A 144,179-nucleotide genomic window follows, 5' to 3' on the forward strand; every position below is an offset into this window, starting at 1 on the left:
CCCATCAAAAATAGTGCTACCTTGTAGCTTGTATAGAGTTCCAATCCGAACTCCCCACATCAATACCAGTGCTCCCCGAACCATCTTGCAGGTATCCTTCTCGAACACTGTTTTTACACTTGCATCATCCAGCTTGCTTACAGAAATCAAATTTCTAGCCAATGCAGGAATATGCAGAACATCCAGAAGTTTTCTAACCCTTTCACCTTGCAACTTCAACTTTACAGTTCCATGACCAACGATTCTAGCCTTCCTATCATCCCCTAAGAAGACATCACCACCATCGTATTTCTCATACTCGCAGAACCACTCTCTATGGGGAGCGAAGTGAAAGGATGCACCTGAGTCAATCAACCATGCCTCATGATCTACATGTGTACTTGAAGAAGCCAAGTACACATGCCCACCTTCATCTGAGGTGGTTTTCGCCTCTGCAAAAGGAGCATCCTTAGATCCCTTTCCTTTATCAGGAGCTTTAGATTTACAGTCCCTTTTGTAGTGCCCTTCCTTTCCACATTTCCAGCACACCACCTTTACAGGTTTTCCTGGAGATTTAGATCTCCCTCTAGATTTAGATCTCCCACTCGATGACTTATTTTTGTTTTTGTTCTGGGACCATCCTCGTACAGACAAGGCATCACCATTCTGGCTCTCCATATTTTTCTGTCTCAACTCCTCTGTCAGCAAGGAAGAGACTATTTCATCAAAATGCAAGGCAGTTGCATTGCTACCTATTACTGATGCACTTATCTTCATCTGAAATATTAATATCAACAAATGCTAACTGACTTACCACAATATCAAATGGGTTCAAATGCTCTGTCACTAAGTCTCCATCTTTCATCCTCAGGTTATACAGCTTTTTCTGCAAGAACAGTTTATTCACCAGAGACTTAGATTGGTACAAAGTCCCTAACTTGTCCAACAAAGCCTTCGTCGTAGCTTCCCTTGATACATTCAACAATACTGAATCTGAGACACACAATCGTATTGTGCTTTTTGCCTTCCGATCCAACTTCTTCCATTCTTCATCCAACACTCCCATTGGTTTAGTACCTCGATCTACTGCGATCTATTTATCTTTATCCACCAACAGATCCTCCATCTTGAGTTTCCACAACTCAAAACTCTGACCATTAAATTTCTCGATCTTTATCTTTCCACTTCTTGCCATCTTCTTTCACCACCAGAATCGATCTCGTAGATCTCCCACTGAACAGGGTCTATCATAGGCCCGAGCGAAACCCTTCAGCAATAAAGGCATCCCCTTGAAGCCAAAATAGCTCTGATACCAAATGTTGGTTTTAACCCCATACAGAAATTACCTGCATATGAATTCTAAAACACAGAAAATAAACAATGTGAGAGCATAACACATAAAACACATATACATAGAGATTTTCCCTTGGATCCCAAAACCAGGACTACCAGCTTAATTTTTCATTATATTCCTTTCAATGTCACAATACATATATATAGATGCCGAAGCATCCAATACCATAGACCGAAAAACCATCACGTACAAAACCATGGACCGAAAACCATAGGTAGGTTCGCCCAATCTAATATAGTGTCCAAAAAAAAATTTCTCGGGGTGCTGCCCTGGACCCCATAGACAGGTGCTACCTACCCCCCTCAAACTCCCCAGACAGGGGGGGCTGTCGGCCCCCGGCTGCGAAATCGGCACAACGAAGGGGGGGCTCCGCCCCACTCTAACCCCCTGGTTCACTACATAGGTTAGTCATGGAAAGAATATAACACAACCCAACAAATCAATAACATGATCAACTTCCTTTATATACCTTTTAAGCAATGAAACATGGAAAACATCATGTACTTTCATTGTTGGAGGTAGTGCAAGTCGATAGGCCACTGGTCCAATCCTCTCAAGGATCTTAAAAGGCCCGCAATACCGTGGTGCCAACTTGGCACATGATCCAATCCTCAAAGAGCTCTTCTTGGGCTTGATGCACAAATACACATGCTCCCCAACTTTAAACTCCTTGAACACCTTGTGCTGGTCCGCATAACTCTTATGTATATCTTGTGCTGCCTTTAGATTCTTCTTTATAACCTGCATTTCTTGTTCCATGTCTTCTAACATATCTGGTCCAATAAGTACCCTGTTCACTAGATCACTCTAGCTGATGGGAGTATTACAACTCCGCCCATACAGTACCTCAAAAGGACTCATCCTCAATGACTCTTGATAACCAATTTTGTATGTAAACTTAACAAACTAAAGATACTCCTCCCATCTTCTTTGTTGTTGCATCACACACATCCTCATCTGATATGAAATGGAGAAGTTTATTAATGTTCTGCTAATTCCCCATTCAGAATAAAACCCAAGATGCTTATCATTTACTTATCAAGTGCTTAAGGCTTCTCCATTTTTTTTCTTAATTAACTGATTCCCATGAGAGTTTTTTATGTAAATGTTATAAACAATTAACAGAAAACATATGCTGAATAAGAGTAAAATAACAACAAAAACATTAAAATACAACACACAACACAGAGATTTGATAAGGATTTCACCCCTCCTAGGCTATATCTCCTTGGTCTAGCTTCCAATGCTTGGGCCTCTCTATTATGCTCAAAATTACAACAAAAGTGTGTTTACAATGCTCAAATTCCTCTGAAACCTGTCTCCATGAGTTCAGAATACTAAAAAATGGCTATCTAGCCTCCTTTCACATCCAATTTGGATAACAACTGAAGAAGTTATGACTTCTCCTAGTTCTCCCACTATTTGTTCCACAAATTGCTCCAAAACCGACATAATCATACAAATTCACTCCAAAATCTGCTAATTGAGCGAGAATTTGGCCATACTGTAGGCCATAACCAATTGGCCATATTGCAAATCGAAATCGACATAAAAACTCGGTGGATGGTTTTGTAAACAAAACGGCGATTGTGCGATGTGATATCTGCGGACCCGACGGGAATTTAAACTATGGCTCATATATGTATCTCATCTAGGAGCTTATCACACATTGCAATTGGCAGAGAACTGGGGTCTTAAATTATGTGGCCTTGTTTTTCCTGTGATATGCAATTGCGATATCGCATCTCAACCAAACCTGCCGGGGGTCAATTTCCGTAATACATTCTCCTCGCCGATTGCGATTGCGATTTCCGGTTGCCTTATCGCATCACAACCCTGGCTGTTCTGGGGTCAATTTTTTAATGCCTTTCTACCTGTGACTATGATTAGTGAAATATGGGGGCCAATAGTAGCCTGCCACTTGGCACCTCCTCATTCGCTGAAGACCTTGCCACATCATCCCAATCCTGCCATGTAGACAAATCAAATATGAACTTTTACTTGCTCTAAATTCTGCATACGAGCTCAGATTTGAGTGTGGTTCACACCATTGGATTCAGAATGACGAGCTCTTCGATATGAAGCTAAGTTTAACAAATTTTTGACACTTAGATTTTTGAGCATAAACTTACGCAGTTGATCACTCCTCCCCAGTGGAAGCCTTTTGGACCCCAAAAGATTATTTTCATTTATTAAACAGCTGAGGGTATTGTTCCCTCACCTTTCCCTCTTCAATCCATTTGGCCTTTGATGGATTTGTACCTTTGAGACCCACTCGAAGATAATCAAAAGTTCCGCTCTTTGATGACCTCATTCTTTTGTCAAGTATCGTGTCTTACTGAAGCTCATCAACAAATTCTGGAGAAAAATATTCAATTGATGGAATTTGTACACATTCTCCTTGACCTTCAATCAAAGGAGGCTCATACAATCTCAAATTTGCAACATTAACAACATAATAAATTTTCATATATGAAGGAAAATTAAGCTTGAAAGAATTATTACCAGCCTTTTCTAGAATTTTAAATAGACCAGAACAGATTGGTTTCATATTTTTACCTTCACCTTGAAGCCTTTCCTTGATAATGTATAGCCAAACTTCATCACCTACTTGAAACTGATGATCGACACGATGCTTATCATGCCTTGCCTTATACTTGCCTTGACTCTTTTCTAGTTGTTCTTGAACTGTTTGGTGAATCAATTGAATTTTCTCAATGAATTTATTTGCTCTGTCTATGTCGCTATGTCCATCTATAGCTACATCTTTCTCAAAGATGAAATCCAAAGGCGATTTATGAAAATAACCAAGACATGCCTCTAAAGGAGAAGTTAGAGTAGAGGAGTGTTTTGCTTGGTTGTAAGCATGTTGAATATAATGCAACTATTCACCCCACAACTTAGGATGTTTGCTACAATATCCTCTTAGAAAATGAATAAATGCCCTGTTAACCACTTGAGTACTGCACTTCTCCCAGGAAACTCCTTACTTCTGTGACTAATTTTGGTATTGGCCGATTCACAATGACCAAAACTTTAGAGGGGTCAATCTCTAGCTCACCTCCTCCAACTATGTGGCCCAAATGCACTAAGGAAGTTTTCACGAATTCACATTTAGACATCTTCAGAAATAACTATTATTTTTTCAATACATTGAACACTTTCCTCACATGCTTGACATGCTCTTCTCATGATTTTTTGAATATCAAAATATCATCTAAATAGACAATTAAAAAATCATCAAGAAAGGATCTTAAAACATCATTCATAACTCTCATGAATGTAGTTGGAGTGTTTCAAAGATGGAAAGGCATGACCAACCACTCAAACAATCCCTGTTTGGTTTTAAAAGCAGTCTTCCAAATATCCTCCTCAGCTACTCTAACTTGATCATATCCACTTCTCAAGTATAATTTAGTGAAATATTTTGCATTCTTCAACTGATCTAGCAAATAATCTATAGTGGGTATCGATTCTTTATGGTAATTTTATTCAAAGCTTGATAATCTACACACATGCACTAGGTTCCATCTTTCTTGGGTACCAAAACAATTGGTGAACCACATGGCGAAGTAGAGGGACGAATTACACTTTTATCTAGCAATTCCTAGACTTGTTTCTTAATTTATAAACTTTCTAGAATTGACATTCGATACATATCGATGTTTGGGAGTGGACAGACTTGCTATAGTTGAATTTCGTGTTGAATTCCCCTTTTTAGTGGCAATCCCTTTGGTTCTTGAAACATATCTCCATATTGATTGACCACATCAACCAATTCAACTTTCAACTTCACGTCATTGCCTGCAAAGGATTCATGCTCTATGTCATTCTTCTACTTGATCATAACGAGCATGAGATTCTTACTGGAATTGACTAGTCGATTCATTTGACCTGTTCTTAACAAAGGCAGATTAAGCTTACTACGATGTGCTCTCACAATATATTCCACTCTGTCTTTGAACAAATGATATTTGTTCTCAAATCTATGGAAAACGGCTTTCCTGTCATACAGATACGGGCTTCCCAACACAATTCCAGAAATATCCAGTAGCACCACATCTAATTCAACTTCATCAACAAAATCGACAGTAATTTAAAACCTAAAAACGCATTTCCGTGTGACATGAAGATTTTCATTCTTGGTTATCCAACCCAACGGATACGGTTTATGATGAAGCACGGTTTCCAGATTCAATTTCTTGACCAAATCTGTAGAAATTAGACTTTCCTAGGATCCATTGTCAAACAATGTATCAATCTTGGTGTGTTTGGAAATAACTTGGATGTGGAACAACTCAATTCTATTTTCCTCATTCGAAACATTGTTGGAGTTATTTGTTGTGTTGGTGCTTGCCACGACTTCCTCTTTTCTTTCTTTTGCAATTACTTTTCCTTTATTGTACAACAACATTTGTATTATGTTTCCCTTTATTGTTAAATTTCTTTGGTCTTAATTTAGGATGAAGCTTCTAGCAATGTGTTTCATCATGGCCCTCTTTGGAAAAATTCTTGCACACGGGTTTCTCCCTTCTTTCTTAACAGAAGCATTTTTCTTCTGCTTTCCTTTAGATTTCTTTCCTTTTTCACCACTCTGGAATGGCTTCTTCTTACCTTCTTCTTGTATATTTTTCCTTCTTATTTTGAGGTGTGTAGCTTGAAGACAAAACTCATCAATATTTGTGGGATTAAGCATAAGAATGGTGTGTCAAAGATAGCTACGCAAACCTCCTATATATTTCAGCAAAGTATCTTGTGACTGCAAGTCTACTCCTAGCATAAGAGCTCTTCTCCTAAACTCTTGAGTATACTCTTGCACATTTTGACCTTTTAACTGTCTAAAATTTTTCCAATTCATGATAGCTTTTTGCATATGGGCTAAAGGGTATAATTGTCTTTTTATAGCAACAATGAAATCAGACCAAGTAATAGAGATCTTACCATGTTTTTTAATCTCCTCTTCGGTCCTTGATTCCCACCATACAAGTGTTACACCCTCCATTCTCAAGGAAGCTAACTAAATCTTTATGTCATACTCTTGAAGGTTTTGAATCCTACAATATACCTCCAAATGATGAATCCAGTTATCCAACTTTTCTGCATTCACTTCACCATTATAAATGAGCAACTCGAATTTAACATCAAGTTTTAGAAAAGGTGATTTACTAGTTCCTTTTGAAGAATGATAATGAGTAAGAGTAAGGGTTGTATTAGTGGAAGAGTGTGAAGATGTTTGTGAAGTTGAAGATGAATAAGATGGTGGAGAGGGTGGAGGTTTGTCTCCATTCCCATTACCTCCTTTTCCATTACCTCCTCCTCTTGAAGAGCCTTCTCCTTTGGGAGGTTTGGAACTTTATCCTTGCAATCTACTATTCCTCTCTTCATAGAGGACCTTCACCATCTTTGTCATATCAAAGAAATCCTTTTTGAAGGTCTTCTCATCTTTTGTCATTTTTGTAGGTTCTCCTTCATGAGACATGGTCTCTAAAGACTCAACTACAACTTGAGGTTGAAATGGTGTAGAATACTTTGGCAACCTTGCTCTTCTTCCAATTGACCCAACCTCAGGGCTTCCAACCAGCTTTCCTTCACCTCTTTTGAGTTTTAACCTTGTCAGCATGACACAAAAATAGCAAACAATTAAATCCTTCTTTTGCACAAGAAAATCTAGTAAGAAAAAATCAGTGTTGTCATACCAAATTGATCTAAAATGAAGAAGATTAGTAATGCTGTGCTAATTCCCCATTTAGAATAAAACCCAAGAATATTATCATTTTCTTATCAAGTTCTTAAGAATTCTCCATTTTTTTGCTTAATTAACTAATTCCCATGAGAGTTTCTTATGCAAATGTTATAAATAATTAACATAAAACATATGTTGAATAGTAGAAAAATAACAAAAAAGAACATCAAAATACAACACACAACACAAAGATTTGATAAGGATTTCACCCCTCCTGGGCTACGTCTTCTTGGTCCAGCTTCCAATGCTTGGGCCTCTCTATTACGCTCAAAATTACAATAAAAGTGTATTTACAATGCTCAAATTCTTCTAAAACCTATCTTCATGAGTTCCAAATACTCAAAAATGGCTATCTAGCCTCTTTTTACATCTAGTTTGGATAAGAACTGAAGAATTTATGACTTCTCCCAGTTCTCCCACTATTTGTTCCACAAATTGCTCCAAAACTGAAATAATCCTACAAATTCGCCCCAAAATCCGCTAACTGAGTGAGAATTTGGCCACGTCATGGGCCATAACCCGTTGGTCGTATCCCAAATCACAATCTTCATAAAAAGCCGATAGATGGTCCTGTAAACAAAGTGGCGATTGTGTGATGCGATATCAGCGGATCCGACGAGAACTTAAATTGTGGCTCATAAATGTATCATGTCCAGGAACTTATCACTCATCGCAATTGGTAGAGAACCGGAGTCTTAAAGTCTGCGGCCTTGTTTTTCCTGTGATATGTGATTGCAATATCGCATCACAACCCAACTTGTCGAGGGCTGATTTCTATAATACCTTCCCCTCACTGATTGCGATGGCAATTTCTGATTGCCTTATCGCATCACAACCTTGGTTGTTCTGAGGCCAATTTTGTAATTCCTTTCCACCTATGACTATGATTAGTGAAATGCAAGGGCCAATGGAATCCTACTGCTTGGAACCTCCTCATTTGATGAAGACCTTGCCACGTCATCACAATCCTACCATATAGACAAGTCAAACTTGAAATTTGACTTTCTCTAACTTCTGCATACGAGCTTGGATTTGAGTTTCGTTTGCACTAATAGATTCAAATTGACGAGCTCTTTGATCTGAAGCTAATTCTAAAAAAATTCTGACACTTTGATTTTTTATCATAAACTTGAGCACCTGATCATTAGCATATCCTCCAAGATCCTGTAAATCCTCTCTATCTATCCATCTTTCTTTCGATGATAAGTTGTATTGAAGGCCAACTCTGTACCCAAACCTGCAAATAGCTCCTTCCAAAACTTGGAAGTTAACTTCGCATCCCTATCCGAGAAAATCTTCTTCGGAACACCATGTAATCTTATGATCTCCCTAATAAAATTATGTGCCACCTCACTAGATGAATATGTATTCTTCACTGGAATGAAGTGAGCTACCTAGCTCAACCTATTGACCATGACCATAATAGAATCATGCTGTCTCACTATCCTTGGAATAATTGTAATGAAATCCATGGAAATGACCTCCCATTTCCATTCCAGAATCATAATAGGTTGTAGTAGACCGCTTGGATGCTTACATTCTACCTTTATCTACTTAAATCCAAGCACCTAGCCACAAACTCTACTATGTCTCTCTTCAAATTCGACTAATAGTAAAAATTCTTCACCACTGTCAACATCTTTTGATATCCTAGGTGACCCGAGTATGGCTTGACATGAAACTCCCTCAATATAAGCTTCTTGAGCTCATTGCAATATGTCACATAGATCATGTCCTGGACTCTCACCAAACCATTTTCCATGAGACTATAGTTTGCATCCTGATCACCTGTACCTGTACATGTACCTATACATGTACATGTACATACTTGTACCTATACCCATACTTGTACCTATACTCTACTGAAACATGTGCATAATCTCCATATACTTGTCATCCCATTATCCTTCCTACAAGATCCTATCCTCTATCTCTGTTCCATAAGAGCTCATAGCTACTATATGATTCACCTATACCTTCCTGCTAAGAGCATATACAACCCATTTCTCCTTTCCCTTAATGTATCTAATCTTGAAGCCAAACTCACTATGGTTAGCCAACCATCTAGCTTGCCTGATATTTAGATTCAACCGGTCAAACAAGTATCTCAACCCACTGTGATCGCTCATCAATACAAATCTCCTACCAAGAAAATAATGCCTCCATATCCTCAAGGCGTGGATAATATATGCCAACTCAAGATCATGAGTCACATAGTTCTTCTCGTGCTCATTCAACTTTGTGGAATCATAGCACACCACCTGTCCCTCCTGCATAAGGAATCCACCAAGTCCTCTTTTACATACATTTGTACACACTTCAAACTCTTTATTTGGATCTGCAATATTAAGAATTGGAGCATTGGTCAAGAACTACTTCAAATTCTCAAAACTAGTCACACATTCTTCTATCCATTCGAACTTATTACTTTTCCTCTGCAAGGATGTCATATGATATGCAATGCATGAGAATTTCTTGATGAACCTCCTGTAGTAACCTACCAATCCCATGAATGATCTCACCTCATCCACATTCTTAGGAGTTGTCCACTCCATGATGACCCGTATCTTTTTTGGATCTACTGTTATGCCTTCCTTGGAAACAACATGTTCCAAGTAATGCACCTAGCATACAACTGATGATCTCTTAGCAATCTCAACATTGTTGCTAAATGCTCGACATGCTCTTCTTCATTATTCGAAGTACATCAAGATGTCATCAATGAATATAATGACAAACTTGTCCAGATAAGGACACAACAAATTATTCATCAAACACATAAATGTAATTAGGGTATTAGTCAAATAGAATGGAACTACAAAAAACTCATAATTCCCATACCTGGTCTTGAAGACAACCTTGTAGATATCCTCTTCCATGACGCGTACCTGATGGTATCCTGATCTCAAGTCGATCTTAGAGAAAACTAATGCTCTCTTCAACTGATCAAACAGATTGTCAATCCTTGGCAATGGGTACCTTTTCTTGATCGTTACCTTGTTCAACTACTTGTAATCAATGCACAATCTGAGAGTACCATTTTTCTTCTTTACGAGAAACACAGGTGCACCCCAAGGTGATAGACTTGGCCTAATGCATCCCTTGTAAGGCATCTCCTTTAACTACAATTTCAACTCTACTAGCTCTAGGGTACTCATCTTGTAAGGTTCCTTTGATGTTGGTGTTTCCCCTAGCACCAACTCAATAGAGAAATCTACTTCCCTGTGAGGAGGTAACTCTGGAATCTCTACTGGAAACACATCCTGATACTATTGCAATACAGGGTACCTCTTGAAGATTTCTGCATCCTCAACATCTTTACCCTTGTCACTAGATATATGCATTGCAAACATCACACAACCTTTTCTACAACTACGCTTAGCCTGCATAGCGGTAACCATCCTCACTAATGTAGGCTTCTTATTTCCCTACAAAATTCTCTTTTCCCCATTATCATCCAAGCACTCAATGGCCTTGTCAAAGCAATCCACTTTGGTCCTATGAAGGTACAACCAATCCATACCCAAAATCATGCTATATGATCCCAATGGCAGTACATTCAAATGTGTTGTTGTAGGAATACCATTTAACTCAAATGCACAAGCTCTTACCCAATGGTGAACTCTCTTCTTTGTACCTGTAGCCAACTATACCAACCAAGATTCTGCATGCACTTCTTTTCTCAAACCACACTTATCCACCAAGTCAAGATTAATATAACTATAATTAGATCCAGGATCAATCAAAATAGAAACAACTTGATCACAAAGCTTACTGTCCATCTCAATGATAGATGCCTGATGATCTGCCTTCCTATTGTCCACAACTGCATAAATCTAAGGAATTCTATGACCAACATCCCCAACTGTATGCACCTCTTGAGCACTATATATTTGGGGTCTACCACCCTGATATTGTGCACAACCCCTCTTACGATGATCCTTACCACATATCCAACATTGCAATGACGCTCTACCATAGCCTCTATTTTTCTACTCTCAATATCTCTTCTCAACTGTATTGAAATTATTGTAAGGGACTACATTTTATTTCACACCTCCATCTTGAGGTTTTCCTTGCTTTGGTGGCCATTTTCCTTTAAATTTCTCATTTCATTTCAAGTCACACTTATGCTTGCTTCGACTACTCATAACAATGTTTAAGCTTTCGGATGGCCTCCTCCAATGATATAGGCTCATCAAACTCAATCCAGTCTCAGTGTGCTACTAGAATTCCACTGATGAATATCTTAAACTTGGCCTTCTCCTCCTTGAGGTAATGCACATATCTCAACAACTCCAAGAACCTGCTAGTATACTCATCATCTGTCATGGAACCCATATGTAACTCATACAATCCTTAGCTCTGTCATCATAGTACCTTTCTAAAAATTACTTCTTCTTGAAGAGCCTCTCAAACTCATTCCAAATCAATTCATCCTCTTGAATACTTTTAACATTCTTCACATCCTCCTACCAGATATATGCTTTCCCTTTAAGACTGAAAGTGGTTACCTTTGCTTTCATTTTCTTTGAATAATCGTGCAATCTGAAGAACTTCCTCATACCAAGTAACCATGCCTCTACATCCTATGATTTCTTCATCTCTTCATCGAATTTTGGTGGCCTGTCTTTCTTAAACTCATCTGGAAAATATTCCTTGTCACTCCTCCTATAAGGATGATAATGACAATGATCATAATGCTTGTTAGAACCAAAACTAGAATAGTACATGTTTCTATCACCTCTCCTATCTAGAGTATTCAAGGACTTTCCATCTCTTATGATTTCATCTCCATCCAGCTTATACTCACTGTGAGACCTGCTACCATATGCCCCATTAGTTCTATCCTCCTACTGATGGCTGATCCAAAGCGGACCCTATCACTACAATTCTAGAAAAATTTGGAGTCTCATTGCATTTACCTCTGCTTGTTTCTCCTATTCCTATATGATTTTGTCATTGTATACCTTATAACTCCTTATTTATGCCTTTAAGCTTATCAGTGTGCTTTCCAAATCAGAAGAGTTCCCAACACCATGTTTCTCATCTGATCCATAGGGAGAGTCTTAGGAACTATAGTCTACCATCTTGCTAGTCATATTTGATATTCTTCCATAAAGATATATGATGTCGGCTAAACCAAATCATAATAAACCAACGTATCTTAGCATAATTTTGGAAGGATACCTCATCTGCAAGATCAACAAATCAGCATAATACATGTATAACATAATCGTTACAACATACAAAAATACAACACATAAGCATATAACCATATAACCATCATTCTAGCTAGATTCTAGTCATCAATGCGTGACCATATCAACTACACATACCATGACCTCATTCATGACAACAACTACCACATCACTGCACACTTGACCACTTGTAAGCACTGACACACATAGTAATGCATAACCAATCATACACTCATGATGACACACTTGGCAACAACAACATCCGCTTTCACATGACAACATCACCACAACTATGTATGACACCATGCATATGGAACAAGCATATAGACCACAGGGATGATTAACACACGTGAAACTAACATGAATGCATGACCAACACACAATCCATCCAGTCCGAGGGGTGAACCATGCTCTGATACCACTCTGTGGTATCAGATATGACCCAAAGAGAGCACAACCTCCTATGATACCACTCTGTAACAGCCTCCTCCCACATGAATACCTATGTCATTTTGTCAAACACTTGGAATCATTGCAATCTACAGGAAATTAATACAAGACAAAGAATAAATGATTGATAACTCATATGAGACTTGAAAAGAAGGATCACCGCCCTATTTCCTTAATTTTTTTGACATCAATTAGGTCTTGCATCCATTATCCTTTCAATTACAAGTAAATACATGAAATAACCATGACTATAACCAATCGCATAACCAAGCTTATAACCAACAATAAACCATGTATATAACAATGAAATAACAACCATTAGAGCCACATATTAAAAAATACAAAAACAAGAGAACTTAGCTTTTATTAAACATAGGAAAAGGCGACCAGGTTTGAGACTTCCATGTACCACTCGATCGTAGATATGGATGAACCAAATATTTCTTTCAACCAGTCACCCTTGTGCCATATTCCAAGCATGAATGTGGGATCTCAAGTATAAACCAGTCCAAAAACAACCAAGGGAATCCAAAGGTTAAACCACCTCCACCCTCACCAAACCGTTAACTCACCAAAACCAACACTGAGATCACAATACCAAACCGAGCTTGGAATACCTCCGGACTCCATCACTATCCTTGAGGAATTTTTTTGTCTCATCTCTCAGGCTTTACCGTAATCCACACCGGATCACTAGGCCCTAAACTGAGACACTAGTCTCTCAGTATTTACTGCAATCCACACTAGATCAATAGGCCCTAAACTGAGACTCCACCCTTAGGCTTTACCATGTATCCCACCAAAACTGATCAAGGGATTCCTAGGCCTTTGGGAGTTTTCTTGAGACCACCTTTACCCTGGATTATGAAACCATTCGCAAATTCCAAATCTCAAAACCAAGAAAACAATCCCATCACACCATTGCTATCTGGAAAAAGTCAAGGCAAGGCTAAAAACCATTGTCGTAACCTAGAGAAACCATACCACCGATAGTAAGAGAACCATATACCAACATTCGAAGTCATGCATGTCAAAACCAACTAGGAAAACACACATGCAATATGTTACCTGCAAGTATTCCTGCTGAAGTTGCTTGATCCTACTCTTCCTGGCTTGATCTTTGCTTTCCTTTCCTTTCCTTTCCTTGTCCTTCCTTTGCTTGGTTTTCCCTTCCTTTCTCCAAAGCTAGAATGCTCCAAGAAAACTCTAAGTGTCTAAGAGTGTGTGTGAGAGAGAAAGAATAATTAGAGAGCTCCAAAACTGAATTGACAAAAATCCATGAACTGATCCTCAGAATCCCTTTTAGCAATGTGGCCTCTATTTTCTTCATTTTCCATTATTTTCCTTCATTTTCCTCCTCACATGCAACCTATGACCTTTAACCTTCCTTTTCTCTAATTTTCCTTTACTTGCATAAATAAATGTGCCAAAATACCTTTTTACCTCTTTAATGCCTTAGCAATTGTATTTTGCCAATTTCCCTTAGCCATAAACACATCCAGTGATTCCCACTATGACATATTTGCCCAATATTAAGCTTGGAATAAGTGTCCCTTAACCGTGGTCTTATTTTCCTTTATTAACTTTTATTACATGAACTTTTAACCAGAGGTTGTTACATAGTCGGCATTTTTTTTTCCATTGTTGTTTGGTTGGTGATGGCAGTTTGTATGTTTTGGAGGTTTCGTTATGGAGCTGGTGCATTGGGCGGGCTAGCCACATGGTTGGCGCGGGTTCAATCCCCGTTGGCCCCCCACAATATTTGGCCATTATGGCCACATTATAACATATGTTATATAATACATAGCAACTGGGAGGGATTGGCGGGGGTGGTGGCCTGCCACCCCACTTAATTATTTTATTTGTTTTTATAATAATAACATTGAAAACCAATTGACAAATTTTTAGGGGTTATTAGAAAAATTAACCATTTGACAAATTAATCAGTTCCATCAACTGCAAAGTGCCAAATTGTCACCTATTTAGTGGCCACCAAATTTAATGGCTTCTGCCAATTTCAATCAAGCATCCAATTTTAACATACCTACAAATTTAGTTGGCACTCTAAGTAATTTAGCCAGTAAGGCCTAGTTGACCAAAACTTTTACTATGAATATCTTAAGCATACAAACTTGAATTTGAGTGTCATTTTCAATGTTGGAATCAAGATGACGAGCTTTGCGTTTTGGTTCTAGTTTTGATGAAATCCGAAGATTTTGAATTTTGAGCTTTTTTGGAGCCACCATTTCTTTTTTAGCCTTCCTGGAGCCACCTTCATCATTCCCCCTCACTGAGGAGATTTTGGTCCACCAAAATCATGAACACAATCTGCGTTTTGTTGTACTCCCTCATTTGCATCACAAGTGCCTTGACATGCCACACTTCCTTGTCCTTCACATGTATACTTCAAAACCATAAGTGGTGAACCGACACATGTATCATGTGCAAACATGTAGTACATCTTGTAGAATACATGTTCTTTTTAAAAGACCAAACATGACCCAAGGAATCCCCATACTCGTTAAGAGTTTATAACACACTCTTTGGTCAATTTTACATCATAATCATAATAGAAACCAATACCCAAGCTATCAAATCAAAAGGGCCATAAATATCATCATGTTATATTCATAAGTGATGGAAAACACTTCATCACTTTTAAAATCATTGTAAAACATATGACATACAAAATACAGCCATGGCAAGATACTATCTCTAATAAAACCATATTTCACTCAACAAAGTGAATGGATCATCATTCTAGAGTTGATTCTCTTGTCGAAAAACTTCATTTACCAATTCCTACATAGGTGCTTTGTCATTCTTGAGATATTTCTCTGGATGGAGCTCCAAACATGTGGCTCTTTCATGTCACCTCTTTTGCAATGAATGCAAATATTCTTCTTCCTCCAAACCTACTTAACCTTCTTCCTTCCCTGATGTGGAGAAGGCCTTTCATGTCTTTCCCTCTTTCTTGTCGCCATTCTTTTCCAACACTTGGCAACTACATGGTTTTCTATGTAATAAATTTTTCTCATCATTAGCAACATGTTTGTAATCAAAAGGAAGATTAGCATACTGAGACTTTTTATACTTGGATTGGTTGTCTCTGGTGTGATCCTAGTGTTGAGAGCTTTCCTGAGATCTTCCTCTGCAATGTGCACTGTCATGGGAAGATTGTGATGCGTTTCCATCATCCTCTTTCCTTGATGGTTTCGACAATGGCTTGGATTCTTTGTCCAAAGAACCCCTTTCTTCTGCTGCATTCGAACACTCTCCTTCACTATACCCCAATCCTGCAAATCAAGTTTTGTGTACAGCTTCTAATGGCTAAGTCATTCATTGGCAATTAACACCAAGTCCTCCTCCTTTATACCCCATCTTGGTAAGGAGTCTCATGCCAGTTCTTGAAATGGGTACCTCAATCCTTCCAACAAAAATAACATCATGTGAAAATTAAACTACAGAATTACTAACACTGTTTAACTCAGCTATTGATTCTAAAGAAGGTGATGATAGCTTTGGAAATCCTTCATTGTACTTCAACTTTTCCAAGGTCTCTTCTGTGGCCTATAATTGAACTTGCAATCTCTGCTTCTCCTCTTCTTCTTCTTGTAGAAATATCTTCAATTCAACATTCTCTGCTTGAAGGCTCTGGTTGATCTATTCATTTGAACGATGAGAAGAAGATGAAGAAGAAGAATATTCTCTTAAAGATGGAGATGGAGCATTGTCCTCAACGCTCTCTCTCTATCTCTCTTTCCTGTTTTGTCATTTTCTTCTCATAATTTGCATACATTATATCTACCATGTTTTCCATATTGTAGAAGGCCTTGTAGAGATCTTTGTGATTCTCCATTTTCCTTCTTATTGCACGCTCAATTCACAATCCCTGGCCAAAAGAATAGACCACTCTGATACCACTTGATCAGAGAAATTTTCGTGAATGATTTCAAATAAAAATCTCCATCATACATGACCTTTTACTGACACTTACATTTGCTTGTGAAATCATGAGCAATTCATATTCTAAATAACTTTAATAAACAATCAACATGAAACAAGAAGCAATAATCATGAACAACCAATAACTCAACAATATGATAACAGAGTTCACCCAATGTTGGTTACTTCTTCAGGCCCAGTGTCAAGAGTGGGGATGATGATTCATTAGTTGTTACAAGAAGATCATGAGTACATGACGTGTTCTTTATCAATATAAGAAAGAACTCCCCCAACTAGAGTGGCATGTCTCTCCATGAGATGTTCTTCTATAAGAACTCTCACTCATATAAACTCTCCTTCAACATGACAAAATATCAAACATAATCTTTCTTTTCAGTGAGAAAAAATCCTTCAGGTTGTTATATATATACCTCTTCTTCTAATTCTCCATTTAGAAAGGTTGATTTCATGTCCATTTGATATACTTTGATCTTCCTTGAACATGCATAAGCCAAGAACATCCTGATAGATTCCATTCTAGCAATGGGAGAAAATGTCTCTTTGAAATTGATTCCTTCAACCTGTGCATATCCTTTGCAAACCAACCTTGCTTTTTTCCTGGTAACCTGTCCATCCTCATTCAACTTGTTCCTAAAAACCCATTTTGTGCCAATGACATTTTTATCCTTAGGTCATGGAACCAATTCCCAAGTATCATTCTTCTCAATTTGATCCAATTCTTCATTCATAACAGCTACCCAATGTTCATCTTAACTGGATGATCAAAGTTGTTTGGCTCAAATGTGGCTAAGAGAGAAAGTTGGGTCTATTGTGGTGCACAAAGCTGTCGGTTTCTTCTGGTCCCTATACCTTCATTGAGATCCTTAATGATCTAATTTTAAGGATGATTATTTTGATACCATTCTTTAGGGGTCTTCGAGGGTGATTTTTGTTCAACTTGTTGTTCATCTCTTCTCTCTTCCTCATTGGTAGTTGTTTCTTTGTTTGATTGTGCTTGCTCCAGGACTTCCTCTTTGACTTTGTCTAATTCATACTCTCATGTCTCAGATGTGCTTAAAGAAGAGCTTTCTTGTTCAATCTTTGGACCACAATATTCATTAAATCATTCATTGATTCTTTCAACTATTTGATTGAGCCTCTAATTGTAACATCTATAAGCTTTCCTTTTGTGTGAATAGCCAACAATAAAGATTCCCTTATGTATTCGAGAATCAAATTTTCCTGGTTTCTAATCCTCTTGTTTGATGTAGCATTTTTTTCCAAATACCCCCAAATGTTTGACATTAGATGGTCTTCCTCTCCATAGTTCATATGGAGTCATATCACAACTACTTTGAATCAATCCTCTGTTCAAGATATACATTGTTGTATCAACTACCTGAACCCAAAATTTGTCATCCAATTTTGAATCATTTAGCATTTTTTTGGCCATTTCTTGTACATTTCTATTCTTCCTTTCAACAACTCCATTTTGTTGTGGTGTCCTAGGTGTTGAGAATTTCCTCTTTATTCCATGTTCTTCACGGAAATGATGAAATGCTTTGGGTGTGAATTCTCCGTCATTATTTTATCACAAACTTTTGATCTTCAAATTAATTTCATTTTCTACCATTTCCTTTAATATTTTGAAACATTTAAATGCCTTAGACCTTTTCTTCAAAGAGCTAATTATTGGCATCCTAGTATAATCATCAATCACTGGAATAAAATACAATTCACCATCCAATCCTTTAGTATTCATTGGTCCACATAGATCAGTATGTATCAATTCCAATGGTTTTGATGTGGAATGTTCTTTTATCTTAAATTCAACTTTTGTGTATTTTCCATGCCCGCAGTGTTTATATATAGTACTGGTTGGCTTTGAAATCAGTGGCATTTCTTTCACAACTTCCTTTTTGATGATTCTAACAAGGTTATCAAAGTTTATATGTCCCATTTGTCTATTCCAGAGCCAACTCTCATCTTCTTTCGCCAAGAAACAACCTTTGGTAATTTAATATAAATACTCATAGATGTATAATCAATGATGTCTACAATAACAACAGAATATGAAGTTAATGATTGGCTTTGCACATATATTCCTTGAGGATACTCACTAATAAATAATGAGATTATCATGAGAAATATTGTCATATATTGACAACAATAGGTGAACAAACTTCCTATAGTAGAATGTTAGTGCAAAAACTGGATTAGGCCTTTGAAGAGGAATGTAAAAAAAATACTAGCTGATCTAGGTGGATGTTGGTGGCCACCCACCTATCCCACTTGGACCCCCACAACTATCTCTTTCAGTTTTTAAGTTTCCTCATTTGTAGCACAATTTACTATTTTTAGCAGTTTTTCGGGTCTTGAACTTCTAAAGCCGTTTTTAAGCCCTAAATGATGTTTTCTTGGAAACCTGGGAGAAAAATGGGTCCATGAACCGATGTTTCTCTTCCCAAAGTTGTATTCCTCGAATAGATCTTTCTAATGAGGTATTGTGCACATCAAACGAAGATCATATGCCAAAGTTACGACCCCGGGAAGTTGATGTACCAATTTACCCAAAATGGGGCCCATAGTTTGGCGCTTCTTCTCCTAGGGTTAGGTTTTTGGATGTTTATGGTTTTCCATTGTTCATCAACAATAAATAGGCCTTTGAGCCTCATTATAAGACAGTTAAGAGGTATGTAGCTGCCACATCTCTTCTCATAGATAAGCTACCATTGCCCTAGCTAGTTTATTTAGATTTCTGTTTTTAAGCATATTTCAGTAGTTTAAAGTAATGAAATGAAGTATTATTTCTCCTGCATCTCTGTATGTATGGTTACATCTATAATTTTTTTCATTCCTGGTTAAATCTGGATCAATGGTATCATAGCGGTCTTCTCTTTCTTTGTTTTTCTTTGCATGTCCCCAACGAGGTCGGGATATAAGGAGTTATGGCTTGAACTGGTCGAACCTTTGCAATACCAGCCTCGCAAATCCCGATGGCCTCCCATGGCGGATGAAAAGAAAGACGAGGGCGCAGGAGATCCTATCAAAATCTTGCTCGAAGAAGCCCTCGAGCAACAAAGGAATGCGATGATGGAAAACTTTGGCGAGATCCTTTAGCGGCTACCCAAGGTTGACACATCAGCTTCCAACAGCTACTTTGGAAATGCCACACCCTTTAAGGGATAATTTAATTTTGAAATCCCCATATCTGAGGGTCAGATAGACGCAGATGCCATAGATAAATGGTTAAATCTGCTAGAAGGGTATTTTTCTATTCATGATTTTTCCAGCCAACAAAATATCACTTTCGCTCTTATCAAAGCCACCCCCCACGTCAAGGATTGGTGGGAAACCTTCTGCGAGCAGAAGGATGAAAGTACGAACACACTGTTTCAGCTGCTCCCACTTGGAATTCATTCCAAGACGCCATCAAGGAGCAGTATTACCCTATCAAAAGCTATGAGGACAAATACATAAAGTGGACCACGCTACAGCAAGGAAGGGACCAAGATGTGCCAAAGTTCACCAATATTTTTCATACCCTTCGCACAAAGTTGGGTATCAAGGATTCTGAGCTACATTTGGTACTCAAATACCGTGGCTGCTTACATAGGTACATCCAGGACGAGATGGAGTTCCTGAACATCTCCTCGCTCAGCACGACATACCGATATGCTGTCAAAATTGAGCAAAAGTTTAAACAGAAGAAACAAGACTTTGGATTTGCGAATCTGAAACAAGTGAAAGGCTTCCCCAAACCACAGAACCAAGGACAAAGCCAAGATGGGGCGACCCAAGACAACCCGTCGAAGCCAAAAGAAAAGAACAACACTACAAATTCATAGAAGGACACACGAAAGTGGTGTGAGTTCCATAAGAGCCCCACTCATAACATAAGTGAGTGTCAGACCAAGCAGTCGCTAGTGGCCGAGTTGAAGGCTTCTGAATCAAATGCATGTTCCGACCTTGAGTCAGAACCTAACAAGGGGAATGGAAAAGGGTAGCAGATCATTGATGTGGAGCCCAGCACCACTATTGCCACCACCAAGATCGAGATGAATGAGCCCAAAGATCAAGAGGAGGGGGAGTGAATTTTCCACTCACAAATGTGGGTGAAGGGTTCACCACTACAATTCATTGTTGACAGTGGGAGCCAAAAGAACCTCCTTTCAGCAGAGGCCGTGAAGCGGCTAGGACTACCGACCATACCACACCTGCAACCATATAGCAATGAGTGGCTTCAACAAGGATGAGATCTCCAAGTTCGCCAGCAGTGTCGCCCTCCCTACAACATAAACCCTTCACAGACAAGGTATTGTGTGATGTTGCACCTCTGGATGTTTGTGATGTATTATTAGGCCAACCATACTTGTGGAGGCGACATGTTGTGTATGAGTCAAGGCCTCGCGCTGTTATTGTTTCTTTGGGTAATTCATTATACAGGATACCGGAGGTAGCCCCACCTATCGCCACCTCTTTGATCACTGCTAAGAAATGCAGCAAGCTCATCTTCCAAACTAGGAAATTCATTTTCTATCTGGTTCGCCCAAAGTAAGGGGAATATCGTCGCCACATCCATGACCCTCGCGAAGGTTTCCTCCACGTAGCAATAGCAGCAGAGGGATACGGTCATGAAATAAGACAGGGACATCTTCTCCTCACCCACAGGGGTACCATTGCACTGTCAGGTCAAGCATTCGCCTGATCTGAATTCAGGAGCTCCTCTCCCCAATGGGCCGATCTATCGCCACTCCATTCTGGGAAATGCTAAGTACAAGCAATGACATGATCAGCATCAAGTACACAGAAGTTTCAAGTGGGTGATAAAGTCTAGTTCCATCTACAAAAAGAACACCTTACAAGAGCCCATCAGAAGCTCAGACCACTCTGACATGGTCCTGTTGAAGCCCCGAAAATCGGGTCTACAACAAGGGGGATACCCACCCAGTCCGAACCTTGGTTAGCAACTCCTTTTCCGTTTGGTATAGTGGGTCTGACTGGGAATATGGGACCAGTTTCCCAATTTATGTGTGTGTGTGTGTCAAGAATTGATATTTCCTTTCTAAAAGTTCCTAAGTGAGATGCTCTAATTCTAACTCTAATCTAATAACATGAAAATTGTATTCTAATAAGCAGAAATATCTAAGTCTACACTAACCCAGGGTGTAATCCTTCTGTTATGCGATCTAAAATGATTTCAGATAACAATTGGTAATAAAGATCATTCAACTGTTATGAGAAAAGAATTCAATAAAGATGAACCACTTCGTATAAAAAGTTAGATGAAACAGTTGTGAAAGGCATATCACATAATAAGCTACTCATACATTAAGCATAAATAAATAGCTATCACCGTACAAAAGTGCCAAATGATAACTCAGACATTCACGCATCAATATATAAACAGCTGAACATGAATATCACTTTTAACACAAAGGCAGAAATAGTTAAGAGATAGAAGTACCATTTATAACTAGTTCTACTCATGAGCTTCAAGCGATAATGATTTATCTCCTCTTAATCCAACATCCACTAAGAGTACAAAAGTGCAACATTAGTAGCAGATATTAAATACAGATATCAATAAATCCTGTTCCATTCATTCATCAAAACCTCCTCAGAGGGTACAAAAGTGCATGTTCTAGGGATAAGTTTTTGACAAATTTCAGGACCCTTCTCTAAATGCATGAGAAGGGTTTAAATACTACTAACTAAATCTAAAAATAACTTATTACAAAAATGTAGGATGCGGTTTAAATGACCGTCCTCATTTCAGGCAAAAAATAAAACAAAATTAAAACTAAAACTGAATCTAAAATTAAAACTACTAACTAATTATTTATGTATCTGCTCCTTGAAATTGCACGCGTTCAGCATCTGTTTGAGAAGAGTTGGCTGGCTGACTTCCGATTTTAGCTGTGCTGTGAAAACAAAATCGGCAAGAGCTGGTGCCATCTTCTCAGCAGAATTGATGATACACTTGAGAGTCATGCACTGGCTGTGTGGTTTTACCAAGTATGCCCAGTAATAATCCCAATTCAACTTGGTTAACCTTTGGATTGATTCTGCCTTTTCTTGAGCCTTCTGTCTCCAGTCTGTTTGTAGTTGCTGTACTTTCGGTAGATACCCTGGAGTGGTTTCTGATATCAGATTTGCCCTGTGCAAATTTTCATTTATGCAGTCAATAACACTGCTTGCTGCTGTGGCTGCTTCTTCTGCTGCTTGTTCTGCTTTTCTAATTTGCGCATCCCATTTGTTAAAGAGCATTTCTTTGTGATTGTCGTTGATTATTGGTGTGCCTGTTCTTTTTCCCTCCTCTGTTTCTTGCCAAGCCAAATATTCAGTAACTCGTTTATCAATTAAATCATAATCATGTCGTAAATCCACGACTTGATTAGTGATTTTATCACTTATTTCGCAATACGAGTTCCACTGTGATATTCTTTGGCTTAATGCTTCCTGTTGCTGTAGTAGTTGTTCGTTCAAGGAAATGGATTCTGTGATGAATTCTATAAGTTTAGGGTCATCCTTGTGCATCTCCTGCATATCTTGTGCAAAATCGAACAAGATAGCTCTGTAATGGATGCCTCGGAAGAACCATGTGAGCCCGCAGTAGCCTCAACCTCCATTACTCTGAGATTCTCTTCTTCAAGTAGATTATACATGCCTTCCCAAGTAGAAATACTAGCATCTCGGTTACAGGCGGTGTCTGTATACAAGGGCGCCATTTTTTTCTCTTCAGAGCTCGGGGCTTTGCCTTTCTTTTCCATAGTATCCTGCATACTGCTTTATATCATTCTCTGCTCTCCGTTCCTGCAATTTACAAGTGAAGTGAGAATAATGATAAGGAAAGGTGACGGGAAAGTCTTAAATGCCGAAGGCGTATAAAATATACCACCTTACGTGAAATGGCTCTTTTGATAAGCACGAAACCCTATTTCATTAATGATTGGCAACTAACTCATTAATTAGCATTAAAGTGCATAACCAAGTCTTGGTTTATGGAAAATACTTTTTTGAACAACGAGCCCGAAACATCTGTGATGAAGCGATTTGCGATTTGCTTCGCAATATCGCTCTATCGCTTTATTGCATTATCTCTTTGCCTCTTTATCGCAATATCGCATAATCGCAATATCGCAACATCGCATCATCGCAATATCGCAACATCACAAGATTGCTACATTGTAACATCGCAATATCGCAGGGGCGTGCCATATGACAATTTTCGTTAATCTGTTTTCTGCAAAATGCGATTTGTGATATGCACCATCGCATATCGGCAGTTTAAATTTTTTCATCGTAAGCGATCTTTGATGCATGCGATGCGATATTTCTTAAGGAATAATTTTACTTTATCATAAAACTTAGATTTTTTAGATTTTTCAAGGCGATTTTCCTAAGTTTATGATGGTAAGTTTTATTAAAAAGGAAATACAAGCACTAATTGATTTTTTTAATTTTTTACTAAGGGTCCCCACTTATTGAGTATTAGGAATAACACTAAATAAGAAGGGGGGTTGTTGCTGGCCACAACAATTGGCGATTCACTTGGAAGAACCAGTTATCTCTGCTTTTCTTTTGAATTTTCTAAACTTCCAAAACAGAAAATTTTCCAGAAAATTAAACTTTATTATAGAAAGACAAAGTACATTATGCTTTTACCTATCAATGATATTTTGTTTCTTCTATTTTTAAATTTGATTATTTACTTCCTCAAGCTAGTCCTTGTATCTACATCAGTCATTACTTGGTTTATAAAGATAAAAACAAAGCCTTCTCTGTAAATCAGTTTTGAATATGCTCATTTGTCGTAGGTAGAGCCTTTGCTATCAGCAAGCGTTTATAGCCTCAACAAGGTTACCTGTTACCCAACAATGATCATGTATCCTACTTAGAGAAATTTACAACTTTCAAAGAGAAATCCACGTCTACACTTATTGCTTTCATTTTCTTTTTTACCCTTAAAGAACAATGTCTTGGTTTGGTAGCCAATTTATAACACAATCATTAACTTGATTTATGGCTTTGCTGAACAAGCTGGCTTGTGATGAGACCCCTTGTCTTTTGATTGCAACAATCTTGAGTCATTGCCCTATTGTGGTATGCAATATTGGCAAATTCAGCAAGCTATAATATCTATGATCATGATAAGTCGGCTCGTGATGAGACCTCTTACTCTTTAAGTTAAAGTGTATCTTTGGATCATTCTCTGAACATTGTAGTTTCCTAGGTGGGGAGGAAGTCATTGTTTCCTTAAGACAGCTCTGGACGACAATGATAGAGTTTTTGGAAAGAGCTTTTCTACAGAGAATCTTCATTTTTGTTATTGATACCTTTCATTAGACTGATACAAAACAATTTCTTACTAAAAGTCGTTTTTGTCAAAGTTTATACAGTTGAAACTAGTATCATTTCTAGGCCTAGAGTCTTTAACTGTATCTTTCAATAATAATGATCAATTTTCTAAAAGAATTCTATTTATACAAGTGAAAAAAAAAATCTAAAAGAGAATTTGTGTCTTTTTCATGAATCTCAAATGTAACCATTTACAACCGGTTTTATTGTCTATGATCTCCTATGGAAAATATTTTTTGAGGATCTGTCCGTTAATAGGTAAAGAATCTCTTTTTCCTGTTAAATCCTGTAACATAAAAGTAGACGGACCTATGACTTCTATGATTTGAAAAGGGCCAAGCCACATTCGTTGAAATTTTGTATGTTTCCATTTTTCCTCATGAGCCTTGTCCCATTTTAAAACTAGATCTCCCATCTGAAAATCTTTTCTAGATATCATGTTGGAATCAAAAGAGGCTTTTACTAATGCTTGATGATGAGCGTGAGTTATTTTGGCCTATTCTCGTTGTTCTTCTAACTTAATTATTTCCAGTTGCCTTAGTTGTAAGGAAGAAGTTGGTGCTTCATCAATATATTGAACCAAGGCCAAAGAGGGGATTGCTAAATGAGTTGGAAGAACCACTTCTTTCCCATAAACTAAATTAAAGGGAGAAGTGCCAATGGAGGCTTTCTGCGTTATTTGATCTGCCCATAAAGCATATATTAAAGATTTGTGCCAATTTTTATGATTTTGGTCAATGGTTCGCTTAATAATTCTTATTAAGTTTTTATTTGTAGATTCAGCTAACCCATTCCCTTGTGGGTAATAATTGGTAGAGTATTTAAGCTTGAAACCCCTTTTGAGTGCAAATTCAGTCATCACATTACCAGAAAAATATGATGCATTATCAAACATTAAAGTAGAAGGCAACCCAAACCTGGTGATTATGAACTGATCTATGAACTCGATGATATTTTCAGCATTAGCCGTCTTGAGTGGAACTGCTTCTACCCATTTAGTAAAGTAATCTGTTGCTGTAAGGATATATCTATGCTATTTAGAAGAGTGAGGAATGATCTCACCTATTACGTCCAATCCCCACTAATCGAAAGGCTGCTCAATGTTAACTGGTTGCAGTGGCAAGGATGGTTTCTTTTGTCATCCAGCAGCGGTTTGACAGACTTGAAATTTCCTCACGTAGTTATGTGAGTCTTTGAATAATGTGGGCCAGTAATAGCCTGCGCGTAAGATTTTATGAGCAATAGCGTCTCCAGCATAATGTCCGCCTGCTGGCCCATCGTGGAGTTCCTGCAAGACTTTTTCAGCTTCAGATTTCTCAAGACATCTAAGGAGAACATAATCATAATTTATTCTAAAAAGAACATCATTCACGAACTGATATTGTTTGGATTTCAACCTTAGAGCTCTTTTCTTCGTATGATCGAGGTTTTAAGGAGCGTATCCATTCTTTAAATAATAAATGATATCAGCGTATAATGACTCAACATCGTTTAGGCTTACCTCGTACATTTGTATCTCTGCAGAAGGAATTTCGGAGATCAGCGATGCTCCGGCCAGCATTTTGCAAAAGCCTTGACCTTTTACAATATTTGTTGGTTTGAATTCCACGTCATATTCCTGTAAGGCAGTAACCCAATTGGCTCTTTTCTCACCTACATCTTTCTATACTAGAAGATTTCTTACCACTGAAAACGGTACTATGATTTTTGTATGTGTTTTGAGTAAAAAAGGTCTAAAATATTTAATTGCTTTGAAAATAGCATAAGCTTGTTTCTCCACATCTAAATAATTTAACTCAGCCCCTTAAAAATTGGAACTGAAAAAGGCGATTGGGGCTTCTGCCTTTTCTAGATTTGCTTGAGTGAGTATCGCATATGATCTAACAGAGGCAAATGTATATAAAACAAAAGGATCGAAAAAATTTGGAGTTGCTAAAGATGGAGCATTAACAATTGCTTGTTTGATCAGATTGAATGCCTCATGTTCATCTTGGCCCCATTTAAAATTTGAGTTCTTTTTAATCATTGCTTGTAAAGGAGACACGATTCTTGAAAAATCTGGAACAAATCTCTTTACAAAGTTAATCTGGCCAAGAAAAGATTGCATGGCTTTCTTGTTGTGAGGTAGGGGTATTGCGGAAATCTCCTTGATTCTGTCAGGATCAATGTGAATTCCAGATTTTGACACTATGAATCCGAGAAGTTTTCCTTCACTTAATGCGAAAAAGGATTTTTTCAGGTTAAGTGAAATTCCATACCTTTGACAATGTTGGAAGATTTGTTTTAAATCTCTAAGATGATTGTTTCGTTTCTTGGAATATACAGTTATATCATCCAAATAGATTACCATTGATTTATTAACTAAACCCTTGAATGCGATGTCCATGGCTCTCTGAAATGTGGCACCCGCATTAATCATACCAAATGGCATCTTTTGATATGCGTATGTGCTCCATTTAGTTCGGAATGTGGTTTTTAATTGATCATCGGGACGTACCAACACTTGATTATATCCTGAGAATCCATCCAAGAAAGACATTAATTCTGACCCCGCGACTGCCTGTAGTATTTGTTCCATGGGAGGCAAAGAAAAATTATCCTTTTGGCAGGCTTTGTTAAGATTTTGAAAGTCAATGTAGATTCTAATATCTCTGTTTTTCTTTCTAACAGGGACCATATTGGAAACCCATTTGGAATGTCGAACGGGAAAAATTATTTTGGCTTTCAATAACTTATTGAGTTCAAATTTGATCTGGTTTTCTAGATTGGGATGGATCTTTCTCAACTTTTTTTGGACAGGTTTTTCATCGTCAATCATTGGAATAGTATGTTGGATTATTGAGGTGTCGTACTGTTGTAGGGAAAAGTATCCGACTCGGATGACCCTATCCCACTCTAAGGGTGATAGTACCTCAGCAACAACTGTAAAGAAAACTACTTAAGGTTTACTTCTTTATGAAAGAAAGAGAGAATGAAGAAATGCACTAACCGTTTGCCTTGCGCTTAATGTCGAATCCAAACTCTTCTCTTTGTTGCTTGCTCCCAGCTCCTTGCTCTTTTGCTGGCCCAGCTACAATGAGATCCTGCAAAATAACAAAGGAGGAAACTACAAGAAGCATGCAATCATAACTGATTCAAGGATTAGCATAAATCAAATATACAATCATCACAATACATCATTGAAACAAGTGCATATAGAAGAACCTCAATAGCTTTTATTAATGGAAGAAGTAAAGTTCTGAGAAGGTTACAACCATTGAAGGCCCCAATCCAGCAACACCTCCCAGCAGAAAGAATTTCTCCTCTTCACCTCCTTCAAGCAATCACCCAATAGTTCTATAGTGAAACCAACAACATATCATTACTTTGCACAAAATTCCAGCCTCCTGAGCTCATAGGAGAGAGCTCAATATATAGATGAATTGAGAAAGGATGAGTCAGCTTGCAACTGATGTGTAGCTGCCTTGTGTCCTCTCTCTCTTCAGTTGATCTTCAGTTCTTGAGTCCACTTGGAGAACCTTGCTTCCACTTGGAGACACAGAGCCTCTGACTCATCACAAGGCGAAATCCCTGATCCAAGTGTCATTTTTGGAAGATTCCAGAGCAATGACTCAGTGTGCCACTTGTCCCATCTCGCTCAGCACGGGTGGCCTTTGTTCTACCTGCTTTGCAACGCAGGTACACCATGGAGGAGTTGAGTTTCAGCGCAGAAGCCTAGTGGAGCACCTGCTTTGATTTCAGGATTGCTCGTTTGTTGTAGGGAAAAGTATCCGACTCAGATGACCCTATCCCACTCTAAGGGTGATAGTACCTCAGCAACAACTGTAAAGAAAACTACTTAAGGTTTACTTCTTTATGAAAGCAAGAGAGAATGAAGAAATGCAGTAACCGTTTGCCTTGCGCTTAATGTCGAATCCAAACTCTTCTCTTTGCTGCTTGCTCCCAGCTCCTTGCTCTTTTGCTGGCCCAGCTACAATGAGATCCTGCAAAATAACAAAGGAGGAAACTACAAGAAGCATGCAATCATAACTGATTCAAGGATTAGCATAAATCAAATATACAATCATCACAATACATCATTGAAACAAGTGCATATAGAAGAACCTCAATAGCTTTTATTAATGGAAGAAGTAAAGTTCTGAGAAGGTTACAACCATTGAAGGCCCCAATCCAGCAACACCTCCCAACAGAAAGAATTTCTCCTCTTCACCTCCTTCAAGCAATCACCCAATAGTTCTATAGTGAAACCAACAGCATATCATTACTTTGCACAAAATTCCAGCCTCCTGAGCTCATAGGAGAGAGCTCAATATATAGATGAATTGAGAAAGGATGAGTCAGCTTGCAACTGATGTGTAGCTGCCTTGTGTCCTCTCTCTCTTCAGTTGATCTTCAGTTCTTGAGTCCACTTGGAGAACCTTGCTTCCACTTGGAGAAACAGAGCCTCTGACTCATCACAAGGCGAAATCCCTGATCCAAGTGTCATTTTTGGAAGATTCCAGAGCAATGACTCAGTGTGCCACTTGTCCCATCTCGCTCAGCGCAGGTGGCCTTTGTTCTACCTGCTTTGCAATGCAGGTACACCATGGAGGAGTTGAGTTTCAGCGCAGAAGCCTAGTGGAGCACCTGCTTTGATTTCAGGATTGCTTGTTTTTGAGTGTTTTCAGGTGGAGAACTAATCTGAGAGCTGTTGGTTTGCTGACCTTGTTCCTCTAGGGGCAGGAACATCATGTTTAGGGACTTTGGATCCCTTGGATTATTGACAATTCATGCCTGATGCTGCCAGGCACAAAATTGTCTATAACAGATGCCCCCTAAAGTATGAGGTCGTTTATCGGGTGAAATGCTTTATTAGGAGGATCCGAAGTTCATTCAATTTGCTGAGAAGTGTCCTGTAATAAGATACAATACAATACATTCTTTTTCATTCTTTTTCATGATCTAGCTGAGGCGGGCATTCCCATGCTCAGCTTTATAAATTCATTTTGGTACATAGCACAGACGATCGTCTGATGATAGACTGATAATTCTCTGCTGAAATTATCATCCTTTGAGAAGGATGATCATCTGCTGCAATGATGTACATATCAAATGTCTTTATATCCTGAATATATATCGCAGCCCGGATGGATGAAACTAGATCCGGGGTCTTCAATCTCTTCCGATCTTCACTCGATGTACAAGTCGATCCATGTGATAATTTCTTGAAGTCGAACATGGAAAGACATCGCTTGATTACCGGTCAATGATGTAAACCGTTAACAAGCGCGAGAGGAATCACCGATAAGGATGATGACCCTCAAGGTACGGCAGTACAATTCACATGGTGGGAATAAAGGACTTGGCGTCGACCACCATGCAAAATCTTCTGGTCGAAGGTCATTGATGTATACCTGTCGCCGGAAGTGAGAAACTTGTCATTGAGGCATGCAAGCTTCAAAGTATTGAAGGGGTTGTTCCTAGATCAACTCCTTGGATAATGAGCTGATGTCGACAAGGAGCGATCCGTCAAAGGAGGGCCTTAATGAATCCCACATCAGTGACACGGAACGGAGCTAGTGATTGTGATGAGGTGAAAAACAAACTGTGATGTATGATTCAGGGTGGCGGTCATGAAATGGATGAAGGACAATGTATGGCAGTGGATGGGACACGGTTGACTCTTTGCAGAACAACATCTCTTGAACATATAACGACACTGATGTGATGGATTGGTAGCATTACCCCAAATGTGGATGGTGTGGCGAGGACCATGGTGATGAGACCGGTGAATGAAACAACCCAACCCGATGTGATACGGAGGACAAAGTGTCTTGTTCAAGAGCGACTTGCTACCATTAAAGCTGTGAGGTTCTCCCAATTTTTCCCCAGTCATTGCTGACTAGTACCTCTTTATTTTTATCAAGCTTGAGGAGGATAACATATGCTTGTTCTATAACCTGCTCTTCGGGCAAGCCCATCGCTATGTTTTAACGAGCCTAGCGATAGGGAAACTCGTTCTCGTCTAAAGACAAGTTTGTCGCTATTTAATGAATTTAACGAGTCTAACGACAAGGATAACTCGGTCCTTTTCATTTTTAGAGAGTTTGAAAAGGTACATAAAGTCAACTCCAGAATTCCTTTTTCGTCATCTAATCCCTTAAGTCCGAAAAAGTATAAAACAATACAGAAGGGATGAATTTTTGATTGCTTTAACGAGCCGAACAAAACAAGCGCTCGATCTTTTTGTGCAATAATCCCTCAGGTCCAAAAAGATTAAAATCTAGAGGAGGGATAGCTCTTCCGGTCGTTTAACGAGCTGGAAGGCCAAAACTCGGCAAACTTTTCATATTTTACGAGTCAGGAGAAAAGAGCTCAAAGAAGACTCGTCTTTTGAGGAACGAGTGATAAACAGGGATAGCAGCAGATTCCAGGTACAGGTTGGAATTTTCCAATCACGGCAGTGTCACAAGGATGGCTAAGTGAAATCACTCTTCGCAGCTGTTCCTCAAAAAGGGGTAAACAAACATATGGAGATGAACGATTGGCCAAATGAACGGATGGAGGTGATGGCATATAAACACGACCAATGGCTTTTAATATGGCTGTCAAAGGTTACATTTACCAAGGTTATTTACCGGTTCATTTTTTCTGGGTGAGCTTGAACTCTAGGGGAAGATTGCTCACAACTTATGTTTATTTTTTAACGAGCATGAACTATGTGCGAAAACTGCTCGGATCTTGCGTTTATTTTTTAACGAGCATGAACTGTGTGCTAAAACTGCTCGAATATACCAGTCATAATATAAGAAACGCCTCAGGTGAGATAGCTATTTTTTAAGGAGCTTTATCTCACGAAGCTATGCTCCTATTTGGCAAGTTTTGACTTTTGCCCCACATCCTTTCTTTATGCAAGCTGGAAACGGCTAATCCTACGAGTTTAACGGGTTAGACCTACAGGTTTAAAGGGAGGACCTAAAAATTTAAAAAAATAAATAGTCGTCCCGTGCTTGCACTCCAAAAGGTTCGCATGCCCCCAGGTATAAAGTACAATTTCAAGGTTACCCCTACTTCTTTCCGCCAAAACTTTCGTTCTACCGAGAGAGGCCTACCTCTTTCTGGTTACCCGAAGAATGGTTTTATCCGTTGCCGCAAATGAAACTCTTTCTTCGGCGATATCTATCATTAGGTTACACAAGGATGGTTACAATTTGTTGCAGCAATAGAAACTCATTCTTTGGAGGCTGCCCCTACTTATCCTTTAAAACATTTGTTTTAATGGGTGAGGCTTGCCTTTTATCCAAAGACGGTTACTACTTACTGCCACAAACGGATCCCCTTCCTTGGCAGAGCCTACTTATTTAGATAAAGATGAATGACCTTTGTCAAACAAGTAACCTTGACAAAAGAATCTTATTCTAGAACAACCCCTCTTCCATGCCGGACGGGGTACGGACTAGTCATCTTCCTCCGCGGAAATTGACTTTATACCCAAGGTTTCCTCTGCCCAAGGCAGGCCAGGGTGCATGCCCCCTGGGTCCCAGTTATATCTTTCCGAATCACTCGCACTCATCGGGAAGTAGAACCAGGGGTGGAGGCATTTCTTGAGTGAATAAGCCATTCAGGGATGGTATTTGACTATTTGCGATGCGAGATCCCGGAAATGAAAGTTGGTCTACGAGCTTGACCATCTTTCCTTCCTGTGGAAAACACATTACTCTAAAGAGTGAGGAGACTATAGCTCCCATGCAATATATATAGTCCCGTCCAAGGAGTAGGTTATAATCCAAGGGTCCTTGGACGACCATGACGTTCATATGAACTGTCTTCTTCCTCAATGTAATGGGAACATTGGGGAGGATCCCTAAAGGGCGACTGGTTCCTTTATCAAAACCTGATAGATTTCTCATCTCAGGTAAAAGTGTCGGGGAACCCAGTGCTTTCCAAGCAATAGAGGAAAGGATACTCACAGATGCCCCTTCATCAATGATAGTTCCAGCCATTACCATTCTATAGATTTGGACAATGATTCTGAATGGTATATTGGCTGGTAACCGGGGTCTGCCTAGTTGGTTCCAATCAAAGGACACAACCAGGTTGCTTGGTGGTGGGACCGAATACACGGCCGGATACGACCCTGACGATGTTCCTTCCTGCGATAAAGGAATGGGCGCGTTGCCCTGATGCTCATCAGAGTCTGTGTTGATGAAAAGAATCTGGATGGTGTCATCCTTATTCTCTTCAGTGAGGGTGTCATTCGAAGATGAATCTTCAACGACGGTGTCATTTGAGGATGAAACCTCTGAAGGAAGAACCGGGTCAACTGCCGTTTCGACCTTTAGACTTTCGTCTAGTCTGGATTCAGTAGGTTCATTCTCAATGACCGACACTTCGGCTGACCACTTGATCGGGCCAGCTGGATTTTCAACTATCGAGGGACTTGGCATGAGTTTTTGGTATCCAGGAGGAAGTCGTAACGGTGAAACCGGACGATCTTCCAAAACTCTCTTCGCCTCATCTAAGAATGGACAACGGTGGATGGCGTGATCGCCTTCACACAGTCTGCAGGGTGATCTTGGTCTCCCTCTTTGTCCTTCACTCTCGCTAGTTGACGGAATGCAATCAACATGTCTATCAGAGGTTGATGCTACCGGATTGTGCAACCTGGGGGACCAGTCCCTTAGTATCCGGGGAATACAAGGACAATCACGGTGGAAGTGGGTCCCTTTGCAAATGACACATGGCGATTTAGGCCCGGTCGGTGCAGTGTGTGGATTTTTGTCAGATGTCTTTTGCTTGCCCCCAGTCGCCTTCGCCATAGGCCCCTTCTGCTTCTTTTCTCTCTTCTTCTTTTCCTTCTTCTCCATGGGAGGCTGACTTTTGCCGGCTCTACCTTGCGAAGATGAAGGATCAGAGGAAGAATTGTAAGAAGTGGAAGGCTGGTGGGTAGCTCTAGACTGGTCTGACTGTTGATTCGACTGCTCAGGATTTGTGGTGGTCTGAACTACATTAGTTGAAAAGAGCCATACAGGTAGGCCAATTGTCAATCCTGGAAGTGACAATGTGGCCATATGGGGCGCACCAACATCTCCCCAAGAGGAGAAGGGACTGGGACTTCCACCAAGGTGACTTCCTTGGTTGGTGGGCTCCATACTTTTCAACTGAAAGATCAACGCAGGAATAATAGGTGATTATGTTCCGTTTAAAATAAATTTTATTAACGACGCTTTAGACACAACTTTGCTTTTTCATGTTTTAAGAGTCGAGAAAAAGCTAAAGATGACTCTAGTCTCCTTCGATGTTTTAACGAGCCCGAAGTGACAAATGCTCGGATGGACTTTTTCAGTTATAGAGTTTGAAAAAGGCCAAAAGAAACTGCTCTGGAGTTCTAGGCAGAGGGTGTGCCAAACTTTTCGCGAAACCACAGAATACGTTTTACGGTACGGGTGGTCGATCTTCGTGAATGCTGTGTTCACTGCATCGCGATCAGTAGGGCGGCCGACACGGCTTCCTATGGATAAAGGCTTTGTTCCTATAGCGGTCTCCCAATATATACGCGACGGTACGTGGGAGCACAAGTCCGTATTAGTGCCACCGACTCTCAGGAGGAATCACCCACCTTCGTAGAGATCGACAGTCACTACGTTTAACGACGCCGGAACACGTCTCTACCTAGACCTCTATGTGTTTGCGTTATGTTTCAAAGCGTTGTTAAGTAAATTGGATTTATTTTAATGTTGATCTTGCTTAGCAGTTTGCCTTTAAGGATCACCACGAGATGTATGTAACAAATTCCTGAATGCAGTCTAAGATGAGAAGCAAACTTTTCAATCTTTCAACTTTGAAAATCTTAACTACTGAGGAGAAGAAAGGCAAATCTTTTCACACAGATCATAGAGCACACACTAATGCAAAATTTCCTAAATCAGCATGCAAACAGTCAAATGCAAAATGCACAATGCATGTATTTTCTTTTCCCTTTCTTAATGTTGATGTATTACAAAAAGAAAGTTGTTATATAACTTTGATTTCGATTTAAAGCGAAAACAAACAAGCTTGTCCAAAATCAAAAGACACCTTAAGATTTACTTGTTTAATCACTGGAAATACATGAAATCAAACCATAATGACGAAAGTAAAAAGACTAATCAGCTATGGACAGCAAACAAGCTAACTCTTTAGACCAGCGAAATGCCTAACACAGGTTCAGATCTAAGAGGCCAAAGCAAGACTAGTTCACTTTCGTTATGGGAAATTGTAAATGATGTAAGAAATACAAAAGAACAAGTACAATTTCGTTATATAACAGAGGCGGAATGATGGCAAGTAAGGTTGGTTTCAGAACAGGTACAAGACTGGTAACTGGCTGCAAAATCTATAATGAAAACAGGCAAGAAAAAGGGAGGAAACCCCAAATGCACAAGGCAAAATTGGGCCAACGCAGGTGCTGCACAGCCAGTCTGGCTCTCAGCGCAGGTAGCCCCTTCGGGACCTGCGTTGCAAAGCAGGTAGCCTGTGTACTACCTGCTTTGGAAAACGAAAGTTGCGTTTTCTCAGTTTCCGGGTCACAATTTTCTCAAAAATTCACAGTTTTTGCTCAAATCAGAAGCTATCAGTCAAGCACACACTAAGGGATGACAAGGAAGATGAAAAGCTATCGCTAAGAGCTTACAAGGATCCTTGTAGATCAGCTCTTCAAATCATGAACATGCTCAGGAATGAGCTAGAGTAGCTGCCCTCTACTTTGCTTTTGATATAGTCAAAAGCTTTTCGATTTGGTACTCTTTTGTTCAGGAAATGAATAGCAAAATACTACAAACAATCAAATAGATACGATCCCCAGCGGAGTCGCCAGTTTGTTGTAGGGAAAAGTATCCGACTCGGATGACCCTATCCCACTCTAAGGGTGATAGTACCTCAGCAACAACTGTAAAGAAAACTACTTAAGGTTTACTTCTTTATGAAAGCAAGAGAGAATGAAGAAATGCACTAACCGTTTGCCTTGCGCTTAATGTCGAATCCAAACTCTTCTCTTTGCTACTTGCTCCCAGCTCCTTGCTCTTTTGCTGGCCCAGCTACAATGAGATCCTGCAAAATAACAAAGGAGGAAACTACAAGAAGCATGCAATCATAACTGATTCAAGGATTAGCATAAATCAAATATACAATCATCACAATACATCATTGAAACAAGTGCATATAGAAGAACCTCAATAGCTTTTATTAATGGAAGAAGTAAAGTTCTGAGAAGGTTACAACCATTGAAGGCCCCAATCCAGCAACACCTCCCAGCAGAAAGAATTTCTCCTCTTCACCTCCTTCAAGCAATCACCCAATAGTTCTATAGTGAAACCAACAGCATATCATTACTTTGCACAAAATTCCAGCCTCCTGAGCTCATAGGAGAGAGCTCAATATATAGATGAATTGAGAAAGGATGAGTCAGCTTGCAACTGATGTGTAGCTGCCTTGTGTCCTCTCTCTCTTTAGTTGATCTTCAGTTCTTGAGTCCACTTGGAGAACCTTGCTTCCACTTGGAGAAACAGAGCCTCTGACTCATCACAAGGCGAAATCCCTGATCCAAGTGTCATTTTTGGAAGATTCCAGAGCAATGACTCAGTGTGCCACTTGTCCCATCTCGCTCAGCGCAGGTGGCCTTTGTTCTACCTGCTTTGCAACGCAGGTACACCATGGAGGAGTTGAGTTTCAGCGTAGAAGCCTAGTGGAGCACCTGCTTTGATTTCAGGATTGCTTGTTTTTGAGTGTTTTCAGGTGGAGAACTGATCTGAGAGCTGTTGGTTTGCTGACCTTGTTCCTCTAGGGGCAGGAACATCATGTTTAGGGACTTTGGATCCCTTGGATTATTGACAATTCATGCCTGATGCTGCCAGGCACAAAATTGTCTATAACACGTACGTTTTGAGTTCATCGTAATTCCAAGCAAAGACACTTTTGTATTGTCTCAAGAGACGAATATACGCTAATTTTTCTTTAGGAGCTAGACCAAGGCCTAGATTGATATTCTGTGGTTTGGTATCAGTTCCTAGATTTACTAATTCATAGTTCAAAGTTGAACTTTGGAGTTTTGAATTGGTAGATATTTTAAACCGATCTTTCAAATCATAAAGGTCTTCTAACTTGACTACTGACTTAGGTATGGCATTGTTAGTGCTATCTTGTTGCAATTGTCGGTCATGTTGGTCTTCGTCAATTATTTGATTGGTATAGGATCCTTCAGATGTGAGGAAACTCACGATATCAGGATCGTCGTTGAAAATCCTCCAATTGGTAATGTTATCAGGAATAGATGGTCTAAAAATTAATTCAATTGAAAATCAATCAGGGCTAAAATCTTTTGAATGAACTAGCTTGGAAGCTACATTTTCTAAGAGGTCTGCACTAGCATTCTGGAGTCTGGGAATTGATGAAATATTAAATGCTATAAAGTGTTCAGTCAGATCTTGAACTAAAGATTGGTAATGTTTTAAATGACCTGATAAACAATGTATAGTATTACGTACCTGTCTGATTACAATTTCAGAATCTCCGAAAACTTGAAGGTATTTGACGTCTAATCTGATTGCTTTGTATAATCCTTGGACTAAAGCCTCGTATTCTACGGTATTGTTGGTGCAATCAAATTCGAGTCTACAAGTTAGCATAGTTTTATCTCCCTCTGGACTTATTAACACGCATCCTGCTCCTGCTCCTTCGTTAGACTTAGAACCGTCAAAAAATAATTTCCAAAATAAAGATTTATTTATAGGACTATCTATAAAATTAATACATTTAGAACTATCTGTTTGAGAGAAATTTTCTACTTGAGATAAAACAGAATGTTCTAAGTAAGGCGAAGTATGAGCGTTAAAATTTCCTAGGAAAGAATCTACTGAGTAGTTGCCAATGATATTATTGTTGTGTGCTACTGGTTCATTTTCTCCCTCCAGTTCTGTTACTATGTATTTCGGATGTCTTTCTCTCTCAACTTTTCTCTGATTTGGTTTACCATTGTAAGGGAGCCACATGTGCGACTAGTCAGTTGCAAAGTATCCATGAAGTTTTTCTGACCAATCCCTGCTAAGAATTAAGCCATAAAATTCTGGAATATCAGCAACTAAAATGTCGATAACTTGACATACCTTTGGGTTGGATGACAGCCTTATGGTAACCTGATTTAATTCGCCAATCACTTCGACTTGTGATCGATCTAATTGAACTATGCATACAGTTGATTTTTGTGGTTGAATGTTCAATTTTGCACATATTGACTTTGGTAAAATATTCGATGAAGCTCCAGAATCCACTAAGCAATTATGCAAATTTTTATTGAAATTTCATAAGTAAGAATAAATGGGGGAGTATGGGATCTCGATCTTCCTCCAATTAAGGCGATATCGTTTGGATCAACTTTATTAATCGCATTAGTTGGAGGTCTTCCCATGTCATGGGAAGCTTGAGAGATTACAGCGGCGGGCAAAGGTGCAACTGGTACAGCATGTAATTCTTTCAAAAGTACCTTTTGTTGGTGTTTTAACTTGCTCAATTCGTAAAAAGTGATATTTGCCCTAGTCTTTTTCATGTCTTCTATGATATTATACTCCATTTCGTCCGAAACGATCGGCGTTTTGGATGGAGTTGATTGGTCTGTTTGGACTGGGCTGGTTTGAGTCGCTTTAGGTGTAGTTTTCTTGGCTGCAACTTTATCCTTAGTCATCGAGCTTGCACTCTTTGGCTTAGGTGTAGGTTGAGGAGGATCAAGTTGATTTCTACTGCGAGTACTAACTGGGGATGCCTCTTGATCCTCTTCATCTGGGAGGATGAAATCCCACATACCTTGTAACTCTACAACTTCTTCTTCATCGGTATGTTCTTCAGTAGCAATTTCCTCTTCTTCTTCTTCGGATTCAGCACTTGTAATAGCGTTAGGGGGTTTGGAATCGGTCGAAGGGTTTCTTTTAAAAGGTCTGTACGGATTTTTAGAAGAAGTTTCTACCACTTGTTTCTTAATGTCGACCATCTCGTTAGACATGGTCTTCAAAACTTTTTGCAATCCTTCTAAATCGAATGGATCTTTTGATTGTTTTTTCTTGGGATCTTCCTTGAAAGTAACCTTCTTGGATTTTCGTTCTTCTATCGCGTTTTTCTTTTCTAGGGCCATAATACGTTTCTCTACTGCTATTGCTTCTTTCATATTTTCAACTAAAGTTGTTTTGTTAGCCCTATCAACAAAGATTGCTATGTTTGATGGTAAAGCAGTGATGTACCATTCACTTCGCACTTCTTCGCTAGGCTTGGAAGCAGTAGGAATTTTGTTTAAGATTTTATTGAAACGTAAATTGAAATCTTTGATAGGTTCTTTTGACTCGGCCCTAAGGTTAGACAGGTCATTGATCAGTGTCACCGTAGACCTGTCATCACCGAACTTAGTCAGGAATTGTTCTTGGAAAATTTCCCAACTAGTAATAGATCCAGACGGTAATGAGAAATACCATGATCTGGTTGTTCCTTGCAGAGTATAAGGGAAAAGTCGAACAACAGCGTCTTCGTTGGTAACTCCATTGAGATTTATGGATAGCATAAAGTTATTTATATGTTCTTCCGCTAGCATGCCTGCCTCAGGGTTAAACTTAGGCAACCATTTTTCAGGATGGGCTGGTAGCTGACTCAAGGGCGTAGGCATTAAGACTGCTCCTGGGTTATTCCATGGAGATTGGGCCATTGCTGATCTATTAACAGAGGAAAGTGCAAAAGATGATCCCTGCAGTTGAGAAGATGAGGATATTACGACTCCAGATGATTGAGAAGGAGATGTCGGAGCACCGATGGACTGATGGACAATGATCTAAAATGGAGGAGTGGATGGTTGACTTTGCGGTGAAGAGCTTGAGATGGATGATGATGATGAAAGAGTCTCGCTATCGAACCCTTTAGGAGATTTCCTTGCTCTCTTCCTTGTGGGTAGAGGTAACTCAGTTGGCTGAACACCAAACTTTTCGCTCTTTAATCTGGTAAGAGGGTGAGCAGGGTTATATTGCGAAGTCACGCTGCCTTGAGATTTATCAGATTTTTGAGGAGATATAGAAAATCGCTGAAGTTTGTGAATCAAAGATTCAACTTCAGGAGGTTCAATAGTAGATTGTTCTGAAATGTCAGGGTTTGTAGCAGCGGCTGTTGCTCCTGCGACTTCTGGCTCTGGATTTAAAGATTCTAAATGCAATGGAGAAGTTGGGGGAGATGGTGAGGGAAATTTACTCTGAGAATGGTATTTAGATTTAGACTTGCTTTTCATTCACAGTTCGGGACCCTCCTTCTAGCGCCAAATATGTGGAAGCCCTGAAAATCAAGTCTACAACAAGGGGGATACCCACCCGGTCTGGACCTTGGTTAGCAGCTCCTTTTCCGTTTGGTATAATGGGTCCGACTGGCGATATGGGACTAGTTTCCCAATTTATGTGTGTGTGTGTGTGAAGAATTGATATTTCCTTTCTAAAAGTTCCTAAGTGAGATGCTCTAATTCTAACTCTAATCTAATAACATGCAAATTGTATTCTAATAAGTAGAAATATCTAAGTCTACACTAACCCAGGGTGTAATCCTTCTGTTATGCGATCTAAAATGATTTCAGATAACAATTGGTAATAAAGATCATTCAACTGTTATGAGAAAAGAATTCAATAAAGATGAACCACTTCGTATAAAAAGTTAGACGAAACAGTTGTGAAAGGCATATTGCATAATAAGCTACTCATACACTAAGCATAAATAAATAGCTATCACCGTACAAAAGTGACAAATGATAACTCAGACATTCACGCATCAATATATAAATAGCTGAACATGAATATCACTTTTACCACAAAGGCAGAAATAGTTAAGAGATAGAAGTACCATTTATAACTAGTTTTACTCATGAGCTTCAAGCGATAATGATTTATCTCTTCTTAATCCAACATCCACTAAGAGTACAAAAGTGCAACATCAGTAGCAGATATTAAATATAGATATCAATAAATCCTGTTCCATTCATTCATCAAAACCTCCTCAGAGGGTACAAAAGTGCATGTTCTGGGGATAAGTTTTTAACAAATTTCAAACCCTTCTCTAAATGCATGAGAAGGGTTTAAATACTACTAACTAAATCTAAAAATAACTTATTACAAAAATGTAGGATGCGGTTTAAATGACCGTCCTCATTTCAGCAAAAAAATAAAACTAAATTAAAACTAAAACTAAATCTAAAATTAAAACTACTAACTAATTATTTCTGTATCTGCTCCTTGAAATTGCATGAATTCAGCGTCTGTTTGAGAAGAGTCGGCTGGCCGACTTCCGATTTTAGCTGTGCTGTGAAAACAGAATCGGCAAGAGCTAGCACCATCTTCTCGGCATAATTGATGATACACTTGAGAGTCATGCACTGGCTGTGTGGTTTTACCAAGTATGCCCAGTAATAATCCCAATTCAACTTGGTTAACCTTTGGATTGATTCTGCCTATTCTTGAGCCTTCTGTCTCATGTCTGTTTGTAGTCGTTGTACTTTCGGTAGATACCCTGGAGTGGTTTCTGATATCAGATTTGCCCTATGCAAATTTTCATTTATGCAGTCAATAAGACTGTTTGCTGTTGTGGCTGCTTCTTCTGCTGCTTGTTCTGCTTTTCTAATTTGCGCATCCCATTTGTTAAAGAGTATTTCTTTGTGATTGTCATTGATTATTGGTGCCCCTGTTCTTTTTCCCTCTTTTGTTTCTTGCCAAGCCAAATATTCAGTAACTCGTTTATCAATTAAATCATAATCATGTCATAAATCTACGACTTGATTAGTGATTTTATCACTTAGTTCGCAATACGATTTTCACTGTGATATTCTTTGGCTTAATGCTTCCTGTTGTTGTAGTAGTTGTTCGTTCAAGGAAATGGATTCTGTGATGAATTCTGTAAGTTTAGGGTCATCCTTGTGCATCTCCTGCATATCCTGTGCAAAAATGAACAAGCTAGATCTGTAATGGATGCCTCGGAAGAACCATGTGAGCCTGCAGTAGCCTCAACCTCCATTACTCTAGGATTCTCTTCTTCAAGTAGATTATACATGCCTTCCCAAGTAGAAATACCAGCATCTCTCTTACAAGTGGTGTCTGTATACAAGGCCGCCATTTCTTTCTCTTCAAAGCTCGGGGCTTTGCCTCTCTTTCCCATAGTATCTTGCGTACTGCTTTGTATCGTTCTCTGCTCTCCATTCCTGCAATTTACAAGTGAAGTGAGAATAATGATAAGGAAAGGTGACGGGAAAGTCTTAAATGCCGAAGACGTATAAAATATACCACCTTACTTGAAATGGCTCTTTTGATAAGCACGAAACCCTATTTCATTAATGATTGGCAACTAACTCATTAATTAGCATTAAAGCGCATAACCAGGTCTCGGTTTACGGAAAATACTTTTTTGAACAACGAGCCCGAAAGATCTACGATGAAGCGATTTGTGATTTGATTCGCAATATCGCAGATCGCAACATCGCAATATCGCTCTATCGCTTTATCGCATTATCTCTTTGCCACTTTATCGCAAAATCGCAATATCGCATCATCGCAATATCACAACATCGCAAGATCGATACATCGATACATCGCAATATCGCAGGAGAGTTTCATATGACAATTTTCGTTAATCTATTTTTTGCGAAATGCGATTTGCGATATGCGCCATCGCATATCGGCAGTTTAAAGTTTTTCATCGTAAGCGGTCTTTGATGTATGCAATGCGATATTTCTTAAGGAATAATTTTACTTTATCATAAAACTTAGATTTTTTACATTTTTCAAGGAGATTTTCCTAAGTTTATGATGGTAAGTTTTATTAAAAAGGAAATACAAGCACTAATTAATTTTTTTAATTTTTTACTAAGGGTCCCCACTTATTGAGTATTAGGAATAACACTAAATAAGAAGGGGGGTTGTTGCTGACCACAACAGGTCCTTACACCAATACCAAGGTTGTGGGAAACAATACTTTGGAACACATCACTCCCCCATTCCTTCGCTTGCACCGAGTGTTCAATGTGGACTGCCCTATACTATGCTCCCCACCATTACTGGACACATTAGAGATTGCATAATAGCTCACCAGGGACCAAGTTTAGCAGAAGTTTCCCCATCTCATGGAGGAACTGAACGCAATGGGGACCATTACTTCCTAGGGGGGGGGAATGATCTAGGTGGATGTTGGTGGCCACCCACCTATCCCACTTGGACCCCCACAACTATCTCTTTTAGTTTTCCAGTTTCCTCATTTGTAGCACAATTTACTATTTTTAGCAGTTTTCCGGGTCCTAAACTTCCGGAGCCGTTTTGAGGCCCTGAATGACATTTTTTGGGAAACTTGGGAACAAAGTGGGTCCATGGATTGATGTTTCTCTTCCCAAAGTTGTAGTACTTAGATAGATCTTTCTAACGAGGTATTGTACGCGTTAAACAGAGATTGTATGCCAAAGTTACGACCCCGAGAAGTTGATGTACCAATTTACCCAAAACGGGGCCCATAGTTTGGCGCTTCATCTCCTAGGGTTAGATTTTTGGATCTTTAGGGTTTTCCATTGTTTCTCAACAATAAATAGGCATTCGAGCCTCATTGTAAGACAATTTAGAGGGTGTAGCCTCCACATCTCTTCTCAGAGATAAGCTACCATTGCCCTAGCTAGTTTGTTTTTATTTGTAAGCATATTTCAATATTTTACAGTAATGAAATGAAGTATTATTTCTACTGCAGCTCTGTATCTATGGTTATATCTGTAATTTTTTGCATTCTTGTTTAAATCTGGATCACTCGCATACACTCAACATGACTGAGCATCAAAACTAAAACAACCTGATCATAGGCGTAAAAAAATATAAAAGGGACCATTGTCCTATGATGTCTGTAATGTCTTAGCTTGAAGTACTAAACCTTGATCGTCCACCTGCAACTATAAATCCAAGATACAAAATAAAAGGTAAATTGTCTAAACCAAAAGTTATCTTGACTTGTGCTTCACGTCTAAACTAAAAGAATATGTACATAGACTCAAACCTCCACATATACGATTCCTAAAAGTTAGTTATGAAATCTTTCACTCTCTTTACAAGGTTCTGAAATAAGTACCTGTACCAAAATAATCAAAATATCACCTAATACATAGCCCTAGTCATGAGAGAACCAACCCTATAATAGCCTGAAACTAGATGGATAGCCTTGCCATTTTGTTTCTTCTTGAAAGCCTTGAACTTTCTCTCTATTTCCAGATGATAAACATCGAAAGATGAAATTATGAGGCAACTTTTCAACCTCAAAACCATAGGCTTGAAACTCAAAACTGTTGAAATTTGGTACCGAAGGACAGGTGGTTCCCTTAGGCTTTGATCTTTGGCCTAGGGAAAAGTGTCCAAAAGAATTTAATTTTTCTCCTAAAGTGACTTTATAATTTTATAAAGTTAAATCTAATTTAAAAGTGACTTTAAGTGATAAAGTTACTAAGTCTAATTTTAAAGTGACTTTTATAAAGTCAATGAAAAATTAGAAAGGAAAAGTGACTTTGGAAATAAATGACTAAGTGGGTCTTTATTAAAGTGGGGTGAATTAAAAAATAAAAAGTGAGATTTAAATGAGCATTTAATCTCAGCCTTAGATCTCAATCTATTTCAGCCATTGGATTTAGGGATCACCCAAAAGTCACTTGGATCACCCAAAAGTCACTTAGGGTTAGATTAAAGGAGGAAAAGGAGGAAAAGGTCATTCAATTCTTTCATGAGCAGATTGAGAGAAGGAGAGCAAGAGAGCAAGGGAGATTTCTGGACAGTGAGCTGCGGAGTTTCAGCAGCGGAGTTTCAACAGAGTGGAGTTTCAGCAGAGCGGAGTTTTAGCAGCGGAGTTTCAGCAGGGCGGAGTTTCAGCAAGTCTGTACAGCGGAGTTTCAGCAGGGCGGAGTTTCAGCAATGCTGAGTTTCAGCAAGCCTGTACAACGGAGTTTCAGCAGAGTGGAGTTTCAGCAAGGCGGAGTTTCAGCAAGGCTGAGTTTCAGCAAGGCTGAGATAAGTTGTAAAAGTTTGCTTGCTGATTTTTGCTGAATATTTCTCTTACTGTAAAAAGGCATTTTCCAGAAATAAAGAAGATCTCTCAAACTGGTTTTCCCCAAGAGTTGTAGGGGGTTTTTCCAGGGTCACATTGACCAAAAATCTCAGTGTTTAAATGTGTTTTAATGGCTGTTTATTACTGATGATTTTTATTTTTGCAATTTCCAGCATTCTGTAAAATTTCCAGAATTTGTGTTTTCAGCAAATTTATTTTTTCCAGCTTATTAAATGTATGGTTATGGGAAAGGGCATTTAACTATATGGGAGAAATAAGGAGAAACTGAAAACCGGGGTGGGAAATGAGAAATTTCTACATGTTATCAGAGTTTGAGTGCTGAAGGACAGTTTGGGACAGCAAAAGGAAAAATTACAGCTGCTGATTTTTCACTCAAAAAATTCCAGCAAGCTGATTTTTTTCATAAACAACAGTTTTATCTTTACTACAACAGTGCTATTTTTCAGTTTTAGGACAGTAGGATGTCATAGGGATTGATGGTGGAGGATAGGCTGGATGGGCATACAAATTACAACGTTTGGAAGGAGAGAATGCAAAGTATCTTTGAGGAGGCAGAAGTCTGGGATATCATGGTGCATACCACACAGAACCCTGTTGTTGTGCCTACTGATGCTACTCAGTTGACATCTTATAATTAAAAGAACAACAAGGGTAAGAGGCTGATTCTAGACGGAATCAAAGACCATTACATTCTTCATGTGAGAGGAAAGAGCAATGCCCATGAGATGTGGACAGCATTGTCCAATCTCTACCAGAGTACCAATGAGAACCGGAAGATGGTCCTGAAGGAGAAGCTGAAGAACATTAAGATGGGCAATGATAGTGTAGCTGAATATCTCACAAAGATTATTAATGTGAGAGATGATTTGGCAGCGATTGGAGAGGCCATTCCACCCACTGAGTTGGTGCGGATTGCAGTGAATGGCCTCCCCCGTTCATGGTTGAACTTTGCTGATAGGGTTTGTGCACGTGAGACCCTTCCCACATGGGAGAGGTTTTGGGATGATTGCATTCAGACAGAGATCAGGAAAGGTCAGCTTGGGGCAGCCAAGCCAGTTGAGCAGGATGAGGATGTAGCACTGGTGACAGGAGGCAAGAAAGGCAAAGGGAAGAAGCAGGCTTCCACAAGCAGTGGGGGGGGCAAAGGCAAAGGTAAAGGTAAACAGGGGAACACACAGAAGGACTATTCCAAGGTGAAGTGTTGGAATTGTCAAAAGATGGGACACTATGCAGTTGTTGGTCCGGAGAAGAAGAAGAAGAAGGGGAAGAACCAGGACGTGGCAGCTTTAGCAGAGATTGAGGACTTTGCAGGTCGTTTTGACTGGGAGTTTGCGTTCACTACGTGTGAGTCCTCTAGTGTAGGATCACCTGCCACACAAGTTCAGAGGGAGCATTCTTTTCCCTCGATTAGCGGAGCATCTTCAGGTATCTGGTATGTGGACAGTGGGGCTTCACGTCACATGACAAGAGTCCGTGAGTACTTCTCAGAGCTTTCAGAGAGTGGCACTGATATAGAGGTAGTACTCGATGATGACAGAGTTGTTAGAGCAGTCGGGGTGGGGACACTGACATTTCAGAGGGAGTCCAAACCTCCCTTGAAAGTGTCAGATGTTCTTTATGTGCCAGGGATGAGGAAGAACCTCATATCCGTCTCAGCTTTGGAGGACAGAGGATATGAGGTACTATTCAGGGGAGGATAGGTGTTGATATATCCCAAGGGCACTCTAGCTAATTCAGCTAGAGTGATAGGTGTGCGCCATGTAAAGGTGTACAAGTTTGCATTCCAGCCCCTTTTGGCATTGAGCAGTAGTACCGACAGCAGAGCTAGCAGTTCTGAGCTGTGTGAGATTTAGCACCGCAGGATGGGACATATGTATCATGGAGCCTTGAGGACATTGCGGGAGATCACTATAGGTGTGCCAGATTTTAGTACTGATCACTTTGATACTTGCAGAGGTTGTGCGATGGGCAAGTTTGTCAAATCCCCTTTTCCCAGCAGTGACAGCAGAGCGACTGGGATACTTGATTTAATTCATTCCGATGTGAGCGGTCGGATGTCTCATGTTTCCTTAAGTGGATATGAGTACTATGTTTTATTCATTGATGATCACTCCAGGAGGACCTAGATTTATTTTTTGAAGACCAAGAGTGAGGTCTTCAAGCGGTTTCAGGAGTTCAGAGCTCTTGTGAAGACACAGACAGGTCGAAAGACCAAGTCCCTGAGGTCGGACAATGGAGGAGAGTACACCCTTGGAGAGTTTGTTGACTATTGTGCGGAGGTAGGCATTAGGAGGGAGTTCACTGTTCCTTACAACCCCCAGCAGAACGGGGTTGCAGAGAGGAAGAACAGATCCATCATAGGGGCTGCCAAAGCCATGTTACATGATCAGGGGTTGCCATTGTTCTTGTGGGCAGAGGCCTGCAACACAGCTGTTTACTTGCAGAACAGGAGTCTGCATCGTGCCTTGGAGCACATGACTCCGGAAGAGGCTTTCTCTGGAAAGAAGCCTGATATTGGTCATCTTCATATCTTTGGATGCATTACATACTCCTATATACCCAAGGAGAAGAGGACCAAACTAGAGCCCACCGCAGAGAAGGGTATCTTTGTGGGCTACAGTGAGACCTCAAAGGCCTTTCAGATTTACATTCCTGCACAGAAGAGAGTTGTTGTCAGACGGGATGTGAAGTTCGAGGAGGACAGGGCCTTTAGGAGGTCACGGGAGTTAGAGTATCTGGATCAGCCAGACCCTCAGCAGCAGTTGAGTCAGTCGCAGGGATCCAGTGGGCAGGGATCAGGAGGATCAGGAGGATCAGGAGGTACATCTATGAGGATGTCAGGTCCATCAGTGAGTAGTGGCTCACCGAGCCAGAGGGGTGGTGCTCCGGGCAGCATGCAGAGCAGTTCACTAGGGAGTCCAGTGATGGACAGTTCACACAGTACCTCAGCTTCTACAGGTTCAGGTGCAGGCAGGAGGACAGCAGACAGACAGTCAGGAGTTCAGGCTCTTGATGATGATGAGGAGGAGGAGTTTCATTCTCTGGTGGGAGAAGTGTGCTCAGGGAAGAGGAAGCGCAAGTGGCTTCAGGACACCTTGAGAGATGCCTCATCTGTTGTTGAGCCGAAGAGGCCGGTCAGAGAGAGTAGACCACCTGAGAGGTTTTGTAGCTATATGGCGATGGTTACCAGCATCCTTAACTCTGAGCCTTCTAGCTATGAGGAGGCAGCTAGCCAGCAGGTCTGGAGAGAGGCCATGCAGGAGGAGTATTCTTCTATCATGAAGAATGATGTTTGGGAGGTGGTGCCGAGGCCTAAGGGAAAATCCATGGTTACTTCCAGATGGCTTTACAAGGTAAAGCATGTTGCAGATGGCAGCATTGAGAAATTCAAAGCAAGGTTTGTGGCTAGAGGGTTCTCCCAGGTAGAGAGAGTTAATTATGAGGAGACCTTCGCTCCCGTGGCTCGATATACTTCGATCCGCTCCATTATATCGATAGCAGTAGAGATGGGTTGGAAGATCCACCAGATGGATGTGAAGACTGCATTTCTTAATGACTTCATACAGGAGGAGGTGTACATTGAGCAGCCACAGGGCTTTGAGGTGCATGGGAAGGAGTCCCATGTGTGTAGACTGAAGAAGGCCCTTTATGGCCTGAAGCAAGCTCCCAGAGCTTGGTACTCCAGGATAGATACATATTTACAGGGGATGGGTTTCACAAAGAGTGAGGCAGATCCGAACCTTTACTTTATTGTGATTGGTGAAGAGCCTCTCATTCTGGTGTTGTATGTGGATGACTTGGTCATTACAGGTGCAGAGAGACTCATAGAGCACTGCAAGAGAGATCTTGCGACAGAGTTTGAGATGAAGGAACTCGGCTTGATGCATTACTTTTTGGGCTTGGAGGTGTGGCAGGAGGAGGGGCATTTCTTCCTGGGGCAGGGGAAGTATATTGTGGACATCCTTAGCAGATTCCACATGGAGGATTGTAGACCCATGTCGACACCGATGATCACCAACTGGAAGAAGCTTCATGCTTCGGATTCCGAGTTGGTGGATCCCACATTGTACAGGCAACTGATTGGTTCCTTGATGTATTTGGTCAACACTAGACCAGATATCTGTTTTGCAGTCAACACGATGAGTCAGTTTATGTGTGAGCCTAGGAAGGTTCACTGGGTGGCTGCAAAATACATTTTGCGGTACTTGCAGGGGACAGTGGATTATGGGCTGGACTACGGGTAGGGAGATGGAGTGAGATTGGCAGGATACACTGATTCTGATTGGGCAGGTTGTGCTTCTGATAGGAAGAGCACTTCAGGGTGTTGTTTTGGGTTGGGTTCAGCAGTAGTGTCATGGTTCAGCCAGAAGCAGCAGTCAGTAGCACTGAGTTCAGCGGAAGCAGAGTATATGGCAGCCAGTCTAGCTAGTTGTGAGGCTATCTGGCTTCGTAAGATGTTGTTTGGCTTATTTGGTCAGCCGTTGAGATCTTCAGTGATTTACTGTGATAATCAGAGTTGCATTAAACTCACGGAGAATCCAGTATTTCATGATAGGTCAAAGCATATCGAGATCAGATATCATTTCATCAGAGACTATGTTTAGAAGGGAGCTGTGAAGCTTGAGTATATTTCCACTGATGAGCAGGTTGCAGATATTCTTACCAAAGCCTTACCACGGGGCAAGCATGTCTACTTCAGAGACAAGATGGGTGTGGTGAGGAACACCTTCCTCGGTAAGAGGGAGTGTTGAAATTTGGTACCGGAGGACAGGTGGTTCCCTTAGGCTTTGATCTTTGGCCTAGGGAAAAGTGTCCAAAAGAATTTAATTTTTCTCCTAAAGTGACTTTATAATTTTATAAAGTTAAATCTAATTTAAAAGTGACTTTAAGTGATAAAGTTACTAAGTCTAAATATAAAGTGACTTTTATAAAGTCAATGAAAAATTAGAAAGGAAAAGTGACTTTGGAAATAAATGACTAAGTGGGTCTTTATTAAAGTGGGGTGAATTAAAAAATAAAAAGTGAGATTTAAATGAGCATTTAATCTCAGCCTTAGATCTCAATCTATTTCAGCCATTGGATTTAGAGATCACCCAAAAGTCACTTGGATCACCCAAAAGTCACTTGGGGTTAGATTAAAGGAGGAAAAGGTCATTCAATTCTTTCATGAGCAGATTGAGAGAAGGAGAGCAAGAGAGCAAGGGAGATTTTTGGACAGTGAGCTGTGGAGTTTCAGTAGAGCGGAGTTTCAGCAGAGCGGAGTTTCAACAGCGGGGTTTCAGCAGGGCGGAGTTTCAGCAAGTCTGTACAACGGAGTTTCAGCAGGGCGGAGTTTCAGCAGGGCGGAGTTTCAGCAAGGTTGAGTTTCAGCAAGCCTGTACAACAGAGTTTCTGGAGGGCGGAGTTTCAGCAAGGCTGAGATAAGTTGTAAAGGTTTGCTTGCTGATTTTTGCTGAATATTTTTCTTACTGTAAAAAGGCATTTTCCAGAAATAAAGAAGAGCTCTCAAACTGGTTTTCCCCAAGAGTTGTAGGGGGTTTTTCCAGGGTCCATTGACAAAAAATCTGAGTGTTTAAATGTGTTTTAATGACTGTTTATTACTGCTGATTTTTATTTCTGCAATTTCCAGCATTCTGTAAAATTTCCAGAATTTGTGTTTTCAGCAAATTTATTTTTTCCAGCTTGTTAAATGTATGGTTATGGGAAAGGGCATTTAAATATATGGGAGAAATAAGGAGAAACTGAAAACCGGGGTGGGAAATGAGAAATTTCTACAAAAACACTTTTGTAACTTCGCTCGAATAATCTTGCAATATATGTACCTCAAAATTGTCCTAAAGATTTCAAAGAAGGTCCTAAAAGGTGATTTGATCCTTTACAACCCTTGTAACAAGTTGCATGCAGAAAAACAATAACTAATAGCTATCCCAAACCCTTTTCTGATTTCAGGATTCAATGTTCTAGAGTGGCCTAAAATTTCAGACTAGATTATTCACAAGTTCATACACGCTTTTTTCTTAATTATGTGAGGGATAATATGTTTCCTTTTATAGACAAAGAAGGTCTCCAAATGGATGATCGTTGGAGATTAGTAGGGGCTCTAAGAGAGATTAAAAACATTAAAAGGTTAAGTAATACTTATCTTATATATTAAGTTAAGAGGGCCATTGGTTTTGAGGATGATGTATATGGGTTTCTTCCATTATTAAATGATGCGAGATACATCCTATAAGTAAAAGATAATTTAGTATCCTACCTTAAGATAAATAGTAATAAATAACTTTTATATTAAATATTTAATGACCATCAACCAATAAGTATGTGACATGTCACCACCCCATGGGGTTTTAGCCTACTCATGGGGGTCTCCGACATCCAACGTAAATATCTCTCAAACCATAAGGAACTACGTGGGATGCCATATAGCACAGGAAAGATATTTCTGAGGAGAAACCAAATAGAGTGATTTGGATGCAAGAAACTACGAATTTCCATGCCAAATGTGTTCATGAAGATCAGGGTAGCACTAGGTGCTACTTTGGTTGACATCAATGACAATCACCTTTCAACACATAACCTTGACTCTGAATTCCAGTGGGTGAAATTAACAAAACAGGCGACTCTAAAATGCATATATCCTGTAAGTGAAAGTATAAGGGACTGATCCTTGAACCTCTAGAAGTTGTTCCATGAGTAATAGTGAATATGGAGTCTCAAGGTATCCCTTGTTTAGGGTTTACTTAAAGGTGACGTCTCAAGGCCAAATTCACACTGGGGCTTCACTGGGGGAGAAACACCATACCACGTGTGTTCATATTAGGAGGATACACATTGAGGAAAAAAATGACATAATATATTGAGCATATAATAGGGGGTAAAGTGTTTTTATATTAGCAAGTATAAAGAATGGAGCTCAAAGTTATTGAAAAAATATAAATGGTTGTAAGACATGTTAATGAAAAAATGTATACCTACAATATCTAGTGAAAGTAGGAGTTTTTTAATTAGGAAGGTGTATTATATTCATATTGGTAGGGGGTTAAATAATGTGATTCTTAAAGTTATTTCCAATATGTAGTAAAATTAAGGGTATTGTTTAGTATGCCACAAATGCATGTGATATGGGATAGGTTCATTGAGTGAAGCCCCCATGGGTTTACAAGAGAGACATATGACGTACTTCTAGCTTTGTAGCCTTTTGACAAGTTAGTTAAACACCTTTAGAGGCTTATATTCATTCATTGCACAAACATAGAATTGCGTAGTAGCATAAAGGAAATCAAAGTTTGACCACACACATTATGAGTCCATTGAATCTGTTGATAACTTCATTTAATTCCATTACTGTCAAGCAATAAAAAGAGAGAATATAACGTATGGGTTAGCACATTATTCTTGATTGAGCAATTATCAACACCGCCTAGGTGGTCATTTGTAGATCATGGATAAGGCAGTACTCCAGAGTTCAAATATCCAAGGTTGATAACACTGCATGGAGAGTCATATATCTTCTAGCAAAGAAACTGTAAGTCCTTCAAGTACATGTGTCATTGTCGTCTTTAGACATGCCAATCAAAAAAGAAAGGGAAATAATATGCATGTTTAATATCTCAGCCATAAACATGCCATTAGACAAAATGGTCCAATCACCCATTAGAACCATAAACATACATGATAGCTGCAAATCATAAATATGGGAGAAATCTTCATAGTTCAAGCACACAATTTATATTCATAAATGCATAAGACAACCGGTCAGTTGTTAATGTTAATACATTAGTGAGGATCATGTATTCATTCATGAACCTACAAGATTATGTATTAATGTTAAGCACAACAAACAATATCATAGTCCAGAGTCTAATATGCATGAACAAATATACTTATCTGAGTATGTTTAATGAAGGTTGACCACTGAGATGGAGTCCACTTTGGAAGTGATCCATGGTGTGTTTTGTTGTGTCTAAGGGAACAAAATGTTTTTCCCCTCCTTTTGCTTGCGCTCTCCTCTCCTCATTTCTACCCTATTGTCACTGGTGACTAAGAAAACGCTCTTTGCTCTTCTGTCTGCTTGCTCTCCACTCATTCATTGTCTTCTCCTCTATGTGAGCCTCCTTTTATATGAGGCAGTCGTCCTCGGCCTTGATCAACGAGGGTGATAGGATGGGTGTGGTAATCTGCCGACACTGCCCACGACTCACAACGAGTTTTTCTCCAATCACATCTCATAAACAATATGTCATGATGTGGTTTTCCCGATTTGCAAGTGATTCTAGTTATTAAATTTAAGTTTGGTTCACAGCCTTGAAGGCACTCACACAAGCAAGCAAGCTTCTGAATAAGTTACATTTAATTTATTTTAAAAACTTGATTAACATATAGCCAACCATAACTCTCCATACTAATAATATATAATTATAATCAAATATTACCTAAACAAAAGAAAAGCTAAAAATGTTACATCCTCCCATCATTTAACTCCTGAATAGGCACACAAACTAATCACAAGAAGCAGCTACAACTTGTAAACCATTTTATTAATTTATTTATTTCAGTAACCTAATAGTTATAATATCTTTATAGTTTTTAATAAAATTTCAGAGCACCTGCCAGAAATATTATGAAGAATTCTGGCAGAAGTGAAAGTCTACCGTACATGAACCGTAAACGGTGCTCAATAAAAACCTTCTTCCGAACATCCACATGTTATGCCAGAAGAAAACATTAACCTAGCACCGAAAGAGAGTACAAATTACAAAATAAATTCATGGGTATTTTGGACACCAAAACAATAGAGTTGATGCACATGAGTATAAAATAAAATCTGAAAAGAGGCTTCTACACTATATACTCATCATCTTACACCGTTGAGGCGGCTGCAGTCAGCGAACACCCGCGCAATCCACGGCTTCACGGAGTTTTGAAAGTGGTATTACATCTCCAGAGGTTCCAACTTTTAACAATCCTAACAAAATTAATATATGTCATTTTCATCCGCTGTGAATTTAATGCAAATATCTGCAACTCGGGAAAAGGAATCCTTTTTCTCCAACTTGATCAATTGGATTTGCTATTGAGCGAGGTGGTGATGGTTCCATCCCGATGTGAAGAAGTGGTGTTATAATAAAGAACTTGAATGCCGCACTTCGATATGTCATTTTCATCCGCAGTGAATTTAATGTAAATCCCTGCAACCCGTGAGAAGTAAACTTTTTCTGATACATCTCTCGCATTAAAAGATTTAGAAAGTAATCGACAAATAATGTGTTAATATTACAGAACTGAAGACGATTGTGAATCCATGGATCCCTAGCAATACTTTGCTTCTTCACCCTTAATGCCCATCTTTTTGGATGAATGATGAGGGGCAGTGTTGTTATTTGCGTTACATGGGTGAGACTTACAGTTGCCTCTCCACCCGTCCAGAAGGCGGTGCACATCAGAAGTGAAAACGGTGGAAGAGGAGGAGGCTGCCCCTTGCTCATCCGAACAGGGCTTCCACACAATTCTGGCCATCCGACCTGAATTTGGATGCCGAGGAGCTATTCTCTCATAGCGATCGATGGACAAGAGGGAGAGGGAAAGATAGACCTCGTCCGTGCTCCACTTTTGCTTCGAAGAAGACGAAGTGCCGTTCCATATTGAACCAGATTTCGAATTCTTGTGATTGCTTTCGTTTCTGGAGAGAAGAGGGTGTAGGAATTTGACGTAGAGACGCTTGAATCCGCCGAGGCCCACGACCACGGATTTCAACTGCCCACTCTGAAGCGAGGCGGTGGATGGCCAATGGCGCATGCAGATGCCTTCCCACAGACCCTCGTCATCGGTGACCTCCTTCCATTTGCTGGTGACGCAAGAAGCCATTCCCAAAGACGGCGCATCCAGAAACTTGAATATCTCGTTCAGGATGTCAATATTGGTGGCGACCTCATCCTGGCATAGCGCCACTTTCTTGTATTTGCCCGCTGCGATTCGATCCCGTGACTCTTCGTTCTCCCAGGCCATGACTCAACCTGGACGACCCCTTCGGCTCTTCCAAAAAAACAAAAGAAAAAGAAATAGTGGAGATGCAAATGCAAAGGAAAGGAGAATGAGAAGACGATGGATGCGCGCGAGAAGAAGAAGAAGAAGCAAAGGGAAACATTGGTGCAGGTGGGGAGGCACACGGAAACGGGAAACATTGGTGCAGGTGGGGAGGCACACGGAAACGACAAAGAGGCGTCTATTCAACAGCGCACTACCCGCGCTTTCCACATGGGGACAACTAACAAAAAGGAGGACCCACCTCGCTATCCGACAAAATAGCAGTAGTGGAGAACCCAATCACAAAAACATTAATAAAACATGTTTTCGTAGTCACTTGGCCGGCGGCCACTTTTCCTTACAATTTTGGAAGGGTCTTTGAAGATATGGTTTTGGTTGTTATTATACATGCTGCAGTTATGGTGATGCGATATTAGTTTGTTTTTACTTAAAAAAAAAATATAGTATTTATTCTATAATTTAATATTAGGAGTTGTCTATAATACGATTTTTTGGAAGAAATTCAGGTTAAATCTTGATTTGTTGCAGTTAAAATGGTTTTTTTCACTGCATATTTGGATTCAGCACCCTGGAAAACCCCTGGGACGCTTTCATTGTGCAGAAACTAGCTATCAAACTTGCGATTCCAATAAATTCCTGCCGGATTTTGACCGGAAAAACCCGCGGGAAAGGCTTTCAAAGAGTCGCGTTATAGACAACTGCATTTATTATAGTATTTATTCTATAATTTAATATTAGGTATTTATTTTTTTGTTTTTTTATTATTATTTAAATTTATTTATTTTTAATGTGATTGGTAGAAGTTTTATTATGATGGGTTGTTTAGTAACTTCCATTTTTATTAGTTACTAATTTTTTGTTTTAAGTTTTATTTTCATTTTATTTAATTTTTTTATTTTTTTATTTTATTTTTTGATTATTTTTATTTTCATGATTAATAATTTTTTTCACAATATTTTCAATTTAAAATGACCTCCTTTTTTTTAAGTTTTATTTCCTTTTTATTTATTTATTTTTTCTCTTTTTTCTATTAATTCCATTTCCCTAATTATAGTCTTTTCTCCATATTTTATGACAAAATTTAAAGAATTTAAATATTTTAAAAACATTTTGAATATTATTATTTTTTTTTCCGTCTTTTTCTTTGCCTTTCATTTTTATTCTATTTTCAATACCAATTCCTTTAATCACGGTTCTTTTTTGTTAATTTTTAATTTGACTTTATTTTTTTCCCTTCACCTTTCTATAATTTTCGAAGCCACAACTATACAATAAAACTTCCATTTCAATAAACATAATTAAATTAGTAAAAAAAAAATTCTAAAAATAAGAACTTAATAAAATTTAAACCAAATTTGAGTGTAATTTTCTCCATTGTCTTATATATATACATCTCATTCTTCATTCTACTTCAAATCTTAAAGACCTATTGTCATTATTGGGGACATTCAAATATTATAGATTTGGAAAATGACAACTTGTGAAGTTGAAGTTGGCAATCTTTGTAATTTTTATTTATTTATTTCGATTATCCTTAAATTGTAGATTTCTATTAATCATTATTTTCTTATTATTTACAGATCCTGAATTCTAACAATGGGTAAAGATTTTCACACTGATGACATAGGGCACTTGTGCCCAACCACTATTGTGTTGCCCAAATCCCATTAATAGGTAGAATTTTTGTAAAGTATTGTAGAAATCTATTCATTATTACTCATAAAAGTTGTCATTTAAATAATGAATGGGGAGTAACTTTGTTTTAAAAACAATTTTGGATGGAATAGATGAAGTATCTAAGTAGAGATAATTTGGATGAGAACGTCTCTTCTTGCTTGTCATTGCTTTTAGTCAATAGTAATTATTCATTTATATGGTGATCAAAAGCATAGAAAGTGTGAAAGCTTAGTATTTGATTAGTGTTACCGTTTGCTAGGTTTTCTCAAAATAGTGAAATTTATGATTTCCTAGAAAGTGTTTTTAATTTTATTTTATATTAAAGTGTTCAGTTTTGTCTTTTAAATTTAAAATTTAAAGTTATTTTAATTTTTTTTTTTTACAAAATGCTAAAGAGCTAAGAGGAGAGTTTTGTATTTAAGTTTAACGATACAATTTCTAAACATGTTCTAAACATGTTGTTATTTTTGTTTATGAACATTGATTAGATTTTTACAATAGTAATATTGAAAGAGATACCAATTTCAATATCGATGTTACCTTGATTTTTTAATTTGCAGTGTAAGTTTAACAATATATAAAAAATTTACTTCGAGATTGGTATCATCTTAATTTTTTATTTCTTATTGTAAGTCTAGCCATATACAAAAAAAAATTAAACATTTTTTTTCAGATTTTTGGAGTTGCAAAATATCTAATTTTTTAGATATTAGCCTTTTACCATGTTAATACTGAAACAACACAAACTTCAAATTGATATTACCTTTTTTACATATTATATTTTACCATAGTAATACTGAAACAACTCAAACTTGAAATTGGTATTATCTTAATTTTGTATTGTATTGAGAGTCTTACATATTTGGAAATGCATGTTTTTGCGATATCCAATACATAAGTGGATTAGCTTTTGTGCATGATTGTTTACATAGTTGAAAATGTATGATTATGCACTGTCTCCCATATAAATTGATTAGTTTTTTTTTCATGACTCTTGATTACCCTGTTACCATAATAATACTAAAACCAAGTAGCTTCAAAACTGGTATTATTTTAATTTTTAAATAAAATTCTAAAGAAATAAAAATTAGAGTAATGGAAAATTAATATACAAGATATACTTTATAAATGTGTTTTTCATTAGTACTCTTGTTTAACTTATTTTTGGCTTGTGGGGAGGCAGCAAGAAGAAGAAGAAGCAAAGTGAAACATTGGTGCAAGTGGGGAGGCAACCGAAAATCGAAAGAATTAGTTGTGAATTGTGATAACTAGTTAAATTAGAAAACCAATAATAAATTAAAAATAAAAGAATTTTCTGTAAGTGAGGTTTTTTGAAAAGATTTTTGGTATTTTTCTGATTTAATTTGTCTAGAATTTAAGAGGGATTTATGAAAATTACAAGTTTGACCAGAGAATTTTTCACAATCAAAGTGCCCCAAAGGTTTGTGAGGGTGTTGAATCCATATATGCAATCGAAAAAACCAGTTCAAACAACACAAATTAAAATTTAACCACTAATATTTTCACCAGATTTAAAAACTCACTTATAGACCAATCTTTTTTATATTAAATTATATACACAATAAAAACACAATAAATCATAAAATTCACATTTAATAAATCTCTCTTAAATTTAATTATAAAAATACAAATTAATTATTTAACCTCATTTCTATCGATCATAAACTTATATCTCGAAAGACAAAAACAATTACCGAACAATTTTGCTTTTCCCTAATACATATTGTCGAAACGAAAAATTAATTAGGTTATAAACATCTCTCTACCTAAAAGACCTGCCGATTGCGCTGTATTTCATTGTTGTTAGGACCATTATTATAAGTTATTAATGGTGGTGATACTATTATATTATATTATTATGTGTTTATAAATTTTTAAAACAGCGCAAAAACTGGTTATCAAACCCATTAATTTTATAAGTAGTCAAACCCAGTAATTTTACAAGTTATTTTACCAGTTATGAAAGTTTATTTGGGGTTATATTATTATTCGTCTTTTTCATTAAGAAAAACACCTCGTAAGAGAGAAATATTATGGATAACTTTGCTAGTTGCATCACATGACTTTTGATGTGGCAACATCCAAGCACCTTTCATTAAAATCGAAATCCAACGCTGTGAAAGAGGAAACTTGGACAATCATTGTAAACCGGGGCAAATTCTATTTAAACAGAGCTTAATTGATGGAATTGATAAGGCGTGATTAACTTAATTGATGGAATTGATAAGGCATGATTAAATGTAATTATCTGCCATGTATGCATGTAGAGAGATTAGGGGATTTGATTGAGTGATTGTGGGAGAAACTCATGGATCTTAAACGATCCCTCCTTTTCGTAATTTCCTATATAAAAGAGTCTTTGTTGTGTAAAAGAGAGAGAGATAAAGTACGCAATGTAGCCGCAGGGCAATTTGTGAGTTAAGGCCGTGACGTCTTAGCCTGTAATCGAGTTCTGTACATAATTGAAATATGAGTGTTATTATACATCTGCGTGTTATCTGAGTTTTGTGTGTCTGTGTCTTTATATATACATTCTTTCCTGTAAAGTTGATAAATTGTGTGTGTGTGTGCGAGTGTAAAGGACGAAGTTCCTATGAACTTTGCCTTAGATAAAGTAAGGCAGATCTGTGTTGTAATGCGAGTTCCATCGATAAGCAAACGAGAGATCCATTGTGTGAGTGTAAAGGACGAAGTTCCTATGAACTTTGCCTTAGATAAAGTAAGGCAGATCTGTGTTGTAATGCGAGTTCCATCGATAAGCAAACGAGAGATCCATTGGATTGAGAATAGATCAACGGAGGAGAGGTGTTCAATCGAAATGAGAGTTGATTGAACAGCACAAGAGAAACCGCTGAATCATCTAGATTAACGGATAATATTGGTGGAACGAGAGAACATGACTAAATCGTGGGAATCCGAAGGAAACATCATAGCCATCCGATGGAAGAACATCCATGGTGATCGCGTGGAAACTTGCAAGCAAGTTATGTCGGCTAACAGACTTGAGAAAATCATTACAACGAGTTTAAACTTAAGAGTGATTGGACCATCCGTTAATGGGTGATCGAACGCATATTGCATGCCAACAAGCACGACCGTTAATTCCAAAATCGAACACGATGAGGTCTTATACAACGGGATTAAAACCTCGTTGAGTTCCGACCATCGAGACCATTTGTTGATTGAATGATCGGACAAAAATCACGCTTGAATGTGCGCGTGGGTTAACATTTCTGGCAGACCCGATAAGTTATGAACTGAAGTTTATTTCCTTTTGGGTTCCGGCCATAAACATTCAACGAAGGGCCGACAATGATTGGTCGAGTTTTGTTGAAGCCTGTTGATTTGAAGGCTTCCAATATATACGTGGGCCCATAACCCACAAGTCCATGCACGAAATTTATAAAGATACAGCTTTGTTGTATTAAGGCAGCTCAGTTGTCATCATTTTTGGTATTAGAGCAGAAGAAGATTCTGCATGCAAAAGACGGAGGTACAGTTATGTTGAAGATTGGTGAGTTTATGGTCTTATATTTCTGTACAGATAGAGACAGAAGAAGGTGAGAAGATTGCAGCAGCCTAGAACTTGAAGTGCTCAATTGGTTCAAGAAGAGAGAACCAGAGAGATGTCGAAAGACTGAGCTCAGAGGAGAGAAGCTTAGTGAGGTATCATGTAGCAAGGAGGAATTGTTACTGCAGAGGTTTTGTTGCAGCTCACGGAAAGGTCATAAAGGCAATGCCACAGATGATGTGGGTAGAATTGCTAAGGGATGGAGAAGCATATGACCAGGAGGTCATAAATTTTTGTGCCTTGGGAGTCTGATGCAGGAGCATCCGAGCACCCTTCATTAAAATCGAAATCCAAAGTTGTGAAAGAGGAAACGTGGAAAATCATTGTAAACCAGGGAAAATTCTATTTAAACAGAGCTTAATTGATGGAATTGATAAGGCATGATTAAATGTAATTATCTGCCATGTATGCATGCAGAGAGATTTAGGGGATTTGATTGAGCGATTGTGGGAGAAACTCATGGATCTTAAACAATCCCTCCCTTTTGTAATTTCCTATATAAAAGAGTCTCTGTTGTGTGAAAGAGAGAGAGATAGAGTACGCAATGTAGCCGCAGGGCAATTTGTGAGTTAAGGCCATGAGGCCTTAGCCTGTAATCGAGTTTTATACATAATTGAAATATGAGTGTTATTATACATCTATGTGTTATCTGAGTTTTGTGTGTCTGTGTATTTATATATACGTTCTTTCCTGTAAAGTTGATAAATTGCGTGTGCTTGTGCGAGTGTAAAGGACGAAGTTCCTATGAACTTCGCCTTAGATAAAGTAAGGCATATCTGTGTTGTAATGCGAGTTCCATTGATAAGCAAATGAGAGAGCCGTTGGATTGAGAACAGATCAACGGAGGAGAGGTGTTCAATCGAAACGAGAGTCGATTGAACAACACAGGGGAAACCGTCGGATTGTCTAGATCGACAGATAATATTGGCGGAATGAGAGAACACGACTAAATCATGGGAATCTGGAGGAAACATCATAGCCATCTGATGGAAGAAGATCCACGGTGATCGCGTGGAAACTTGCAAGCAAGTTATCTTGGCTAATGGACCTGAGAAAATCATTAAAATGAGTTTAAACTTCAGAGTGATCGGACCGTCCATTAATGGGTGATCGGATGCATATCGCGTGCCAACAAGCACGACCGTTAATTCCAAAATCGAACGCGATGAGGTCTTATACAACAGGCTTAAAACCTCGTTGAGTTCTGACCATCGAGACCGTTCGTTGATTGAATGATCGAATGGTAATCGCACTCGAATGTGCGCGTGGGTTAACATTTCTGGCGGACCCGATAAGTTATGAATTGAAGTTTATTTCCTTTTAGGTTCCGGCCATAAACGTTCAATGAAGGACCGACGGTGATTGGTCGGGTTTTGTTGAAGTCCCCTGATTTGAAGGCTTTCGATATATACGTGTGCCCATAACCCACAGGTCCACACATGAAAATTGTATAAGATGCATCTTTGCTGTATCAAAGCAATGTGAGCTGTCATCACCTATAAACGTTTGTGGTACCATTGCTAAATGTTTTACATATTTCAGAGTTGTTTGATCTATCATAATCAAATTTTTAAACATTTTGAATATTTCAAAGTTGTGTCGGCCGTATTTGACGATTAAATTGTCCCGTGACAAGCAATTTACCCATCAAATTCTAGCACAAACCAAATGACGAAAGAACAGTTAGTTGGTGGCATGGAAGCCACCAGAAACGATGAAGAGGCATCTGGGCAACATCGCAATTGCGACTCTTTGCACGTAGCAACAGTTGAAAAAAACAGGTCGTACATCGCAACCATCAAATAGCGGTGGTGGTTAGTGGTGGAGGACAGTGAATAAAACATGTTGCCTCTTTCTTTGTACTCACTCAGGGGCCTCCTCTTAACTAAACCCCTCTCTCTCAAGTAAAATTCTTTGAGTGGGTTGCATACTTTTCATTTTCTTATTCTACAATATTGGATGCATGAAAAGTTTGATGTTCATGTATGTGAGAAATATGATTCTGATATTGAAAGAAAGAAAAAATAGAAGTTATTTTAATGTCTATTAGGCTAAAGATAATCTATTGGTGCAAGTGGGTTATTGGAAGGTGGATGTATTGGAATTTTTAAAATTATAAATTATTAATTTTGAATAATGTTGATTCTTTATTATTTATATTAATATATATGTTTATTTTGGTTAAAATATTTAAAATTGTAATTTAACTATCAATATTGGAAAATGGATGTATTGGAATTCTTACAATTATAAATATTACGGACATACCCATTTAATTGCAAAAATGGGCATGTCTATAAGTGTCATTGAGCTCTTATTGATATTGTTGTTTTAATATGTTTTTCTATTAGATGTTATTTTAAATGTATATATGTTTGACTCATATATTACCTCTTTTATAATCATTAAAGACACATCTTAACCACAAATCTTTCAACTATCGAGAGACAAATCTCTTGAAGTGCAAAACAAAAACAAAGTTTTGAATTTGATCCCTCTCTATGGTTAATAGATCGGTGATTAAGATGGATTTGTAATAGTTCTCTCTATATCTATATTCATTATTTAGATTCCATTTTTGAATACATAAATCATTCCAAAGTCTCATTGGACACTTGAATTGTGTAGACTACACAACTTAAACTTGCAGTTCCAACGAATTTTTATTGGATTGTAGGCAAAATTAAGCAAAAAATACACCTCAAAAGAGGGCCAAAAAAAACTTTTATACCATGAGAATTTATTTTACACTTGAAATCTTTTAACCATAAGAATTTATATTTTCAGTTGATTTTTTTATAATATATAGATAGATATTTTTTTTATAGTTAACTTGGAAATATCTTACTTAAACATGGGAACTAAAATATTTTATTTAGGGACCTCATTCCGTACATTTGATTTATAATCTACTTATTAGTATTATCATTAAAAAAATTAAATGTTACATATTAATTTTATATAAATAATTGAATGAATTACACTTCTCTCTCTCTCATTACTCTTTATTGGAACTAATTTAAAAAAAATTATTTTCAATTACTTCTTCTCTTTGCTTATTAAAATATTTTGTTATGATCAACATTGATTTTAATACTTTCTCTATATACATATATAAAAAGTTCATATTAAAATAAATTAGTTAACATAGGTATTCAAGTAGTTTATTTAAGTTCTTTATTAAAATACAAGAATTATACATATGTCATATTCAAAAGTAATAATATATATATATATATATATATATATATATATATATATATATATATATATATATATATATATATATATATATATATATTTCTTTTATTTTCAATTATTTTATCTCTTATAAAATTGGTATAAAATTATTTTACTTCACATAGATATTGAAATATTTTATTTATGGGTGAGAGTGAGAGTTAAATATGTTGACCACATCTCCTTTACACAAGGTTGTAAAATAGTGAACATATGGGATTCAAAGGTAGTGAAATGGGTGTTTTTTTTTAGGTAGAAAAGGGACATAGTTGACCACATATTCTACGGTGTCAAAACGATTCTCCATATATATATGTGTGTGTGTGTGTGTGTGTGTGTGTGTGTGTGTGTGTGTGTGTGTGTGTGAAAATCTTCAATTAAAATATTGTTCACACTCACTATTAGTCAAATAATATTACATATAAATACATTTAGCGTTGTCTCAAGATATGCAACCTATCCCAGACACACAATCACTTGGTTGAGAGAATATATCAACCAGACATATTAGAGTAACATCTAGGTCTAAACAACTCCTAGAGAATAGTAAAAACCTCCTTTACTTAGAAAGCATCACACCTAAGACAAATAGGAATTATATTTTGTAACTCTCCCACTTAATGACTACTTGTATCAGTCTAAATCAACAAAGTCTAGCTATGGTCCAACTTGGTGTTTACAAACATGATAAAAAAAAAAATTTGACATCTATATAAAGGAACAACCATACAAGGAATGCATGGGTACCCAACCATTGCAGCTGTGAATCTACTAGGATGTCCTTCATGTACATGGTTCATTCAACCTTATATCTGCATACTTGATATTGTACCTGCAAGGGCCCCTCCACCACTATCAACCTAGATTTTCTTGGATTACCCATAACCATTCTCTGGGTCTTATCGGCTTACCCTAAACCATATTCATGGTTTTGTCGGTTGGCCCTCAACCATGCTACAGTAATCCCTATCCACTTCACTCTCACAAGTGGTTTGTAGCTTACCATAAAGCTACACTACAAAGTGGTTTCTGACTTACCATAAACCTGCACTTACAAAGTGGTTTGAAGATTACCACAAATTTCAAAGGAGTACACATGCCTTATTAGGTTTACATCATAACTGACTCAGGTACATATTATTACAAAATTTTTAAGGACCACTATAAAACATTATAAACTTGCTTACAAAGAATGTGTGTGACTCACATACGGTAATGGGTCTACTATTATTCTACACACACATTCAATCTTGTCAATTGCCATTTAATCTTTGTTGTGGCTCCAACCACTATAATTTTCTTTTCTTTAAATCTTTTTCGTGCCTCCATAATATATGGTAGTCAGTAATTCTTGCAAATAAAGCTTGTTTATTGTCTCAATGGCCAATTTCAATAGAGACTCAAACTCATAACAATAGTTGGATAGACTAATTTCACTTCAGTGACAACCAAACTTACCATGACATGACATACTAATACATACAACAATGCACTGCAAACTTACAAGCTACAACATCTAGCAAAAAATCATTCACATCTAGTGGTTATCTTTGGACAAATCATTAAATTTGGTTGCTCAAATTCAGGCCAAATCATAGGTTAGGTTTTGCTTCTCCCAAGGCATCACTGAAATATTTGAGTTGCAAACCAATAAAATCATTCTCTACATGTGCTAGAATAAATATAGAAGAAATTCCAGGAACCAAAGCCATATTTCTTACATGATAAACATGAAAAACTACACTTTGACAATGCCTTTGGAGTGGCCAACTGGACTGATGAAACCTCGTGCATGTGATATGACCAAACAGATTAACCCAAGATCTATGCAAACTTCGCACACAACAATAAACCAGTGTTTTGGTAGAATCCAGGCACTTTTTGCTAAGGCAGGTCTAAAATAGTCAATGTGAATTGATAATGATGGTCCACCATGAGCGTCCTTCTTGTGAGGATTATATTGAGCACACTCCCTCATTCAATTGTATAAAACAAAAAAATCATGAATAGCTCATAGTGCCTTCAAAATAGAGCTCTAATAGATCTAGTTGCTCCACAATACACCCAACATAAACACCATCACACACATAAAAAAAACATGAGTTTTAGGTCAAAAATATCTACATTGTAGCAGATCCTCCACATAATTCACTGACACATATTTTTGTTCTTCCATGCAAAAGATAATGCATAATATCTCTTTCACAAATATGTAGGTCTGCCCACATGTGTAACAACCCCTCATTTATTTTCCATGTAAAAGAATATAAGAGCAAGGTCATGGGACACATATTCCAAGTTGAATGTTGGGCAAAACATCCTAATGAATGTTCATTTCAGTTTATTATGGCTAAGGAAATTGGCAAAGGAATTTGCAAAGGAAAAGAGGCATTAATTGGCATTTATTTACAAAAATAAAGGAAAATAGGAGAAAAGGGAGTTGAAAGGTCGCAGGTTTGCATGAGGAGGAAAACTAAAAGAAAATAGAGGAAATTAAAGAAAATATAGGCCTCAATGATAAAAAGGATTCTAAGGATCAATTCATAACCTTTTGTCAATTTGAGCTTGGAGCTATCTCCTATTCTATCATTCCATCATACTCTTTCACACTTAGAGAATTCTTGGATCACTTTAGCATTGGACAAGGAAGGCAAAGCAAGGAAAAGGAAGAAAAAGAAAGCAAGGCACACACAAGGAAAAGTTGGATCAAGCAACTTCAGCAAGAAGACTTACAGGTAACAAGTTGCATGTGTGATTTCCTAGTTGGTTTGTGAATACATGGTACATGCATGTATGTATTTGGTTATCTTGTTATCATTGACATGGATTTTACTAGGTGTGATGGTGGTTTTTCCTTTGCCTTTCCATTTTCTAGATAGTCATGTTGTGGTGGGGTTATTCTATTTGGTTGAGTTTTGGATTGCTAGATGGTCTTGGATTCGGGTGACGTGGTCTTAGAAAAATTCCCAAAGGTTGAGGGTGGAGGTGGTTTAATCTCCAGGAAGCCCTCAACAGGAGGGTGGAGACAGGAAAATTCCTCAAGGTATTGTTGAATAAATTCTAAGGTATCCAATCTCGTTTTGGTCTCAGTGATCACTTGAATGGTTTTGGTGGGATCACAGTATCTTGAGGGTGGAGGTGGTTTAATATTCGGGAAGCCCTGGTTGTTTATGTTTTGGTTTTCTTATGTTATCTCTTGATCGATTTTGGCAAAGATCATTAGAGCATGAGGGTTGAAGTGGCTTAATCTCCAGGGAACCCTAGTTGTTTATGTCTTGAGTCCAATATTCATGATTGGAATATGTCACAGGGGTGATTGGCTGAAAGAAAGATTTGGTTCGGCTCAATCGATGGTCAAGTGGTACATAGAAGTCCTTGACTTGGCTGGATTTTGCATATGTTAATAAGAGCTCTTTTCCTATTGTATTTCATAAGTACTTGTACTTGTTATTATGTGGCTTTTATGGCAGTTCTATCATGGTTATTATTTTGGTTATATGTTGGATATAAGCATGGTTGCATAATAGGTTCAAGCTATGGAACTTGATATGTTTTGATTATTTGATGAATGGTTAATAAATGCATGAGCTAAGAAACATTATTGTAGTTATTATGAGAGAGAATTAGACCTTGTTAGTGATTCTTAGATACGTTTTAGACCCTCAAATATCCATTCATGATCTATAGATTACATGTTCACCACATGTTTGAAAAAATGACTGGCATGGCTAGGCTTGGTTAGGTTAATTCCTTGATCAAGTTTTGTATGAATGGATTTTTCCTGATGTTATTTATCATTCTGGAAAGTATCATTGAGTTCCGGGTAGTGGTCTGGAGGCTAGGCTAAAATGGTGGCTTAGAATCTAGGACCACACCCTCTAAACTGAAGAATTTAGGTCACAAACACAGCCTGGTAGGCCTATGCATGTGGTGGAGGCCCTCAACTACATGGAAGTCTTGTAATGCATGTGTTTCAGAGCCCAGGTCACTGAAAAGCATTTCAACTCAGGGTTTGGGCATTGGGAGTGATTGTTTAGCTCTTGGGTGTCATGTAGCTCTATAGGAAGGTTAGTAAAGTTTTAGTTTGTCGACTCCACTTACTTAATTGTGCTTAGGAGGTTAGGTCAGGTCATGGTAGTCCTGAACTCATGTTTACCACAACAAGTTGGTGAAATTGGGTAAATATGGTAGGGGTGGCATTACAGGGTGGTATCAGAGCTCCCAAGTTCAACACCTGGACTGAATGGGTAGAATGTGTTTGTCATGGACGCATGTTCATTGTCTATGTGTTTGTTATGCATGGATTGTGATGGTCATTGTTGTGCTCTTGTGTCATCATGATTTTTTCTAGTATGTTATGAGGCTAGCAGTTTTTCCGAGATGGAGAAGGAGATGTAGATCATTAGAGCGAGGTTGCAACACTGGACCTTGGGGTAAGAGCATATTGTTGTACAAGTTTCTATGTTGGGCATGCAGGTATGCTGGTTAATGCTTGTTATAAGAATTATGGTTGTGTACATGCATTACATTCTATTATTTTTTTGTTTACATGCATGATAGATGCTAGTTGATCAATACAGTTATATGCACATGCGTCAAATAGTCATGAATGGTAGTAACTTGTTGTTATATGCATTACGATCATATGCATGATGATTATGGTCATTGCATTTAATATCTTGATGTTATATGTATCGTGCTAATTTGGATTGGCCTGTGTAGATGGTTATGGTTATGATATTCAGGTATGAGTCGATATATTTGTGATATTGTGTCGTACTAATCTGGACTGACTTGTGCAAATGTGATAGCCTCCCCTGAGATACATTGAGGTATGAGTTTGATTATGTCATCTATTTGGTTTATCTAACATGGTATGTTTATATGTTGCCTGAATGTTTGGTTAATTGCATGATATGAGTATGTATCTATAAGATTGCAGGAAGGAAAGATCTTGTGTTAATATAGTTGTACTAACACATTATGTGTTGGGACAACTAATATGTACTTGACTGGAAATGGTTGTTAGTTGTAGTTGTTGGAAATCAGGAGAATAATGAGAGGGGGGTGAATCAATATTGTATCCATTTTACCAATTTAAAATTTATTTTCACTTTCGTAAGTACAATAAGATAGTAAAGAGAAATTTCAACAATAAGTATGACAAGAAACAATTTCAACAATCAAGGGAACACACAAAGAACACACAACTTCTTCAAAACTGCTTCTCCATTTTATTCATAGGGCAAGCTACAACTTGCAAATACAATGTTCTGGCTACAACCAGTAGGAAGCTAAAAATCCCTAATTTTTCATCTACAATTGAATGGAGCTGCAACCCCAACTATTCTCCAACACACACTGGAAGGAGCACCAATCCCAAATCAACAAGCTATAACTTGCTTTAGACACTCATTGTTCCATCTTTCATCCATTTTCATACTAGAAAGTAATGAATGTCCTCTATGCTTTAAAAAAAAATCCTCAGTCACCACTTCATTAAACAACTTCACCATAATTACACCTCGCTACACTAGAAGCTTTGTCTCAAAACAAAATCACACACATTCTGCTTGATCAAGCCTTCTTTTAAAAAAATTCTTTTTCTAATTTTGGCTTCCTGGAATTCTGCATGCATCGATATTTTTTCCTTTGTCCTATTCATATTAGTCTTCTGATTGTTGTTCAATCTTGATCTGCATTTCTTGGCTTAATCTCCAAGTCAAACTCCTATTTTTCTGCTTATTTCAATTAATCTCGATCTTTTACATGTTTTAGCATAGTTTCTCTACTTTTATCTATAGATTAATTTTGCTTAACTACCAAAAAATGTCTCTTAATAGGAATCTTCACTAATTTATTGTTAAAATAGGAAAATTGTTGTTAAAACGGGCTGCCAACTCTTTCATGCCGCCATTGGGCTTCAATCACCACTACTATCTGCCAACTTTTCTTTCCATGTCGTTGTTGCCAAACCATGCTGCCATGCACAATACTTTGTTGTAGGCCAAAAATGGAATACGAAACATGACCAAATTTTTGAATTGGCCTTACCACCTTTCTTTTCTTCCCTTAACCTATTTTTCGCCATAAGACCAAGTCTCTATGACCATCAACTAGGCTATTGCGTGCTTAGCCCTGTTGAACCCTCCGTAGGATGATTTCTTTATATAAATGGTCTAATACCGTTTATTTTGTTTCTACAAGAAACAATGAGGGGCCAAGTCCTCATGTTAAGCCCTTTGAGCCATACACGGGCCAATTCCTTGTGTTAAAGGTTTTGTGTCATTGTTCCCACCTCTACGTGAGGCGACCAATGAGCTAGCACTTAGCCATTCCCAGAGCCTTCGCGGCTCTTTATATCTTTCTGCCCCGATTCTTACATGTTCCATAGAGCTTGGTGTAGGCACTTAGCTCGTAGCCCCCAACATCCCAACGCATTGAATTTGCACACCAAAATAAAATCGTAGGGGTCTAGCCTCCAGGTTGATGTGTCCGTGGGGACCGCTCGATGCTTCTATGATATTGGCGTTGTAGTGTTGGTAATGATGTCAATAAGGTCATGGTGCTACTTATTATATGCCTTATGATGTTAGTTGTCCTCTTGATGTGTGATGAGTGTTTGGCTTGGTGAACCTATTAGTTGGCATTGATGTCAACATACTTATGACATGACTTAGTGGAGGTGATTTGGTCACTAAATAGAGATTGTTGCAAGGCATGCTATGATTTGCTTGTCATATGATGTTATTGTTGTAGGTAGTTGGTGTGCTGCTACAAGTGTTGCATATGCTTCTACATGTGTTGGAAGCATTGGATATGTTGCTACATATGTTGAAGGTTCTTCTACCAATGTTGGAGGTAGTTAGATGACATGATGCTGCTACTATAGGAGTTGGAGATGCTACTACAGGAGTTAGAGATGTTGCTACAGGTGTTGGAGGTGTTTAGACAGGTTGTGGTTGTTGCTTGAGGAGTTGGAGGTGTTGGTCTTGGTGATGAGGTTGGAAGACTAGGGACTACTTGTCACTGACTTGTTGCAGGAGTCCTTGGCCTATGTCATCAGTTGTAAAATTTTCACAGAGGCTTGGAGGTGTGTTTTGGAGCTGATGAAGGTGTTCCTAAAGTTTGGCAGAGCTTTGAGCTGACTTGGTTGTGTTTTTCCTTCATCCTCTTCCTAGTTGCATGGATGGTGAGTCATGGGAGTGACTGAAACTTTACAGTCACTAGTAGGCAGGCTTGTGGGAGTGACTAAGGAGCTCCAGTCGATTTTGGCCAGTGTTTTGCATGCGAATGAGATTTTTCACGCATTATTCTCCGCACTCATCGCGCAACTCAGCTAATTTTGGTATTGTGCCAAAGTTCTTGATCAAAAATTTTCGTTATATGGTCAAAAAAGGTTGTGCAACTTCTAGAAACTAATCAAAGTTGAAACTATCAAAAGGCAAGTGGAGGTAGTGGCTTGATCAAGTCAATGAGTTGAATCTCGATCAAAGAAAGCATATGAACGGAGTTGTGGAGCCCAATAGTTCTTTGTAATTATTGAGTTGAGCACCTTAGTTCATCTATATATTGGAGAAATATCAATGATAGTTTGGTTGGCCGAGTTATGTGTTAAATGGGTGGGAGTTTGGAGGATTGTGTGCAAGTTGTGTGAAATTTGTATGATGAAATTTTTCTAAAGTTGTTTGCAGGTGTAGAAGTAGTTAGATGAAGTATGCTTCGACCAGTATTTTTTGCAGTTAATGAGGATACATTTAGAGTTTTATTGTAGGAGTATTTGGAGATTGTTTTTTAGTTTGTGTGGAGAAATTTTGTGGAGAGTTTGATTGCAGTTTGTGGTGCAGATTTGGTTTTTTATTGTGAGCTTTGAAGATATGTTGTTGTGATGCTCATGTTGAGTAATTCTTGGTTCCAGTATGAAAATGGATGAAAGAGAACCACATAGGTGAGTGGAGTTTGAGGACTCAAGTGAAATCAATATAATTGGGAATTTTTCTCAGTCCAATGGTGGTTGGATAGTTCGACAAAAATTAGGAGAGGCTCATTGGTTGTGGTGGCTTCTAGTAGATTAGAGTCTGCATATTCAATGAATAGTTTAGGAGTAATCGGGTGAGGATCGTTGATCATGGTGGCCTTGAGCAAATGGCAGTCCATAGATATGCATGAGAAACAGTCTCCATTTGATAGTAGCCATATTGATATCTCTATGTAAAGAATTTTCTTGACTAATAGAATATTTGAGCAGTGCAGTAGCTGCAGGTGGTTTGTTTCCCTGGAGATGGTTTTCCACCATAAATATTTGTGTCCATTCTTTTTATTGCTTTCATGGTTTCATGTTTATATTTGATGCTTTGACCTATGATTTTGTGTTTCAGTGTATTCATGGTTAAAGAATAATTGGTTGGAGAAAAAATTTATAAGTACCTTCACTATTGATTCTCCCCACCCCCCCCAGTAGTGATATAGTTTCCAACATTTGATTGGTTATCGCTATGCCTCCGAGGCCTGATGATTTCTTCTTGACGCTTCTGCTAAGTGTACCTAATTAAATCTTCTGGGTTGGGCTATCTTGTGGGGTCCTCCTTCTTGAATCTCATTGGTTGAACATTGTCATGTCGCCTATGCCCATGTGTCCTACCTCCTGCTACATGGAAACACATCTTGCGCTCCTTTTAAAAACTTTCAAGGTCATCCCACGAGGATGATGTCATGCTGACATCACCAGGGACACATGGAGCCTCCATAGTGGCGACATGTGTCACCTGAAAATGGGCCGTTTGGGTGCCCAAAAATGCCAAATCTATTGAGAAATGACAACAAGAAATTCCAGTTTAATTTGTCCTTGAATTAAACTATGAATTAAAATAGAATTCTATTCTCATAGAAACTTGTAAATAGTTAAATAAGTTTAATTGACTTAATTAGCTTAGGAATTTCGAGTTCGAAGTCTTTTTGTAGCCATGTATATGTTCTCCCTAAATTTTAGGTGTCCATGATGAGTTTATTTGAGTTGTAATTAGATAACTGAGTTTGACTGAGTTATAGTGAGTTAAACTAGTTCTAAATGTTGGAGGAACTAGTAGAGGTCTAGTAGTGAGTTGGTGCATTGGTGCATCCTCAGTGCTACTCCAGCTAACTGAAGATTCCCTCATGAGAAATTCATGCATCTCAGTTCAGAGAAAGACCCATTTGAGAGTAGAGTGCAGGGACAATGTACAATCAGTTGTAGAATGATCCGAGTTGTATAGATCATGCATGAAATTAGAAGAGGACCTAGATTTGGAATACGCAGTTATGGAAGAAGGAATTCCAAATTAAATATGGTCTATTCCTCACAAGAATTGTGCAAGGAAATAGGGGCTTGGTAGGCAGCATAATTGGTTATGTGTTGGCCATGGTGGGCTTGTGAGGCAAAGAGTTGATCATAGCTGCGCGGAATTGTTCTTGTGAGAACAAGCTTTGTATTATCACTCAGATTTCTAATTAATGCAATAGATAGTTGGGGTTTTGAGCAGTGGATTTCCCTAGAGAAACAGTTGTATTATGTGTCTTTGATTATCTTCCTCTTGTCGATTATTTTTTTCATCGATCTATGGGTTTCAGTTGTTTAAAGAGTAGAGTAGATTCTTGTCTTGTGTTTTAGTACATTACATGAGCTATGAATCTACAGGAAAATATACATGGTATCAGAGCTAGACATGTAGAAATTTCTACCTAGTATCGGAGCTAAAGACATTATACTAGAGGAGATTTTGAAGTTTTGAGTTTCGGGTTACTGGTGAAATTCGAATTTGCAATACATATTTTAGGATCGACAGATGGTGTTCTACGGTTTGTGGCTCGAGTATGCCTTGGAAGGAAACTTGAATTATGTAGCCCATAAGGACAGAATGGAGGCTATGATGGAGGATAATGGCTTTAAGGAATTTGTTGATCAAGACATTCCTAAGCTAGCAGCATCAAATGCATAGAATCTGGCTGAATGGAAGAAGTGTGTGGTGAAGGCGAGGCAGATAATCCTTGAGGGAGTTCGAGACCACATTGTCTTGAGTCTCCATGGGAAGGAAACTGTGTCTGCTATGTGGAAAGCATTGATGAAACTATTCTAGAACAATAGTGAACATAGGAAATTGGCACTAAAAGACAAACTTTGAAAAATCAAGAAGGAGAAAGGCGAGACCATTCCAAAATAAATGACTAAGTTCACTCACTGTCATGATGAGCTTGGAAGTGTTGGAATAATCATTGTCGAGGATGATATGGTGACCCTATCTCTCCTAGGCCTTCCCAAGAGTTAGAATAGCTATCAGGACTCTGTCAATGGGAGGGAGAAGCTACCAGATTGGGAATGATTGTGGTCAGATTTGATGCAGGAGGAGATCAGAAGGAACACCAGAGATGGTTCCTCATCAAAGACCGATGATGAGGAAAAATGTGCCTTAGTAGGTAAGGCAAGGAAAGGGAAAGGGAAGGTATTCCATTCCAAATAGGATTCTTGCCATGGACATAAGAAGAAAGACATGATGAAAGTGAAGTGCTTTCATTATCACGAGTTGGGCCATTTTGCTACAAATTTTCTGCTCAAGAAGAAGTCCTCAGGAGGAGTGGCGGGTGAGGCTTTGGCCTCTCAATTCGAATTGGACTTTACTCTCATTGCATGCATGGTGTCATCAATGATGGGTAGTATATGGTACCTTCACAGTGGAGCTTCATTCTACATGACTGGTGACAAGGAGTTTTTTAGTGACTTGGAGGAGAAAGATCTCTAGATGCATATTGAGATGGGTGAAGACGAGAGGTATAGTGCTACTGGATTGGGCATGGTTACTTTCCAGAGGGAGAAGGGTGCTCCTTTCACCTTGAGGGGTGTTATGTATGTGCCCGCGTTGAAAAATAGCTTAGTATCAGTCGCCATGCTTGAGGATAGAGGCTATTATGTGATTTTCTCGAAAGGGAAGGCATTCCTTCGACACATAGCCACGGGTCAAGTAATGAAGATAGAGATTCGAGTTAAGAATCTCTATAAGTTGGAGGTAGAGAATTGTGCTGCCTTGAGCATGAAAGCAAATAAGATGTAAAGTTGAGACATTGGCGATTTGTGGCAAAAACGATTGGGTCACTTGCATTATGTGGCTTTAAAAATCATGTAGCAAATTTCTACCAGTCTTCCCAATGGTACGCTAGAGAAAGTTGACACATGCAAGGGGTGTACTTTAGGAAAATACACCAAGGCTTCCTTTCATGACAACGACAGTCAATCAAAGGTGATTCTAGAGCGAGTCCATTTAGATGTGTGTGTACCATTCTTGACAACATCCATGACCAAACATAGGTATTATGTTATATTTGTTGACAACTTTTCTCATAAATGTTAGATATTTTTCATGTAGAAGAAGGATCAAACTTTCACAAAGTTTTGTGAATTTAAAGCATTGGTCAAGAAAGAGTCTAGCAAGAATGTTAAAGCTCTGAGGAGTGATAATGGTGGTGAGTATGTCCCAAATGAGTTTAAGAACTTCTATGCAATAGAAGGGATTAAATGGGAGTTGATGGCACCCCATAACTCACAGCAAAATGAGGTGGCCGAGAGGAAGAAAAGAAGCATTGTAGGGGAAAAATGGGCGATGTTGCATGATTAGGGCTTACCACTACAGTTGTGGGCTAAGGCATGCAACACAGCGGTTTATTTGCAGAACCATAGCCCGCATTGGATTCTTGGGATGAAGACACAAGAGGAGGCTTATTTCGCTAAGAGACTAGATGGTGGTCACTTCAAGATTTTTGGGTCATTGGTATATTTCCATGTGACCACAAATGCATGAAAGAAGCTTGATTCGACAATATAGTTGGGGATATTTGTGGGGTACAGTGATACATTGTTGCAGGTGGGGAGGGAACCAGAAACAAAAACAACATGCTATCCACTCTTTCCACATCACGAAAATAAAAAAATGGAGGACCCACATCGTTATCCGAAAACATAGCAGTAGTGGAGGACCCAATCACAAAAATATTATTAAAACATGTTGCTTTTGGCTCTTCTTTTGTACTCACTCAGCCGACATCCACTTTTCCTTGCAATTTCGGAAGGGGGTTTTAATATATATAGTTTTGATTGTTATTATTGTTTAGATTATATCTATTATATATTAATACATCATAATATATTTAACATGTGTTATATTATATTTTTGAAAATCAAGGTTGTCGGATTATATTGGAAATAGAAATAATAATTAGTTAAAATTAGAACAAAAGTGGATTACATCAATAGAATATTCAGAATCAAAAGAATTAGTTGTGAATAGCGATAATGAGTTAAGTTACAAAAACAGTAATAACTTAAATTTATACAATAAAATATGATTGAAGTATAGATTTGAAAAATAAGGAATAGTTTTACGATGTCTATAAGGATAGAGTTTCTAAAAGTTTAATTTAATTATCAATATTTATTAGGTGAATGATAGGAATTTAACCTCCATATAATACTCTAGAATATTTTCAATTGTAGTCACAAATCGAATATTTATATTTATCTCAAAATTGATTATGATTTGATTAACTTAAAAACAAATCTCATATGAAATGAGTTATGGTGTTTGAGTTTGTGGTATTGATAAGTCATGGTATTGTAACAAAGTCTATTTACAAGTTAATATTCTACACGGTAAAATGGGGGTGAATCTCCATGATTGACTATCTTGTTACATGTTTGTAAAAATGTAACTATGTTTAATTTATATATTAATTTTTTTTTATGATTAAAAATAATGATAATAATAATTTAAAATAAATTCATTATTTAATTTATATTTTTGCAATGTGAGATGTATCATGAAGTAAGTGTTTCTATGCTTATTATGGATTGGTGTCTATTGAATTTTACCAACCATTTAATTTATACAGTTGTGTTGCATTGTTGTTGAGTTTTGTGTAGTCTTTTGTTTCCCTTTTGAAAATGATTTACCTTGCAAGATTCTTTGATACAACAATCTTTCATGCAAGCTTGGTATCATAATGATTGATCTTGGGTGCTATAGATAATGATCAAGTGATAAATGTGGTTCTTTGATTTTCTTTTATTCATTGGTTTCACTTGACTTATTTTTAATGCAGACTACTTCTCTCAAAATTAATTTCTTCCTCTATAATTCAAATCACTACATGCCAAGAAGAATAATGTATAAACTCAATGATTTTTTGTTAGTTATCGCATAACATTTTTCGGCCAAGTTTCTACATAAAATTGGGTTTTTTATTGTGATTTGACCAACTTGTGCACCTAATGGGTTTTTTTTCTTCCCTTGCACAATGATATGAGCCAAATCATTGTGTTGATATTTTCATTTTCTTTCCAAGAAGATAATATTCATCTTCAACTAGTTTCCATATTGATTTCAAGATGCATGGTGATCAAGAAAGGATGATCACCATTTCCTTGGATGTATCGACTCTTACAAAATTCAATCCACAACGTTCCAATAACCATACTTTATGCAAGCATTTGGTAACTAGTTGAGAGCCTATTATAATGGTTTTATGCAAATTGCATGTTTTGGAGTAGGTACACTAGTAGCCTTGAGCCTCCTTGAAAAAGGGTACTTAGGCACATGAAAATATTGGTTGCAATTGATTATTGTTTTGCTAATCAAAAATCATATCTATAACCCCATAACCCTACCTGTTGAAAAGTGTAACTAGGTTCGGTCTTCATAATGACATGAAACTGTGACTTTTGTAAAATGATGTAAAGAAGAAAATAAAATTACTATTGTAAGGCTTTATTCATGGGTTTCATGAGAAAAAGATTTTATTTGTTAGCGGCTTCCGTTGACAGCCTTAGGATTTATCATTTGAGTCAAAGAGTCAATGTCATGTATGAAGATCTCTTCTTAAGCATGTGTCGAATATATATTATATATATATATATATATATATATATATATATATATATATATATAGATATATATATATAGGCCTCCAACGATAAGCACAAGTCCCTCTCTTGAAGTTGGCCTCCAAACGAAGTAAAGATCTCATGTCATCCTTACCTTATGGAGACACATCGGTTGACATGGCTCACGTCGGCTCATTTATGAAGACCAACCACTATAAATAGGAGTGAAGGATTTTCACATAAGGATAGAAATCGGTTCGATATATCTCTTATTGTTTTAGTAGACAATGACAGAGAGAAGTTCAGATGATGGTACAGTGAAGTTTGGATAGGTCTATATGATTTTGGGAGAATAGTAGCAACAAGAAGTTCAGATTATCTTTGATATTAGAGTGACTGTTTTGGTTCCCTAAACACAGTCACATAGTTTGAGTGAAGGCTATAGTTCAGACCTCCTTGAAGTGTGAATATGATCATAGTTAAGAGGAATTCAGATCTATCTGAATCAGTGAAAAGGTGTAGAGATAAGTCTGAATAGGAGTGATGAAATGACAATGAATTTTTATTTAGTGAAGGAGCCATTTTTTAGTGTTGTATCACTGTGTTTTGGTGTTGCTGAAGAGGTCACATTTTGGTGACATTAGTTTGACATTTCAGTGCCATGACTAGTATATCTACAATTCATTGAAGAGATGATCTTAGTGTGAAGAAGGTCGAAGAAGAAGAACAAAGAACTAGTGTCTTGCTTGGAGTGGCTAATAGGTCAAGGGTATTGGCATTAGTATTCGTCAATTGGAATTTCTATAAGAAGAATTTGAGCGGGTTTTCCTCTCAAAGACTGAGAGGTTTTGGCCCTAGCTCATAGCCTACATTTTGTGTCTCTTGTCTATTTATGTTCATGATTTGGTTACTATTTGATGAAGAAGAACATTAATAATATAACAAGAAGAAGATCATATTCTAATGAAGTAAAAGATATTCACAACATGAAGTAAAAGATATAACAAGAAGTAAGAGAAATCACCTGACTATTGATGCCCTAGATTTCACAACATGGAATCAGAGCTAAGGTGTCAAAGTCTAGGAAAGGAATCTTATCAAGGGACACTCAAGGATAGAAACTCGAGAAAAGTATCAAAGAAAGCTGAAGGATCTATATTGTAGAATCAAAGCCCAGATCAAGGAAGGAAGTCTACTTAAGAAGTCTTGGGATCATCAAATAATTAAGGCCAAAGTCCTATTTCTACTCAAGGCGAATAGATATACAAATCAATGGTAAATAAAAGTCTACACCATCAAGAGTGTTGGATCCTATAGTCCTTAGCAAAAGACCACAAATACCCTCATCAAGATGAAGAGATCTACAAAGCAAGGCAACCCAAGTATAGACATCCAAGAGAAGCATTTCTAGGACTAAGATAACATCATCTTGGAGACACTAGAAGAATTTTTTATTTGCACTCATTCACCACCAATAAGTCAAAGTATCTTGAAGGCAAGAAGGCATTATAATCATATTCAAAATATACCTATCATTGTAGCAAGGATCCCCTCCTCATCCTTGAAGAATATCATCCGAGGAAGCATCAAAACATCCTCATCAATCACCATCAACAAAGGAATCTAGATCTAAAGGTGTTGACATCATAAAAGGAGAAATCTCCTTTATTGAAGAAAGACTTTTCATTTGGAAGAAGATCATCCAAAAGGGGCACTAATACATCTTATTCAACCACCATCAAAGTGATCAAGTTGAATATTTCATCTTCACTTTTCAAGTAAGTATCTTTCATTCTATAATCAAATTTGGTAAAATGACTGCGTTCTGCAACAAGATCTATAAGTTGGTTGGGTCATCAAAATTCCTTGCATGAAAAAGAAGGATAGACATAGTCCTGAAAGAAAGTGAAGTCATTGAACATATCAATGAAAAGGTCTCCTCTCAATACATGGAAAGTGATTCTTATGAAAGGTCCCCTCATATAGTAGGATTGGAGACATCAAAGAGATATATGATAAACTGGTAGAACTATTCTTTGAAGATGAAACAAAGAGAGGTCACATCACTTAGATCTGATCTACACAAATTTGTAGGTATCAAAGGATGAAGGGATATCTTCATAATATCTCAACTGCAAGATCTAGGAGAGATGATAAGGAGATAATCAACATTGTTCTAAATTCACTAACTGATGAACAAGTTGAAAAATGTCTATGAGGATAAGAAGGTTATCCCATTCAACAGCTTGTTATTTCTATGAAAGATAGAAGAAGATAGGCTGAGGGAAAAAGGTATTCAAACATTTGCCTAAAGAAAAGAAGAACGTAGCTAAAAATCAATGTTATATAGGAAAACCCCCGATCGGGGTGTAGCAAAGCAGAGGAGGTGGGCCAACAGAGATGGGAAGTGGAGATGGCATACATCGTCCACACGAGCGCAAGGACAAGGATCACTTTGGGAAGTGGAGGGAGAGAACAATGGGAAGGGTAGGTGGAAGGACAGGGCAGGGAAGGAGCGGGCCCCGAGAGGAGGCAGGTGGAGCCAAGAAGGGAAGATAATGAGGAAGGCAGGGGAGCCAGCAGGAGAGCGGGCAGAATGATTCCAGCAAGTGGAAGGATAATGAAGGAGGACTCACGGCAAGAGTAGCCGGAGGCATGCATGAGTTAATGAGAGCCAGAGCGGGAAGGGATGGAGGGCCATCATCTCGAGGGGAAGGCATAGGGAAAAGGGCAGCGAGTAAATGTGAAGGACAGGTGGTAGGTACACTGAAGGGCAGAAGGGAAAGGGGAATAAAACAAATGGGCAGAGAGCCAGTTGGTAGTTACATGCAGAAGGTGAGAACGAGAGTAGGAGTAGAGAAAGGTGGTAGACGAAGGACGATGATGTAGCCCGAGGAAAGCAATGGTGCCAACTCTGGTAGACGGTATGTTCTTCTCCATTTCCTAAACCTCAGAAGTATAGTGATGTCAAATTCTATAGTCTTAGGGAAGGAGATCGAGGAAAGGTATGGACTCTGAAAGAGTCAAAACCAGGATCTCCTGGAACACCACCTAGGTCGAGAGTGTAGATAAAAGAATGAGAGAAGAAATAATCAAAACTCTGGCTCTAAAGAAGGTGCACAGAGAGAAAGGAGGAAGCCGGGGAGAGAAGAGAAAACTTGGTAAGGGAGTTGGTCTGAGGAATCTCGCTCCGGCCAGGTGGCGCCTGAGGCTCGGAGGAGATGTCATAAGTATCTAGAATAGAGAGGAATCCAACCTAGAGACCTCAGGAGATGAGAAACAAGATAGCGCAGCCCTTGAGAAACCTACCTGGAATTTCTTGAGCAAAAACGAGAGGAAAACCAGAGTTTCAATTAGAACAAAGAAGGTAGAGAAGAGCGAGAAGGGAATGAAATTACCTGGTTCAATGCAAAACAGGGCCATGGTCCTTCCGTTTAGTTCCCCCAATAGGATTTCTATGGTTAAATTTCCTCGTTGTGTCCAGAACATAAATACAACCCCCCCCTAGTAGCTTCCCCGTGAGGTTGTCTTTGTCAAACCTTCTGGGCAATGGCTGACGGAGTGAAACTAACCTGAGAAAAGAGGAAGTGAGGGTCAGAAAAGAGAAAAAACAAGAGATGGCAGGGGGAAAGTTGAAGGGAATTCTAAGAAAACTCAGGCCAGCTGGTCTTGAGCGGGACACCAAACATGGCTCAATTAATTGTAAAATTGATTGGGTGTTATACCAACAGAATAATGATACTCTTCATGGTTATGTTATAGGTTTAATCATAATCTGTGTCCAGTATAGTGTGAAAGCAAGCAAACGAGGAGAAGCCAAAAACAATAGTGACAACGACAGAATGGGAAGAGATGGAAAAGAAGCAACCAAGAAGAGCAATAGAGGTACAGGTAAAAAGAAAGCCAGGGGGGTGGGAAGCTCCAACAGAGAACAACGTAAGAGAGGGAGAATGACAAGATGTGAGCATATGAAGACCCTCATTGACGAGTACATGGTAGGAAATACACCTGAGGTTAGAGACCAAATAGTGGGTTGGGAGCGATAATTAAATGACAATATTACCAACCAAGACATTCCCATGGAAGAATGAGAAGACATGGTTCAAGACCCGGGCAACACCCGTGGGCGAACACACTCTTCAGACAAAAAATCCAACAATACTAGGTCATGAAGAATTTTGTGGCCTGGGCCATGACTCTCAACAAAGAACAGGTAACAAGCAAAGGTTCGGAGGCATAGGAGGACACCAAAGAGAAAGATCCCATCAAAGCAGAGCTACTTAGGGAGATAGCGGAAATTTAGATACAAAATTATCGAAACCACCTAGCACTGGGAAGGATTGAACAAAATCTGTAGGATATTAAGAGAAGTGAGATGTTGGGTTCCAGTGCTAAAGCCCCAGGCCCTGTGATTTCCTTAGACGAGGAGTAAAACAATGATCCAAATAAATTTTGCTTCTGTTTCATGACAAATAACTTTTAGTTTTCAAAATTGATTTGCAGTATAGACAATATAGATAATGTTGTTAGGTTGATAAAGGAAAAATTATACAAATTTTTTACAACTTTTAACGATGACAGGTGGCCAACATGTTTTCCTATGGGAAGGTTGAGGCCACCTGGAACAAATGGAAAAACCTAATTTTTTCCAATTAATATAAATAGCGAAAGTACTACCAAGTTTACAAAAACAAATGTTATACATGAAATATTATGCTAAGCTTGAGAAGGGAAATAACAAGAAAGAGAGATAATAAGTCAATTTCTCCAAGGAAGTGGATAAATTTGAAAGAACGAAGTTCAAGGAAGAGGAAAAGCATTATAAGTAAGAGCTCGTGACATCACCATAGGAAACATAAAGGATGTCTGATAGTCAACTATGAAGCATATAGCTCTTAGTGACCTCATTAAAATATCAAAGGAAGAAGTGATCCACGCTAAGTTTCATCATACAGCAGTCAAAAGGAAACATCTATTGGATAAGGATATGCAAGATCCACAAGATTCTCTAATGGAATCCTCATCGAAGGGTTCACCAATCTAGAGAGGAAGAAAGTGTTTCATAAGGAACTCCAAACTTGTGGAACTCATGGAATAATGGTATGATGACATAAGAGATGAAGCATATCAAGGGGTTGAAGATTGTTTCATCAAGGAAGATGCTGAAAGAAGCCTAGATGACCCAAAGGTAAATGAGGTATGTATGCTTATATTTGATTTTATAAATTCATGTTGTATGGTTGCAGATAACTTGGATCACTTCTCTATCATGAGAAGCATGATCAAATGAAAAGGAATCTCCTCCTATTAAAGGTCATCAGAAGGCATGGGTCACACTAGCTAAAATCAACATAATATGTCCTCATATGAAGTATGAGGTGGTTTAATACAATTGAGGAAATATGAATGGAAAATCCTGGGAATTAAATGTGTGAAGAAAGGAAGGAAGAGATCATGAGATATGAAACCATTGTAAAGGAAATCAACATCTGGAAGACCAAGAAGATTTTACTAGGAAATATCCCAAAAAGATATGAAGACTTTGATGGAAGTCCAGAAAAGATAGATACCCTTGACAATGGATATCTTTGGGAGATATGTCAACATGTATGTAAGATGATGATACCTATAGGAAGATGTTGTTATGAAAGACCATCACAAAGGTAATTTTTATTTAAGTGTTCATTTCTTACTTTTTTAACAAATATTTGAATGGGCTTATGGAGGACTGCCAAAGGGAAGAACTGTGGATAACTTCCAAGAGGACCATGTAGAAGGATTTAATATCCTTTCGAGGAAAATATGGCATGTAGAAGGCAACATGACATGAGGTAAGGTTGGATGAAGACTAATGTATCACTTTCTGATGATGACATGATTGACCCATGAATGAAGGTGATAGATGGTTTGTGCCCTATGAATAAGCCATAAAAGATGAAGACTCCTTGATAAAGAAATTCATGACATGAAAGGAAGGAGCTCTTCAAGTAGTTGGTTGAGGATTTGTTGTAGGTACCTAATTAAGAGGGAGCCTGGAAAAAAGTTTCTTACTTGAAAGAAACTTGGAAATTTATAAGCCAAGAGGGAGCTTATGTACATTCCTTTCATAGGAATGAGTACATTCTATTATTGGAATTGATATGTCCTCCCTAATTGAGAGGGAGAGATAGACACATCATTTTGGTCTTCACCTAGGAAGATAGAATGGAGGATTGAGTAATCATCCAGCATCTAATACTCTTTGAGGATGAGATAGGGCATCCAAGATAAGAGTAGTCATGGACCGATATTCTTTGAGGACTGGCTAACGAAGATAAGAATAGTCCAAAGTATGCCATACTCTATGAACACTTGGGTGGAGTATGTACCTTGAGAGACAATGATTATGGTGTCTATGACTCATTGGTCTCACCAGCATTGTGTTATGATCATGTGGATAGAGTTGTTAGTCAAGGCTTTGCTATGTGACAATGTTGGTTGATATGATGCTAGACACATGGGTTACCAATCCGATTCTTCTTATGAGAAATTTGAGAATGACCAAGTACCATTATGAATACCTTCCTAGTTAAGAGGGAGTGTTGAAAAGTGTAACTAGGTTTGGTCTTCATAATGACATGCAATTGTGACTTTTGTAAAATTATGTAAGGTAAAAAATAAATTTATTATTTTAAGGATTTCTTCATGGGTTTCATGAGCAAGAGATTTTATTTGTTAGTGGCTCCCATTGAGAGCCTTATGATTTATCATTTGAGTCAAAGAGGCAATGTCATGTATGAAGGGCTCTTCTTGAGTATGTATCAAATATATGTATGTCTATAAAGCCCTCCAATGACAAGCACAAGTCCCTCTCTTGAAGTCATCCTCCAAACGAAGTAAAGATATCATGTTGGCCTACCTTATGGAGACACATCGATTCACATGGTTCATGTCGGCTGATTTATGAAGACCAACCACTATAAATAGGAGTAAACAATTTTCACATAAGGACATAAACTAGTTCAATATATCTCTGATTTTTTTAGTAGACAAAGACAGAGATAAGTTCAGATGATGGTACAGTGAAGTTCGGATAGGTCTCTATCATTTCGGGAGAACAATAGAAGCAAGAAGTTCAGATTATTAGATTGACTATTTTGGTGCCCTAAACATAGTTACAAAGTGTGAGTGAAGGCTACAGTTTGGACCTCCTTGAAGTGCGAATATGATCATAGTCAAGAGGAATTTGGATCTATCTGAATTTAGAGAAAAAATGCAGAGATAAGTCTGAATAGGAGTGATGAAGGGACAATGAATTTTTGTCTAGTGAAGGAGCCATTGTTCATTGTGGTATCACTATGTTTCGGTGTTGTTGCAGATATCACATTTGGTGACATTACTTTGACATGTTTTGGTGCCATGACTAGTATATATACAATTCGTTGAAGAGATTATCTCAGTGTGAAGAAGGTTGAAGTAGAAGAATAAATAACTAGTTTCTTGGTCTTGGAGTGGCTAATAGGTCAAGGGTCTTGGTCTTGGTATTCGTCAATTGAAATCTCTATAAGAATAATTTGTGTGGGTTTTCCTCTCAAAGAGTTAGAGGTTTTGGCCCTGGCTCATAGCCTATATTCTATGTCTCTTGTCTATTTATGTTCATGCATTGGTTACTGTTTAATGAAGAAGAACACTAATAATCTAACAAGAATAAGATCCTAATCTAATGAGGTAAAATATATTCACAAGAAGTTACTAATCAAGAGAAATCACCTAACTATTGATGTCCTAGATTGCTCAACACTATCATCATAAGCCTCATGGATGTAATGTCAATGTCTCCCACCTATAGAGCCATAGAGTAGATCTTGTCTTTGGTTTGGAGGAGTTAGAATAAAGTAATTTTTATTACTGAATCGGTTGGTTATTGTTACAACTATGTGTTGGGCTCATGCCCCTTTATTCTATACAACATACATATAGTATGAAGCTAATACAAAGGAACACGCAATGTATAAACACTCATATAGTTAAGCTTACAGAAAATTTTATAAGGTTTTGATACCTTTGTTAGAAGATCACTCTTGACAAAACATCTACATTAACACAAAATATTGTTACTCATGAGTATATACATTACCCTTGTGATTTTGAGATCTTATGTTTGAAATATTAGGTAAGGACAATTAATTCCCAAGTACAAGAGTGTTATTTTGGGCTAAAAATGAAAAATCTAGACTTTATTGAATGTTCTTGCATATTTAGATTGTTTATACATATATGCAATGCATATAGGCCTTGATGGCCATGATTATCCCTAAGAAGAGATTAATAGATGGTCAAAACTTATCTTACAAGAAATTTGTAAGTCTTTAGATTTATGGAAGTTGTATGCTTATCTATGACCTTTTGTTATTAGATTTCACATATACATGAGTAAGATAGATTTCCAAGTAATGTGTTAGTTCCATTATGCATAATTGAAGATTGAAGCATTTCCCCTCATAATAATCTTTATTAAAGTGATGTCATTACTTCAGGGACATTGACTCCAATTTTGAATCACACATATGTTTATGATTATTGTTGTGAAACATTAAGGGAATTTTGAGGTCTAAAATGGGCCTCCTACGGAAATTATAAAATAATAGTGGAAATATTAAAAAAGATTAGATTACGTCATCAAATTTTAGAGGGAAAAAAGAAAAAACTATTTCTTCAACTTGTATTTTCAACTTATTTCCCTATGGGTTTACTCAAATTTTGAGTGGCAACACTCGTTGGATGCAGAATTTGATTTCTCATCCAAAGAGTACCCATGTTGCATACTTTTAATGGACACTACTACACGAAATGAGAAATACATGAAAAACATGATTGCAATCACGTTTTTTCATGTATTTCTCATTTTTCGTGTATCAGGGTCCATCAAAAGTATGCAACATGGGTACTCCTCGCATGAGGAATTAATTTTTTCATCCAACAAGTACTCTCACTCGAAATTTGAGTAAAACCTTAGGGAAGTTGAAAATACAAGTTGAAAAAATAGTTTTATTATTTTGTTATCTTTTAATCTTTTTACTTTTTTACTCCAAAAATGGTGAATCATCCCCCATGGTTGCAATCATCATCTTGAATCATATTGGTGCTTATAAAGTTTATTTTGGTTGTACATTTTTCTTAGGAGGCCCATTTTAGACCTCAAAATTCCCCTAATGATTTATCATTAGTGCATATGAGAATATGGTTAGTATTTGTACTCATTAATTATATATATATGTGTGTGTTTGTGTGTGTGTGTGTGTGTGTGTGTGTGTTGGTGGAGGGGCAGTGGGGTGTGAGTGACATCATTCCATCATATTAGATAAATTTTATAGTTTGATATGATGGAAGAGAGTTGTAAGTCCATTTGAAGTTGAAATGTCAAGTTGTATTATCAATGTAATTATATAAAATTTAAATGTTTAATATGAATCTTTTATGGTCTTAAGATCCTAGACTAGGAGGCACTTATACTTGATTTGAGGTTAAAAAAATTGGATTTTCATCCACTACTTTGAGTAATAATCTTACGTAGGGGCTTGATTTTAAGTTCACAATATGCCATTTGATGCCTTAGAAAATCTAATTAAGGTCTCTATCGATTATTCTACCCTTGGGATCGTCTTAAAGAAAATTTGATAAATATTGGAAGAGATTTAGGGGCTCTAATGGAAATTTTTGCCATATCACATTAACAATGGAACCCATGAGTACTTGGAGTACACTTGCCCTAGATTGACTACCTTGTTGTTGCAAGGAAAATCTTGTGTGGTGTGATGTGCTACATCATAAATTTTTGCGATGTGGCACACTGCACCCACAAATTATTTTGGCATGAAAAATGATGTCAAGGCCAAAGGGAATTCTATATAATAAAGTTGGAAAATTTAATGCTTGATGTAGCTTCCTCCATAAGGCCCACATATTTTACACACACTGTGAACTAGTAGAATTGGAAACTAGCATAAGCTTGAACTCAAGTGACACAAGGTAGATTCTAACCTATGCCCGTATAGCCTCTAGGTGTACCAATTGTACCCCTCACATGGAACACATGACTAATTGGGAGTTTGAAGTAGCAACATCCCAAGGAATTCCTTAATAGTGAATCTTATTGTTAATTGATCTACAAATTGTTAGTGTCAGCCTTTGAAGCCTTCCATCAGTGATCAAATATGCACATACAAAGTGGTCTCAGGGTGTCAATGTCAAATTTTGTCATTTCAGTGAGTCTTCAAGTAAAATTTGGTCACTAGGTATTAGGTCTAGGATTGTTTTTCACTCCTTCCAAAGTCTTCCAAGTATTGGTCCATGTCACCATTCAGCTTAGTTTACCATCATTCAAAGAGTTGTCATCATCATTTCAGGTTCCAATGGGTCATTTTACACCTTGTTCGTGCTTCAGTTGTACTTGTGTAAGCCTCATTTCCCACTCCTAGGGTTTTGAAGGTAATTTTTCTTGGATGGCCAAATGATCAACAAAACTTGTGTCCTGATGTTCATACACGTTCCCCTATCCCTAATATACCTTCTTAAACAATTCCCATCACTCATATCCCTCAAATTCATCATTTTCCCACAAACCCTAGTTTATTGCTACAATTTGACAATTTTCTAGGCTAGGCCTGTGTTTTGACCTTTTGGACTCAATATTTGAAATTCTACTTTCCCCTGATTCCTAACATCCCTCCCTACTTCCCAAAATTTTCTCAAGAATTTAGAAGCCCCTCATCCTCTTCATTTCCCTTCATTTCTACAAATCCCCTGTTCCACATAGCGGGATAGGTTTCCTTCAAACTATGTTTCTGAGCAAGAAAAGATGAATTTGAAAAAAGGGAGAGTGGTTTTTTTCCATCATTGACCCAAGAAGAAAAACCTCTTTCCTTTCTTACACATCTTTCATGGTTTGGGAGAAATGTCGAAAACATCATTAGCCTTAGGAGGATTGATGCACTTCTGGAGTGACCTTGGGAAAATCAAGATTTCACCTAGCTGGGATGTCAAAATGACTTTCTTGATGATTTTAATGATATATAGACAGAGAGATATTTCAAATGAGCTATCATGAGCTCAATTTGGAGTTGAGGAAGACCTTCAAAAGTTGGCTGCAACAACACTCTGCATTTAGGCAGCCTCATTTTTCACATTTTGACCAGTCTTGGGAGATTTGACTTTTGATAGGGAAAAGGAACTCCAAATTGAGAAATTCAAGATTTTTTGGAAATTAGAATCAATAAGCTTTCCAAAGAGCTATCCTTCACCCAATTTGGACACCAGGAAGGCCTTCAAAGGCCATCTACAAAAAGGAGTTGTGCATTAGGGAGGCATTGCGCATCAAAGGGTCAGCGCTGCGCGTCAGTGGGTTTTCTCCAGTGTAAATTTACACTGCAGCTGCGCATCAGGAGGGCATTGTGCATTGGGCCTAGTGCATTGCGCATTAGTCCAGAAGTTGCCAAAACATTCCAAATCACTCAATAACCCTAAAAAATGTTGCATTTCTCTTCTACAAGTAAGTCCTCATTGCATTTGAGTTGAATTTGATCTTTTGCATGTGTTCTTCATGAGTTTTGCATTTTGAAAAGCAAACCCTAGCTTGTCTTCATTATTTTCCATTTCATTGTACAACTTTCACTCCATAACTACAACCAACATCATTTTTCCCTTTTTTATCTTACATTGCCCTAAATCAATCCATTAATCCCATTTTCCATATCCCACTCCCCTAAGACAACTCATTCCCTTCATCAAACCCTAAATCCCTCACAAAACCCTAGTTTCCCAAAACCTATCCCTTCATTTCCCAAAATCCATTTCCCATTAGTAAAATCTCTTCATACTCATCTCCCTTGTCCTCCCTCATTACAATTTTACACCTTATTATCATCATATCACTTCCCTAAGACAAGCACCAAGCACCATGGCAAGAAACAATGAGTCAAGCTATGAAGAAGAAACACTAAGTGACAGCTCAAGAGAAAGAAATGTATAGCCTAGGATTCTTCACAAGGGTGGAAAAATAATTAGAGAGGAACCTATTAGCATGACTGAACTCCTTGCTTGCCCTCTTGCTACTACTTGTTTCAGATATCAATCTTGCTTTGAGTTTTGTGAGATGGTTGATGTTGGGTGTGGAGCCTGATTATATTCTATATTCAAAGGTTTCAGCTGGATGTATACCCCAGGAAGACTGTACACCCCTCCACGCGGGGGTTCCCCCGCGGGAGTCCGGGGGGAAAATCCCCCACAGTTGGGGGGTCCGGGGGCCAGTAGTCCCCCGATGGGGGTTGGGCGTAGCACCCCCGGAGCCAAAAAATAGATGTAAAATTGCCTTGTAAAAGTCTAGTAATTTCTAGTCAATCTGGGTCTTTCATTAGGCAGATGATTTGATGGTAGAAGTTATGTTTAATTTAGGGTTTTTTGCCCTAGAAGGAAACCCCTCACATTATATGAGGGAATTGTATTATGTCTATGTAGATCTGTATTCTGAGTGAGAAAGAGAGAGGAGATTGAGAGAGAAGAGGGTGTTACAGTGGATCTGTTGTAGGTTGTATCTCTTCAGTTTGTTGGATAATATAAAAGGAAAGGACTGGTTGTTTCTCCGTGGACATAGCCCAAACTGGGTGAGCCACGTATATCTGTGTCTCTCTTGTTTTATGTGTTTATATTTCTACAATATTTTATGTGTTCCATTGATCTGTAATATATAATTTTCTAATAGTTGAGAGGGTTAAATACCATCATGAGTTAGCAAGGCAATTTTTCATAAACATGGAGAACAATATGGTACATCTTGCTGGGATAAACTTCACTCTTTCACCCACTATCATTGTAGAGACCACAGGAATTCTGGATGTAGGGGAAAAATGGAACAAAGGAAAAAAGAAGAATGAAAAGCTCAGCATTTTGGATGATGTCACTTTAGCCCAACAAAGTAATTAATGAGGGACCCTTGTGCCAAATTTGGATAAATTTTGAGAAAATTTTGTTATTTCATAATTTTTAAAATGCAAAACACAAGAATTTTCAACTGATGCGCAACGTCGGTGAGTTGTCTAGGAATTTTGCAAAATGGATTGCAATTTTGGATTCCTCATGGAAAAATAATGAAACCCAGAAAGTTTTATGAAATTTGGATGAGATCTGGGTCACCTAAAGGGAAAAAAACACTCAAAAAGTGCCCTCTCTACCACTTTTTGAACACACAAGAACCAGTCTTGGGAGAATCCACTTTTGAGGGGGCAAATGACCTCCAAATCCGCAAATTCAAAGTGTTCCAGAGACTAGATAGGTAGGGCTTTCCAACAAGCTATCTTGGGCATGATTTGGATGAGTAGAAGGCCTCAAAAAGTAGCCTTGAAGTGGCGCTACGCATCAAGCTCATGGCATTGTGCATCAGGCAAAATTTTGCCAATTTTGCCTAAAAACTTAGAATTTAGCCTAGTTTGTTGTCAGTTTGACTTTTTATTCTCTCTTGGGTAAATTGATGATGTAATATAATGTAATATGATGTACCATGATGTAAAAATTATGAAAAATGACTTAAGGAGGTAGATACATCAGTTTGAGTTGGTTTGAGGATGAATGAATCAGTTTCCATAGTTTTAGAGGCAAGCTGTTCCACTGCCTATTTTTCAGTTCCTAGTTTAGATCTTGTTGAAACAGCTCCTTGACTCATGGATTTGACCCCTGATGGCTAGCATAGGTGGTTTTATGCCTATATTATGTACTTTCTTAGTCATTTGTAAAGGTTGGACTCTTGTGGATGTATTGAGCACTATTGTAAATCACTTCTGTAGTTTGGTAAGGAAATGAACCAGGTTTTTGCAACATTTTGTGGGATTCTTGTGGCAAGGTGAATTAGCATTGTTTTCTCCTTTGTTTTCTAGTTCATCTTATGTGTATATGTGCCATCATATCTCTTTTTCTGCATAACTAATGAATCAAGATTAAAGGGTGGAATCCATTGGTGTTTCAGTGCTCTGCCTTGGGGTTTATTTAGTTCTTAATGTTTTCTGCTGTTTGAAGAGGACTCATGAACTTTTCATGCCCTCTCCAACTCCTCACCAGTCTTTGGACTCACCATCACACTCATTTCAAAGTGCTAAAACACTTGCCTACCTCGCCCCATAGAAACCTTTGCAAATCTGAGTTGATTTCCCGGACCCAAAGCTGCCTTCCTCATCTGATCCAACAACCAACCATTAAAATCAATAAAATTCCTCTGAGCATATACCTAGCCTAAAATTAGTATTCATTTCAGTCATCTCAAGCCTTACTTTCCATATTTTCTTTGAGATGGACAATGAGAGAGCCCTCTCCCGACTTGGTAGGGCTAGCTACCAGGTTAAGCATGGTTTAATGTTACCCTAGACCTGTCTTTCTCAACCTGAGGTAGATTTAGGCTATAACATAGTGGCGACTCCATTGGAGAATGTACTTTTGTGTTCCTCAGCAAAATGTAATCAAGTTCAGATCTGATTGTTGATGGTGAACAACGATTAGACACCGGAAGGCTGAAATCATTCACCTGGCGACTCCAAATTAGTTTCAAGATCAAATCCAAGGACTCCACTAGAGGATGAACCCGACCAGCAGAAACATGAAAGGACAATATGGAAAGATCAGGTATTCAGGTTAGAATTTCATCCAAGACATTATGTTCTTCGTTATAAATTATTTCTTCTCTTTTCCCGAGAATGTCAAGAAGGCTTTGCAAAGTATATTGTATTTGAGAAAAGATCCTCAGCCTACATTTGATTCCTTCCCTTTGAAGATTGTGAATACCAAAGATTTGCATGCCTTTGAGCTTGATCAAGACCCTTTTTTTGATGCTTGTGATGACCATATTCAAACTGATGAGCCTTAAGAGACCAAGACTGATTCTACAGCTTTTGTACATACCCCTATACCTTGTAAAATTCCAGATCGACACGAGCCTCTGATTTTACCTCCTATATCCCATGCTTTCCCTAAAAATCATTACCTCTATCTACCAAGATTTGATGGTGAATGCGACAACATCACTGTTGAGAGACATGTACTGAATTTTGAGTCTTTTCTCAACCTTTTTGAAGTTGATGAAGAGGATGTCAGTATTAGGATTTTTGCTCTTTCTTTGCAAGGCAAAGTCAAGAGTTGGTTCAAAACCCTGCCTGATGTGAGCATCTCAGATTTCCAGCAGTTCGTCAAAGTTTTCCTCGACAGGTGGGTGATCAGACAAAACCCTTTTTTGATTATAGAAGAGTATAACTAGCTGAAGAGACTGCTAGGGGAGACAATACAACAATTTTCTACCAGATTTAACCAAGTCTATTTTTCGATGCCCGTTAATATAAGACCTCCTCCTAGATCTGCTCTCTTACACTACTCGGAAGCCTTTGATCCGGAAATGGAGTTTCAACTGAGAGAAAGGAACCTTTCAACACTTGAAAAGATGCAAAACAATGCAGTAGATGTAGAGGCTAATTTGTTGATCAAAAGGGCCAAGTTGAAGGAAGAAGAGATGAAGAACATAGATCCAAAGGAATTGACATCTTTAGAGGTAAAGCTTGACATTTTGGTAAGTGCAGTGGAAGAGATGATGCAAAAGATCACTACAAGGAATGAGTATGATGTTTAAGATCATGGCTCGCTAATTGAAGAAGAACAAGTTGTTGATCCAAAACATCTTCTTTCTTATCCCAGTTGTCATAGACCTAATAATGATTGTTTTATAGATCATCTTGGAGAAGAGAGAACTGTTGATATGACATGTATGTTTTATGATGTATTTTATACTGATGATTTGCCTCAGTTTGATTAGTATGATGATGATTATGTTCTCCAAATAGAAGCTAGTCTTGTAGACAAACTAGCAGCTAGTTTGTGGGAGGAGGAAGTTCACTTTCAGCTCGAATACAGTGATCAACCATTGCATATCAGCTATGGAAGTGAGGAGGAAAGTGCATCAAATTTTGAAGTGAAGGATATTTGCCTTTTTGTTTTGCTTCGTTTCAGTTCATCAGAGACAACTTTCATGCAATCAGAAATCAACTGTCGACAAGTCTTGATCTGGACCATCTTGAGGGCAATGAAATCCTTGTGCAAGACTTCTCATATCTAGATTTGCAGCCCCCAAATGCCATTGATTTTCAAGTTGCAAATGAAGATTTGGAAGCTGGACCATATGATCAAATGATGCAAGATGATTCTGTACCATTTTGTTTTGAATCATTTCAGTTTTTGAAGGGAAAATTGCATAGTATATCTTCAAATGAGCAGCCTGTAGAAAATCATGCAATCTCATTAGAACCAATAGAAAATGGGTTGCAACAGTCTTTTCAAGTTTTTTGCGATCCAATAGCTGATGTGTTGGATGATGTCTGCAGTAAAAGTCCTTCTCCACTAGCTAACTGTGAGATTGAAACAAGTATTGATACAAACTTGATTCGACAGCCAGTTTCTTTGTCAGTTTCAGTAGGAGTCTCGTCACAGTGCTTAGATGAAAGTTTGCATTCATGGTACGAGGAGAAGAAAAGTAATCCATTGGATGAGCTAAGTCCCAGTGTGCATGAATTTCAAGATCCTTATGCAGTGTTTTTGGAGTTAGATAGAGAATCCATATTATTCAACGGATCTGTTTACAATTTTTCATGGGAGTTGCCTTTTAGTAGTTCTCTCTTTTTGTTCATAAGCAAGCACATGTGGAGAATGCAAACAACGGCCAGAATGCTTACTTGGTTGCATTGGTTGTTTCATTTCACTTAATCAGGTGATGAATGGAACAGCTAGAGTAGGGTTTATTGAATAAGCTACATTATTAGCATATTTTCCAGTTTGTCATTTGTGTTTTAGTATTGAGTCAGTTTCAAGTTAGTTTGTGTCGTCAAGTTGTCAGTTTTCAGTCATCCAATTTAGTTTGTGTTTTTGACTCCTTGCCCAATGGATAAGGCTACTTGGTCTACGGTGTTCTTTGCATCTCCAAGGAGCTACCATCCCCAATGGAGCCAATGTTAGTGTTAGCCTTTCAAGCCTTCCATCGGTGATCAAATATGCTCTTACAAAGTGGTCTCAGAGTGTCAAAGTCAAATTTTGTCATTTCAATGAGTCTTCAAGTAAAATTTGGTCACTGGGTATTAGGTCAAGGGTTGTTTTCACTCCTTCCAAAGTCTTCCAAGTATTGGTCCATATCACCATTCAGCTCAGTGTACCATCATTCAAAGAGTTGTCATCATCATTTCAGGTTCCAATGGGTCATTTTACACCTTGTTCGTGCTTCAGTTGTACTTGTGTAAGCCTCATTTCCCTCTCCTAGGTTTTTGAAGGTAATTTTTCTTGGATGGCCAAATGATCAACAAAACTTGTGTCCTGATGTTCATAAACCTTCCCCTATCCCTAATATACCTTCTTAAATAATTCCCATCACTCATATACCTCAAATTCATCATTTTCCCACAAACCCTAGTTTATTGCTACAATTTGACAATTTTCTAGGCTAGGCCTGTGTTTTGACCTTTTGGACCCCTTCCCCCCACTCAATATTTGAAATTCCACTTTCCCCTGATTCCTAACATCCCTCCCTACTTCCCAAAATTTTCTCAAGAATTTAGAAGCCCCTCATCCTCTTCATTTCCCTTCATTTCTACAAATCCCTTGTTCCACATATTGGGATAGGTTTTCTTCAAACTATGTTTCTGAGCAAGAAAAGATGAATTTGACAAACGTGAGAGATTTTTTTGTCCATCATTGAACCAAGAAGGAAAACCTCTTTCAATTTTTACACAGCTTTCATGGTTTTGGAGAAATTTCGAAAACATCATTGGCCTCAGGAGGATTGATGCACTTCTGGAGTGACCTTGGGAAAATCAAGATTTCACCTAGTTGGGATGTTAAAATGACTTGCTTTATGATTTAAATTATATCTAGATAGAGATATATTTCCAATGAGATATCATGAGCTCAATTTGGAGTTGAGGAAGACCTTCAAAAGTTGACTGCAACAACACTCTGCATTTAGGCAGCCTCATTTTGCACATTTTGACCAGTCTTGGGAGATTTGACTTTTGATAGAGCAAATAAACTCCAAATTGAGAAATTCAAGATGTTTTAGAAAATAGACTCAATAAGCTTTCCAACGAGCTATCCTAAACCCAATTTGGACACCGAGAAGGCCTTCAAAATTCATCTGCAGAAAGGAGTTGTGCATCAAGGAGGCGCTATGCATCAGAGGGTCGGCGTTGTGCATCAGGCAGTTTTCTCTAGTGTAAATTTACACTGGCACTGCGCATTAGGAGGGTGCTATGCGTTGGCCTAGTGTGCTGCGAATTAGTCCAGAAGTTGCCAAAACATTCTGAATCATTCAATAACCCTCAAAAACGTTGCATTTCTCTTCTACAAGTAAGTCCTCATTGCATTTGAGTTGAATTTGATCTTTTGCATGTGTTCTTCATGAGTTTTGCATTTTGAAAAGCACCCTAGCTTGCCTTCATTATTTTCCATTTCATTGTACAACTTTCACTCCATAACTACAACCAACATCATTTTTCCCTTTTCTATCTTACATTGCTCTAAATCAATCCATTAATCCCATTTTCCATATCCCACTCCCCTAAGACAACTCATTCCCTTCATCAAACCCTAAATTCCTCACAAAACCTTAGTTTCCAAAAACCTATCCCTTCATTTCCCAAACTCCATTTCCCATTAGTAAAATCTCTTCATACTCATCTCCCTTGACCTCCCTCATTACCATTTTCCACCTTATTATCATCACATCACTTCCCTAAGACAAGCACCAAGCACCATGGCAAGAAACAGTGAGTCAAGCTATGAAGAAGAAACACTAAGTGACAGCTCAAGAGAAAGAAATGTATAGCCTAGGAGACCTCACAAGGGTGGAAAAATAATTAGATAGGAACCTATTAGCATGGCTGAACTCCTTGCTTGCCCTCTTGCTACTACTTGTTTCAGATATCAATCTTGCTTTGAGTTTTGTGAGATGGTTGAGAGGGTTAAATACCATCATGAGTTAGCAAGGCAATTTGTCATAAACGTGGAGAACAATATGGTACATCTTGTTGGGATAAACTTCACTCTTTCACCCACTATCATTGCAGAGACTATAGGAATTCTGGATGTAGGGGAAAAATGGAACAAAAGGAGAAAAGAAGAATGAAAAGCTCAACATTTTGGCTGATGTCACTTTAGCCCAAGAAAGCAATTAATGAGGGACCCTTGTGCCAAATTTGGAGAAATTTTGAGAAAATTTTGTCATTTCACAATTTTTAAAATGCAAAACACAGGAATTTTCAGCCGATGCATAGCGCCACCAGCGTTGCGTATTGAGTTGGCTATGAATTTTGCAAAATGGCTTGCATTTTTGGATTCCTCATGGAAAAATAATGAAACGTAGAATGTTTTATGAAATTTGGCGGAGATCTGGGTCACCTAAAGGGCCAAAAACACTCAAAAAGTGCCCTCTCTGCCACTTTTTGGACACATAGGTACCAGTCTTGGGAGAATCCACTTTTGAGGGGGAAAATGACCTCCAAATCAAAAAATTCAAAGTGTTCCAGAAACTTGACAGGCAGGGATTTCCAACAAGCTATCTTGGGACTGATTTGGATGAGTATAAGGCCTCCAAAAGTAGCCTTGAAGTGGCATTATGCATCAGGCTCATGGCGTTGCGCATCAGGCAAAATTTTGCCAATTTTTCCTAAAAACTCAGAATTTCGCCTAGTTTGCTGTCAGTTTGACTTTTTCTTCTCTCTTGGGTAAATTGATGATATAATATAATGTAATATGATGTATCATGATGTAAAAATGATGAAAAATGACTTAAGGAGGTAGATACATCAGTTTGAGTTGGTTTGAGGATGAATGAATAAGCTTCCATAGTTTTAGAGGCAAGCTATTCCACTGCCTATTTTTCAGTTCCTAGTTTAGATCTTGTTGAAACAGCTCCTTGACTCATGGATTTGACCCCTAATGGCTAGCATAGGTGGTTTGATGCCTATATTATGTACTTTCTTAGTCATTTGTAAAGGTTGGACTCTTGTGGATGTATTGAGCATTATTGTAAATCACTTATGCAGTTTGGTAAGGAAATGAACTAGGGTTTTGCAACATTTTGTGGGATTCTTGTGGCAAGGTGAATTAGCATTGTTTTCTCCTTTGTTTTTTAGTTTATCTTATGTGTATATGTGCCATCATATCTCTTTTTCTGCGTAACTAAATGAATCAAGATTAAAGGGTGGAATACATTGGTGCTTCAATGCTCTGCCTTGGGGTTTATTTAGTTCTTAATGTTTTCTGCTATTTGAAGAGGACTCATGAACTTTGCATGCCCTCTCCAACTCCTCACCAGTCTTTAGACTCACCATCACACTCATTTCAAAGTTCTAAAACACTTGCCTACCTTGCCCCATAGAAACCTCTACAAATCTGAGTTGATTTTCCAGACCCAAAGCTGCCTTCCTAATCTGATCTAGCAACCAACCATTAAAATCAGTCAAATTCCTCTGAGCATATACCTAGCCTAAAATTAGTATTCATTTCAGTCATCTCAAGCCTTACTTGCCATATTTTCTTTGATATTGACAAGGAGAGAGCCCTCTCCCGACCTGGTAGGGCTAGCTACCAGGTTAAGCGTGATTTGATGTTACCCTAGACCTGCCTTTCTTAGCCTGAGGTAGATTTAGGCTATAACACAACCCAAGGGAATGTGTGTGTGTGTGTGTATATATATATATGTTGACAAACTTTTTTTTTTGTATGTTTGACATGTTGCACCAACAAAACCTTTGGCTCCAACATGTTCCAAGCTTGAATATCTTTCGTTTGTGACATGGACGAGACACAGATGAAATGGACAAAGTAAATGTATGAGAAGAAGGGAGCATCACATCAAAGGAAATGATATTATCAAGTGATGTATCACGCAAAAAAAAATTGTACAATACATCACACAATGTTATCTGAGTGATTCGATATAACAAAAGAAGTGAAGGGAAAGAAATTGTGTTGCAAGTGTCAAAATTTCCTAAGATGCAATGATAAGGGGAGAATAAGATTAAAAAAAAGAAAGATAAGGAAAAGTGAAGAAAGGAGGAGAAAAATTCTCCTTGTTTCAAGAAGGAAAACGTTTCCATGATGCAATGGTTGGGAGGATGCTTATCACATGAAAAATGATTTTCAAGGCACAACCTATCATGTGGAACCAAACTTTAAGGTGAAACAAATACTTTCCTACATGTATGATATGGCACAAGAGAGAATTTTTAATAATGGAACAAGAGAATATTTTTTATCTTTTGACACATTGTAATAATAGAATTAATAGGTATGTTATGAAGTTTACAATGATATGCTATGGTGGTAGGGTGAATGCATGAAGATGGGCTACACTTTTGGGCCAAATGTGGCAATGAAATTTCAAGTTTTTCCTCTTTTATCGAATTAAAGCACTCAAAATTCATATAAGTAATGTGAATTTTGATTCAAAGTTAAAATGACAAATTGTGGAGAATTGTGTTGTTGTCCTACTGATATTTTTGGCAAAAATATTTAGTATCATATAATATGTCAATTTTCCGTTAAATGAAATGCTTGTACTTGAAAAGTTTCACACAACTTAAGAGGTATGTGTGTGTTCACGTAGCATAACTTAGTCTAAAATGTGTGTGTGTGTGTGTCTATATATATATATATATATATATATATATATATATATATATATATATATATATATATGAGCATGATCTACATGGATAGAGCTAAGATTTTCATATTAAAAATTTATATTTTTTATTGTTTTTCGAAGTTGGCAAAGTAATATTTCAATTGCATTTTGCAGACACATGTTTTCATGTAAGTTTTTTTCAACTATTTAAATAAATTGAAAAACCAAGAGTACTCTTTTGAAGAGGACTCGTAAAAACCAAGAGTACCATTTTGAGCTTGCATTAGATGCATTGATTTTAGTGTAGATGTTGATTCCTAATCCTATTTGATTGCTATCAATAGATTCATTGTAGCAATTTTAGGGTAAGTTCCTCAGATAGAAGACCAAAGGACACCGCTCACAAATAGATCACAGATCAATACACCAGTATTCTTGATGTGGTTAAAACCCTCAAAGAGGGAAACAGTCCATGGCCTGAGCCAACGCGACCACTTTAGGCAATTTATTAGTAAAAGAAATAAAATTTACATGAATTTCTCTCATGAACGGTCACCTTACAAATGACCCTCGGGTGCTAATACACAGATCAAGAGTCAGTAATATCGAGGAGAGAATGAACCATCGCATCATTACATATTGTGACCATTGGATTGTAAGTTACAAAAGTACATAGTAAAGAAACACACTTTACCTAACTCTACACTAGACCAAGTTATACTTAACTATTTCCTATGTGTCGGAATATCCTAACATCCCCCCTTAAGAACAACTTGGGATAGGATTGAAGGATGTAAAAAAACGACACAATTGGAGAAGGAAGGAGGCATTAAAGCCTATCCCCCCTTAATGACAACTTCCTAAACTCCAATCATAAATCGAAGTTTAGTAAACTTCACCTCTCGGAGAGCCTTTGTAAAGATGTTTGCAACTTGATCATTAGTTGAACAATATTATACTTCAAGAACATGGTCATGAATGAGCTTTGTGCTGATTTTGGATTGGATATTTTTATGGTTGAATGGAACTTTGATTATCACACCAAAGTGTAGTCGGATGTGGCTGCTGAAAGCCAAACTCTGATAGGATCTGATGAAGCCACGTGGCTTCCTTACTAGCTTCTACGACGCCACGATACTCTGCTTTTGCTGAAGAAAGAGAAATTGCACTTTGTTTCTTGCAAGCCAATGTAATAGTTCCAGAACCAAGAGTGAAGACATAACTTGCAGTAGACTTCCGATCATCAGGGTCACCAGCCCAATCGGAATCAGTGAAACCAACCAATAGAGGAGATGCTTTTACACTGTAATGAATCCTAAACTGAATTGTACCTCAAACATAACGAAGTATTATTTTAGTTACTTTCCAATGAATTTCATGAGGGTTTCGCATAAATCGAGCAATAAGGCCAACAACAAAGGAAAGGTCAGGATGGGTATGGGTCAGATACAAAAGTTTTCCTACAAGATGACGATATAAGGTAGCATCAACTTCAGGGGAAGTACAAGTGACTAAAAGTTTGGCTCCAAACTAAAAGGGAGAAGGGGCTGGCTTACAATCTTCCATGTGAAAGTGGCGTAGAAGATCACATGCATACTTGGACTAGGAAAGGGAAATACCTTCCTTGGTTTGCAAGACTTGAAGACCAAGAAAATAATGCAAGTGTCCTAAGTCTGTCATTTCAAACTTATTTTTAAGGTTGGAATTCACATGGTTTATAAGATTGGGATCACTACCAGTAAGGATAAGATCATCAAAATAAAGAACAAGAATGATAATAGACTTACCCACTTTCTTGGTGTAGATAGTATTGTCAGAATGACACCTAAAAAATCCAGTATCTAAAAGAAAGCTATCCATTTTGGCATACCAAGATTGAGGGGTTTTCTTGAGACCGTTAAGGGATTTCTTAAGCCGACATACAAGGCTGGAGTCTGTTTTTATAAAGCCAAGAGGTTGTTCCATATAGATTTCTTCATGAAAGAAGGCAGATTTCCATTTTAAAGAGGCAGTAAGGGAAAGAACAAGGCAGATGGAGTTAATTTTGGAAACAAGGGAGAAGGTTTGAGTATAGTCAATGCCTTCAACTTGTGAAAAACCCTTAGAAACAAGACGAGCTTTATGTTTATCAATTTTTCCATCTGGTCCAAAGTTGGTATCATAAACCCATTTTCATCTAACAAGTTTTCGTCCCTTTGGAAGAGGAATAAGGTCCCATGTATCATTTGTCAATAATGAGTGATATTCTTCATTCATAGCTGCGTCCCAATTTGTATGGCCTGAAGCTTCTGCAAAGGTGTCAGGATCATAATTTGATGGATCTTGAGCTAGTAAAGAAGAGGCTCTATCAAACTGAGAACGAGCGCGACGTTGATCTGTAGGATCACCTGTAAGAGCACTTGTTGCATCCCGAGTAGCACGGACCCATTTTGGAAGTTGAGGAGCTAAAGGAGGATCTTGAGAAGGTTGGGGAGGATTGTCATCCTCGCTGTCATCATATGAAGAATAAATATTTTCAGAAGTAGAGGGGATAGAGAAAGGTGGCACATCCACCGAACTAGGCTTGTAGGCTGATAAATTTTCAGCAAACTTTACATCTCTTCTAATGATAACATTTTTGGACTTAAGTGGAATAAGTATATGTCCTTTGACATCTTTAGAATATCCAACAAAAATACATTTTTCACTCTTAGGTTCTAAAGCTTTATTTTTCTCATCTGGAATATGGGCCCATGCTTCACTTCCAAAAACACGAAAGTGACTTACATCTGGTTTAATTGAGCTCCATGCTTCTTCTGGAGTGATATTCTTTAAAACCTTAGTAGGAGTATGATATACTATGTAATTTGCATAATTAATTGCTTCTGCCCAAAAATTAAGACTAAGTCCTTTAGATTGAAGCATACAATTAGCCATTTCCTTTAAGGTGTGATTTTTCCTTTCAGCTACACCATTTTGTTGTGGAGTATATGGAACAATATGTTGCATTTGAATTCCATGCTCACTGGAAAAGTTGATGCATTTGTTGTTAATATATTCTCTGCCATTATCAGATCTTAGCTTGAGAATTTGATATATAGATTGTTTCTCAACAAAGGCCTTAGAGGCCAAGAACATGTTAAATACTTCACTCTTAAGTTTTAAAAAGTATACCCAAGTGTGTCTGGATAAATCATCAATGAAAGTTAAGAAATACTTGTAGCCAGAGAATGAAACAACTGGAAGTGGACCACATAAATCACTAGGCACAAGCTATAAAGGGGCTGAGGCGTGCCAAGAGGCACATTTTTCAAAACTATCCTAATGATGTTTTTCTAGTACACATCTGGAACAAACAAAATCTCTGCAAGATACCATAGGAAGACCTATCACCATATTTTCTTTACATAGATTTTGAAGGGAGTGATAGTTTAAGTGACCAAATCGCTCATGCCAAAGTTTGCTCACTTCATCATTATGAGAAACAAATACCGAGGGAAGAGTTGATGACCCAAAATTGTTAAACTTATACAACCTTGTAGAATCATCAACAATGCCAGTAGTTAAAATTTGTCTAGGATCTCTTAGGTTCTTAATTACAACATCATGAGGTGAAAATTCAACGATTTTACCTTCACCTGAATGAGTTATCTGATATACAGACAGAAGGTTGCAGGATAAGGTTGGAACACATAATACATTATTAAATTGACCATTGTCTAGATGAATAGTTCCAGTCCCTACAACACTAAGAGATCTATCATCACCAACATATATATTTTTGGTGTTATAATCATTTAAAGAAGAAAAAATGGGTTTGTTTTTGGTCATGTGATAAGAAGCTCCAGAATCAATGAGCCACTCATGGGAATGAGAAGAAGAAGATACATTTAGTGTGTAGCTAGGCCGAGATGTTTGACAACCACATGCAGAAAGTGCAATTCATGAAGATGAAGTTGAAGTTGAAGAGTGCTCCAAATGGATGCTATGTTTCTTCATTGTTGCTTCCAAGGCTTCCATATTCTTAAAGAATTTAGATTCTAAGTGGCCATCTCGATTACAAAAGTTGCAATGTCTATCAGTCTTCTTCCCTTTGTTTTTATTTGCCTTATCATTTTGTTGAATTGATTTTTCATTTTGAAAATGAAATTGCTTAGGACCCTTGTTTGGTTTAGGACCATTCTTTTTAAGATACTGCTTCTTAGGATTCTTTGAATTTGGTTGTTGCTAGGCAGCTAAGGCTTTCTTAGAAGAGTATCCAAGATTAAAAATACCAAGATGTAAGAGTTTTTCTTGTTCTCTTATTAAAGAATCACAAAAGGCATCAAAAGAGGGAGACTTGTAGTCTTGTCCTTGAGAAATAAAGACTTCTCTAGTAGAATAGAAGGTGGAAACAAACATATAGTAGGCTGGTCCCAACTTAGCAAGAATAGAATAGATAAGGCTACCATCTTATTTCTTAACCTTAATGCCTTCCAAGAGAAGTCTAAGGGTCTTGAACTTAGACAAAAAATCTTAAATGGAAGAAAAATTATTTGGGTCCAACATAAGCAACTCATTTTCGAGTTGATGGGCTCTAATTTCATTTTTAATTCTGAAAACTTTAGTGAGTTGTTTCATTGCTTCATTAGGGGTATCAAGTTCTGCGATATGGAATCTAAGGTCCAAAGAAATAGACATCCCTATCAACTCACATGCTTGATCTTGCCTATTTTCCCATTTGGCTGCCTTATCTTCATCTTTAGGTTTAGTTTCTTAGCCTAAGGCTATTCTGTAAAGACCTTTACTTTTAAGTAAATCCACAATGTAGGACCACCATTGGAAGTAGTTGGTGTTGTCAAGAATAACTTCGCATGGACTTTTTATTTTAACAGAAATTGAAGTTGTAGATGATGAAACTAAGTGTTCAATGGAAAGATCTCGAAAAGTTAGGTCGATTAAAAAAAACGGCTCTGAAAACGGCTTCTGGATGAAGAAGTTATGGCTTTGTGAAGAAACATTGTTGAAGATGCCAACGAAATGCATGAATGTGCAAAAGTGAATGATAATGTTATATTTAAAAAAAAATCTCCCCCATTTCCAATATAATTAGTTCACTTTAGAAAAGATTTTATGTGACCCACTTTTATAAATAAGTGAAAGTCACTTTTACAATGGTACTTTATGAGCTACTCACTAAATTGTAACTTAAATAAAAGATAAAGAGACTTTAGAATTATAAGTGACTCACTTTTTATAATGGGTGAGAACACTTTTAAAAAAAGTAACTTTAAAACATAAGTTACATGTGCTTTTTGAAAAAAGTAATTCAACAAAAAGAAAGACTTGAACCCAAGACCTCTATTCCCATAAATTAACTTTGGACCAAGTGAGCTAGTTTAAAAGGTTAGTAACTTTTGAAAAAGAGGAAGGTTTTTTTTTTTTTTTATTCACTGAAGCTTTGGGGTGCGTGATTACTTGAAAAAAATATTTTTTCCTACAAAGAAAAAAACCACACAACCCAACCTGGACATGCAAAGAAATCCAAACCTTATGGCTTGAGGTTAGCTTTCGCCAGAAACTAATTATTTTCCTCATTGTTTCTGATTTTTCGAGATCACACTAAGGCGTAGCAGAAAAGAGCATACACATGAGAAAAATCCTTCCTTTTTGTTTCTGATTTTCCCAGATCGCACAGAGTCGTGGGGCAAAGAGCATACGCAGAAATGAAAGGTATAGATTTGGTAATTAAAAACAGAGTTAAATAAACTAAAATAAACAGAGAGATAAATAACTAAAACTGAAAATAAAGATTTTATACCTCCAAATCTTAAAAATTACGTAGCTAGGACTACTGAAAACCTTTTCGCATGAAACGAAAGGGGTTCCTCACTGGAATATATGCAATTGTACCAGCTTCGGATTTGGATCACCAATGGATGCAACTCTTAAATAGCTCTGATACCATGTAGGAATTTACAGGGTAAGTTCCTTAGATAGAACACCAAAGGACATCACTCACAAATGGATCACAGATCAATACACCAGTATTCTTGATGTGGTCAAAACCCTCAAAGAGGGAAACAGTCCACAGTCTGAGCCAACGCGACCACTTCAGGAAATTTATTAATAAAAGAAAGAAAATTTACATAATTTTTTCTCATGAACGGTCACCTTACAAATGACCCCCGATTCTCTTTAAATAGAGATCATGGACCAATCGGGAGTTAAGCCACAGATCAAGTGTTAGTAATACCGAGGAGAGAATGAACCGTCGGATCACTACATATCGTGACTGTCGGATTGTAAGTTACAAAGTACATAATAAAGAAACACACTTTACCTAACTCTACACTAGACCAAGTTATACTTAACTATTTCCTATGTGTCAGAATATCCTAACATTCATTGATTTCAACATAGATGTTGATTTCTAATCCTATTTGATTGCTTGTAGCATTAGATGCATTGATTTCAGTGTAGATGTTGATTTCTAATCCTATTTGATTATTTTCATTAGATGCATTGATTTTAGTGTAGATGTTGATTTCTCATCCTATTTGATTGCTTGCATTAGATGCATTGATTTCAGTGAAGATGTTGATTTCTGATTTGATGTAACTAGATATATGGTGTACATTAATTTCAAGGTAATTAGTTTAACATTGTGCATTGATTTTAGTGTAAGAACAAAAAAATTATTGACAACGTGCATTATGACTAAGATTTTGTAGATAACCTCAAACAAAATAAAATCAAATAAAACTTGTATTTGTAACTTTTACATCTCCACATATTTTAAAATTGAATATATAACTTATTTCAATCATATTTGAGTTTTTAAAAATTGAATAAAACTTATTTCCATCATAAGGAATTGATTGAAATACTTGGATAACTACTTGTAAATTTAGGAAAGTTGATAATATTATATAAAATTATAGAAATGTTGTCATATATTGTTTTTTCATCTATATATTAAATTTGAATACGATTGACTTATATCATGTTATGACTAAGCTCTTGTAGATAATCTCAAAATAAATAATACTGAATAAAACATATTTGTTGTTTACATGAAACCTTTTAAAATTAAATAAAACTTATTTCAATCCTATTTGTGTTTTCTAATTGAACCTTAAAATAAGAAATTGATTGAAATACTTAAAAAAGAGTCTATGCAATAAAATAGAATATGGGTGGTCACAAAAATATTCATATATATATTTTTTATTATAATATGGATGACTTTATAATTCAAACATTTTTTTTTAAATTTAATTGTAATAACATACATGTTGATTGCAATAAAAGGTACTTTCTACAAGCCAGTATGAAGCATGATTGGAATTCTTTCTATGTTCAATATTAAATTAATACATGATATATTTTAGTTCATTTTAAATATCAAAGTGAATTGCATCATAACTTAATATTGTGCTTATTTTCTTAATCTATGAAACTGGAAATCAAAATTGAACATATATTTTACTAATAAAAGTTATATTATATAGAAAAAAAATTAAATTAGCGAAATAATTTTAACAGATCCATAAACTTGAAAAATTAATGAGCATCCATAAACAAGATTAATAAAAATACACAAACTGAAATAATGAATACCCGTATCAGTAAAATATCCATATGAAAATATATACAAATTACAAATATCACATGAACATCCATAAACTGAAATAATAAGCATCCATAAAATAAAATAATGTCCATGATGTACATCCATAAACTGTCCATGTATGAAAATATACAAAGTCTGTATCACATGTGAATGTTCCCTATGAAATGAGCCTGGAAATATACAAATTATGACACTCTAAGTACCACTAGAACTTCTATGTGACTTTGACTACACAAAGTGTCCATAAGATGGTAATGTAATATAACACATTCAAATTCAAACTAATTAGATCATTATTTGTACAAAATAAACAATATGGAAATAAATGATTTTGAACCACATTTTTAATTACATATACATGAATCTACTAACCTCAGTCGAGTCCAAATGCAAGTTAGATAGGATGGGGGTCTGATGAATCTGGGTTTGGTGCTCCCCTGCTTGTGGCTCAATGATTGGGGCCTGCATCGATGGACCCGCATCATCAATGCCTCTAAACCCACCATCCCACTCATCTCTCCAAATAACAATGACATAAAAAACACTCTACATATGGGCTTGTGTACACAATGGCAAGGACACATTATAATTAGTTTACAAATTAGTTAGCATATATGTGTAACTTAAAAAAAGAAAATGTTAAAATCATTGGAATAATTTGTTTTTACCTCAATTGTTGGTCCATGTGGTTTTACATAGTGACTCTCCTCCACATTAGTGAACATATGAGGTGGAGGTGGAGGTGGAGGAGAATCCATGGAAACATGCTTTGGTCGAGGATGGCCTAGCTGATCAACTACCCCCTCGGATGACCTCATAAGCTCATCCATGTAGTTGGTATGTGTCTACATGTTATCATGAACTTATTAATATAAATGAAATCTAATACAAACTAGAAATTAGTATAAATAGTTATGCATAATTTAAAAATGCGAGTCAAAATTTTGTATATATATGTACCTGGTATGTGTCACGCTGTTCTTACACCCTCGAAATCTCACTAATGGCATCACGATAGATACGTGTAGATGTCACTGGTCGAAGGGTAAACTCGCGAGAAATGCATCATCATATAAGGGAACTAGAGGATCACGAGGTAATGGTGGTGGTCTCCTAATCTCTCCATAAAATGTAACATGTGCACTGGCCAATGACATCCACATGTTGTCTGCAATAGTCTCCCTGGTCTCACCACTGAGCTGCGATAACTCCTCTAGCTCTGTCGGTAATACCAAGCTTCGAGACGGTAGTGGAAAGAATCTCGGAGGTGGTGGTACATGCCCAGGGTCCCTACGAGCCCCATTGTGCTCATAGGTACGTCCAAAGTTGGGTCCATAATAACGAGATCCAGTATCAGTGTAATCTGGCCTCATATGTAACACAAACTCTACATATAAATGCTTGGAAAAATAAATGGCGACCTAGTCATGGTGGGGGAACTGGCCCCAACCTCCAATGAATCTATCATACACAAAAGGGGTTGCATCAACATTCCTAAAATATTTCAGTGGAATCAGACTTCTATGTCTAGGAGGGCGATCCAGAGGGATTTCAAACAAGTCCCCATGAACATCAATGTCCTTGGTGGCCTGTTTCACCACCTCACAAGTATGGGGGCCTCTAAACTCATGCATAGTAATCATTTGTGTGCACTGTAGGAGGTGGATATGTAGGTCCGACCTCTGATATGTCTCGATCAAACTATTGATACTATCTAGCATCAAATACATCGTAAGATGAATTAATGAATTGGTAGCGATATTCTATATCTTTGATTTGATCTGCATATGATGGGTCGTAACATCCTCCAATGTGATATGAGATGTAGAATCATCCCATAGAGGGATTGATGCTACACTCTGATCCCCAACTTTGGCTTGTCGAGGGCCTGCAAATCATAAACATAATTTAACATATATAATTAACAAACTAGAAGCATAATAATATATATATTAAATTCAAGCACATCAATTGAAGACAATTTCAAGACAAACACATAAAGTTTAAAGAGGATTTAAAAATGTAGGAGGCGTACCTAAAATAAGTGAAGAAGGTCCACTGGATGTAGCATGATCATCAACAGAGACAGAAACGCTGCCTCTGACACTCTGACCGATGTCAAAGGCAGGATCTATTAGTGGAACATGAACTCTTGGTGGGCTAGGTGATATCATGTGCCCAACCGTGTATAACATAACCCCTCGCACCGTGATGGCTTGCAGTTGGGGTGTGTACATGGGATGCCTCAACATATTACATATAATACATATAAACTAATTGATGAAAAAAATGTTGATAAAAAATCCATGTCTAAACTCAAGTAGAATAATCTAGCCTAAAGTCCTAAACTTTAGAGTTCATTTTTTGATAATTTGTCAACCAAAGTATTGAGTTCCATGTAAACATAATCAAAAGAAGTGATCAAATATACCTTTACACTTTTTCTCGTTTCTAAATAATGCATTTTATCCATAGCACATAAATATGTAAATATGTATGAAAAAAATTGAAATAAACCTATTTACAAAACTAATGAAATTTCGTTCTAACCAAATACTCCAATAGACTTTAAGTTCTTAATGTTTGACTTTGACACATGAAATGTACTAGGTGCAAACACATTAAGACAATGTTTCTTGTACAACACACTGCATAATGAAACAATATGGTACAAATTAGAAAAGAGTCTAAACGTTTTTATTCACTAGACCAAATGCACTTTTCATGATGGATTTAATGTATCTATCAATAATGCATTGTTGACACACACAAACACACACACACACATATATTATGTTAAATGTTATAGTTATATTATGTTATACTTATGCACAATACATGTTAGACTATGTTATGTTATATATATATAAGATGTAATAATTATATATATATATATATATATATATAGTTATGAACTATAATTATAGTTGTGTTACATGCTATGTTATATAAGTGTATGCTCTATTAAATAGCTTTATGTTATGAATTAAATAGTTATAGAACTATAATATATAATTATATAGTTATGTTATGAACTATATTTATGGTTATGTTGTAACATTTTAATATATATATATATATATATATTTGTTTGTTTGTGTGTGTTATAAAATTATGTTATGTTATATTTTATATATAGATCTAAAATCTATAGCTATATGGTATTATAGTTAAATAATAAATATATAAAAGTTAAATGTTTTGTTATTTATATATATATATATATATATATCTATATATATATATATATATATATATATATATATATATATAATTTTAAGGTCATGACTAAGCCAGACACCGCATTGGTGTATGAGATTCCCTTGTTTGTGGGACAAGGGACTCACCTCCACTTAGTGATTTGACTGCTATGTCTACGAAGGCATACATACTCTAACCCCACTGGTTTTGAACCTGTGATCTCTTAGGAGGAAACACATGCTCTCAGCTACTAGGCTAAGACACATGCTATTAAATAACATATAAATCAAATAACAAAATTTTATTTTTTAACTTTAAAGATTAATATTTTATTTTTAAAACTAGAATCATATTATATTTATTATTATAAAAACATTTAAAATATAAATTAATTTAAATTTAAAATAATAAAACAAAACAAAATTTCTTATTTTATAAATAGAGGTTCAACATGAGCAACCATATTCGTCAAGTCAATCTCTCCTATTTACTTATTTATTGGTTATAGTTTCATTTTTTTATGTTTTGGAGTTTTTTGGGGTATATTTTCGACATGAATTTAAAATGCATTTAAAAAAAATTAAAAAAATTATTTCACCAAATTCCTAAGGAAAAGCTTTAAAATCGAAAATAATTAGAAAATAAATGTTTTTACCATTCAAAATCAGAAAACAACAATTTAATAAATAAAACATTGCAAGTAAGATAAAAAGTAAAACCTAAATTATAGGTTTTTTGGTGGTTTGGAAGTGTTGTCTAGGTTGTTTTGAAGGTATTTTTTTATGGTTTTCTAGGTTGGTTTTGTGGTTTTCTAAGTTCTTTTGAAGGGTTTTTTATGGTTCTCTTGGTTGGTTTTGTGATTTTCTAAGTTCTTTTGAAGGTTTTTTTTTATGGTTTTCATGGTTTTGTATGGTTATTTTTTCTTTTTTAATTAATTGGTTTTCATGGTTTTTGTACATGGTTTTTTTTTCTAAATTAATTTGTGCAATTATTGCCAAAAAAAATAAATAAGAAAGAAAAAAAGATAGAATGCCTACATTTGTTTGAGCTTTAGGGTCGTTGACGAGATTGGTTTGAACACTCCACGTTCCAATTGCTCGATCAAGCTCCAATGCTCTCAGTCGAGCTACTGTCACACTCTCAGTCGAGCTCTTAGTTTACCCGTGGTCTGTGCAAATGGCATGCGTAGACAGCGAGAGCAGTATTTAATTAAAACAAAAGGGTTTGATTAAGCCTTAGTGCTCAATCGATTGTTATAGCTTGATTGAGCATTCTAGCTCGTTCAAGGGTTTTTTTTTAACCCTCGATCAAGCTACATTTTTAGCGCCCAATGAGTTTGATCAAGCGATTGTTTTTCCACCCAAACACACCATTTTTTTGCTTAAAAATGTAACCAAACTCCATAAATTCACACGATATCAAAGAAATAATTTTACAATGCAATAAGCCTCATTGCCTTGACAATTGTGCAACCTGTGGAAGTACCATACAAGACATGAAAAGCATTGGCTCTTACTTTTTCTTCTTCCCTATCTGAGGCAATTTCAACAAATAGTTTCTTCTTGTTTTTTCATCTTGTAATTCGTCCTGATTGTTCTTGTATTTTACTAATGTCAATAATAGAAATCACTAGCAATGTTAGATGAATCATTAGCAATGTTAGCATTTCTAAAAAGTATCTATAGGGTAGTGTCTTACATCCAAAGAATATTTAATTCATTTTAATATGCTTTAGGAGCCACTTGTTCAAATATGATGCAAGAAGTGGATTTAATTGATTTTAATATGCTTTAGAAGCCACTTATTCAAATATTATGCAAGTAAGAAGTGGGTTAAGGAAAGGATCATCTTTAATGACATCATATTGTTATGATGATATTTCATTATATTATATTCATACAACTTAGTACACTTCTAAAATGAGAAAATAAAATGTGAAAGTATTTGAAGATGTCGAGATTTAAGAGAAGGTAAGGAGTTTGTGCTATTTTAATGCAATTAGAAAGCGATGTTGTAGTATAACAAAGATTGTGAAACCACGAGTTTAATATAGTCATTGTTATTTAATGTTACGCAATGTATGGTAAAAATGTAAATAAGATAAATGAGTAAACTTTGCGAGATCAACATTGATTGAAATTAGTGTGACAATTTTTGTGCATGTTCTTATAATATACTCTTTCTTCTATTGTATAACGGAGATTTACAATATATATGGTTATCAGGAAGAATATGTATTTCTAGGAAACTATTTTGTGATAACAAATTCATGTGACTCATCATATATGGTTATAAGTGTGGAGGAGATTATATTTAACTTGATAGTAACTTTTAGAGAATTTGAATATGTTGATAAATGTTCAGTGTTAAGTTTTACGAATCAATGAACTTAAAATGCCAAAATCTTATAGCAATATTGTCAAAGTATTCTAATTTTGTAAAGCTATAAGTTTGATTATTCAAAATAATTGCATGCATTGGATGCTTTGTTTAGTTTGCGCTATGTAAATTTTACTGAATGATATTGGTTATTCACTATGGTACTCATATGCAACCATTTACAAGATAAATTGATATTATTATTTTGTGAAGTGGTAAAGTAATTAAATCTTTAGTAAGATTGGTTAATCTATTGTGGCACTCTAGATGGGAATTTATTGCCGACCTAAAAAGGGCATGTTGGTGCTAGCAAAATTCCATTCAATAGATAGTGTTATTCCTTATTTTATGGTCCTAATTAGACGTAACACTATCTAGTGGGAGACTCATTTGCATTATGGTGCAACTATTATTACTAGGTATAACTGGGTGTTGAGTTGATTGATATGCAAAATGCAAGGTGCAATAGGAGCTTTTTTAAATATTGAAAGTAAATCTATGCTAACCTATTCTAGCGAGTAGCATACTAACTAAAAATAAATATTATTGGAGTTATTATTTCCTACTTGCATCCTAGAAATAGTTAGTTGTTAAAAGGAAAAGTAGAGCTTAGTAATACATAAATAAGATAAGAGCACAAATTAGCTTGACGATGTAAGTTTATTGAAGACCATCCATTCATTAAATCAGAGCAAGAAATTTTAGAAAAGGAATGAGAAACAAAACTATAACATTCATAACAAAATAGTCTATTGAATGAACAATATTCCTTTTAGTGGAAGATGTTCACAAACTATAAATCATAGACCTAAAAAAGGCATGTTGATGCTAGCAAAATTCCATTTAACAGATAGTGTTATTCCCTTGTTAAAGGTCCTAATTAGACGTGACAATATCTAGTGGGAGACCCATTTGCATTCTAGTGCAATTGTTAGTACTAGGTACAACTGGGCGTTGAATTGATTGATATGCCAAATGCAAGGTGCAATATGAGCTATTGTAAATATTGAAATTAAATCTATGCTAACCTATTCTAACGAGTAGCATACTAACTAAAAATAAATAGTTATTGGAGTTATTATTTCCTACTTGCATCCTAGAAATAGTTAGTTGTTAAAAGGAAAAGTAGAGTTTAGTAATACATAAATAAGATAAGAGCACAAATTAGCTTGAAGATGTAATTTTACTCAACACCATCCATTCATGAAATCAGAGAAAGAAATGTCAGAGAAGGAATGAGAAACAAAACTATAAAATTCATAATAAAATAGTCTATTGAATGAACAATATACCTTTTAGTGGAAGTAGTTCACAACCTATAAATCATAGAAACTAGAATACTTTTCCTCCCAAAAGGGCCTTGAGGACGTATTCTTGTTCATAATTTCATAATTACCAAGAATTGTAAAATATTGAGCCCCTTATTAATTTTATCTTATTACACTTACGGTAATACATGGTAGTGATGATGACTAGGTAGGTGATGTGGCACTAATCAGGTAGATGATGTGTCACTAAATATACATATGTGGTCAATGAGAAGGTACCATTTGGCCCAATCAAAAAGTGCCAGATGACACTCTGAATATCCAAGGAGGTTTGGACATTGGTTATGAAAAGGTCAACGAATGGGCTTGAACCCCTGAACTTAGCAGAATCAAACCAACGACCCAACCATTCGACCGCGCATTGAATATTATTCATAATGGGCGTATATTTTATTTTAGGTTTATTTTTAGAACGTAATACCAAATAGGGAAGGTCTATGGCCTTGATCCCCCAACCTCCCCCCCCCCCAAAAAAAAAAACTATACAATGTTCAACTAATACACCATGATGTTCGACATTACATGTAGGTGGTATGGATCCACATACCTATGCAACTTTGATAAGAAATATATGCAAATGATAATAATGTAATGCTCGCGATTTGAACCAATGACTGTCCAATACAAAGGTTTTATATAAACCAAAATTTATCACCATGCCACAAGACCTTTTGGAAAAGTATGGTGCAATAGTAGTAATATGTAGAGTCTAAGTGCCATTGCGAATTTTTGCAAACTATAAGGTGTTTATAGTCAAAAGTTGTCTGCGGAGTTGATCATGATGACTACACCTGGATTTTTGTACTAGAGAAAATAACCGATTACTGAAGCACTTGTGGACAGTGTGCAAGTCAGGATGGTTTCACTCTGAAACATGGTAGGTGTGGAATGGGGAAGCAAGACAGTTTTGGATACTCTTCAAGTGGTTCAAGAGCAGAAAGAGGTTGATCAATGTAACAATCTTCCTAGAGCTAGTGGTCGAATCAAGTTTCCATTATGATGTAATAAAGCATATTGGATGCTTAGCATTATATTAATAGAATGGATTGTTAGTTGAGCAGGCATGGAGACATAGCCTACAGTGGGTGAACTCTATTAAAAAGTTCTTGTCACTTTGTCACCATTTTTTATTTTCATGTTGTTGTTCATTTTTGCATTCAAGTATTTAAATTTTTATTAAGTCATAAGAAACAATTTATGACTGTTAATAATTAATTTTAATACGCATCCATCAATTTCAATCTTTTTTTTCAATCTAGAGAAATCTCCATAATCGTTATCTAGTAGATATGTGGTCCAAATGTCATGGTAAGAGGAGATTACCGCAATCATACTAAACAACATCATTTCTAATGTAATTTTGTAATCACTTGTACATCCTGAGTTAGGGTCTTTAGGTCCCTTTTCAAAGTAACAAAGTAATAATTTAACAAATGATGGTCTCTTAATGGGACAACAATTTGTTCTTTTATAATTGATTTTGATAACATAGTGCTATTCCTAGGGAGATCACACCAAAATTCATGGCTTCGAATAATTACAATGGTAAGTTTTCTGAGAATAAATCTCAGAAAGATTTTTTATTTCAAAGTTTGAAATGTTCTCTGAAAAGAGAAAATAAAAATTACATATCATGATCAAATAGGGGAAGGATTCACTATGGTTAGAGTGTTGGGACATGTTTTTAATTACTATGTCTTACTCTTCTTCATATTTTACTTAGGTACTCTTGCAAACATTGAGGTTGGTTATGATGTGATAGTAGATGTTCATGTGGAAGCTAATAATAGAATTCTATACCTTAGCTTGGTGATTTCTTGCCCATCATTTCCCTTTGATATCTTAAAATCCTACATTTTTCTAACAACAATATCCAATTATCTATAAAGATCATTTGATGTTGGAGGTAGAATTATCTATAGATGAGCGTTAATGCAAAGTAATATGAAATGTTTAAATAAACTTTCATAAATGAGTTTTATTTTAATTGGATGACTAATATCTTCAAATGGTTCATGAATTTTCCGTTCATTTTCAATCATTCCTTCATATCTTTAAACACCTTAAACTGTTGTGTAAATGTTACGTTCTTTGCACGATTAACCTCACATGTGCTTCATATTCATTGAGCATAGTGGGTGGTTTTGGGCGGGGGGGGGTTGTGTCACACCACCCTCAAAGAAAACGGGAAATTCTTGTGTCAATTGTTTCTTTTCCTTAGCACACAATTTTTTCTTTTAGAAAATTTTTGGCACATGGTGGTTGAGCCTATGCTATTGTAACTTTGATTAAGGAATTGAAGTTTTATTTTAATTCAATGTTAATGGATTGAGAATTTATGGATGTCAAAGAATACACATATTGTATTGTAACATTGTAAAGACATAATATACTAAATGAAAAATCTGGTTTTCATGGTTTTGGGTTTCTAGGGTAAATTATATTCATTAAATGAGTGTGTGTTATTTCAATTTTTTTATTTTTATTAAGAATATATTTGCGGAAATTAAATTTGCAAGGTTAAACCAACATTTGGTATCAACGTAATTTGGCATTAAGGGGTCACCTTCGTGGTTGAGGGATTTTGTTGGAGCCTCTAAAACGCTTTTTGAATAGTTCAAGAGAAACCTTTCCAATTTCATGATTTGCAAGTAAATTACCTTAGCTATTCACTATTAGTTATTGAATATCATAATACCATCATAAACCTTTCAACATATCATAAATCTCTTGGGGATGATCCCTCATCTATCTCCATGTCACCATCAAAGGTGGGTAATTTAGTCTTCCAAAGTTCTCCATGAACTAGCCAACTCCCACAGGGATCTACTACCACTACTAGGGGTTCTTCTTGCTAGTTTTCCACTGTTATCCCTACCCTTAATGCACTATTGTGTGTTTTTTTCATTGAGGTAGTCTCTTAGACCTCAAAATTCCCCCTTCCATCATGTTGCTTATAAGGGTAATGACGAAGTAGGTGTTTTTTGGGCATGGAATCCCCCCAAGGCATGTTTTAGGGCTTAAAGCCCAAGTTTTGACCAAGTCCATTGTAAAGACTCTGCGATTTGTGGGCACGGAGCGTGAAGTCATAATAGAGTCACAAGGTTTTCCGCCCTTGGTTTTGTAATGTAATGTCGGTTTGAAAGATCTACCCATGGTCTGCGAACCATGGGATTGTATAAATAGAGTGAGGCTCTAAGTGTACAAAATAACTAAGAAGATAGAAGCATGATGAGTCTAAGCGATTGAGTCGAAGTGTAAGTTGTGTCTTTGGGGCGTAGAGTAGGAGAAGGCTCTGTAGTTGAGTGAGCAGAGGCCTAGTAGCCCTCAGCTGAGTGTGCGGACCCCTGCAACTGAGTGCACAGGGCAGGTCGAGTCTGTAACCATTGGAAGCATTAATAAAGAGAAGTTATATCATATCTCTATGTATCTTTTCCTGTTTTATGTATTTTTGAGTATGAATTGCAAGTTTACTGTTTATTTGTTTTGTGGACTCATATGAATGTGCTGTATAAATAAATATCACATAAAGCATCCATTTATGCGAAGATAATTAACCAGTGTAAGAAGATAACTAAGATCTCAGGTGCGACTTAGGCAAATAGTGCAGAGCACTGCTCCAGCACCTTGGAAGCCCCACAGTCCCTGGTTAGGGTTGCGTGAAGGTGAATACATCAGGGCGTGAAGGACAGGGAAGTGTACGAAGTAACTTGCATGCAGGGAATAACAGTTAGATCGAATCGACCTCTCATACATCTCAAGGGTGTGAAAACCTGGTTCTAGCACCCCCCCATACTACTTCAGGTGAGACCTCAGTCCGTGCTCCGCGGACTATTACCGAAAGGGCCAGTAGTATAGGGATTTGTTTGGCTAATTAACTTCGAACCTGGGTCAGGCCCCAACAAGCCAACAAATGGTTCTATTATTGGGACCAAGATCTGCATAGAGATGTTTGATGTCGTATCACTGGAATCCAACAAAGAAAGGAATTGAAGATTGGTTGGATAGGAAGATTCACGAGTTCACGACGTAAGAGAACATGAATCTTCGACTATCAAAAGAAGAGTGGTTAGACTGCTACCTGTACATAGAGATCCACAAAATTTTCTTCGCATCTTTCCCTACTGAGCTATACGAGTGGATCGTGAAGCTAACAGATAGCCAAGGAAGGTGTAAGCTTGACAAACCTATTGTGTGGACTCCAGAATTATTGCATAGATTGGAAGCATCGGAGGATAAGATCATGTGTGTTGTTGATCAGTGGCTCGATCGAATTATAGGAGTATTCATCACCGAGTTCACGGTAGATACTTCAGTCAGCTACAGTGAGGCAGAGCGACACTTCCTCAAAGGACTGCGAGGTAAGTACGTTAAGTCTTTGAACACTTGGATTAAAATGCTACTATGTGAAAAGTGGGTCATGCGAATAAATTGATGTTTGGGGCTACGTAAAGTGGGAGAATTTACAGAAATGAAAGAAGTGTAGAACTAGAAACTAGCCCCTTGATTTCACCTCCACGAGCGGACGAGGAAGAGCTCCCGAAGGTCTCACCAAGAAGTGTGATCAATTTGATAAGGCAGAGGATTCCACGCATACCACCCCCACCCACACCAGCGCCAATTTGACTGTCTTCATCCCCATCTTCGCCCATACCACCTTCTCCACTACCACGAACCAATATGGAAAGAGCAATAAAGTTGCCATTGTTCAAGGGATTAGGAAATGAAGATTCGAACTAGTTTTGGTTCATGATAAAGGCTATATGGGAAGCGCAGGGAGTCACATATGAAAATATAAAGAAAGCAACGTCGGTCAGCGCTCTACAGGACCGTGCGTTGACTTGGTACATTAAGCATTCCAATGAAAATCTAAATGCGGGGATCGCAGACATCCAAATTGCGCTAAACAAAGAATTTAGTAAGATGAAGTCAGAGGCACAATCGATCATTGGGTTCAAGGATATCACGATTCTACCAGGAAAGACCCCTTGGGAGCTAGATCAGAGACTAAAGTGTACAATTCATGAAGCTAACATGAATTTAACGGATGGACAACAACGCGAGTGGTTTGTAGCATCGTTAACACCGCATCTAAGGAATGTGTTGTCACAATAGAGGCTAACAACTCAAGCTGAGGCCTTAGAGATCATGATGAGATTACACGAGACCCCGATACAGGATCCCAAACTGGGAGTTCAGCAGAATCACACGCAGTTAAAAAACTTGTGCCTTGAGATGCAGAGTCTAAAACAAGACAGGATAGCTCGCCCAGAAGTGTGCGACGAGGTATGGTGTATAAAGTGCAAGGGACAGGGACATGACAAGGACCACTGCCCAGTGTTCGTGAATTACCTCGCGGGAGGAGGACCAATGCTGTTGAGACCAGAGGCATAGGTTGTACCTATCGTGGCAGTGACATTATGGTGCACGATCTGTCAAATAGGGGGAAAGCATGATATAGATAACTGCCATCTGTTGCAGAAGTACACACAGAATTCACAATAGTTGTTCTGTAATTTCTGTAGATCAGTGGGACATGATGTGCACACCTATAAAAGTTATGAGCTGATGATGGATAGGACTCCCACCTAGAGAGTTCAGGCCAAAATGCGGCCCCTTGACCAGAATGCAGGGATGACATGAACTGGATTTCAGGGGTGCGGACGAGGTTGAGGTGGAGGAGGACCTAGAAGAGGTTGCAGACAACTGATATGTTACAATTGCGGAGGGCCAGGGAATTATGCCCGGGATTGTATGAATTTGACATGTCCATCATGCTTGCATTGTACATTGTTTGATCATGAGACGGAGGATTGTCCCACACTAATAGTGAGGTTGCACGATAAAGGAGCGCTCCAACCTCTCCTGAATCAAAACTTGCAAATGATGAGGTCTGAGCTGCGTGAGTGTTTCTGGGAAAAATAGTGTCTTTTTGAGCGACTAGCCCTCTAGGTTTGGAAGCTACCTTAGAAACAACAGTTTAAAGCAATTCAACGATTTCTTCTATGTGTAATGGATAAGAGAAAGATAATGGGACCACCCTAGAACTTTCCCCTAATCCTTTGCTTGATCTCTCTCCCCCTTGACAGAGCTTGCAACTCCTCCCTGTACTTGTCCCGCTTGGAGAGTACCTGTAGAAACACAGTAGCAAAGAACCATCAAAGAATCTTGATCTATTACAACATACACATTACAGAATTAGATATATAATGAACATATAATAGCATTCACAAATGATAACATTCACAATTTCACAATCATATGGAAGAAAGCTTGAAGAACTTTATTAAATAGAAGGGAGAATTACAACCCAGTTGTCTGATCCAGCATCATCCTCCTAGCATCAAGACCTCTTCACCTCATGAAATAGCAAGATCACACCAACAATACAATGCTCTTTCCTCAATTACAAACTATCAGCACTTCCTTGCAATTCACAACATTCCAGCCCCTGGATCTCTTAGATGAGGAATCCATTTATAGATGTGTGCAAGGGTGTGAGTCATCTCTGGGGTTTGATTAGTGTCATTCCACTTGTTACATTTGGTTCCACAAGAGAAGAGATAACTGAAGTTTAGATATCTTACTCATCCTTGGGCGAATTCAGAGAGGCAAGTGTCATAGGAGAGGTTTCTAGAAGATTCCATTAGCAACCACCTAGAAAACTGTATTGGATATTTATCCATCCTCGCCTATCGCACCCTATAAAAGGTCCAAATAGTATGCATCATACCTAAGGAGTACATCACTTAGTATGCATTGTACCTGGCCAGTGTAGCAGTCAGTATGGTTCAGTTTAGGCCATTTCTGGATGGCTTTTCAGGTGGAACTTTTGGGGAATGATGTAATTAGATGCCATGTTATTTTAGGGTATGAAACAACTATTTTAGGGGTTTATGAGCCCTAGTTTATCGACATATAAGATTGGGGTTGAAGTGCCCAAATATGTCTATAACAGTTTCCCCCTAAAGCATGAAGTCGTAAATCTTGATGTCGGGTGAAATGCTTTATCATGAGGATCCGAGGTTTCGAAACTGGAAGGTGACATGTATAAGATACAATACAATACATCATCATAATATAATTTTCATGATCTAGCTAAGGCGGGCATTCCCATGCTCAGCTTTATAAATTCATTTCATGTACATAGATCAGATAGTCGTCGGCAGATGCAGACTGGTGATTCTTTAGATGTAGAGTCATCATCCTTGGTTAGGATGACCATCTGTGTAGCGCCTTTGTACATTTGATGTTTTTATATCCCTGAATATATCGCAGCCCAGATGGATGAAACTAGATCTGGGGTCTTCAAACTCGTTCAATCTTTGCCCGATGTACAAGTCAATCCATGTGAAGAGACATTCTGAAGTTGAACATGGAAAGACATTGCCTGATTACCAGCTAATAATGTGAGTTGTTAACAGACGTGAGAGGAATCACCGATAATGATGATGACCCTCAAGGTACTATAGTACAATTCACGTGCTGTGAATATATGATCCGATGTTGAACACCACGCAAAATGTTTTGGTCGAAGGCCGTTGATGTCAACCTATCACCAGAAGTGAGAAACTTGCCATTGAGGCATGCAAGCTTCAAAGCACTGAAAGGGTTGTTTCTAAGTCAACTTCTTAGATAATGAGCTGATGTCGACAAGAAGTGACTCATCGTAGGAGGGCCTTGATGTATCTCACATCTATGACACAAAACTAAGCAAATGATTTTCTGGAGGTGGAAACAATTTGACGACACAAGGTTCAGGAATGGCGGTCATAAAAAATGAAGGTTGAAGGTATTGCAGTGGATGAGACATTAACTAGATGGTGAATTCTTGATTGAATGACTTCTCTTGAACATATCGGCGACACTGAGATGAATTGGTAGCATTAACCCCAAAAGATGGATGGTGTGAAAGACCAATGGTGAGATGACCAGTGAACGGAATAACCCAACCCAACTCAATCACAGAGATGAAGTGAAAGTGTCATGTTCAAGAGCGACCTGCTACCATAAAGTTTTCAAGTTTTCTTCCCTTTTTCCCCAGTCATTGCTGACCAGTACCTCTTTATTTTTGTCAAGCTTGAGGAGGATAACATATTCTTGTTCTATAATTTTCCCTTCAGGCAAACCTGTCGCTATGTTTTAACGAGTCTAGCGACAGTGAAACTCGTTCTTATCTATGTGGAAAAGTTTGTCACTATTGTTTTAACGAGTTTAACGACAAGGATAACTCGGTCCTTTTCATGTTTAGAGAGTTTGAAAAGGGACGAAAAGGAAACTCTGTCTTGTCTAGAATTGACAAGTTTGTCGCTATTGTTTTAACGATTTTAACGACAAGGATAACTCGGTCCTTTTCATATTTAGAGAGTTTAAAAAGGGAAGAAAAGGAAACTCCAAAGGTTCATTTTTGTAGGATAATCCCTTAGGTCCAAAAAAGATTAAAACAATATAAAAGGGATGACTTTTCGATCACTTTAACGAGCCTAAAAAGACAAGCGCTCAAACCTTTTCATGAGATAATCCCTTGGGTCCGAAAAAGATTAAAATATACAGGAGGGATGGCACTTCCAATCACTTTAACGAGCTGGAAAGGCCAATTGCTCGACAATCTTTTCATATTTAACGAGTCTGAAAAGGGTTTAAATGTGACTCGATTTTGAGGACGAGTGGTGTCTAGGGTACCAACTGGTTGTGGGTAAGCTTGGAACTTCTCTAAACATGGTCGTTTCTGGGAAGAGGTTGGCTAACAAGACCACTCGTCGCAGCTGTTCCTCAAAATGGTAAACAACCAAGTGGAAGCGTATGATCGGCCAAAAGAATGGAGGTGGTGAGAGGTACACAACCAAGGCTCAAAAGGCTGATAGAACGACAATCACAAAGGGTATTTACTGAAGGTGGGTTCATTTTTTAATGAGCTTGAACCCTGGGGGAACTATGCTTAGTTTCAGTTTCATTTTTTTACAAGCTTAAAACGGAAAGATATGCTTGAACTAGTTTCTATTTCTACACAAGCTCAAAACTAAAAAGCTAGAAACGACAAAGCTAAAAAGCTAGAAAAGTCAAAACTAAAAAGCTAGAAATGACAAAACTAAAATTTAAAAAGAAATTGAAAAAATTTTGCATGCCCCTAGCATGATGAAAAGGAGAGTCTCCGATAGCCATATGGAAACTTACTGAGGTTAGGAAGGACAGTTACATCTGTATAATAGACAAAACACTTCGTTGGCTTCATCCGCAGAATAGACAAAGGTGAACGGTGTGTCAGACGAATCACATAACCTACAGGGAAACTTATCTTTTCATCTGGGTTCGTATGCAGAATAGACAAGGGTGCATGCCCCCTAAGCTTCGTTACATTCACCAAATTACTCATGGCAGTCAAGTGGATGGAATGAAAGTTCAAGAGATACTTTTGATGCAAAAGGACTATTTAGGGATGATGATTGACTTGTAGCTATGCTTGAACTGGGAAATGAAAGCTAGTCAATGGTGACAATTTTGCCTTCATGCGAGAAACGCATCACTCGGAACAGTGTTGAAACAATAGCCTACATATAAACATAGTCATGTCCAAGGAGTAGATTGTAATCTAACGGTCCTGAGACTACCATCACATTTAGATGAATGGTTTTCCCTCCCAAAGTGATCGGTAACTTAGGAAGGATCCCTAACGGTGGACTGGTTCCTTTATTAAAGCCTAACAAGTTCTATGCAACAGGCATAAGCAATGGCGAATCAAGCGCTTTCCAAGCAGTTGAGGAAAGGATACTCATTGATGCCCCTTCATCTATAATAGTGTCAGACATGATCATTTTACAAACTTGTACTATGATCTGGAAAGGTACTATGATTCCAATCAAAGGAAGCGACTAGACTACTTGGAGGGGGTACCGAATAAATGGGTGAATTAACCTCTTGAGTTACGATAACTGGAGGATTTTCCTCCTGTTGTGAAGGAACGGGTGGATTGCCCCCAAGTTCATCAGACTCTGAAGTAACAAAAAGAATTTGAACAGTATCGTTCTCACTCTCTTTGGGAAGGGTATGATTTTCTGAAGGTAAAACTGGGTCAACTGTCACCTCGACCTATTGACTTTGGTCGGGTATAGACTCATAAGATTCACTTTCAAAGAGAGTGGTTTTGACCGACGGTTGATTTAAGTCAGTCGGTTTTTCAACTAGTAAAGGACTTGGGGAGAGTTTCCTGTAGCCAGATGGAAGTCGCTACAGTGAAGCAGGATGGTTATCCAACACTCTTTTGGCTTCATCCAAAAAAGGACAAAGGTGAAGGGTATGGTTCCCTTCACATAACTTACATGGAAATCTAACCTTTTTCGTCTATCCATGAACTTCACTATCACTAGTTGAAGGTGTGTTATCAACATGATCTCCAGAAGTTGATGACACAGGATGGTGCGAACGGGGAGACCATTCTCTCAAAATCCAAGGAAAGCAAGGACAGTCTCGAGAAAAATGGTCACCCACACAAATTACACATGGAAATTTGGCTTTGGAAAGTCTAATGTGCAGATTTTCACCAGATGATGCATCCAAAGCAATGGTTGCTTGGTTGCCCCCTTGCTAAATTGGCTTCTTCTTCTCCTTCCCTTTCTTCTTCTTCTCAGCCACTCGGTTACTAGTATTACTATTTTCACCAAGCGAAGAGTAAGAAGGAGAGGGAGAAACAAATGAAGAAGAAGGCGAAGGGTCAGCCTCAGTATCAACTGGAGGTCGATTCGATTGCTAAGGGATCGCAGCACTTTGAACCATAGAGGTTGAGAACAGCCATACCGGTAGGCCAATGGTAAGTCCTGGAAGGGACAATGTGGCCATATGAGGAGCACCAATATTTCCCCAAGAAGAAAAAGGATTGGGATTCCCCTCAAAAGGGATTCCTTGATTGGTGGACTCCATATATCTCAACCTAAGATCAGCTAAGGAACAGGGATGTTATTCCGAATTCAATTAATTTTAAAGATGCTTTGACACAACTTTGCTTTTTCAGTTTTTAAGAGTCGAGAAAAAGCTAAAGATGACTCTAGTCCCCTTCGATTTTTAATGAACCTGAAGTGACAAGTGCTCAGATGGACCTTTTTTTTTAAAGAGTCGAAAAGGAATGAAAGTGACTACTCTGGAAATATAGACAGAGGGATTACCAAACCAATCGTAAAACTGCAATATACACCTTGGTGATAAATTAAAGAGAAATTACCAAGAACTTATGTACGACAGTCAATCTTCCTGAATGCTGTGTTCAATGCATTGTGATCAATAAGGCGACAGACTCAACTTCCTATGGATAAAGGATATAAACCTATTGTGGTCTCCCAATATATATGCGATGGTACGGGGAGCACAAGTCTGTGCTAGCACTTGCCATATCAAGGAGGAGGAATCACCCAACCTTCAATTAAAACGATAGTTACTAGTTTTTATGACGCCAGAACACGTCTCTAGCCTAGACCTCTAGATGTGTTGCGTTAAGTTCCAAAGTGTTGTTAAGTTCATTGAGATTTATTCTAAAGTTGATATTGTTTAAAGTTTTCCTTTCAATGGTTCACCGCATGATGTTCATTTGAAATTCCTAAAATGCAATCTACAATGATAATCAATCGTTTTTTATTTTGAGCAATGAAAATCCTAGCTACTAGGGAAAGAAGATTACAATTCATTCAAACAAAGAGCAAAGAGCACACACTAGTGCATTTTCCTAAATCATTTTTCGTACACAAACTAAATGCAAATGCAAATGCATGTATTTGTTTTTGTTCTCCTTAATGTGAAAAATGCCAAAAAGGAAAACTAAATGCAGCAAAGATCTGAAATATTTCTCTCAAAGCGACATTTTCGACAATTTCTTCTTCAAAAGAGAAAGGAAGACTACATTACACTTTTCAATTTTGAATAAAAAAGATGCTTTCGACACTTTGAATATCAACAAATCAAACCAGATACTTGATGAAAAGTTCAATCAACTATTCAAGGAAGGAAGAATCCATGACACTTCGTTTCGACACAAAACGACAGTTACGACACTTTTTTCATCAAAGTGATAAATCGATTTAAACAACTTTTCGACAAAGGATTGTAAATGATGAACAAATACAAAAAACATTCACTAATCCTAATCAATGGAGGGTGATCTATGTGATGCAAGCAGGCTTCAATATGCAGGCACTGTTCATAATCAACAAAACAACTAAACAATACTGAAAACAAGGACAAAAGTACCCAATTTCTAGAATGGAAATAGGTTCAGTTAGTCATCGCATCTGGGCTTCACAGAAATAGGGATGCATCGCACTTTACACACTCGAGAGGTGTGATTCATACTAGTTTATAGTGAAAAACAGTGTGATGGGCCAGGGAGCACAACTGAAGTGGGTTTTGGCTCAGATGTGCAGCTGTTTTTAGTGAGTTAAGCTGAGCTATGATGGATAGTAAAGAGCAAAGTATAGAGGAATGTCTTGAGAGGTTACTAAGCTACCGAAAGGGCATCTAGAATGCTTGTAAGTCAAATGTTTAATTCATAAACTAAACCAGGGATTGACTGAAGCAACATTCATCTACTATGCATTTGCAAAGCAAGAGCAATTCGAAGGCTGCCTGGCTGACTTCAGGCTCTGTCTATAGTTTATAAAACAAACAATAATAAAAAACAAACATCTATTCGCTCCCTAGTGGAGTCGCCAATTTGTTTATGGGAAAAATAGTGTCTTTTCAAGTGACTAGCCCTCTAGGTTTGGTAGCTACCCTAGAAACAACAGTTTAAAGAAATTCAACGATTTCTTCTATGTGTAATGGATAAGAGAAAGATAATGGGACCAACCTGGAACTTCCACCTAATCCTTTACTTTATCTCTTTCCCCCTTGACAGAGCTTGCAACTCCTCCCCTTACTTATCCTACTTGGAGAGTACCTGTAGAAACACAGTAACAAAGAACCGTCAAAGCATCTTGATCTATTACAACATACACATTACAGAATCAGATATATAATGAACATATAATAGCATTCACAAATGATAACATTCACAATTACATAATCATATGGAAGAAAACTTGAAGAACTTTATTAAATAGAAGGGATAATTACAACCCAGTTGTCTGATCCAACATCATCCTCCCAGCATCAAGCCCTCTTCACCTTATGAAATAACAATATCACACCAACAGTACAATGCTCTTTCCTCAATTACAAACTATCAACACTTCCTTGCAATTCACAACAGTCCAGCCCCTGGATCTCTTAGATGAGGGATCCATTTATAGATGTGTGCAAGGGTGTGAGTAATCTTTGGGGTTTGATTAGTGTCATTTCACTTGTTACATTTGGTTCCATAAGAGAAGAGATAACGAAAGTTTAGATCTCTTACTCATCCTTGGGCGAATTCAGAGAGGCAAGTGTCATAGGAGAGGTTTCTAGAAGATTCCATGAGCAACCACCTAGCAAACTATCTTGAACATTTGTCCATCCTCACCCATTGCACCCTATAGAAGGTCCAAACAGTATGCATCGCACCTGGCTAGTGTAGCAGTTAGTATGGTTTAGTTTACGCCATTTCTGGATGGTTTTTCAGGTGGAACTTTTGGGGAATGATGTAATCAGATGACCATGTTCTTTTAGGGTATGAAACAACTCTTTTAGGGGTTTATGAGCCCTAGTTTATCAACATATAATATTGGGGTTGAAGTGCCCAAATATATCTATAACAGCGAGGAAGACCCTAATGTGAATATTGTGCTCCGAAGTGGAATTATGACAGGAGATGATAAGGGCAAGCAACGTGAAGATAATACTTGGGTTCTCAAGGCTCCAACAAAACAACAAGAGTTTTATTTGGAGTGCGCTAAGGAAACGTTCATGGAAGCTAGGAAGAGCTTCGCTGATGCCTCCACTTCAAGAAGCAAAGACAGACCGGAGCCGGAAATGGACCCATCTATGCTCACGATGTTCCTAGAAACATGCATGAAGTTGCTGCAACAACGTTGTAAAGGGGCTACAGGAACTCATAAATAGACGCGATGGGACAGCGCTAGGAGAACCGCGGGTAGTCCAGAAGATCGAAAAGCATGCGATGAGGATAGGAAGGGAGATGATATTGACCACGCAGATTGGGGAATACGAGATGGACTAAGTGATTCTGGACCTAGGATCGAACACGAACATTCTGCCAAAGCAGACATGGGAGCGCATGGGAAGGCCTATGCTGCAATGGTCTCCTGTCCAACTACGAATGGTGAACCAACAAAAGATCCTACCTATGGGAATATTGCAGGGAATCATTGTGGATATCGAAGGAGCAAATGCACTAGCAGATTTCGAAGTGATAGAGATTGTTGATGACAACAATACCTACCCTGCGCTATTAGGAATAGATTGGGCCACTGACATGAATGGGGTGATAAATCTGAAGAAGCACAATATGATTTTTGAGAAAATTTATCTGCGCATAGTTGTACCTTTGGACCCCACAGAAGGATCGCGCTACACAGAGCCAATGCGCGACTCTGAAAGCAACGAGGACTTGGACTGCATCTACAAGATAACTGCATGAGAGCAAGACTGGGTAAATCCAACCGCGAATGAATCTCATGGGAGCACGAAAGCTCCTACACATTAGGTTTCGATGAGGAGATAGAGCGATGGCAGAATCAGTTACACAAGGTAACCACGCTGAACTGCAACATGATGATAAGATCACTGCACTAGGTATCAACAAAGGTAAGGGATCTGCCTACGTACGATGGGTTAAGCGAGGTAAACGACTTCCTGAACAGATTTGAAAGAGAGGTGCTAGAACAACAACGTTTTGAAGCTTTGAAATGGGTACTGCATGCTACGCCCGCGAGGTAGTGGGGTACGCACCAAGGAAGCTTCGGGGATTGGCATGAATGCAGGAGAATGATGTGCATACGGTTTGGGAAGCCCTAGATGTGACTAAAGACAAATATGACAGATGGGATGATCCGCACGCACACCTCGCCAAGTGGACAAAGGTTTATGGGGAAGAACTGCAACCTGAGTGGGTGCGCTTGTTCTGTCATACCCTAGATGTTATACCTATGAACTGGTATATAGAGACGGAGCTCTGCCATGGGATGAGTGAATGGAATATCTTGCGCGAAGGGTTCCTCTTAACCTTCACGTTTGAGGATCGTTGGTGGGATATTGTTGATGATGCGCTACAAGCGGTAAAAACAACTATCTTTAAAATACCCCAGGAGCCAATAGAAGTGATTCAGCCTAAATGGGTGACCCAGTTGAGCTGTGCGCTAGAGTGTTACAACATGAATACTGAAGAAGATGATGAAGATACGCAAAAAGTTAACATTCCAGAAACTGAAGGATATTGCGAGGTTTAAGGGCCATTGATTGAAGACCCTAACATAACCGCACCGGTAAAGACAAAGTTGGTGAACATTGGCATGGAAGATGAACCTAAGTATGCAACACTCAGCGACTATTGGGATGGTGCGATAGTGGATAAGCTCATTGAGTTACTTCGCAAGTACCAGGAATTATTCTCGATCAAGATCACGGATTTAAAGGGAATCGTTGGTGATTTAGGGATGATGAAGATCACCTTAAAACTCGACACGAAGCCAGTTAAGCAGAGGCCTTATCGCTTGAATCTGAAGTACAAGGAAAAGTTCAACGTCGAACTAAACATAATGTTCATAGCTAGAATCATTCAGCCAGTGGAAGAATTCGACTAGGTAAGCCCTATGGTAGTGCAAGAAAATAAGCAGAAGGGTAAGACAAGAATATGTGTGGACCTTAGAAAGTTGAATGACACATGTGTGCATGACCCATTCCCAACTCCATTCACAGATGAAGTACTGGAAAATTTCAAGGGGTAGGAAGCATATTCTTTCACTAACGGATTCTCAGGGTACCATCAGATCAAAATTGCGTTGGAAGATAGGAGTAAGATGACCTTCATGACTGAATGTGGCTGCTTTCAATATACCGTTATGTCGTTTGGGTTGAAAGACACGCCGGCCATATTTTTGCACATATTTGTTGCAACATTCAAAGAATATATCCACAAGTTCCTGGAGGTTTATCTAGATGATTGGACTGTATTTGGATTGGTTAAGCACTATGTAGCGAGCTTACGCTTCATGGTGGATACCTGCCGACAACACCAAATCACGTTGAACCTCAAGAAGTGTAACCCTAATATTTCAAAGTCTTCCTCTTTGGTTTACTTTCTTCTACATTATTGGTTGTTAGCTCATGTGTTTAGAGTTTACAAGGGTTATCCTTATTTTGTCATTGGTGAACACATTCATGGATGAGGTGTTCTCCTCCAAAACCCTAACATTTCAATGGAATTTACTTTTTCCGAACCTTATTAGGTTCTTCCCTAATATTGTTATTATAACACCCTTTTGTATCTCTAGCATTTGGTTCATGTTGCAACAACCCTTGCATGTATGATAGGTTTTGTAGTAGTGTCGTATTTAGCATTGTCTACACTTGCTATTCTCTATTGAGTCTTTGGTTCTTTTTTTCATCTCCTCAACTCAATTTTCAAGCTTCTGATGGTAACCATTCCATTAGGGAAACCTTCTTTTGACCTTTGTCCAACCAAGTCTTCTTATTTCTCATGATGGATTTGGTCTATATTGTGTTGCATCATTCCTTTATTTTTCTATGAATTGTGTCTTCTTATGTGATGTCACACACACACAACTGCTAGCTAAATCAATCATAAACATATTAATTCATTACCTTGTCATTCCAACACTAAGCATGTTGATCTAATGTTGTTGACACATCTAAAACCCATTTCAACTATATAAAAGAAAAATACATGTAATCATTATATCAAGGTTAGTCGCCATGGCCTTTGTAAGTTTAAAGTCAACATATATAACAATTTAATTATCAAAATAATTTTTATCCTTGGTGCATGAGCTTCTTCAAGTCCAATTTTGAACCTATTTTGATACCACTCTATAACCACCTCCCTTCCACCCACTTAATTTTTTTAGGCCGAGGAAGGTGTTGACCCAATCTCCAAGGTTTGTTATGAAGATGGGGGCTTTCCAAAAACCTCATCTTTAAAAGTATGTGTATTTTAATTATGATACCATTATTGTGATCAGTTCATTGAGAGCTTTCCAACAATATAACATTTATCTCAATATGATTCCCAAGCCAAACTTATCCCTGTCAAAAGTTTGGCCTCTTAAAAGAGGCCATGTTACTACATTACCCACATGGCCTACATCAAGTTCATGAAGTTATCATGTCATTACAGTGGGGTCAATGGTCCTTACATCATTTTGTTGTTGCCCTTGTATTCCCCGTTCCTTGATCCTGGAGGACCTTTACAGTGAACCCTTCATGCTTTCCCATCATGAAGTAACTCCCACTGTGTCCCTCTTCATGAGCAGAACAATTCCCATTTGCATCATTTTCCCAAAATCTTTTGTTTTCCCAATTTAAAAGACCGATGCTAATGACCCGTGTCCTCCTCACGTCGATATGTATGGATTATGTTAAGTTTAGGTATGTTCTATGCTAGAGCAATTTATTTAATTTCTTTTCCATATTAGCAATCACATTAGCATAAAGTAAACTGCAGATAGAACATGAATATAAATCGCAGAGGACAAGCCAAGGCAAGAGGACACAAGATATGGTGCGAGCCAGGGACAAACCCCACAATGTGTGGGGAAACCCTTGATCAATTCTTCTTTTATGTTCTTCAAAGTTCAGCAGAGAGAGAGAGAGAGAGAGAGAGAGAGAGAGAGAGAGAGAGAGAGAGAGAGTACATTTACAATAGACGTCAACACTTTGACTTATCTAGATCTAGCCTAGATCATTTCGTATAACGATGAGATCAGTTGAAGACATTCTGCTTCAAATGATTCTCTAAGGTGACGGCTTCACCTATCATAGTACTACATCCAGGTCCACTTGTTGCATCACGGCATATGACGCCATGCAGAAATAGTTGTGATTATCATCATGCTGGCCATATGTCCATGATCTCATGCTACTGCCCTTCATGTTCATGATCTTATCATGATATTAGACTGTTCATTCTAGCCATCCTTTATTATGACTGAGATCACTATGCCGTGCATTTCTGTGGGATTACTGGAATCCTTCTCATCATGATTATGACGGGACTATGACTGTAGATCGAGACAAAGAGTGTCACAGACTCTTGCCTTCACAAGTATGCCTGAGACTGTTATGTCTCCATGACAGCGTATGGATATTTCCATGACTGTGTATATCCATGACAGTGCTTTGATGTCTCCATGACCTGCATCGTATAGAGTCTCCATAGACTGCTAACTGTCTCCATGAATAAGTCTTCATGAAACTATGTGACTAGATTCTCTATTCCTGGATCTATGTTGCCGGATCCACATACATCGAGAGTGTCAACAATTTGCTACATGCCATGACTGCACCATACCCTTCTACGCTGTGAAATCCACATCCATTGAGAGTGTCAGCGATTTCTGCGTGCCATGACTGCACCATGCCCTACTACGGATTCCTTTACCTTGACAGCAGCTTTGTTACTTACTGCGGCTTCATTATCATGACCCTGTGCTCTGCGTATGAACAACGTATATGTGTCAACGTATATGAACAGCATAGTAAGTGTCACCATGACTACGTATGAATCTTTCAGCCCTGCGTAAAGAACAACATATATGAACTATGTATATAGTGTCACCATGACTACGTATCAATCTTTCTGCGTAAAGAACAACATATATGAACTGTGTAGATAGTGTCACAGCGTATTAGGCTGTATGTACTACGGCTAGCTATATATGTATCCCTTTGAATGTTGTGCGATATATCTCCATTGTTGTGCATGAGTTTCCATGTCTGCGTGGAATCCTTATTATAGTGAAACCATCCAAATATTTCACTCGTGAATATCTTGCTGCATTATATCATAGCCTGCGAATAGATGATTTCATAGACATGAATTTTGGGCATCACTTTGAGGGTAACACGTTGACTATGATTAGAGCTTTATCTGCAGCTAGGGCTTCTTCTAGGCCAGCACATTCTTTTGGTTTTCTCCTCCTCCAAAAACCCAAGACGTGGAGAGGAGATCACCTCAATAATGTTTTTAAATGATATCAAATCCTCATCTATTTATACCAAAATGAGGACGATGAATAGACACGTCGGTTGGGCTTCTAGAGCCTACATAAGAGCTGGTCGGATTGATAATAATTACATAAACAAAATAAATTCATATCTCCATAAATACTTATCGGAATTGGATGATATTTGGATCAATCCTACACCTCTCAACGAGAGGAACCCAATAAAAATATCAGCTACCATAAATAAGCCGACCCACATGGAATTTGGCCCTAGTTTCCAACTTAATAGATTACAACTGTCCCTAGCACTGATCAGATCGACTAAGCCTTTTCCCAGTCGCGCCGACCCTTTTTTGGATTTTTTTTTAAATATGGAGCTGAAGCTTCTAGCTCTAGAAGCTTCGTAACAGAAGTCTGGTAAATGGTTAGGTCGGATGGAGCCAAGGAGGTCAGATCAGGATCCTTTCCCCTATTAGGATGGAACTAACTCAAGAGATAAGACCTTCTCCCATGAGAAGAGGAACCATCTCCCATCCATTCAAGCTATATAAACCTCCACTTTTCCCAAGCACCAGCGAGTGTTGGTGTGTGTGTGCTAGTGCTAATTAAGTTTTGTTTGGAGTAACCAGCAAGTTATCCATACTTTGTAGCTCTCTAGTTTGCGTTTAAGGGATAATTGTGAGTTGCTTTGGTGTGAACCCTAAAGGGAAGAGCCTTGAGACTATCATTGTTGGGGCCATCCATGGAATGGTAGTAGAAGTGTGTGGGAACCTGGATTTGTCGGAGGAGAACAACAACGTCAAGAAAATAGTTGCAATCTCTTCTTGATTAATATATATGCAACTATCGATTGATTTCCTACATAATATGCCATCTCACATGTTTGTGGCTTAATGTTTCTTGACTTGTTAAGTAGGTTGAATACAATTTGTATATTATCATGGTTGTTGTTTGCTGTTGTTTACTTGTTTCAGGTGCTCGAAGAAGGAAACGAGAGATGGCTGGAGTGAGGAAGCAAGGGCATCACCAAACCGGATAAGCATACTAAGAGGTAGGCCCTATTAATTGGTTCTAACCTAAGGAAATCTCCATAGAATGTCTTGTTTGTGGCTAGACCTACTCTCGGGCTAGAGGAATTGTTTGTGTCTGCACTTAGAATTTTACGTCACCACAAATTGGCGACTCTGCTTGGGAACCAATCCTTTTTTTTGAATTGATTGTCATTTCATGGTTTTGTGTGAAATTTTCTAGTATCACCATTTCCCTTTAGTTTTCTCTTCCTTGCCTAGTTTACTTCTCTGAGTCTGAAATTTACAGTGGCAAGTTTGGGTTTAGCCTTTTATTTTTTTTTATTTTTCTTTTTCCTTGAATCCTTGGTTAGCTTGTTTATTTTTCTGACAGTCACGCCGATCGGCCAGTTTCTCTAAAATAGTCGACCAACCTCCTTCTAGCGCGTGTTGTCAGTTAGGCAGTCATGTCGATTCCTGTAGGTGAAGAATAGGGTTTACCCCAGATCTCGACCAGTGTGTCTTGCCCTCTTAATTTTTGCCTCTTAGCTCATTTTTCTTGTGTTCTCCCTAATTGGAAAGCTTCATTAGCTTGGTTTGTGTGCTTGTTTGGTTTAGCCCACCCTCTGATGTGTTAAGTTTGGCCCTGTGTGAAGTTCTTTTTTATTTTTTCTTTGAATCCCTCGATTAGTGCTAGTTTTCAATTAGGCAGTCACGCCGATCAGCTCATCGACGCTAGTTGTAGTCTAGCCAGTCGTGCCATTCATGTCGATCAGTGCTAGTTGTCAGTTAGGCAGTAGTCTCGGTCTCTGAGTTAAGAAAAAAATCAGAATTTCTCCCATTCCAGTGCTAGTGTGTCTTGACCTTTAGACTCCCTTCTTCAGACTCCCATCTTCATTGCTTCATTTTCAATTGAATGAGTGAAAGAGTTTTGTTTGTTCTCTTATTTCGAGTGTCTCTTTTCTCTTTCCAAGCATAGATTACATTGCTTGGTTTCTCGATTGAAGCATTTGGGTGTTTGGTTTGTATGATTCAGGGAAGAAGTTGTTTTTAGTTTCATTTATCATGCTTTGGATTTGATTGATGCTTGTTTGTTTGAAATTGTGAAAATTTTCATTTAAAGTGCTTTATGTGAAAGATTCATTTTGCATTTTATGAAAAGGAGAACATCATTCTAGTTTACTTAAGCGAAAATATTGCATTAGTAGCATTATTGGGAAGTTATAATTGCATCATCATAAGCATTGGAAATGAAATGAAACTTCTTATGTTGTTATAAGAATATTAAGTGCATTTAGGAGATTTATTAGAGAAAGATTTTAGTCTTTGATTGTTGCATTGATTTTGTGTTTCCTATCTCTGAATTAGTGTTAACTTTCATAGAAGACAATTAAGATGTTTTCTCATATCGTTGCATATAGGACTTTTCAGATGACAGAGGTAGGGCCTTGAAATTGAAACCTAATTCAATATCAACCATTAAAATTTATTGAATTAACCTAAGGAAGCATTGAAACTTAATGCTCACATTTAGTAGTCTAGGCTAGAGACGTGTTTCGGCGTCTTTAAATCTAGTAGTTGTCATTAGCTTCGGCACTAGATAGCGCTAGTATGGACTTGTGCTCCCTGTACCGTCATGTATATAAAAGGAGACCCCACTACGTTGCAATCCTTTATCCATTGGAAGCTGAGTCTGTTGCCTTGTAAACGTGATACATCGAACACAACATTCGGGGAGATTGCCTACTCGTACTTCTCGGTTCGTTGGGAGGTATTCTGCAGTTCACGGTTACTTGGTAACCCTTTATGCCTAGAGTACCCTGAGTAATAATTTTTTATATTTACTGACTCTTTAAATTTGAAGAGATCATCGAGCACTTGTCCTTTTGAGCTCGTTAATTATGAAAGCGACTAGAGTCACATTTAGTCCTTTTCTTGACTCTTAAAATATGAAAAGGAAAATTTTTGTTTCAATGTCCTAAAATTAATTTCCCATGAAATATTCCTTGTTAAAGTTACATTCCTGAGTGTTTCTTTAAAAGTCGATTCCAATGGCAACATTCCCAGAGTCTACCAGTCAAGGGTTCCCCTCAGATGGGAATCCTGGTCCTTTTCCTTCTTTTGGAAACGTTGGTGCTCCTTATATGGCAACGTTGTCCCTCCCTAGGTTAACCATTGGTTTACCTGTCTGGTTATTTTCGACTGCGGTGATCCCGAGTGTCCCAACTCCTCCTCTGCCATCTCCTTCATTTGAATCACATCACCTTGATTCTAAGCTTGACCTCTCCCCTTCTGCCCCTGTTTCTTCCTCTTCTACTTCGCTTGGTGAAAGTTTGAAATCCAGTAACCAGGAGGCTAAGAAGAAGAAGAAGAATATGAAGAATAAGAAGTTAGATAAGCGAGAGGCCAACCATGCGACTGTTACTCCAAATTCACTTCTTGTCGACAAGCCTTCTGATCCTCCGCGGAACGTCATATTCCCTTGCAAGCTGTGTAAGGGTGACCATCTCCTTCGAGACTATCTTGGCATTCCCAGAGTCTTAAAGGTATGGTCTCAAGACTTGAACCGACCATCCCCGTCGAACTCTGGAGATCATGTTAATGCTACGCCTTCAGCTAATGATGGTAAGAAGGGAAAATTTAGATTCCCCTGTAGGTTATGTGAAGGGAAGCATCTTCTTCACCTTTGTCCTCTTGTGGATAAAGCTTCCAAAGTTTTGGAAAACCTTACAGCTCCTCAACCCCGACTTCCTATTGGTTCTCAGAAACTTTCTTGTGACCCTCTCCAGGTTGGAAAAGAGATTGACTTGAATTCATCTCTTGCCAGTCCTTCTATTCTTGAGCGTAACTCTCCTGTGTCTACTCCCGACCAACCATTGGTTGGAAAGAGTGTCAACTTGGCTCTGTCTTCAGTTGTTCACTCTATTCCCGAAGAGAGTGGTGATCATATTGCTCATGTTATTCTCATCTCCTCAGATTCTCATGAATCAAAGAGTGACCCTCCCGTCCTAGTTGTTTAGGAGAGTCTTTCTTCTATTCCTGCAGAGCATGGGGGCAATCATATGATACCCCCACCAAGTATTTATGTCGTCTCTTTTGATTGGAGTCAATTGACTGCTTTCTGCCTTCCATCTTATGTGCCTTTCCAAATCACAGCACAAGCCTATAATATGGTAGTACATGGAACTATACTAGATGAAGGTGCCTCTGTCAACATCATGTCTTCTACTACTTGGCAAGCTTTGGGCTCCCCACAGCTTGTGCCTGTCACTCAGAATCTACTGGCTTTCAACAGAGGAACCAGTCAACCCTTAGGGGTCCTTTTGAAGTTCCGTATTACTTTGGGAGGCAAGACCGTCTATATGGATGTGATGGTAGTCCAAGTTCCATTAGATTTTAGTCTTCTCCTTCGACACGACTATGTTTATGTCATGGGCTCTCTTGTTTCTTCACTTTTCCGTGTGGTTTGTTTTTCACACGAAGGGAGAATTGTGACTATTGATCAATTGCCATTCATTGTTCACCAAGCGCCTCATTTGCAACAATCGTCCCCTACCAGCTCTTGTTTGCAAGCAGTACCTTCCCCGTCACAGGTAAATTATGTGGCTACCTATTCCGTCTCCACCTTTGCTGATGATCACACAGATGGTATAGTACATTATGTACTGGGGGCATTGGAACCCAATCTGTCTTTGGTACCAAATGACATATATTCCTCCTGGAGTGTGGTTCTTCCGTCTAGTGAAGGCCTCTTGGGAGCCATGTGATGAGCCCCAAAAATGGGTAACTTATTGGGCTCATTTTTCCTATTATTCTTGATTAATCCACCATTTTTCATAGTTTATTCATGCTTTTGAGTATATTTATGTTAATTGAATGAATGAGGATAGTCACTTGACCATGAAGTCTAATACGTGCTTATTGCAGATTTTTGGACATCTTTTGGACCAAGGTCAAGCATTTATGAGCCAATTGACAGCCAAACGAGGGAACAAGGCTAAGGATTAGTAGGAAGGGTGACTCCTACACTAAATGGCCCCTTCCTCGAGTTCTCCACCATCAGCTCGGAGTTCAACAGCCCACCAAAGATGATTTCCAAGGGCAGTCGAGCAACTTTTGTGAAGTGGCTGATTACTTGCAGTTTTGAGCAGCCAAGCCCCTCGAGTTAAGGAGGGTTGTTGGAGGTCCTCGTGGTGCAAAAGAAGGAAGACTTCAAGCCTTGGTAGTTTAGCTCTTGAATAGTTGTTTTCGCACTTTGGTGTTGCTCTGCCTTTTAGCTCATTTTGAGCTTTTGATGTAAACATTTTTGTGACATGGTTATTTTTTGAGTAATGGAGATAAATTTCACTTTGCACCAGCTCTGAGCTTTTCTTAGGAGGCTGTAGCTCTTGGGGTTGGGCCCAACCTAGGTGATAGTACCTCCTTTGTGTACTATTATGAGTTTTCTTTGCATTCATAGAATAATTTCTGCTATTTAGGTTAAGATATTGCTCTGTTACTTAGGTTTCTTTTGATGATTAAAATAGATTTTCATGCTTCAGGTTGATTTGACAGTTTGAATACAGAAAATTTCTTCAAAAAAGGCCATCAAGCAACCCTTGATCTCACCTCTCCCTCCTTGGGACCATGAGCTGAGAGCAAGGCATACTTGCTGCCACAAAAACATTGTTTTGCCTTTCAATGCAATTGCAAGTGTTGGATTTTTAGATGGAAAAGTGATACCAATCATGCTTGCATATTTAGATCTATTCTTTCTTAGATTTCCATAGTTCTCTTGCATGATTTCCTATGCATAGCTTGCTGTTCATCATGATTCTGGTTTCTAGGTCAGATTAGGTCAAAGTAGATAGATCTCTGATTTTTTTAGTCTTTCTTTGATTAGTTTTGAGAGATAGTGTGCAGATCACCTGTAATCCATCCCTACCTATCCTTCCTTCCTCACACAACCTGCTTCAACCCCAAATTCCGGATTCCTTCCCTTCATTTGCCACACTTTGCCAGTTTGACCTAATTTCTTCATTTTTGTGCAACATTGCTCCCTCCATCCTTGAACAAATCCAACCATCTTCATCACTCCTTAGTCTCATTTACCAGGTCCTAGACCTCTTCACAACCTCATCCATCCTCCATTTCCACTTTCCCACCGTTTTTCCTCCATCAACCCTCAAAAATCCTCTCTTGGCTCTTCCTGTAGAACCCCAGCAGATTTCCTATAGAAGATCACGTGAGAAGTTTCTCGAGATCTAATCATTGTGAAACTATCTAGAAGGGTGCTAGGGACCCCTTAGGCCCTCTTCTCACCTTCCCAACCTACGACACATGCCCACTCCATTTCCTTTCACTAATCAACCTATGCACAGTAAAAAACAGTTAAAGCACATGCATAATAATTCTGCCAACTTACTCAAAAATACAAAAAGATGTTTTTTCCAGATTTTACTTTAGAAGTAGCTTAGTCACATGGATTTTACCTTTCCAAAAGTAAATGGCATCCATTTCAGCAGCTTTCATCTCTTTTCTTGCACTACTAGGGTTAGTCGATAGAACTAGGGTTTGTTAGGGTTTGCGTTTCCTTTCAGCTTTCAGCTTCTTTTTGCAAGTAGATTAGCCTCCTTTGAGTTAGCTTTCATCCATCACAGTTAAAACCTTCTTCTAAGAGCTCATAGAAGTTGGCTTAAGCTCCTAGTAAACTTGTGCCAGCTGATCAAGTGACAGCCTGCGGCAAGAGCTGGTACTTGTGCATATAGCACCGTCGCTTCCAAGTTTGTTATGAACTACCGGGTTGATAAAAGTAAAGAAGGGAGTCCCAGGAGTTGCAGCATCATTGCTGCAATATTAGAGCCCACCATATTTTTGGTGCCATTGCCAGGGAAGCGTCAGAGTATTTGTGATTGCTACTTTTCTTCTATTTTCTACTACAACTTTCTGCTAAGTAGTTTATTTCAGCAAGAGTAGAGTAGTTGTTTCATTTCCATTCTACAATTTCATTTCTGTAAAAGTAGATTAGATATTTCCTGCTTTCCTAGACTAGCATTTCAATTCTACAAGCATAAATTAGCATTTCCATCCTGCAATTTCAATTGCGCAAGCGTAAAGTAGCATTTCCATTCTGCAATTTCAATTCCGCAAGCGTAAATTAGCATTTCAATTCAACAATTTCAATTCCGCAAGCGTAGCTTAGCATTTCCTTTCTGCAATTTCATTTCAGCAGCATAGATTAGTCATTTCCTGCTTTCATTTCAACAAGATAGATTTTAGTTACTTGCAATTCAATCTATTTCAGTTTTGCAGGTACAAGCAGAAAAAGCAAAAATCAACCAAAAATATTTCATTTCATGCCTCGTAGGAATAGAGACCATACAGGAAAATTCTTACCCAACACCCCCACCACATCACTGAGTCACCCTTCTCTCTTCTTCGGTGGTAGTGATCCAGAAGAACCTATAGGTGAACCTCCAGAGATATACGAAGATCCTATAACAAAAGAAGAGCAAGAAAACGTTCCTCTTGAGACCATGGCTGAACACAGGAACGGTGTAGGAAATGAGGAGAGAATAGAAGGTGCCTTTCCCATCCGAGAGACAAATGGGGACACAAAAATGAAAAACATAAGTCCCTCAGCCTTACCTCACTTCCATGGATTGACCACTGAAGACCTTGATACCTTCTTGTTTGAGTTTGTTGTCCTTTGTTGAACTTATGACTATGCAGAAGACGAGCAAAAGTTGAAACTCTTTCCCTCTACCCTCAAGGATGCAGCACTACGCTGGTTCATGGGGTTACCTAGAAACAGTATCACAACTTGGGCTCAAATGCAGCAAGCCTTTAACAACAAATACCGGGACTACTGTAGGTCAAAGGAAACGAAGGGAGAAATCTTTCGAATGACCATGGGAAGTGATGAGTCTCTGGAAGACTATGAAGAAAGGTTCCAACTCAGTTATAAAAGGGCCAGGTGCACACTTGACCTCGAATCTCTGAAGCTGGTTCTACTCTGAGGAGTCCCTGAAGACCTTCTAGATACCCTCCATTTGCTAGCTGGAGGAGACATCTACCAACTACCTTATGATGACATAAAGACTGTGTTTAGAAACCATTCTAGGGCAGCTTGGAAAAGAGGTAGGGGGAATCCACTTTCAGCTAGTGCCACCTTCTCCAAACATGAGTTTACAAATCAGATGGAAGACCTTAAAAGTGAGGAGAGACAGACTAGTGCCATGCAACTGTATACTTTCTGAATCCAATAGAAGAAAGAGGAAGCTGAGAGGTCTTTGGCCATATTTTGTCCCAGATGCACAAGGAAACATCCTAAGAACGAGTGTCCATTGCACTCAGTAGAGGTATGTTTTGTTTTTGAGGAAGACCACCCTACAAACCAGTGCCCAACCTTACCCGGACTTAAAGCTGTGTACCAAGGGGCTGAGGGAGTCACTGAACCACTCTACTTCCTCAACCAAAGGAGGCCACATGGATCCAGACCTTACTAGCAGGGGATGCAAGGGACATCCCAAACGTATTACAACCCTAACCAATCCACTCACATACCTTCTTGGGGTCCCCCTACTCATCCTTCCTGGTCTGCACCCCCTCCTTTGTCATATCCACCTCAATACCATACTCAACCTACTGCTCATTCGTTTCATTCTCATGTTCAGCCACAACCTCAGTGGAATGCACCGCAATAGGGATGGAGGCCCCAGTACAACTCTCATCCTGCCATTTTGCCTCCACCACCTGCTCAAACCCAACCATTACCTCCTGCTCCTCCAAGACAACCCCAGATGCTTGCTCAACCCAACCCGAACCCCAATAAAAAACAGGCCCAGCAGGTATATACTGGAGAGACAACATGCCCTACCTACGCTGTGGAGATTCAGGAGATCAACCTTCGATCTGGGAAGGTCCTCCCAGATAGCCAACCTCCTCCTAAGGAGGATGAAGCAGAGGAACAGGAAAGTGAACCCAAAGCCATTCCACTGTTTCCTAAGAGACTAACTGGAAACACGCAACCAAGCCCAGAAGAGACTGAACTTCTGAGAGAACTTAAACAGCTATGTGTAAAAATACCACTTCTTGAGGGCATCAAAGATGTACCAATCTACAACAAAATAATCAAAGAGAAATGTTTCAGGCACCTAGGTAGGCGCAAGAGAGATGCCCTAACTATCAATGTCATAGGACAACTGTCCAACCTAATGTTGGGACAAGTAATCTGTCCAAAATATTTGGACCCTGGGAGTCCTGTAGTGGATGTCCACATCAATGGCACCATACTCCCCCACACCCTGATTAATCTAGGGTTCGCCATTAACGTGATGACCAGGGACACTATGCTCAAACTTGACCTTCAGGGTTCCTTGAGAAAGACTTCGACAGTACTGCAGTTAGCAGACCGCTCCACCGTGACTCTCGAAGGGATTGTGGAAGATGTCTTGGTCTCTTTTGATTCTTGGGAGTACCCTGCGGACCTTTTGGTCCTTCATCCAAAGGCAAAACTCACTGGATACCCCCCTCATTTTGGGAAGGCCTTGGTTAGCTACTGCAGATGCTTACATCAGTAGTCAAGCTAGAAGCATGACCATTAAGAATGGGCTAATGTCCAAACAACTAATCCTATATCCTCCTACCAACCTTTGCTCGAACATGACTTACCTCTCTGGTTGGAGGAGGAAGATGAGGATGAAGTCTACTCTGCACCTATGTGCGCCGTGGAAGCCACCAGGGGGGGTCCTCACACCGAGGATGACCTTATTGAGAATTTAATCCAAAATCCACCTCCCAGTGTGCTGCCATTAGAAGAGTTGGTAGGAGACACCCAAGCCAATGCTTTGGTGGATCTCTGTGTGGCTGATCCGACCTCTTCCCGAGTTAATAATGTGGAATTTGGCCCTGAAAGAACCTTGAAGATCAACTCATCCCTATCTCCCTCTCAAGAGAAGGAGCTATGTAGCTTATTGAACCGCCATTTGGATGCTTTTGCTTGGAGCTACAAGGAGATGAAGGGAGTCCACCCTTCAGTCTGTACCCATCACATTTACATTAAAGAGGATTGTAAACCAGTCAGGCAGCCTCAGAGGAGAATGAATCCAGCCCTTAAGGACATTGTCAAAGAAGAATTACAAAAGTTGTTGGATGCAGGATTCATCTACCCCATCTCTGACAATGAGTGGGTTTCTCCTCTGGTGCTTGTGCCCAAGAAAAATGGGAAGTGGAGAATCTGTGTAGATTATCGAGAACTTAACAAAGCTACCAAGAAGGACCATTTCCCTTTGCCTTTCATAGATCAAGTGTTAGATGGCCTGGCAGGGAAGAAGTTCTTTTCCTTCCTAGATGGGTTTAGCGGGTATAATCAGATCCAAATCAGCCCGGAAGACCAAGATAAGACCACTTTCACTTGTCCATGGGGTACCTTTGCCTACTAGGTCCTTCCCTTTGGGTTATGCAACGCTCCTGCCACTTTCTAGAGAGCAGTACTGAGCATATTCGTTGAGCTGGTTCATGATTCGGTGGAAATCTATATGGATGACTTTACTCCTTATGGGTCCAACTTCCAAGAAGCATTGACTAACTTGGGAAAAGTTTTAACCAAGTGTATTGAGATGAACCTGTCCCTCAGTCCTGAGAAATGTGAATTCCTGATGACTGAAGGGACCGTGCTAGGTCATACAATTTCTTAGCAAGAACTACAGGTGGATTCCAACAAGATTGCTATCATCAAAAGGGTTCCACCTCCTAAAAAGGTAAGGGATGTTCAGATTTTTTTAGGCTTAGCGAGATATTATAGAAGGTTCTCAAAGATTTCAGTAAGCTAGCCTCTCCATTGTTTGGTCTTTTGGGGAAAGATGTTGAGTTTATATGGACTGACAGTTGTCAAGAGGCTCTAGATGTGTTGAAGGATAAGCTGGTAACTGCTCCAATCTTGAAAGGTCCAAACTGGGCCCTACCTTTCCACATTCACACACATTCCTCGAACAAAGCTATAGGAGCAGCCTTAGGACAAGTTGAAGAGAAGCTACCGTATGCCATATATTTTGTCAGTAAAAACCTGTCCAAGGTAGAATTAAACTATACTGTAACCGAGAAAGAGCTCCTAGTTGTAGTCCATTCCCTAAACAAGTTCAGACACTACATCACTGGTTATCAAACATTCGTACACACTGATCATGCTGCAATTAGGTATTTGATGAATAAACCTGATGTAAATGCTCGTATCATTAGATGGTTACTTTTATTGCAGCAATTTGATTTGACCATTGTTGACAAGCCAGGTAAGGAAAATGTTGTTGCTGATTTTCTATCTAGACTTGA

General features: G+C 38.0%; 1 protein-coding gene across 1 annotated transcript; it reads right to left on the reverse strand.

The window, feature by feature from the left end:
* Positions 1–53,652: 53,652 nt before the first annotated feature.
* Positions 53,653–55,295, reverse strand: LOC149233615 (uncharacterized). The gene has a single exon (XM_089376779.1). It carries the CDS (start codon positions 55,133–55,135, stop codon positions 54,440–54,442), a length of 696 nt encoding a protein of 231 aa, XP_089232905.1. The 5' UTR covers positions 55,136–55,295; the 3' UTR covers positions 53,653–54,439.
* Between the last annotated feature and the right edge of the window lie 88,884 nt (positions 55,296–144,179).

Source organism: Pinus tabuliformis, chromosome J (assembly GCF_031772625.1).
Source record: "Pinus tabuliformis cultivar Carrire ecotype Pingquan chromosome J, CPIR1, whole genome shotgun sequence".
NCBI classification, from domain to species: domain Eukaryota; kingdom Viridiplantae; phylum Streptophyta; class Pinopsida; order Pinales; family Pinaceae; genus Pinus; species Pinus tabuliformis.

Coding starts and splice junctions, on each gene's coding strand:
- LOC149233615 (XM_089376779.1), bottom strand. CDS start 55,135: ATGGCCTGGGAGAACGAAGAGTCACGGGATCGAATCGCAGCGGGCAAA.